The sequence below is a fragment of the Physcomitrium patens genome, chromosome 11 (assembly GCF_059467195.1).
Source record: "Physcomitrium patens ecotype Gransden chromosome 11, ASM5946719v1, whole genome shotgun sequence".
Classification (NCBI taxonomy): Eukaryota; Viridiplantae; Streptophyta; class Bryopsida; order Funariales; family Funariaceae; genus Physcomitrium; species Physcomitrium patens.
The window spans coordinates 15,460,551-15,584,846 of NC_143420.1; the positions used below are offsets into that span (position 1 = coordinate 15,460,551).

The 124,296-nt window shown below is 36.1% G+C and overlaps 15 protein-coding genes, 1 long non-coding RNA gene and 1 pseudogene across 35 annotated transcripts in view; 12 read left to right on the forward strand and 5 right to left on the reverse strand.

The window, feature by feature from the left end:
- LOC112289058 (protein VAC14 homolog) overlaps window positions 1–2,625 on the forward strand; it is an 8,667-nt gene extending 6,042 nt beyond the window's left edge. For all 4 annotated transcript variants that reach the window (XM_024533998.3, XM_073537451.2, XM_024533997.3 and 1 more), the window contains 6 exons: window positions 242–362; window positions 560–721; window positions 903–1,031; window positions 1,406–1,474; window positions 1,587–1,931; window positions 2,154–2,625. In XM_024533998.3, coding sequence (XP_024389766.1) covers window positions 242–362; window positions 560–721; window positions 903–1,031; window positions 1,406–1,474; window positions 1,587–1,931; window positions 2,154–2,261 — 934 coding nt within the window. In that variant the 3' untranslated portion in view covers window positions 2,262–2,625. The remainder of the gene's footprint in view (window positions 1–241; window positions 363–559; window positions 722–902; window positions 1,032–1,405; window positions 1,475–1,586; window positions 1,932–2,153) is intronic.
- A 9,261-nt stretch (window positions 2,626–11,886) lies between these two features.
- LOC112288345 (maturase K) lies at window positions 11,887–13,249 on the forward strand. The gene is made up of 2 exons (XM_024532458.3): window positions 11,887–12,809; window positions 12,984–13,249. Exon 1 carries the CDS (start codon window positions 12,019–12,021, stop codon window positions 12,649–12,651), a length of 633 nt encoding a protein of 210 aa, XP_024388226.1. The 5' UTR covers window positions 11,887–12,018; the 3' UTR covers window positions 12,652–12,809; window positions 12,984–13,249.
- A 2,547-nt stretch (window positions 13,250–15,796) lies between these two features.
- On the reverse strand, window positions 15,797–19,161 carry LOC112288284 (cell division cycle protein 27 homolog B). Its single transcript, XM_024532316.3, has 2 exons — window positions 19,093–19,161; window positions 15,797–18,963 (listed from the first exon to the last, which is right to left on the reverse strand). Exon 2 carries the CDS (start codon window positions 18,610–18,612, stop codon window positions 16,351–16,353), a length of 2,262 nt encoding a protein of 753 aa, XP_024388084.3. The 5' UTR covers window positions 18,613–18,963; window positions 19,093–19,161; the 3' UTR covers window positions 15,797–16,350.
- Window positions 19,162–20,639: 1,478 nt separating this feature from the next.
- LOC112288735 (eukaryotic initiation factor 4A-10) lies at window positions 20,640–23,811 on the forward strand. 4 transcript variants are annotated; one of them, XM_090254412.1, is made up of 7 exons: window positions 20,640–20,873; window positions 21,146–21,374; window positions 21,693–21,764; window positions 21,911–22,017; window positions 22,220–22,650; window positions 22,809–23,103; window positions 23,217–23,811. In XM_090254412.1, the coding sequence occupies exons 2-7, from the start codon at window positions 21,193–21,195 to the stop codon at window positions 23,555–23,557; spliced, it is 1,428 nt and encodes a 475-aa protein (XP_090110538.1). In that variant the 5' UTR covers window positions 20,640–20,873; window positions 21,146–21,192; the 3' UTR covers window positions 23,558–23,811. The 4 variants fall into 4 exon arrangements, with proteins under 4 accessions (XP_090110538.1, XP_024389022.1, XP_024389023.1 ...); XM_024533254.3 differs by lacking the exon at window positions 21,146–21,374; XM_024533255.3 differs by lacking the exon at window positions 21,146–21,374 and having other exon boundaries at window positions 20,640–20,717.
- Window positions 23,812–44,861: 21,050 nt separating this feature from the next.
- Window positions 44,862–48,329, forward strand: LOC112288215 (transcription termination factor MTERF9, chloroplastic). Its single transcript, XM_024532187.3, has 5 exons — window positions 44,862–45,769; window positions 46,057–46,270; window positions 46,466–47,178; window positions 47,300–47,518; window positions 47,969–48,329. Exons 1-5 carry the CDS (start codon window positions 45,461–45,463, stop codon window positions 48,305–48,307), a joined length of 1,794 nt encoding a protein of 597 aa, XP_024387955.1. The 5' UTR covers window positions 44,862–45,460; the 3' UTR covers window positions 48,308–48,329.
- A 1,460-nt stretch (window positions 48,330–49,789) lies between these two features.
- LOC112288533 (uncharacterized) lies at window positions 49,790–54,443 on the reverse strand. Of its 7 annotated transcripts, none has more exons than XR_016505618.1 (7): window positions 53,944–54,443; window positions 52,433–52,846; window positions 52,192–52,319; window positions 51,819–51,946; window positions 50,773–51,537; window positions 50,452–50,604; window positions 49,790–50,239 (listed from the first exon to the last, which is right to left on the reverse strand). XR_016505618.1 is itself a non-coding variant. In XM_024532786.3 (7 exons), the coding sequence occupies exons 2-7, from the start codon at window positions 52,711–52,713 to the stop codon at window positions 50,157–50,159; spliced, it is 1,545 nt and encodes a 514-aa protein (XP_024388554.1). In that variant the 5' UTR covers window positions 52,714–52,754; window positions 53,944–54,439; the 3' UTR covers window positions 49,790–50,156. The 7 variants fall into 7 exon arrangements, 3 of the variants coding, with proteins under 3 accessions (XP_024388554.1, XP_024388557.1, XP_024388553.1); XR_016505616.1 differs by having other exon boundaries at window positions 50,452–50,663; XR_016505619.1 differs by having other exon boundaries at window positions 52,433–52,754; window positions 53,944–54,442.
- Window positions 54,444–56,234: 1,791 nt separating this feature from the next.
- Window positions 56,235–59,697, forward strand: LOC112288539 (putative ABC1 protein At2g40090; annotated as a pseudogene). The gene is made up of 8 exons (XR_016505620.1): window positions 56,235–56,735; window positions 56,897–57,027; window positions 57,239–57,555; window positions 57,770–57,985; window positions 58,100–58,190; window positions 58,451–58,545; window positions 58,677–58,967; window positions 59,083–59,697. The product of XR_016505620.1 is annotated as a putative ABC1 protein At2g40090 (transcript).
- Window positions 58,308–62,932, reverse strand: LOC112288534 (uncharacterized). 5 transcript variants are annotated; one of them, XM_024532793.3, is made up of 7 exons: window positions 62,292–62,932; window positions 61,217–61,298; window positions 60,855–60,917; window positions 60,497–60,541; window positions 60,224–60,280; window positions 59,177–59,773; window positions 58,308–59,000 (listed from the first exon to the last, which is right to left on the reverse strand). In XM_024532793.3, the coding sequence occupies exons 1-6, from the start codon at window positions 62,606–62,608 to the stop codon at window positions 59,180–59,182; spliced, it is 1,158 nt and encodes a 385-aa protein (XP_024388561.1). In that variant the 5' UTR covers window positions 62,609–62,932; the 3' UTR covers window positions 58,308–59,000; window positions 59,177–59,179. The 5 variants fall into 5 exon arrangements, 3 of the variants coding, with proteins under 3 accessions (XP_024388561.1, XP_024388560.1, XP_024388562.1); XM_024532792.3 differs by having other exon boundaries at window positions 58,308–59,773; XR_012218516.2 differs by lacking the exon at window positions 58,308–59,000 and having other exon boundaries at window positions 59,344–59,757; window positions 60,497–60,663.
- A 145-nt stretch (window positions 62,933–63,077) lies between these two features.
- Window positions 63,078–66,212, forward strand: LOC112288535 (nudix hydrolase 9). The gene is made up of 9 exons (XM_024532795.3): window positions 63,078–63,336; window positions 64,005–64,079; window positions 64,393–64,449; window positions 64,590–64,675; window positions 64,794–64,852; window positions 64,992–65,140; window positions 65,262–65,405; window positions 65,675–65,833; window positions 66,007–66,212. Exons 1-9 carry the CDS (start codon window positions 63,193–63,195, stop codon window positions 66,094–66,096), a joined length of 963 nt encoding a protein of 320 aa, XP_024388563.1. The 5' UTR covers window positions 63,078–63,192; the 3' UTR covers window positions 66,097–66,212.
- Window positions 66,213–67,428: 1,216 nt separating this feature from the next.
- LOC112288536 (ycf20-like protein) lies at window positions 67,429–69,029 on the reverse strand. The gene is made up of 2 exons (XM_024532796.2): window positions 68,342–69,029; window positions 67,429–68,195 (listed from the first exon to the last, which is right to left on the reverse strand). The coding sequence occupies exons 1-2, from the start codon at window positions 68,533–68,535 to the stop codon at window positions 67,754–67,756; spliced, it is 636 nt and encodes a 211-aa protein (XP_024388564.1). The 5' UTR covers window positions 68,536–69,029; the 3' UTR covers window positions 67,429–67,753.
- Window positions 69,030–69,165: 136 nt separating this feature from the next.
- LOC112288538 (uncharacterized) lies at window positions 69,166–71,498 on the forward strand. Its single transcript, XM_024532797.3, has 5 exons — window positions 69,166–69,565; window positions 70,046–70,096; window positions 70,264–70,368; window positions 70,527–70,604; window positions 70,831–71,498. The coding sequence occupies exons 1-5, from the start codon at window positions 69,326–69,328 to the stop codon at window positions 70,885–70,887; spliced, it is 531 nt and encodes a 176-aa protein (XP_024388565.1). The 5' UTR covers window positions 69,166–69,325; the 3' UTR covers window positions 70,888–71,498.
- A 1,373-nt stretch (window positions 71,499–72,871) lies between these two features.
- Window positions 72,872–73,921, forward strand: LOC112288395 (uncharacterized). The gene is made up of 2 exons (XR_002971546.3): window positions 72,872–73,230; window positions 73,392–73,921. It is a non-coding gene; the product is annotated as an uncharacterized LOC112288395 (long non-coding RNA).
- Window positions 73,922–76,358: 2,437 nt separating this feature from the next.
- LOC112288187 (uncharacterized) lies at window positions 76,359–77,658 on the forward strand. The gene is made up of 3 exons (XM_024532117.3): window positions 76,359–76,510; window positions 76,657–76,910; window positions 77,027–77,658. The coding sequence occupies exons 1-3, from the start codon at window positions 76,436–76,438 to the stop codon at window positions 77,382–77,384; spliced, it is 687 nt and encodes a 228-aa protein (XP_024387885.1). The 5' UTR covers window positions 76,359–76,435; the 3' UTR covers window positions 77,385–77,658.
- A 1,934-nt stretch (window positions 77,659–79,592) lies between these two features.
- LOC112289040 (uncharacterized) lies at window positions 79,593–89,253 on the forward strand. Of its 2 annotated transcripts, XM_090254413.1 has the most exons (15): window positions 79,593–81,901; window positions 82,177–82,251; window positions 82,416–82,559; window positions 82,707–82,799; window positions 82,947–83,069; window positions 83,367–83,519; window positions 83,734–83,775; window positions 83,964–84,036; window positions 84,148–84,243; window positions 84,434–84,623; window positions 84,840–85,014; window positions 85,139–87,425; window positions 87,576–87,945; window positions 88,156–88,251; window positions 88,652–89,253. In XM_090254413.1, exons 1-12 carry the CDS (start codon window positions 81,737–81,739, stop codon window positions 86,327–86,329), a joined length of 2,520 nt encoding a protein of 839 aa, XP_090110539.1. In that variant the 5' UTR covers window positions 79,593–81,736; the 3' UTR covers window positions 86,330–87,425; window positions 87,576–87,945; window positions 88,156–88,251; window positions 88,652–89,253. The 2 variants fall into 2 exon arrangements, with proteins under 2 accessions (XP_090110539.1, XP_024389724.1); XM_024533956.3 differs by lacking the exon at window positions 87,576–87,945 and having other exon boundaries at window positions 88,196–88,251.
- A 1,610-nt stretch (window positions 89,254–90,863) lies between these two features.
- Window positions 90,864–95,280, forward strand: LOC112288554 (uncharacterized). Its single transcript, XM_024532826.3, has 10 exons — window positions 90,864–91,329; window positions 91,903–91,968; window positions 92,171–92,351; window positions 92,609–92,805; window positions 93,020–93,070; window positions 93,352–93,443; window positions 93,667–93,836; window positions 94,141–94,232; window positions 94,531–94,635; window positions 95,033–95,280. The coding sequence occupies exons 1-10, from the start codon at window positions 90,934–90,936 to the stop codon at window positions 95,174–95,176; spliced, it is 1,494 nt and encodes a 497-aa protein (XP_024388594.1). The 5' UTR covers window positions 90,864–90,933; the 3' UTR covers window positions 95,177–95,280.
- Window positions 95,281–95,943: 663 nt separating this feature from the next.
- On the reverse strand, window positions 95,944–102,576 carry LOC112288553 (uncharacterized). 2 transcript variants are annotated; one of them, XM_024532825.3, is made up of 13 exons: window positions 102,239–102,576; window positions 100,134–100,961; window positions 99,828–99,934; window positions 99,551–99,632; window positions 99,211–99,299; window positions 98,935–99,012; window positions 98,606–98,670; window positions 98,425–98,491; window positions 98,004–98,186; window positions 97,733–97,789; window positions 97,438–97,533; window positions 96,950–97,081; window positions 95,944–96,160 (listed from the first exon to the last, which is right to left on the reverse strand). In XM_024532825.3, exons 2-13 carry the CDS (start codon window positions 100,951–100,953, stop codon window positions 96,125–96,127), a joined length of 1,812 nt encoding a protein of 603 aa, XP_024388593.1. In that variant the 5' UTR covers window positions 100,954–100,961; window positions 102,239–102,576; the 3' UTR covers window positions 95,944–96,124. The 2 variants fall into 2 exon arrangements, with proteins under 2 accessions (XP_024388593.1, XP_024388592.1); XM_024532824.3 differs by having other exon boundaries at window positions 99,828–99,937; window positions 102,239–102,376.
- Window positions 102,577–114,213: 11,637 nt separating this feature from the next.
- On the forward strand, window positions 114,214–115,971 carry LOC112289125 (peroxiredoxin-2F, mitochondrial). Its single transcript, XM_024534075.3, has 5 exons — window positions 114,214–114,496; window positions 114,937–114,966; window positions 115,165–115,323; window positions 115,486–115,580; window positions 115,709–115,971. Exons 1-5 carry the CDS (start codon window positions 114,290–114,292, stop codon window positions 115,812–115,814), a joined length of 597 nt encoding a protein of 198 aa, XP_024389843.1. The 5' UTR covers window positions 114,214–114,289; the 3' UTR covers window positions 115,815–115,971.
- The last annotated feature ends 8,325 nt before the right edge of the window (window positions 115,972–124,296 follow it).

The window sequence follows — 124,296 nt, forward strand, 5'->3', positions numbered from 1 at the left end:
CTATCTACCATGAAAACCAACATAAAGTGGACTAAACATAAATGGAAGTCTAATGATCCAACATTGAACTGTAGAAAGGATTCCTGGAGCTCATTAAGCATGCTGCTTAAAGTATGATTACTCTGCAGGGATAATTGGAATATGTTTAACTTGATTCCCCTTAATACTCCCATCAGGTGTGTGGTGACTTGCGTTTCAGTTAATAAATGTTCCTTCGCTTTGCGGCGTGCTGTCAATGCAGGAGAGGGACTTTAGCATTACGGCGTTTGTGCACTCTCTTGGATGCAGAAAGAGTCTATAGAGAACTAGCTACCATATTTGAAGGAGAGGCTGACCTAGAGTTTGCCACTATCATGGTGCAGGTTAGGTTTACAAACATGGCTTTTATCTTTTAAAGTTAAGTCGTAGACTGTGGTGGGCGTGTCTAGAATGCAATAATATTCATTTCACAGTTACCTTATTGGAAAAGGTCGTCTCCACCAAAAATGAATGTAGCTACTTATCTAGCAGACCGGTTTAAAGGTGTTTGAGTTAATAACTCCTGTTTTTGCAAGTGCAGGCACTGAATTTGATACTGCTCACAGCACCAGAACTGGCTGAAATGAGATCTCTTTTGAAGCTGTCCTTATTAAATCCAGCTGGTGGTGATCTTTTTGTCTCCTTGTCGTCCTCGTGGTGTCACTCATCGATCGCTACTGTTAGCTTGTGTTTGCTGGCACAGGTAAAATAATCTTTGCCTTCAAAACCAACACAGAACTTTTATTAATTGTACGACAATATGAGTTCGATTTTTGGTGCAGGTGGTCTAGTAGGGAGGTAGTTATGTCGCTTCAGCTGTTCCTGAAAAGAAAATGTTGCATAGTTCTATCTTTGGACTGATAGTGAGATCATCCGCTACGCAGGCGTATCAGCATGCGAGTGCCGTCATTCAGGCACTTGGGGAATCCGACATAAACGTGAATTTGCTTGTACAAGTTGATAAACTTGTGCGACTTTTGGAAACTCCTACTTTTGCCTACTTGAGATTACAGGTGATTCTTGCGACAACATTAGCTGTAATATTGCACTTCTGTGAGGTTTTTCTGTTCGAAAGGGAAGGATCTTATGTATCAAAACATTAAAATCATATTTCCACGTTCATTATGGATTGCATCAAAGCGTCATGTCGTGCTGGGCTGATTGCACATCTGCATTTTTAAGGAGTACCTTTTACTTTGATGTCAGACCTTGCTCTTACTTGGGATTTCATGGAGCTCGTATTTATAACCTGGTTTAATTTCTTGGGTGATTTGTTTGCAATAGCCTTTTTAATCAAGCTATTCATTATATTTCTGTAAACTGCACTTTGTTGATTTAAGTGTTTTGGAATGTTGAAAAAATTGCTGGGTGGTGATACGTGTTGCAGTTATTGGAGCCAGGTCGCTATCCAAGTTTGCTTAAAACCCTGTATGGTCTTCTTATGCTTCTTCCACAGGTACACCGTTGTTATCTCTGATTTGTGTTTAGTTTTTTTCCATTTTACTTGATACTATTGTTTTGAGTTCAACTGCTTGCCTCCTCATTAAATTACAATATCCCATTCACAGCAAAGCGCCGCATTCAAAATGCTGCGTACAAGATTGAAGACAGTGCCCTCGCAGACTTTCATGCACATGCAATCCTCTCTAGCATCTAGTCAATTTCCGGGGCTTTCTGCGATAAGGAGATCAGCTTCGGCTGGGGGTTTTTCTCAACGTTTATCTCATATTCCTTCTATACAAACCTCATCCACAAGCGAGGACAGTGACAGGATTTCAGATAGCACCAATGGTCCGCTCGGCATCAACTTCGCAGCACAGTTGAAGCAGTTTGAGTACATGCAACACCAGCATCATTTGTACCAAAGTCAAAATAATCCCCCTCGGCGGACCTTGACACCCCCACCAGCTCAGGTGTGTTGTCCCCCCAAATACTTGTGCTGGTTAGGACATCAGTAAAACCTTCATTTTCGTTTGAATCGAAAGCATCCGTTCACATGTACACGATATTTTGAAAACATAGAAAATGTCCCACGTGAAGCGTGGATCTTTGTTCGAGGATGTTGTTGAAGACCTGGTTGCGTAGTTGACGATGAGCACCTTGCTTAGCTTCTTGCTTGGTTTTTATATTCTCAGAATGGACATCATCCTTCAAATATATCAGACGATATGACTGATTCAATGAGGAGGACAAGGGCTGATTCACAGGTACGGATGCCACAGCGAACGTCATGGCGGAGCTAGTACCGAAGCCGAAATTGTTCATCACATGTGCTATAGGTAGTTATTAACAGGGTCTTACTTGATTCATTTCCTGTACGATTTGTTTGTATAGTAGTTAATCTCTCTATTGGTCATTGACATCTCATTCGATTCATTGTGACGTAGCATCTGTTGCACCACAGCCCCACTCTGGACAACGTTAGGTTTGAGTGGATAAAAGCAAAGTAAGCGGTGGATGTTAGAGGGGTTACTTGGAGTTTCCCCAGGCTCTGTAGATGTAAAAAGTTCACTGAGGGGAATTTTTGAAGTTTTAAGTTCTGTTACTAAATTTTTCAATTCAGATGGGCTATATTTTAGCTTTCAAGAATACAATAATATTCGTACATGCAGCTAGCATCTTAGATATTGTCATTAAGGTTGCTTATGTCATGATGAAATGGTTGTTTGCATCTCTCTTACCATTTGTGTTATTTTGTTGGAAAGTGGGATTAGTGAGTTTCATTCTCGTGGAGTTTGAAATTTGGATAAGTTAGAACTGCTGTGCATCTATAAATACCATAGTTGGGATGCTCATGAGATTTTCATGAGAAGAAAATATAAAGCTTTTTTCCAAGCATGTGCTAATAATTTTGGAAAGAGAGCAACAAATTGAGGTTGTTTTGTTTTAGATCCAAGCAATTTCTACAATAAACTACAACAAAAATCACTTAAGGTCCATTGATAGGCTATTTGTTGTATTTGACAATCCTAGCTTTGATATGAGACGTGTTCTAAATAGTAAAGCAAAACTAATTGCAAAAGCCTAGATATCAATTACTTGTGCTTCGTGCCTAAGAAAGTTCACTTCAAAATTAATGTGAGAAATTGATCTAAAGAAATCCAAGGGCCTCCATTAATAAATTAATTCATAATTAACTTGCAATTACCAATGGTGGGGGTAAAACTCACCTTTCAATCTAAATTATAACTAAATTATTTAATTAAGAGTTTTTTGTAATTGGTGGTATAGAGTGAAAGATGAAAATAATAAAAAAACAAAGAAGAAAAACACAAAACAAGTCAAATTATTGCAATTTAGGAATTACATACTACAAAACTAATCACAATATGCATTACAAACAAGATCTAAGAACTATGCAATATTATAACAAGATACATGAGTCTTATTATCAAACAACGTAGTAACAAAACAAGAACAAGATTAAGTCCAAAGCTAGACAATAAGACATATATTGTCAAATCTAAGGAGCCCCTTAGCCTTGGTACTTATATATATTAGGATTCAAAAAAGCTTCTAGATAACTTCTTGTTGAAGGCTTTGCTCCCAAGTCATCTTAGGATGCTTCTTGAGCAGTTTTGATTTTAATGCATTATAAAGCAATCTCAAGAACCTTCTCCTATGACTTTCTATATTGTTTGGGAGTTAACCAAACTTATGAACGTCTTTTAGAACTTTCTAAAATATTCTAAAATCTTCTAAGACCTTTTAAAAACTTTTAAAAATCTTCTTGAGATGGATGTTCATGATATGTTCACTACATTTTTATTCAATATATATATATATATATATATATATATATATATATAATATAAAAAAATATTAAAATTATAGCTATTAAGAATAAGTTATAGAGATTTAAAGTTAAAAAGTAAATAATAAAAATATTAAATAAATATGATTTATTCTAAGGATAATTTTCTTAAGAGATGAAGGATTTGATCCTCATTAAAGCTCAAAAATAGTATATAATGATATCTTAGAAAGGCCACAAGGCCTTAGACTTTTCTTCTTATCTATACCTATAGTTTTATAATCTATTTGGGACTTTTGTACCTTCTTTTTTACAAGGACTCTACAAAAATATAACAAATAATAAATTATTAGTATTTAGTTTCTTGTATATAAATTTCATCTTTAATATCTTTACTACAAAGAAATTTGTTTCACTACAAAAAATAATAATAGAAGTAAGTGCAACAAACTATAAAATTATAATGCAGATATTTTATTTTATTTATAATAAAATAAAATATTTTTATTAAATACCTTGTCAAATAAATTTAATGTTGTTTTTTTTAATATTATACTAGGAACAAGTTTAAAAGAAAAAAACCAATTTAGGTTTCTCAACCATTTTGAACCTAATATTAATAATACTAGTAGAATTTTAATGCAATAAGTGTACAATAAATGTAATAGAAACATAAATAAATACGACTTTAATGTTATTCCAAATATTGATGCTTAAAATCATTTATATTCAAAAAAATATTAATCTTTATAGAATTATTGTCACGGATATATATGTACTATAATTGTTACTTAAGTAATATGAATAGGTAGAAGTAGATAAAAGTAGATTAATTTCATAATACCTTCTAGAAAAACTCCCTAGAAGCTTCTCAGACATTGTTTTGACTTTACATGTGATTATAGTTGATTGGTAGGTTAAAAACTTGGTCAACAAGTTCACCACATGCCACATATATTGGTAGCTTGTAAAGTAAGCTAACTATATGGTGTCCATATAAAAAACTTGCCTTGCAAGTTAAGATACTTGTCATGCAAAGTCAACACATTTTTGAAGATCCTATAGAATGTCATTATATAGATTCTAGATAGATAGTATATATAGAGATAAGAATGAAGCTTTCTTTATTCTTGTGATTATTTTTTTACTTCTAGTCTAATTTCAAGAATCTCTAATTTTATTATCTTTTGATAATAGCCATTCAAATTTTTTTTTAATATACATACTTGTCTATTTCTATTTTTCAATATTTCTTTGCAAGAGTCTCATTTTTTTTTATTTACTTTCATCAAGTTCTTATCCTTGAGAAATTGATAAGATATATATTTAATATTAAAACTTTGTTTTTTTTTTAAATTAAGAATAGATTATTTTATTTTTTTTAATAAGACTTAAGTGTATTAGGAGTTGTGGATTACCCTCTTTTAAATTGATATTGTCTTTAGTATTTTTTCTTGTTTTCAAGTCTTCTCTTCTATTTGTCTTAAGCGATAATAGACATCTTTTATTTTTTAAGTTTTATCATGGCAAAGCTTCTTAAAATGAAAAGCGTAATGGCACAAATGCAAGAGCAACTGAAAGAACTAATGCTTGCGATGCATCAACTCAATTTACCATGACAAGGAACAATAAGAATGGCAAAGAATGAAGACATAGAGATGATTAGCAGTGCTTCAATACTTGCACCAAATCATATCTCTTCTCCTATGGAGGAACATCCTTCCAATGTTAGAAAATCAAGGATTGCACTACCAAAGAAGTTTGATGGCATAAGATCTAAGTTTCAAGGATTTATTAATCAAGTATAACTTGTGATTAAACTTCAACTCAAAAGCTATCCAATTCAAAGATTACAAATTAGATTCAATAATACATTCTTTTTAAATTCAATATTATCATGATTTTTATCTTTCTTAAATGATGAGATCCAATATTAGATAATCTAGATGCTTTTTTGGTGGAATTTTGATCAATGTATAGAGAATATGATACAATTTGTGTTACAATCAATGAGATCTATATTTTTTGTCAAAGTAATTAATTGATAATATTATATGCTTCTTAATTTTGACAACTTATAACTAATATCAAGTGAGATGATGCTACACTTGCTAGCCAATTTTTCTACAAATTTTAATATGATATAAAAAAATTGATGCTTAAGTTACTTAATCTTCAAACATTGAGTCAAGCAATTGACTTTCCTGTAAGATACGACAATTTACTTTTTGAATTTCAATTTGAGAGTTGCTTAAGTGTACTTCAACATTATTACAATTCCATGACAATGTCAATGTCTTTTCAATAAATACATTCAAAAATAGAAGATATACAAATTAATGCAGTATGTTTTAAATATCTTACTAAGCAAGAAAAAACTTGTCATCATCAAGAAGGATTGTGCTTGTGTTATGAAGAACCTAAGTACACTATTCAATATTATCCAAAAAAATGACTCAACCACAAAATGAAGAGTACGGTTGTCAAAGAAGATAATATGTTGAAAACAAAGTTTATCCAACTATAATAGGAATCGTGCACTTGGAACCTTATACAATACCTAATGAAGGTCCTATTATCTCTTTAGAATCCTCTCCTTGTTTTACAATAAATATTATTTTAGGACCTAAATATCACAAAGCCTCTACCTTAATAGATTCAAGAGCCTCAACATATTTCTTAGCTAAAGAATTTGCTAAAAGATATAATATACCTTTAGTAAAGAAAACTAAATCTATTTATATAGAAATTAGAGATGTTTTTCCATTGTCTTCAAGAAATGTTATTCATGAAATCCTTCCCATAGAAATAACAATTAATGGTCTCATTAGCTTTGTAATATTTAATATCATAAGATCTTCTACTAATTCAATTATTTTAGATTTATCATGGATAAAAAAATATAAATCAAAAATAGATTAAATTTCTCGTAGTCTTGATTTTTTTTAAAATATAATCAAGAATATAATCAATCAAATAAAAAGTGATAAGTCTAGTACAATCAAATTTGTATTTGTAGGTGTAAGGACTTTCTTACATGCTCCAAAAGAAGAATTATCTTATGTCATTTATGCTCCATTTGTTCCTAATGGTGGAAAGACTTCAAATGGCATTTCAAGCCAATATTAAGATTTTAAAGATATATTTGAGAAGAAGAATGCAGATATTCTATCAAAACAACATCCCTATAATTGCTTAATTGACCTTTAAGAAGGAGTCCAAGTATCATTTGGATCAATTTATAATTTATTACAAAATTAGTTGATTGAACTCAAGGAATATATTGAAGAAAATTTGGCCAAGAACTTCATATACTATTCCAAAGTTCTAGTAAGAGCTCCAATTTTATTTGTGAAGAAAAAAGATGGATCATTGCAAATGTGTGTTGATTATCGAGGACTCAATAAAATCACCATCGAGAATATGTATTTGCTACTTTTGATATCTAGACTTCTTAATCAGTTGAATGAAGGTAAGATCTATACAAAAATAGATCTTTGAGGAGCATACAATTTAGTACACATCAAAAAAGGAGATGAATAGAAGACTACATTTCAAACAAGGTATAGATATTTTGAATACATTGTCATGCCTTTTGGACTTATAAATATACCAATAAATTTTCAACATCTAATGAATGATATTTTTTGAGAGTTTTTAGCTGACTTTATTTTCTATTATCTAGACATCTTAATCTATTCTAAGAACTCAAAAAAATATGAACTTCATATTTATCGTGAATTACAAAAACTAAAAAATATAAGATTCTATGCCAAAATAAAAAATTTTATATATATATTCTATACTAATCAAATTGATTTCTTAAAATACATCATTTCAAATAATAAACTTATGTTGGATCTTAAAAAAGTTCAAACTATTATAGATTGGAAGATTTCAAAAAAAGTAAATTATATCCAATATTTTTTAGAATTTGCCAACTACTATTGGATCTTCATCAAGAACCTCTTTCAAGTTGCAGCTCTACTTACATGTTTCACTTGTGAAGACAAACTTCAATGGAATCAAGAAGCACAAGTAGTATTTGAAGCTTTAAAAATAGTCTTTATTTTTACACCAATCTTGTATCACGTCGACTTTTCTAAGCCATTTTTTATGAAAACAAATACATCAGACTTTACTTTCAATGTTGTATTATCACAAATGGGAACATATGATAAACTTCATGCAATAGCTTTTCATTCAAAAAAAATTTTAATAGCCAAGATCAACTATAAGATTCACAACAAAGAATTTCTCGCAATTATTGATTTGTTTCAAGAATGACACCATTATCTAGAAGGCTCTTTTAATCCAATCACTATTTATATCAATCGTAAGAATCTTGAATACTTTATATCAACACGTGTTTTGAATTATCGCCAAGCCTATTGAAACATGTCTCTGTCAAAATTTGATTTTAAAATCACTTATTGACCTGAAAAACAATAAGGTTTGTCAGATATCCTTTTAAGATGTTCTTATCTTACACTAAAAGAATGAGATGCATCTTTTGATCAACAAAGAATGATTTGTTTGAAGCCAGAGTATTTTCATCTTTGAACAATAAAATCAATATTTATTATTGATTTAATCCTTATAAAATAAATTCAATGAAGTATTTCTTTTGATCTTCTTATTCATAATATCAAGAATCTTTCTTCTAAGTCTCATGAACCTTCCATGTTTGAGTTGAAAAATAACCTACTCTATTTCAAAATATGCCTATATATTCTAGAAAAAGAAGTATGTTTATGTATTTTTCAAGCACATCATGACTTTCTAGTAGTCAAATATTTTGGATACAACAAAATTTTAGAACTTATATCCTAAGATTTTTGATCGCTACAAATGTAAAAAGTAGTGAAAGACTTTATCCAGTCATGTGATGTTTGTTCAAGGTCAAAAACTTCTTATTATCAATCTTATAGACTTCTTCAACTATTACCCATTCTAAAACAACCATGGTCCTTTGGTTCTATAGATTTTATCACAAATCTTCCAATCTCAAGTTCTTATGAGTCTATATTCATGATAGTAGATTGTTTCATTAAAATGGCATATTTTGTATCATATATAAAAGTTATCATAGATGAAGAAATAGCCAAGCTTTTCTTTGACAACATCTATTACTATCATGGATTGCCTAAAGATATTATATCAAATAGGAGAACTTAGTTTGTATCAAGATTTTGGAGAATACTTTTTAAGATTCTAAAAATAGATATAAAATATTTTTGGCTTTTGATTCTTAAACTAATGAATAAATAAAATATATAAATCAAGTTTTAAAGCAATATTTGAGGTGTACCATCAACTACCAATAAGATTATTGAATAATTTTTTTGCTATTGGAAAAATTTGCTTATAATAACATGGTACATTCTTCTATACAATAAATACCTTTCTTTGCTAATCATGGTTATTATCCACAATTTGATACTTTTGACTTTTCAAAAGTTGATAATCATGTAGCAAAAGATTTGGCAAATTATTTATTTGAGCTACATATAATAATAAAGGTGCAACTAAAAGAAACTCAAGAACAACAAAAGAGCAAAGTGGATGCTTATTGCAAGAAACAACCTCGTTTTTATGTTGGTAATAAGATATGGTTACTTTGTTGTAATATTAAAACTATTTGCCATTGTGACAAGTTGGATTATTGTAGACTTGGACCGTTTTTTATTTGTAAACAAGTCAATTTAGTTGCTTATCAATTATATCTATTAAAATCTATGAAAATCCATCCTATATTTAATGGGTCTCTTTTAGAGCCATATAAGACAGTGAATATTTCGGAAAGAAGAGAAATACCACTCCATCCTATAGAAGTGGGTAATAATTAAGAATTCGAGGTAGAAGAAGTCTTAGACTCAAGGCGACGTTGACATATGTTGGAATATCTTATTCATTGGTATGGATATGATATTAGCAATCGCACATGGGAGCCGACAAAAAAATCTTATAAATATAGTAGAGAAGGTGAAAGCTTTTCATCAATAACATCTATCAAATCCAAGATGAAGGATAGCAAATCTTTGCTATAAAAGAAACACAATTTAGAAAAGATTACATTCTACTTTCTATCATTATTTGTAGTTTTTATATAATTGTGGTATTAAAGAAATGGAGAACCAATAGTCAATGGATTCAACTAAAGAACCATCATTTGCTCACTTATTGGACAAGACATTGTAATTATCATAGCCTTCAACGTAATAGCAATGAAGACCTTCAAGAAAAATATGTTCTTTCTCAAATAGATGGTGAGATGTAACACGTTTGGTATCACGACTTGAAAAAAGACTCTCAATGTTTGGTGATTTTATTGGAGGTAGGAACAACTTCTAATGGTGTTACAAATGTTTTGTTTGAAAGAAGTTACAAAGATTTCAACAATGATCAAATAACAGGGTGGTTTTCTTTTCTTAGAATGGAATATTATCAATGGCTAAGAGGACCTATCAACTACCTTCAAAAAGAAGAAAGATCCGAATATGTGACAAATACAATTTGCTGCATTTTAAACTTCCTAAACATATTATCACTACTCTTCATGACACTCGTTCCTAGAAAGGGGGATAATATCATGGATATATATATATATCATAATTGTTACTTAGATAATATGAATAGGTAGAAGTAGATAAAAGTAGATTAATTTCATAATACCTTCTAAAAAAGCTTTCTAGAAGATTTTTAGATGTTGTTTTGACTTAACATGTGTTTGTAGTTGATTGGTAGATTAAAAACTTGATCAATAAACTAACCACATGCCACATGTATTGATAGCTTGCGAAACAAGCTAACTATGTGGTGCTTATATAAAAAATTTGTCTTCTAAATTAAAATATGTGTCATACAAAGTCAATATTTTTTTTGAAGGTCCTATAGAATGTCACCACATAGATTTTAGATAGATAATATATATAGAGACACAAGAGTGAAGCCTTCTTCACTCTTGTTAATTCTTTTTTTTGCTTCTAGTCTAATTTCAAGAGTCTCTAGTTTCATTTTCTTTTGACAATAGCTATTTCAGTTTTTTTTTTAATATATATATATACTTCTCTATTTCTATTTTGTCATATTTCTTTAAAAGATTCTCACTTATTTATTTGATTTCATTGAGTTATTGTCCTTGACAATTATATATATAATCTATAACAACTTTGAGCAAGGCCCATGATTGTAGGAAGATAAGACAAGAAAACTTTTATTCTTTTAAATGTAGAAGAATATATTTATTGCTTTTATGCAAATATAAAATATTTATTTTTATATTAGAAATATCATTTATATTGTAAACATCTCTAAGTAATATTCTTCAAAAGCTCTTTTTCTATGCATATTCTTGCTTTAACTTTTATACACTTACATACAAAATTGTTATATCTATAAAATCTATATAAAACTTAAAGTATAATAATAATTTATCATAAATGATTAAAAAAACTATTTATATAGATAAAGCTTGTATTATGTTATTTGATTATATAGTATTTAAAAATAAAATTTATTGATAAGTTTTTAAATTTACTTTTTAAAATAGGTGACTAACACACTTTATTCTTTTATTCACTAATCATAAAAGAGTGTCATAAAGTAAACACTTATAATTTATTTATAATTCTAATAATAAAAACCAACTATAAATAATCAATTATATTTCATAAATATTACAAAAATTGAAGTAAAAAACACTAAAATATCATTATTTGATACAAATTTTAAATATGTTCAAAAATTACTTATACATACATACACACACACACATATATATATATATATATATATATATATATTGGAATGTTAAATAAATTCAGGTTTTTACTAAATTGACCTACCTATGATGAAAAATGTGATAACCATGATGAATGTGATTGGAGAAATGAATCTAAAAGTCCTTTTTTATTCATGTTGGATGGATAAATTTAGTAAAAACTTGGGCCTATTTAACATTCCCCTACTTACCTATGGAAATATAAATATACATATATATACATTTTGAAAATTTGTGGTTAATCAGCTTGGAAAGAACCACGAAAATGCTCGGGTGGAAGGAGGAAAAACCGAAACCCCAAAACCCTAAAAGTCGAACCCCTTGTCTCTAGTGCTCACGCGCCTGCTGCAGTGCTGCTGATGCCTGGACATCGCAAATACTTGCAAGTGCCCTCTCGCGATCATCGTGCTCGAGCTCGACCCCGCTCGCTTTGCTGCTGCACCTGCGAATACAATACAATACAATGCTGATGGTGCTGCTGCAGCCCTTCCTGCGCCGCCTCTCGCCATGTCGACTCTCCTCTCTTGCTTCTTTCTCCTCCTCTCACCGCTTCTGTAGCTTAATCACTCCATTCTCTTCAACGCTGTCTCCTTCTGCTCCTCCTCCGGACTCTGCCCCTGCGGAGCTCGACTCTCGCCCGCGTTTTCTTGCGCCCATCCGTCACCTTCTCTCCGACGCCGTCCGCCGCGGCTATGCCAAGTACAACTCCCAGGGTCTAGCACGCGCTACCTCCAACCCCAAGTTTGTTGCCGCTCCCGACGCTGCCATCGTCTTGCATTACTCTGCGATCATCCGATCGATTGTGAATTATTACTCCTTCGTGCACAGTCGCTCCTCCCTCTGGAAAGTCACCTCCATCTACCGCAAGTCGTGTGCGCTCACCTTGGCCCGCAAGCATAGCCTGCGGTCCGCGCAAGCTGCCTACAACAAGTTTGGTCCTAATCTTCGCATTTCCCAGCAGGACGCTGAGGATGATCCCGTAGTCCTGTTCTATCCCGACTCCCTGAAAACCACTGGAAAGTTTAACGTCCACGCCCCCCGCTACAGCCAGGTTACCATTTTGCAGGAGCCTTTTGAGAAGAGGAGATGGCGTTAGGGCTGCCAATCATAGGTGTCTGTAATACTATATTGCGAATGCTCTCGGTCCATACATTTTTCTTCAAGTCAGCTCCGCCGTGCTCTTGCTACAAACTCAGTGGACGATCACTAACTGGATGAGATTTGGGCGAACGTGGCTTATAATTATCACTTCGGGTAATTTTCCCACCCTCTCACATCCACTATATGTTGTATTTTTTGCCTCAACTGAATAGCTCGAGTAGTTGCTATAGCGATGAGATTCCGGAATGAATTACTCACTAGTTCTCCAATTGTGTAGGTGATTGATTAATGTGCTTGTTTAACGACTTCTTAGTTGAATTTCTGAAGGTATGTCATGGAAATATACTGGGAAGAGTGGAGCACATTGGAAGACTACTGCAGCATTGGCTAACCATACCTAGAAAGGGTGAAAATCTGCCGAGCAATCGTTGGAGTGATATTCTCCACACAAAGGTGTAGCTTCTGAGTCCTCGTTAGGGTTTGTAGATTCTGAGATGAGTTACGAATTTTTTTTCAAATTCTTCAAAAGCGAAGTGTTTTCTTTCTGATCTGTAAATTTTTACGTGAGCATATCAGAAGTACTTTCATTCTTTCTTGAGGTGTTATTTTCTTGAATGACAAAGAGTGCGCAAATAGTCCTGAAACTATGTGACTTGCACAGCATTTTTGCTGCAAGAAACATAATGATTTATATGATTCAAGAGTACTACACGTAAGCTATGCACGTAATCAATTGGATTTCTGACCTCTTTTATTCAAATATATGAAACCATGATTCTTTGATGTGGCTAATCATGTAATATCCAATTGCACTAAAGATTGATGATGAAATGCGCGTGTTACACTAGATACAGGAAATGAAATTTGTATTGCTAAAAATGCACTACAACTTAATCATTTATACTAATAAATTATTTGCTCGACTATTTTAGCACACTTGAAATTGACTATTATTCAAGTTGAGACGAGTGATGTTTGTGGGTAGATAATAAATGTCTGCATTGGTATATTTTTTTTGAGGTCGATTTTGAATTAAATCGCATTCTGAGTCTCCAATGTCATTGGAGAATTCGTCAATGTTCTTTAAGAAGCATTCGCATTTATTTTTTTAATCTGTAATTGTATTATGAATTTGTAGAAATTATATATATATATATATACATATATATACATATATATATTGATACAGCAAAAGTGATTATGTTTTAGTCATTGGAGTATTGTTAAGATGGAAGCTTTTAATATTATTGTGTTTTTATATATTTATTCGTTTATTAATTTATGTAAACAAAAAAACACAACAACAAAACTTTCATTAAAATTCAGGACTATGTTAAACTATGCAAAAATCTTGGTCACATTACGAAAGTATTTTAAAGATGAAAGGCTTACATCTATGATACCTTAAACATATATAAACCTTATATATTGTGAGTTGTATTATATAATAATTAGTATTCATCTATTGGTAAAAGAATATAGATAAGATAATTGGTGTCAAGCATTTTTTTTCCAATTAAATGAGAGAGTTTTGGAGGATTAATTTTAGACTTAAATCTTGTTATGATATAATTATTACTTAAAGTAGTTGGAGAGTAGTACACACATATATATATATATATATATATATATAAGTTTGATTTTACTACATGTTCTTAAGTCAAAGATGATTATAAATAGGTTTTTAGAAAAGTGAGTTGTTTAGGACTTTTTAAATCATAGATTAGAAAATTTTATATTAATAAGGGTAGACAACTTATGTACTAAGTAAGGTAGAGAATTAAATGTTCTCAAATTTTAAACAAGATTAGTTGTTTAAAGTTAAATTTCTCCATAGTCAAAGGTTCTTTTTTAAAAAAATTGATCCACTTTGTTTGGACTCTTGAATATAATAAAGAAGACAATGTTTTGAAATAATTATATTTTAAAAAAATAAGTACGTATATTAGGTGGTTCTAGCCATATAAACTTGGTAAAATCTTATTTTGTTAACAGTAAATATGTAAAATTTATAAAATGGCTAATATAAATGTAAAATTATATATGTGTAAAATAATCATATTAATTTATATATGTGTAATATAATTATTTTACAAAAAAAAATTCATATGTATAAAATAATTATATTAAACAAAATACTTTTGAGAGAAATTTATAAATCCATGACACCTTATTTTTGGTACATATAAAAACTATATATACCAAGGAAAAGGTATACATAATGATTGTATAGTGGCAAGTATTATGCCATGTTTTGTATTTTTGAGGTTTTAGATCTTTTAGAATATTGTGATGTTATTATTATATATCTATTTAAATACTATGATAATGATATTTTAATATCAATGCTCTAAGAATTTGTGATTTTATATTACATTTTTTTAAATGTAATTTTAGATATTTAATTCTCTAATTTATTTTAAACCATATTCGAAATATAAATAAATAGATCTTAGAAACTTAATTTTTATTTGAAGATTTTTTTTTAATAAAACTTAAAGAGTTTGATAAAAAGATACTTTTGATAATGAATTTTTATCTTAAAATATTTTGATACAAAATTTATAAAAAAAAAATACTTTTATTCTATAATTTTTTTTCTATAAATTTTGATTTTTTTGAATTGTCTAATTTCTTTATTTACTACACATTTTTGTTTTACTTCAATAAGGTATTTTATGCATATTAAAGTACTCCAATTGATGTGATTAAAAGATTGTTTTTGTTTGTTTAGAATATACATGTTTCTTTGTAATAAAAATCAGTAGTAACAGACATCGTGAAGGTTTCAAAGTTCTCAAATCTCATATCATTCTTTACATAGTTCAATCTTTGGTGTAGTTTGTTACATTACTGTCAATTCCAAGTTATTAATACATGCAAAGTTTCAATTCAAGACAGATAACAATAGATTTGAAAAAAGAATAAAAACAAAAAAATAAAAATACATTACATCTTAATAGAAAGTTGACAACAATAGATAAAATTGCATAATTGTAATGAAAGATATAGAATCTAGACGCAACAATCTCTACAATCTTTAATTGCAATCCATACAAACAAATTCTTGTTAAGTTACAAAGCCCATATCTGAATACCACATGAATAAGACCACACACAAGTAGCTGCCGAGTACCCAATTATCAAATAAAACCAACACCGTGTATGAATTTGTCTGCACATTCCTTTCAAGAACTGTGTATATAAATCCTTCTAGCACCCTCGTGATGCACTAAAACTACATCACTATGGATTCCACAGGACTGGTGGTGATACATCTACTCTCACCCCTAAATTCATATGAGTACTAACTTTAAGAACTACTGAGTGATAGACCTCAAATACAGAAGTGCAGCTTCCGGTTCAATATTTCTAACTAGCGTTCCCTAAAGCATTCAGATCTCCAGTGGAGTTAAAATCTGGACAACCCAAATTGCAAACGAAAAGAAAGTGGGCTAGCTATCAAAACTGCCTGAGTGAGGATTTATCTGAAATGGAGGCATTACACGACGAGCCAAAGTACCAAAGGTGACCTACAAATGAACCCATTGTTCGCAGATCTATGTATCAAGCTGACCTACCACTTCCTAAACAACTCCAGGCAAGAATAAAAGATTGACGCACTGTACAAATGCTCAAAACGATTCGTAAACCAACAGGTTATCCGAAACAGCCAGCTGAAATGACTGAAAGTTCACAAATTCTCAACTTCAAGTGCATCTGCAATTGGCAACTTCTCGATAGCTGCCTTAATAAGATTCACATCTGTACTTGAAGGCTTCAAATCTAGAGCAATGCGAAAATGATGAACAGCGCGTTCCAGCATCTCTAACCGCTTGTATATTCGTCCCATCAAAAAGAAGACGCTACTTTCTCGTGGGGCAAGTTCCTTCAGTTCCTCAAGCTCTGCCAGCGCCTCACGGTATCGCCCTTCGCTCATCAGCACGTTGGCTCTTTGGAACTTGGGAAGAGGGTTCTTCGGGTCTGCAACTATAGCTTGCTCCAGCAAAGCCAAAGCTTCGTCATTCTTCTTCAGTGCGTGCAATGCCATACCCAAATAGCAATGCAACACTGAAGATCGGGAATGCACATGGAGGGCTTTTTGGAAGTGGTACTCGGCTAGCTCGTACTTCTCTTGCCGAAGGTAAATAGTACCCAGCCCGTACCATGCATTGTAATGGCGGGAATCGAGCCGAATTGCTTCACGGTAGCAGATGAGGCCCTCCTCAAAATCTTCCATTGCTACAAGTTCGTGTCCACAAAGAGTGTGTGCGTAGGTGAAATTCGGATCTAACTGAAGAGCTCGTTGGAAAAACTTTAGTGCAGTTTCATGGTCCTTCTGCAAACTAAAACAATTGCCCATCACACACCATGCCTGCGGCGACAGCCGATCCATTGCAACAGCATCTTGTGCCAAGTAACTCAATTGCACATCTTTCTTCATATGGTACAGCGCAGTTGAATACATGTCCATTCCAACTGGGCAGTGCGGAGAGACACGCCGGGCCCAACTGTAAACACGCTCCGCCTCGGGATAATTCACCATTTCCACGTACGCTCTTCCAACTTGACAAAGCACCCAAGCGGTTGCAAAATGTTGTTGCGGAAGCTTCGAAAAGCTTTGAACAGCTTCTTGACAACGAAGCATGCACAGATGACGGTATCCTTCCCCCAAAATCCGTAGCAACTGAAATAGCTCCAAAGCCCCACGCGAGGCACACCGAGCTGACAGTGATCTCTCCTCGTCCGACCCTTCTAATTTCGACCTGCTCAACCCATCGCCCCCGCCTCCACAGATCTCAAAGCTGTCAAACAATTTTCTGCCATCGTCCACACTAATGCCCAAAGCTTGCTTCCGGGACGTGGTCATCCGCGAGGGCGTGACTCCAGCAACTCCTCCCCTCAGAGATGTAACCGCTCCTGCACCACTGGCTACTGTCCCTACCATGGTGGCGCCTACGCTACTCGTCGGGCAAGGTTGCTGCAGCTGAGCAGTGTTACAATCTCCGATCATGTTCAGTCTCGTGCTCATTCTAGGTCCCACCTGCTCAACTACCCTCCGAGATGCTTGGGATTGCCCTGGACGCACAGAAAGCGACCGCAAGCTCTTCCGAAATTTGACATCAGGGTCAACAAATTTCCGACGCTGCTGGGCATATCCGGCTGTCCCACCACCTCCTCTTCCTATTCCATCACCCGATCCCCCTCCCGTAGCATTCGCACCCGGGTTGTTACTTCGTCCAGGTCCTGGAGGACCTAATCCTAAGTTCTGAACGGATGCGTAAGTGGACACACCCTCGGACGTTGAGATCATCACTGTACTTCCTGCATCGCTGATAACACCGCCAGAATGCAGCTTCCTGTGCTTTGGGCTGCCATTGCTGGACGCAGGCGCACGAAGCGAAAAATCGTGTTCAAAACTCTCATGTTTCACCGCATTAGACTGTCGAACAGACTCAATTTTCTGCAGCTGAGACTTAACTGTGTCACTGAAAACAGGCACAGACTCCTCGTCTGCCCCAAGTCCGCATAAATCCTCATACGCAGACCAAAGAAAGGGATCCAGCGACAATGCCTGGGTATAATGTCCAATTGCTGCCTGCCTCCGACCTGACTGCTTGCATATAACGCATAGCAGATAATAGCTAGTCGCTGAACCGGGCAGCGATTCCGCACCCGGTTCCAGCGAATTCAACAATGTCGCTTCAGCCTCTTCTAGACTCTGCATTTGCATGCACACCAGTGCAAACAGGTATCGGCATTGCCGTGTCGTTGTGCCTTTCAGAACATGGTAAGCCAGGTGAGCCTTATTGCTCCGGAAATAGCACGTCGCCAGCAAGTGTACATTGCTTTCGGAAGGAAACTCCGCATTTAAGCGCTCACATAGAAATGTGGCATTGGCGTACAAGAATGCGCGCAGAGATGCCTGAACACACTCGTAGAGATAATTCTCCATCCTTCTAGCACTCTAAACCCACAAATCCCTACCCTCCAACCCTAACTGTGCCATCGATTCCCCCGCTCCAGCTGCTGCAGACGAAGATCGATCCATGGCGGGCCTTCGTGCGTCACCCCCGCTCCGACGCCTCCCCCTCACCTTCACATGCTCCAGTTCGCGTAGCTGGTGACACCCAAAATAATTCGAAACCACGAAGCAGACTTACGGAAGGTCGCCCGGCGATCCGGGCCAACAACAATAACTCTTGTGCCTTCTCCAGTTCATCCTCGTAACGTGCTCATCTCAAATCAACATGCGAATGCGCATTCCAACTCGATCGATCAATCGCCGAACACTCCAACCCACCAGCTTCAATTACATGAACCCACAAACATCCATCCCTCGTTGTCAGAATCTCCGAAAAACCCACGTACTAATTTGCGCAAGCGGTCACGTGCGCAATTTTAAGCGATCGAAACCGTAAAGATTTGTGCTTACACGACAATCGCCTTGCGCTGGTGCTGCTGCTGCGACGAAGAGCGAGAGCTTGAGCCGCACCGCGAATCCGGAAAAACGACCGGAAACCATTTGAATGCAGGAAGTTCCCCATAGAGTTCCCGCGTTCCCTCGTTCCTAGGGGTGAGTGCCTTGGAATTCCACTGTATACATATACATATAATAATAAATAAATAAAATCGAAGCAATAAAACAAATCGAAAAAAGAGTTTAGGAAGATTGATGTAGACCAATTACAATAGATTTAGGCTTTCTTGATGCCTTTAAGAGAAATGTAGAATCACAAATAGAATGGAATAATTATAGAAATATTTCACGCTTGTGGGGAAGGCTTGATCTAGTGTTGTTCCATCTTAATCAAAATATAAATAAAAAGATGTGTTATTTTTTGATTGATTGTTTAAAACCTTTAAAAACCATTCTCTCTATGTTATTTTTCTACTTTGTTGCTAAAATAAATGCCTAAAAAAAGTTAGGAAAAAAAAATGTTTACAAACGATCTATGTGGTACAATAAGAAGGTATTAAATTCCTATTCCATTAGCATTGAATTTTTTAAAATTAGATGCAAGTCTACTTTGAAAGAAATGAGGAAATGACATCTCAACTCTTAATATATATATATATATAAAAAATTAAAACAAGGAAGAAATTATATTTTTTCATTTTTTATTTTATTTTATTTTATTTTCTTATCCTTGGACAAATTAGATTCTTGTGTAAAAGTTTAGATGGAAAATTTACACTTATTTTAGCATTTCCAAATTTTATTTCTTAAGTCAATTACACATTAGGTACCATTTATATTTAGTACCCAAATCAATTATTTTGTGATATATTATTTTGTAAACTTTGTATTTCATTTTTTTCTGCATATTTATAACATGATTTATGATTTTTTCACATTTTAATAATTTCAGCCATATATATATATATATAAATATAATTCGAGATATTATAATAAATTACATTGTCATTAACAATATTTTTTATTCTAATTTATGTGTATTTTCCATAATCTAGTTGTGAATATTCATAGAAATTAAAACTAGCTTGTCAAATACAAGGTTTTGTTGTTGTAACATCAACTTTTTTTGATTCCTCAACCAACAATACATAATTGCATATCTATACATTTCATGAAGCAATATCAATAGAAAACCTCAACCAGGAGTCCACAACTCAGTCAAGTGTCACCCGCCATTTCACAGGGTCACCCGCCACCCAACTCACCAAAGTGCACTGCCCTGGTGAGTTCCTCAAGCGTTCGCCATCCCTGTTCCACTTCGTCGACGAACGACGGTGAGCGTCGTAAATTCGTCCGGAACCGTCGTCGAAACTTGAACGAAATATGGACGAAGCGAAAAAGGACGTCCTTTTTCGTTCCAAGTGGCGCGAAACCCCTTAGAACTGAACTGAGCGTTGAGGAATATACAGGGCCAGAATGCCTCGGTATATAGATGCACTGGTCCTGTGGGGAGGTGGGGTTGAAAGCCCTATTCCGAAGACGTGTTGAGTCCTTTTGTGCTTGCTGCTGCGCCGTCGTCCTCACCCGACCGCCTCTGCTGCCTCCTCTAACGCACTGATCAGTGCGTTCCTTCCCACACCGTGAAGCTCTTTGTCTCCGGATTGCTTCCTTACCTCTTCCTCTTGTTCTTGTCGTTGATTTGAGCTCTTCGGTGGAGTTTCCGGCCCTGTATTGCGGTGATTAGGTTACGGGACTTGTGTGAACGGCTTGTGCTCGGCTTGGTCCTCAGTGAGCTGGTTTGGTTTCCCATTGCTTTAGGCTTCGTGTATGTGTTTTACAACTGTGGGCGTCAGAGCTGTCGCGGTTGCGTTAGACGTTGGAGATTATGGTTTGGTTGCAGAGGAAAAAAAAATTCTGAAGCTCAGTGGCTGTCTTTGAGGTGTAGCGGTTACTGGATTTGTCGCTTGCCTTGTCCGGTTAGGTTTGCTGTTTGTGCTGATCGCGGAGAGTGTTGGATTTCTGTTCTGGATTGCCTAAAACAGTTGTCGGGGTTGGCTTCTGTCTGCAGTAGTAGTGCTGAAGCAGGATCTTGTACGGCTATTTCGGTATTTGAGGATGTCAGTGATACAGGATCGGATTTTTGCGAGAGTAGAGTCTGCCTCCACTATCAGATTCGCAGGTTTTTCGAATGTAAAGAAGAGTGCTGATTGTTTATATTCTTCCGCTCATGAAAACCATGTCCGTGCTCAAACACGCAGTCGTGCTGTTGGGCACAATTCACCGAGTTTTTCTTCCAGGTCTATCGAAACCGCAGTTTTTGTAGTGTGACACAATGAGTTTTGCATGTAGTAATCGTCCTTCACAGGATGCGGCCCTGTTTGGGTCGAATCTTTACCCTTATTTTGTTGTTTTCCTAAGGGCGTGTTGTATTTTCTGGCAATTAGAATCGTTGAAGTGAGTATGGTTCGTCTGCGCCATATCTCTCTCTACGCATAGACAGTCGTTTTCCGCGCCTTCTCAGAGATCTTTATGGCTACTGATTCAGAACGTCATGTAGCTAACATTTCAGTTTGAGATCTTCTTCTCACACTTTTAAGTTGACCTGGTCTGTGCAGTAGTATGGCAGGTTCTGCTCCCGAAGGTTCCCAGTTCGATGCACGCCAATATGACGCCAAGATGGAGAACATGTAAGAAAGAGTGATAACCGCCTGCACTGATTACCCTCGCCTTTTCATTATTTTGTGATGTGTTTTCACTTCAGTTGCTGTGAATCCACTTGAAATGATTCGTGATGAAGGGATCTCTCATCAACATTTATCTTGTTTCTTCTCAGCTTGTCGGCCGAGGGCGAGGACTTCATTTCGACGTGGGAGGAGGTTCACGACACTTTTGATGTGATGGGTCTACATGAGAACCTTCTGAGAGGAATTTACGCCTATGGTAGTATATTCGTTCCATTTTTGTGTTTGTCGTACTTCAGAACGGTGCTCTCGTACTCTCTATTTATACTTCATTTACTATAATTGCCACTAACCCTTGTGCTTGCATGTTTTGTGGGTGCTTGTGGTGTTCGTAGTTTCCTACCGAGAACCAATTGAACCGCACTCTGCTGCTCTAATCTCATTCTGGTTGACCTGTACAGGTTTTGAGAAGCCATCTGCTATCCAACAGCGTGGAATCGTTCCCTTCACCAAGGGTCTTGATGTCATTCAACAAGCCCAGTCTGGAACTGGCAAGACAGCTACTTTTTGCTCTGGTATTCTCCAACAATTGGATTATCAGCTTCTTGAGTGCCAAGCTCTGGTTTTGGCACCCACTCGGGAACTTGCCCAGCAGATTGAGAAGGTTATGCGCGCGTTAGGTGACTATCTCCAGGTTAAGGTACATGCCTGTGTCGGAGGTACCAGTGTCAGGGAGGATCAGCGAATTTTGCAAGCTGGTGTTCACGTTGTTGTTGGAACTCCTGGCCGTGTGTACGACATGTTGCGAAGAAACGCACTCCGTGCTGATTCAATCAAGTGCTTCGTGCTGGACGAGGCCGATGAGATGCTTTCGAGGGGATTCAAGGATCAGGTTTGTTCGGAGAGTCCTGGAATGGTAGAAGAAATTTGTTTTTACTCCCAAGAAAACTAATTGTTTGTGTGACTATTTCAGTTCTCTAATTATCCTCCTTATAAGCTATGAGAGATATTGCTCAACGCTAACGAAATTGATTCGGGCATCTTCTGCAGATTTATGACATCTTCCAGCTTCTTCCACAGAAGCTTCAAGTGGGTGTGTTTTCTGCCACAATGCCACCCGAAGCGCTTGAGATCACCAGGAAGTTCATGAACAAGCCAGTGAAGATCTTGGTCAAGAGAGACGAACTGACTCTGGAGGGTATCAAGCAGTTTTACGTGAATGTAGACAGGGAGGAGTGGAAATTAGACACACTATGTGATCTTTATGAAACCCTGGCCATTACGCAGAGTGTTATTTTCATTAACACCCGCCGAAAGGTCGACTGGCTTACCGATAAGATGCGAGGTACTTCTTTACGTTTTGACTCATACAATCTTTGGCGAGTTACCACGAAGCTTGGTTGTTTATTTAAGTTTAGCAGATAACTGAATTTGATGTTCTCAATGTTCTGTGACCAGCTCGCGACCACACCGTCTCTGCAACACACGGAGATATGGACCAAAACACCCGTGACATCATCATGCGTGAGTTCCGTTCAGGGTCATCCCGAGTGCTCATTACCACCGATCTCCTGGCTCGTGGTATCGACGTTCAACAGGTTTCTCTGGTCATCAATTACGATCTGCCTACCCAGCCTGAGAACTATCTCCACCGTATTGGACGAAGTGGGCGTTTTGGACGTAAGGGTGTAGCTATCAACTTCGTCACAAGGGATGACGATCGCATGCTTCAGGATATTCAAAAGTTCTACAACACCGTGATCGAGGAGTTGCCTTCCAATGTTGCAGATCTTTTATGAGTTGTGGATAGTGTCTCCTTTAGCACCAGGAAGAGGGAGTGTTTTATAGATGTTTCGGTGCCCTTCTAAGTGCTGGTCGGGGAAGTATCAGTGCGGGGTGGAATGGAAGGCTAGCTTGCCGGTTTAAATGATTATTTGAGGGCAGGTATTTTAGAAGGGTCAGGTCTCTGCACGAGCCAGCACTGGTTGGAAGTGTATTGATCATATCGGGAGGACTGGAAGTTCTTAGGCAGTAACTAAGAAAGTTTTTGCTACATCTTGCGTGTTCTTGAGGACTTGCGACCAATTGTATTTGTTGATAGTCTTGCATGTTTCTTTCTGGAGGTTTTCTGCGATCAATCTGCTGACTTTGTGGCTTCTTATTGTGCTCTGCGGCATCATACCCAAAATTATTTAAGTTTTCTATTCACGGACTATATAATGAAGATAATTTGAGAGAACACCGTCAATAGCCTGGATGTAACCAGTTTTGAAATCGCTTTTCAGAAGTCAACTTTGCACTAACTTATGAAATCTAGAATCATTCAAGATTTTGGAATAGTAGGTTCAATTTACAGCAAAGTTCTAACATATGTCTATTGTACAGAACATTTTCGCAATAGTATAACCCTGATAAGATTGGAATGATCCAGTGTGAAACAGCAGTGAATGCTATCTTTATACATTGTGTAGGTCCATTCCCGTTCATGTCCGTATGTCTATTCTTCACCTTGACGTCACTATAGGTCAAAAGTTTCACGATAGGTCAAAAGTTTTGACGTCACTATAGGTCAAAAGTTTTGTTGTTGTTGATATCATTAAATGTAGCTGACACTCTCCATAATATTTATTGTAGACTATAGTAAATACCATAGCTATAGTATTTAGAGTCTAGTGGAGAAGTATTGTTTATCGTCTCCTCTTTTCTCTTCTTGTATATGAGACACAATCATATCAATAGATTTTTATGTGTGAAGCTCTTTCTCCTTAAAAACCCTCTTGTGTGTATGACTTACCACTACTCTTGTGTGTGTATGACTTACTATTACTCTTGTGTCTTTCTAAACATTCTCAACATGTTATCAATACAACTCTCTTCTATACACTATCACAATTTTTTTTGCTCTAGTCTTGACTCTTCAAACTTGTTGCTACTCTTGCTCAGTATCTGCCTCATGATCTTATTGCTCTTCTTGCTGGCCCTTCACACATTAGCTACTTGCTTTGAGCACTTGTTCCACTCTCTCCCTTGCTTGCTTAGAATACTTGCTTAGAATACTTGATCCAACCCAATTCCACCCTAGCTTGTTCCCTGCTCCTTGTTGCGCCCTGCGCCTACCATCGAATAGCCGCCGAGCTGCCGCCAAACTTGTGGCTATCGCCGCTGCTACCCTGTTGCTGCCCTTGCCTACCTATTGCTGTCCGCCGCTGCCCGCCACTGCCACCCTGCCGCTGACTGTTGCCACCATCTTATTGCTGTTCTTTTGCCTTAATCTACAACATCCTTTAACAAAAAAAAAAAAAAAAAAAAAAAAAAAATATATATATATATATATATATATATATATATTTTTATTTTTTTCAAGTTCAAGTTTGTCATTTTATTTGACTTTATATTTTAAGGTACGTTTTATTCAAATTTTCTACTTGATCTTATATTTTCTTTACAGATTTATTTATAATGAGTGCTTCAACATCTTCAACTGCTTCTACTATGGTTCCAACTATTACTAGTGCATCCCAACATTTTCAAGCTCTTTTATTTCCACCATTGATTGTGGATAGAAACAATTATCTATTATGGGAAAAAATGGCAAAAACAAATTTATTTACAGAACAATTCTAGGATGCCATTATGTTTGAAGAATCTCCTACAATGAGTATTTCTATACCTCCTGCTATTTGTTGGAAAGCACTTCTTCTCCTTCGTCGTCATCTTGTACTTACATTACAACATCAATATTTGGAAATGGAAGATCTTGCAGAACTTTGTAAGAATCTTAAATCTAAGTTTGATCATCAAAAGATCATTTTTCTTCCACGTGCAGGTCATAATTGGACACATTTACGTGTCTTAGATTTTTCAAATTTAAATGCTTTCAATAGTGAAATGTATAGTATTGTCTCACAATTATGATTATGTGGACAAAGCATTTCTGAAGAAGAAATGATTGAGATAACTCTCTCTACATTTCCTCCTATATCTGCTATACTTGCACAATAATACAAGAACATGAAATTTCAGAGTCATTTTCATCTCATGTCCTATCTACTTCTTGCGGAGAAGCAAAATGAGCTACTCTTGTGCAATGTAGAAGCTTGTCCTATTGGAACTATAATTTCAGAATCTCATGTACTTAATATTTCAAAGTCTAAGAAGAAATTATATAAACTTGGAAAACGTGTTCATAAGTATCAAGGTAGTCATAATCATGACCATTTCTACGTATATGGAAAGAATAAACGTTCTACTATTAATTATAGTAGAAAACAAAAATCAGAGATGCGTTCTTACCATAAGTGTGGAATGATTGGACATTTAGCACATGTGTGTCGTACTTCAGAATATTTTATTAAAATGTTCCAAGAAAATAAGAAATTACGAGTTGAGGCTTGTGAAGTTCATACCATGGATGCGTCCATGGATTCAATTGGTGTTGATGACTTAGAGGCTTATATGAATGATAGAACCTCTAATGATAAATCAAATGATGCATGTGTGCAAGGTAAAATGATTACTCGGCCTTCAATTTGGAAACTTCCACAAGAATTACCACCAATGCTTGAAAGATTGCATGGTGATATTTGTGGTCCTATTAATCCAATATCAGGACTATTTTGTTATTTTTTGGTACTTGTTGATGCATCAGGTAAACAATCACATGTTTCATTATTACCAACTCAAAACATGGTGTTTGCCAATCTTATATCTATGCTTATTCATTTTTGGGCACATTTTCTTGATTATCTTGTAAAAACATTGTGTATGGATAATGCAAAAGAATTCGCATCAAAGTCTTTTGAAGACTATTGTACTGCAACAGGAATCGAGTTGACATATTGTGTTCCATATGAACATGGTCAAAATGGACTTGCAGAGTCATTTATAAAGCGTATACAACTCATTATCCAACCACTCCTTCTTCACGCAAATTTACCTGCATCTATGTGGAGTCATGCAGTTTTACATGCTGTAGCATTAATATGCCTCCCTCCTTCTTCTTTTGAAATTGTTTCACGACATGAGCTCATTTTGGATTGTGTTCTAAATGTATCTCACTTACGAGTATTTGATTGCTGTGCTTGGATTCTAGTACCAAAACCTCAACGGCATACCATTGGAGCTCATGAAAGCATATATGTTGGTTTTGATTCACCAAACATTATTCGTATTGTTGATCCATCAACTAGCTTATTATTATGTGCATATTTGCAAAATTGCCATTTTGAAGAAAATGTATTTCCATCTCTTCAAGGAAGAGTATCCAATCAACAAAGAAATAAAGTACTCATATTTGAAGCACCAGAAACGTTTACAATGAATCCCGATTCTAGGACATCTTTGGTAGAAATTGAAGTTGCTAAGATTTTGCATCTAAAATGGATCGCGGATAAAACACCTGATGGCTTCAATGATGCACCTAGACTTACAAGAGTTCTTATTAATGAGGCTCAGAATGCACTTGCTTAGATTGCAGTGCCATTGACAACAATACCTCAAATTATAACAACAACAATTAAAAGAACTCGTGGACCAGATAAACAACCATTTAAGAAGAAAGCTATAAAATTGATTAATCTTGGTATTATTTCTCAAGAAATTGCCACTCATCTCACACGACTACCAATTTATGATGATATATCCATGCATAATGTACCTTCAATTCCTATGAAAAACAATCTTGGAATTGGAAAGAATAAGAACAAGTTGAGTAAAGAATTATCTATTCTGTATTGTGCTACAAATGATATTTGGAACAGACCATCTATTACAGTAGATGAATCATTTGCATATATGATTATAGAAGCCATTTCTTATGAGGAAGACGATTCTGAATCTCAAACCATCGAGGAGGCGATGCGTCGCTCAGATTGGTCAAAATAGAAAACTGCTTTTGAGGAGGAATATGCCTCTTTGCATAAGAGGAAAGTCTTTGGTCTAATTGTAGACACTCTTACATCTCATCCTATGGGATATAAAATGGTATTAATATGCAAGCGAGATGTTCAAGGCCAAATAACCCGCTATAAAGCTCATCTTGTTGCTCAAGGATTTAATCAACGATTTGGCATTGATTATGAATTTATCAAATGAGATAAAATTGGTTTTGTGATCATCGCTATATATGTTAATGATCTTAATCTAGTGGGCACTACATCTGCATGTGTTACAACTATTAACCTACTTATATGTGAATTTGAGATGAAAATGCTAGGAAAAATAACTTTCTGTATTGATCTTCACATTATGCATCTAATAGATGGTAGCATTTTTCTCTACCAACTAACGTATATTAGACGAAACTTGCAAAGATTTAATATGATTGATGCTTATCCATTGTCCACACCAATGGTTGGACGTGGTTATGATGGTCATGATCCATACCGTCCATGCGAGGAGGAAGAAATATTGGGAGATCAATATCCATACCTCGCAGTGGTTGGAGCACTTTTGTATTTAGCTACATTTACAAGACCAGATATTGCATTCGCAGTTAGTGTTCTTGCAAGACATAGTGCACGTCCAAGACTATAACATTGGAATGTCATCAAATATTTATTACGTTATTTAAAAGGTACTGAAGACTTGGAATTATACTACACACAATCCACAGATCCAAAATTGGTTGGATATTGTGATGTAGGATATAAATCTGATACTGCAACAGCTAAATCTCAAACAAGATATGTATTCTTAAGACATAGAGCTACAATATCATGGAAATCAGTGAAACAAACAATAACTTCAACTTCATCCAACCATGCAAAAATTATTGCCTTACATGAAGCATCTCGAGAATATATTTAGTTGCGATCAATTGATAAATTCATTCAAACAACCTGTGGATTTTCATATGATGATTCTCCAACTATCTTGCATGAAGTTAATAGTGCTTGTATTGTACAGATGCAAGTTGGTTTTATTAAAGGGGACAAGACAAAGCATATTGATCCAAAGTATTTTAGTTATACCCATGACTTGATTACTGATCAAGCACTTATAATTAAAAAAATTGAATCTACAAAAAAACTTGCTGATCTCTTCACCAAAGCTCTCCCATTAAGTAACCATTGTCGACTTACTTATAGCATTGGTATGCGGCGACTTGCTTTTCTTGAATAAGAAAGTTAATGAGCTCTTTAAATAATTAAAGAAAATGATGTACTATTTTTCCTTCATCTATGGTTTTGTCCTTAAATAAAATAAGATTTTCCTAGATAAGATTTTAATGAGGCAACAATTCTTGATCTTGTAAGATCACAGAAAAGTATAGATCATAATTCTATACAAATTTTATATTATGTAAATATTATGATGAGCGAGGAGGAGTGTTGAGATCATTAAATGTAGCCGACGCTCTCCATAATATTTATTGTAGACTATAGTAAATACTGTAACTATAGTATTTAGAGTCTAGTGGAGAAGTATTGTTTATTCTCTCCCCTTTTCCCTTCTTATTTACAAGACACAACCAAATCAATAGATTTTTATGTGAAACTCTCTCTCCTTAGAAACCCTCTTGTGTGTATGACTTAATACTACTCTTGTGTGTGTGTATGACTTACTATTACTCTTGTGTCTTTCTAAACATTCTCAATAGTTATTATGCAATATATATTGCTATTTGTAAACCAGTGGACCAAATTCTTGTATGAAGGTAAAGAAATTAGTAAGGCATAAGTAAATTTTGTAAAAGAAAATGATGGTTTTGCTTCACTTAGCTTAGAATTAGCTTGGATTTTGTGACATTTTGAAGACATTGTTCAATTCAAATTGTAGTTATTTGAATGATGTAATATTTTCTAGACTTTCCAAAAAAATATACATACTCTGTTGGAAGAAACGAACAAGTATAAGTATGAATAATTTTACATTTGAATATTTCTTCTACTTTACTAAGTTTTTAGGGAGTTATATGAGGATGAGTAATTTAATATTTTTTATATTTCAAAGTCTAGGGTTTTAAAGTACAATATATAATTAACTTCAAATTTTTCAAATGAATATGGGATAAATAAGTTTTTACATGAATAATATTTAGGGAGTTGTTAAAGCCACACCCCAATATTATTAATACAAAATTAGCTTCAAATTATTTAAATGAACAAGTGATAATTAAATTTTTGTATAAATAGTATTAATAGAGTTGTTAAAGCCACACCAATATTGTTAATGCCACGCCTCCTTGCCATCTTATGATTCATTCACTCTATCCATTGTCTCTTGTCTCCAACCCTCCATTTTGTTTCTTAAATCTTCGTCCTTTGTTCCTAGCCCCTCCCTTACTTCTTCTAGAACCCCTATGATTCTTGAGTTGAAAATAAAGGATGGATGTAGGAGGTCAAGGATGAAGAATAGGATGAATAAATCATGAGATGGCAAGAAGGGTGTAGGATTAAAATATTGGAGTGTAGCTTTAACAACTCAATATTATAGCTATTATATATTAAATATTAGCTTTAACAACTCCTTAATATTTTAGCTTTTATATATTAAATATATATGTAAAGTCAAAACCGAGTTTATAAAGCTTCTACAAAGCTTTTTTAGAAGTTATGATGAAATTAATCTATTTTTATTTATTTCTACTTAATCATATAAGTAATTATTAGAATAAATATGTATGTCTATGATATTACCTCACCTTCTAGAGACAAATTTCACATGCAATGGTCATCATCTTTTATGGATCTTGTTATTCTTTGTCTTGGTTTTGATAGATGTCATTGATGAAAAGTTTCAACCTTCTTTGCTACATTTATAAGATTCTTTGCTAGCTTCCATGTGCAATCACTATTATCATATTTGCACTAATGAACAAGATATTCCAACCTATTTTGGCACCGTATTGAATCTAAAATTTCTTCTATTTTGAACTCTTAATTATTATCCAATTTTTTAGGAGGAGGTAGTATTTGTCTTTTTTTCGAAATATTTACTATCTTATATGGCTCAAAAAGAGATACGTGGAATATGCAATGGAGCTTCATAAACTTTGATAGATATAATCAATAAATAAGTGAATTGACTTGTTCACAAATAAAAAATGGTTTGAGCTTACAATAATCAAATTTGTCACAAAGGCGGCTAGTCTTGATATTGTGATATAGTGACCATACTTTATTGCTAACATAGAATAGACATTGTTCCTTACAATAGGCATTTGCATTGGTCTTTTGTTGTTCTTAAGCTTCTTTTAAATGTACCTTCACTATTATATGTTGCTCAAATAAATAATTTGTCAAATCTTCTATAGTAGGATTATCAACTTTTGAAAAATCAAAAGTATCAAGTTATGGATGATAACCATAATTGGCAAAGAAAGGTGTTTGTTGAATAGAATAATGTACCAAATTAATCTACACAAATTTTTAAATGGCAATAGAGTTGTCTAATCATCATAATACTAATTGATGATACACCTTAAATATTGCTCCAAAACTTAGTTTACATGCTTTGTCTATCCATTAGTTTAAGGATGAAAAAACAAAAAGAGCTTTATATCCATATTTCAAATCTTAAAAAGAGTTCTCCAAAATCTTGATACTAATTGAATCCTCCTATTTGATGTAATATCCTTGGACAATCTATGATAAGAATAGATGTTCTTAAGAAAAAGCTTAGCCATTTTTTTTTACTTGAGATAGATTTTATACATGAAACAAAATATACCATCTTAGTAAAAATATCCACTATCATGAATATAGAATCATACAAACTTGAAACTAGAAGATCTATAATAAAATCTATAGAAATAGAAGACCATGATTGTTTTGAAATAGGTAATAGTTAAAGAAGTCTATAAGATTGATGATAAGTAGTTTTTAATCTTGAACAAATGTCATATGAATGTACAAAGTCTTTGATTACCTTCTATATTTGAGGCCACTAAAAATCTCTAGTCATTAGCTTCAAAGTCTTCTTGTATCCAAAATTTCTAACTACAAGAAAATTATGATGAGCTTGAAGAACATGTAATCATATTTTACCCTCTAGAATGTATATTTTTTCTTCACAATAGAGTAGATTGTTCTTAAATTTGAACTTAGAAGTATTATGAAACCTAGAGGGATTTTTCTTAATAACATGAACAAAAAGATTATAGGACATATTCGATTGAACTTGCTTGAAAAATATTGAATCAATAGTAAATATTGATTTCATCACTCAAAGATGAAAATGCTCTTGTTTTAAGAGAATTGTTCTTTGCTGATCAAAAGTTATATTTTCTTCTTTTGATATAAAATAAAAACATTTAGAAAGAACCATCCAACAAACCTTGTTATTTTTTAGATCATTAAGTGAACTTAAAATCAAATCTTGAAAAAAAAATGCTCCAATGAGCTTGGTGATAATTCAAAACTTGTCCCAATATGAAATATTCAAGAATCTTATGATATATATATATATATATATATATATTAATTAAGCTAAAAATACCTTTTAGATAATGATGTTATTTTTGAAATGAATCTACAACTGCAAGAAGTTTTTTGTTGTCGATCTCATAGTTAATTTTGGTTGCTAAAAATTTTCTAGAATAAAAAGCTATTAAATGAAGCTTATCAACTACTCCCATTTGTAACAAACAACACATATAGCAAAATTTGATATATCTATTTCTATGAAAAATACCTTGAAAAAATTGACATGATATAAAATTGGTTCAAAAATAAATGATGTCTTCAAAGCTTGAAAAGATGCTTTAGCTTCTTTATTCCATTGAAGTTTGTCTTTACAGGTTAAGTGTATGAGAAGAATTATATCTTAAAAAAATATTTCATGAAAATTTGATAATAATTGGAAAATTTCAAAAAAAATTGCACATGTTTAATTGTTTTTGAAATCTTTTAATCTACAATAGTTTAGACCTTTTTAAGATTCATTATAAGACCATTGCTTGAAATGATGTATCCTATGAAGTCAACTTGAATAGTATAAAATACACACTTTTTCATCTTAGTATATAATCTTGTAGCTTTTAATTTTTGTAAAATATAACAAATATAAAGTTCATCTTTTTTTATATTTTTAAAATATATTAGAATATTTTCTATATAATTAACAATAAAATCATTTAAAAATTCACAAAAAATATCATTCATAAGATGTTGAAAAGTAGCTAGTGTATTTGTGAGTCCAAAAAGCATGACATTGTATTTAAAATGTCCATACCTCGTTCAAAAATTAGTCTTGTATTCATCTCTTTCTTTGATACAAACTAGGTTGTATGCTCTTTATAGATTTATTTTTTTATAGATCTTTATTTGATTGAATTAATTAAAAAGTATTGAAATCAAAGGTAAAAAAATACCTATTATTGATGGTATTCTTATTGAAACCTTGATAGTTTACATATTTGCAAAGATTTATCTTTTTTCTTCACAAATAAGATAATAGCTCCTACTAGAGATTTAAAATGGCATATGAAATTTCTAGGCAAGTTCTTGTCAATATATTTCTTGAGAGCATTCAACTCGTTTTGTGATTATCTATAGATTGATCTAAATGGTGGTTGAGCTCCATCTTAAAGATTAATGGAACAATCATAGGAACAATGCTTTAGAAGAATATTAGCATTCTTCTCAAAAACATCTTGATAATCTTGGTACTTCTTGAAATGCCACTTGAAATCTTTTCTCCATCAAAAATATGTGTGACATATATAATAAAAATTTATTCTTCTTTTTTTGCATGTATGAAAGCTCTTGCACCTACCAACAAGATTTTGATTGTATATGAATTTTACTAGATGTTACATAAGATTCTAGTCACACAATCCCTATCATAGTTAGCAAAACTTATTTTTTGATACATTGTCTTTTTTGGCAATCATGATTTTTATTTTTTAATTGCATTATTTTTTTGGACAATGTTGAGCAGTATGCTTGAATTCTCCATAATATAGGTAAAACCTTCATGATGACAATGAATCTTTTATTGCTCAAAAAAAAAGTTAAAATATACCATATCAATTTATATAGGTTTTGGCTTCGATGAGTAAGCTTTTAAAAACTTAGAAAGTATCACTATGGCTTGATTTGTACCTCTTCAATCAATTCTTTGTTCTTGGAATTTTTTAAAGACTTGATTATTGTATACAATGGCTTAGATAATAAATTATTCTAATAAATATATTTTTAGAATTTTTAATAACAAATATTTGATATTATCTTTTAACTTATATCAAAATTGATTGATAAGGACTTTATCATTCCAATTCTTGTTGCAAGCAAGATTTTGGAATTCAATGGCATATATGGTGGCTAAATATAATTCTTATCATAGAAATATGAGATTTATTTATACTACCATTTTTAATTATTTTTCTAAATTTAACCATAAATACTTTTAAGAATAAATTCAAATTATAGAATAATTATGAATCTTTTTTCATTAAAGCTACAAAGCAAGAAAGAATGCTTTTAAAGAAAAAAACTCCAATGAATCCAACTTAAATAAATCTATTAGAGGATTGAAAAGGGTGCAATTTTAGATAGAGCTTTACTTATTGTAAAAACCCTCAAAAATTTGATTTTATTCCATTAAACTTCTTAGGCATACTTATCCTTATTCTCTCATACTTATAGTAGTATGACTTCTTAGATTTAATTGTGAATTTGATCTATTTGTTACTCATAATTATATAACTTTTTGAAGTAGAATTTGAACTTTATTTTTGATTTCTTTCATAGGTATAGAAATAGTATATCTAAGATTTATATTAAAAATATGTGAGATTTCTATTCTTAAAATATTAAAAAGCTTGTAAAAATCTATAATAGCTGTCAAAGATATATTATATAAGAGACCAAACAAGAAGTTGAACAAAATAATTTCAACAAGAAAACTAACAAGAACTTGAATAAATTAGATGAATTAAAGATCAATATCAAGAGAAGTGAACTAGAGCTCTAAAAGTTGTGTTATTAAGACTGATAATTCCTTTAACATCAACTCTTACATATACTAGGTAATAAAAATCTTTTCAAGAAGTTTCAATATTACTTGAAGATGAAGCAATATTAAGAAGTATCTTAGAGATTTTTTTAAATTTTTTTAGAATTTTTTAGAATTTTTAAAAATATTTAAAGGATATTTTAAAAAATCTTCTAAAAATATTTTTAAATTCTTTTCTAAATTTGTTTGAAGATACTTTATAAAAATCTTGAGTTACATATAGATAGAGTTTCAAAATTATTGAGCTATAAAAATTGTTTTATAAGCTCTTTAGTTGCTAGATTTTTATCCTTTGATATACCTAACAAATCAAACTTTGAATGGTAATTATAATTAGAGTAAAATGGTGTTTGTTATGTCAAAGCATGAAAGATATTATTATAAGTAAATTTTTTTAAAGATAGATATAAGGTACATCACAAATATTGCTCCAAAACTTGATTGACTTATTTTGTTTGACCAACTTTTTGAAGATGAAAGGTAGAAGAAAGTTTGATATTAACCTTCAATATTTCAAAAAAAGATTTCCAAAACTTTGATATAAATTGAGGTCCTTGATCAAAAATAATGTCATTAAGTAGGCCATGATATTGATATATATTATCACAAAAGAAACTTGCTATTTCTTTTTTAATTAATTAATTTATTATTTTATTTTTTTATATAAAATAAAATGTGCCATCTTTATAAGTCAATCTAAAACAATATAGATAGTATCAAATGTAGGTGATGGTGGTAGATTAATAATGAAATCCATTGATATTAAAGACCATAGTTGCTTTAGGATTGGTATTGGTTGTAGAAATCAATAGGGACAATATTAAGAATTCTTGGATCTCAGGCAAATGTCATACGAGAGGACAAAGTCCTTCATGGCCTTCTATATTTGAAGCCACTAGAAATCTCAAGAGATAAGTTCCAATATTTTATTAAATCAAAAATATCTTCTAGTTAGAAAATCATGACAAGATTGAAGAATACAAAGTTGTATTGGTCTTTTTGAAATATGTAAAGAATCTTCAAAATACAAAAGATCTTCTATAAACTTCAACTTATTGTTGTTAGGGCACTACTTGATATTATGAATTTATGAGACTTTAGCTGATTTTGCATGAATTTGTTCAAGAAAAATTGAATCAATAAGTGTAATCATAAAAATAAGACATAGATAAAATTATTCTAGCTTCAAAAGAATGGTATATTATTAATAAAATGCTGCTTCTTTGACCTTTGGAGCAAGATATGATCTCCTTGATAAAGCATTTGATAGTCCTTGTTGCTTTCTTGGTCAATATGTATTCAAAAAATCAAAATAAAATAATGACATATTCCAACAAACTTGGTGGCGATTCAAAATCTGAGCTGACATAAAATACTCCAAATTCTTATGATTTGTATATACAGTCAGAGGGTGTGTATCACCTTCCAGCAAGTGATGCCATTTTTAAAAAAAAGTCTATAATTGCAAGAATCTCTTTATTAAGAATCTCATAATTGATCTCTGTATTTGATTTTTTTTTTTAGAATAGAACACAAGTAGATAGAACTTCCCATTTTTTTCTATCTATGATAGTATAGCTTTTAATACAAAGTTAGAAGTATTAATTTCTAAATAAAAGGTCTTTCTAAAATCTAGATGTAGTAAAATTGAAATTTTAATAAAAATTACATTTAAGTCTTAAAAGGCTCTTTGTGCTTGAGGTCCCTATTTCAACTTATCTTTGGATGTCAATCAAGTGAAAAGAGTAGCCACTTAGGAGTAATTCTTGATAAATATCTGATAGAAATTAGCAAATCAAAGAAAATATTATACATTCGATATTGTCTTTAGACTTGCTCACTTTGTTATAGCTTGAATTTTCTTTGGATCCATCAACAAGCCTTCAATAGATATAATATATCCAAAAAAACATTACTTTTGATTGATAGAATGTATGGTTTTTAAATTTGGTATATAATCTTGTATTTCATAACTTTTGCAAGACTAATCACATATATTTTTCATGTTCTTCAAGACTCTTAGAATAGATTAAGATATCATCAAGATAATAGATAACAAACTTGTTTATGAATTCTTAAAAGATATCATTTAGTAAATGTTGGAATATAGTCGGAGCATTTGTTAATCCAAAAAGTATGACATTATATTCAAAATATCCATACTTTGTCTAAAATGATGTTTTCTACTCATTTATTTCTTTAATTTGTATCAAATTGTACAATGTTGTATTACGTGAAGTCTTACTCAAGAATGCACCAGGCACTTAGCTGTGGAAGGTAGAATAGAAATTGAAAAAATAAAATCTTAATTCTAATAGAATATTAAATAATTCTAATTAAATCCTTAACAATACTATACAAGCTTTAATTGAATTCAAAAGAAACTTTAAAAAAATTACAAAAGAAACAATAAGAATAAACTTGAAAAGAATCTTTAAAAAATCTTTAAAAAATATTAAAATAATCATAAATATATCTTAAATAAATCTCAATCAAGTCCTAATTTAATCTTATTTAAAATTTTAATGGACTTTAACTAAATTCTAAATCCTAAATAAATCTTAAATCCTAAATAAAACTCTACATAAATCCTAAATCCTAAATCAAATCCTAAACAAATCATAAATTCTAAACTAAATCTTAGACAAATCTTAAATCTTAAATCAAATCTTAAAAAAATTCTAAACCTTAAATCAAATCCTAAACAAATCCTAAATCTTAAATCAAATCCTAAATAAATCCTAAATCTTAAACTAAATCCTAAATAAATTCTAAATCTTAAATCAAATCCTAAGGCAAATTAGAACCCTAATATCTATCGATTAAATCATTGATCTTACTTGAAAATTTATACACCTCTCAATCTCTTAGTTAAAAAATAGTACAATAAATTTGAAGATAATTACACTTACCAAATAGAAAAAAAAAATCCTAAAACTCACTTGGATATTAGCTAACCTCATATTCCAATCTAAATGTTGAACTTCTAGCGCCAATATTTCTTTTTCAAATTGTTCAATTTTTCTCAAATTTCACATATATGTAGCAAATCAAATATATTATTCTCATACACAAATTTCACTTTAATCTAATCAATAGATTTTTGAAGATCTTAGAAATCCTAACTGCCTCTTAAAGTCCAATTTTTGAGACCTCAATCTACTTCAAATTCAATAACCTTCAATTAAACAATGTGATCAAGTTCAAACTTACAGTTCAAAATTTTTTATTATAGATCTACTATTAAACTCATGAAATCCTCCAAAATATAATATTCTTTTTATTTCACAAATTTTAGAATCATCCAAAATAATTGTAACTTTGCAAAGCTCTTATAAAGTCATCACATACTTAAATCACTCAAAATCAATGCTCAAAGATATTCTATCAAGTCTACTCTCAAATCTTGCTTTTTAATCTATAAAAGAACCTCGAAGTTACTATAGGTACTTGGTTTTATGCCTCAGGGTCTGATTTCAATCCAAGTTAATAATTGATCCTCTTTAGATATCAAATTTTGCCCTTTCAAGTTAATTTTTGCTAAAATCAACTCTTAACTTCTTACATATACTTATATCCTTTATTTTTCTAATGTACCTTATTTTGCCTTATTTATGGCCTTACAAAGTAAATAGAAGCCTACTTTACAAAAAGATAGCATTTATATCTTTAGTTTTACTTTCTTTTGGACTATTGTCTATTTTCTAAGATAATTTACTATAATATTTGAAGGAAGATCTTTTATAATATAATAATTTCTTCACTCTTTTCACCTATTAGTGGTATTACATCACAATAACATTCTATAGAGATCTATTTTGATGTAGAACTTAGCTTGACCGAGTTGCTCCAAAAGCTTGATATCAATGGTAATGGATAACAATTCTTCACCATTAATTTATTGAAGTTGCAATAATTAATATACATTAGCAAAGATCAATCTTTTTTCTTCACAAAAAATATTGTTGTATCTGCTAGAAATTTGAAATACTGAATAAAATACTTTACAAGATTTTTATTGATGTAATCTTTTAGTGCCAAAAGCTCATTCTATGATAGGTTGTAGATTGAACCAAATAGTGGTTGGGCCCTTTCTTGATGATTAATGGTACAATCAAATAGTCAATACATTAGCAATATGTCAACATTCTTCTTTTCAAAGATATCTTCAAATTCTTTATATTGAACTACAATAGCTACTATCAAGTTTGCTTCTTCTTGAGCTAGAGTTGCATAAATAACATATGAAATTTATTTCTTAGCTATATTTATAAAAATCCTTCCTTCTAAAAAAAAATATTTATTGTTGATGACTTTTTGATAGATTTTGATTAAAGAAATTCTATAGAAAATTCAATCTTATGACAATTCTAATCTATAGATGGATTATTTCTTTTTAACCACAAAGTCCTAGAATGATAGAATTGGATGGGATTCTAATAATATTGAATATTATTTTGCTATCATGACCCTCAAATAATATTTCTAGGAGTATAGTCTCATGAGTAACATTATTGAATAAGAATGGTGAATTTTCTTATTGAAGTATAAGTTTTATTGCCTCCTTAGATGTAGAAGCTTGAAAAAGTGGTTGCATCACAGGTTGACTTAGTCCAAGTCTTATATCACAATGAAATCTTACAAAAAATTCTTTAATTTCAATAGTTCTACAAATTAAAGCATTCAATGTGTTCATAATAACATCTAACTTAGATTCAAGAGACTCAACCATGCTAACATCTTCACCTTCAACCATTTTAAATAAAAATAAAAAAAATAATAATAATTTAAGGGAGGATATTTTATAACCTCTAAATTACTTAGATGCCTTCAACAAGAGGGATAATCCACTTTCTATCAAGAAGGATCAAGGTCTAATATTAATAAGAGGACAATCTCAATAAATTATCATAGATATCTTATACATGAGACCAAACAAGGAGTTGAATAGAAGTATTTTAATAAGAAAGCTAACAAGAACTTGATTAATTTAGATGAATATAAGATCAACATTAAGATAGGTGAACTAGAACTCTAAGAATGTATTGTTGAGACTAATAATTATCTTAGCCTCGACTTATATATATATTAGATATTAAGAAGCTTTTTAAGAAGTTTCCATTGTCATGTAGTAATATGACTATATGGTAAAAAATAAAAATATGGATGTTATTATGTAAGAGCCTAGTAGAAAGATATAGTAGAAAAACAAAGATAAATAATAGGAAGATAATAAAAGGTTTAGTATTAATATTGTCTTTTAAAGAAGATGCTTCTATTTGCTTTGTAAGAGCATGAATGCCTCAAATCAAAGTAAATGAGATAAGTAATTGATATAGATATATTTAGAAAAAAAATTAATAATAGGTTTAAAAAAAATTGCCTCAAATTACTAAATATTGATAATTAGAGAGGACAAATTGTCAACCTAGATCAAAATCAGACCTTGAGGCACAAAACCATGCACCTATAGCAACTTTGGAGTTCTTTGGAAAATTGGAGAGTGAAATTTGAGAGCAAACTTAAAGAGAAATTTTATGGACATTGATTTTATGTCAATTGAGTCAATATTCAATTTTAGAGGAATTTTTAAAATTAATAATATTCTTGGTTGATTTAGATTTTGAAAAATAAAACTATGTTTATACATTTGAGGGTTTCTTGAGTTTTGTAATATGTGTACTAGTAAATTTTGGATAAAATGTTGGTGTGCTAGTTATAAATGTGAGTGCAAATTTTGAAGTCAATTAAATAGTTAGAACAAAGTGTGTGAAGGTTTTTATAGGTTGAGGTCATAGAAATTGGAGTTTAAAGGTCAATGAATATTTTTAAGATCTTTAGTAATTTGTAAATTAGATTGAAATGATTTTTTTTTGTATAGAGACCAAACTTGATTTCTAGAAATTTATGTGAATTTTGGAAGCAATTAAATAATTCAAAAATAAGATATTAACACTAGAATTTCAACATTGAAATTGGAGTAGGAGGTTGGCCAATACTTGAGTGGAATTTAGGATTGATCTTCTATTTGGTAAGATTGATCTTCTTCAAATTTTTTATGCTTATTTCCAACATAGTTGTTAAAAGGTGTGTAAAATCTTAAGCAAGATCAACAATATAATTGATAGATATTGAGGTTTTAAACTGCCCTAGCATTAGATAAATTTGATTAAGATTTGGTTTAAGATTTAGGATTTGATTTAAAGTTTAGAAATTGGTTAGAATTTAGAATTTATTAAGGATTTAAGATTATTTAAGATTAGTTATGATTTGATTTAGAATTTAATTAAAGACTATTAGGATTTTAATTAAGGTTAATTAAGATTTATTAAAATTTATTTAAGATATATCTAGGATATTATTTTAATACTTTTTATGAATTTCTTTAGGTTTTTATTTATACTTCTTTCATAATTTCTTTAAGATTTCTTTGGATTTGATTAAAGCTTGATTAGCATTGCTAAGATTTAATCGAAGTTATTTATGATTCTATTAGAGTTAGAAGCTTGTTGTAATTTTCCTTCTACCTTCTACCTTCTACAACTAGATGCTTAGTGCATTCTCAAGCAAGGCTTCACGTAATACAACACCATATTATTTGAAGATGAAGCAATCCTAAGAAAATTTTTGAACAACTTGTTATATTATTTTAGAAATTTCTAAAATTTATTAAAATATTCTAAAAATATTCTAAGAATATTTTTAGAATCTTATAAAATCTTATAAAATCTAATAAAATATTTTAAGAATATTCTTAGATTTTTTTGTTGGATGTCTATAATAATAATTACAAATCTATTTTTACTTCCACTTAGAATATCATCCATAATCTTTCCTACCATAAATAACTCAAATAAATTCAAAAAGTTTAACTAGAAGAAAGTAATCCATAACTTCTAATATCAAATAAAAATTTCTATAAAGAGAGGTAATCCACTTTTTTTAAGGAAAAAATCAATATTAAAAAATTAAACTGTTTGTTTAAAGATAGGTAGTCTGTAACCTTCAAAATACAATAATAGAAGTGAAATAATCCTATTCACTTCTAAAATAAGATAAGAATAATAAGCTATTACTCTTGTCAAACTATCAAAGATATGAAATTTAAAGAACTAAAAGATCAATATACTCTTGTATCACTCAAAAAGACAAGATAATTACTCAAAGATGATATAATATTAAATTAGAATGGCTATTACCAAAGAAGTGAAGACCAAAAAGTCTTAAAAGAAGACTAAGGACTAAAAAGGCATTGACAAGAGCGGAGAAGGCTTCACTCTTGCTTCCATATATACTATCTAACTAAAAGTTATGCGGCAATGTTCTATGGGACCTCTAACATATGTTAATTTTGCAAGATGCATATTTTAACTTGTAAGATAAGTTTTCTATATGTGCACCACATAATTAGCTTATTCTACAAGCTACCAACATGTATGACACATGATTAACTTGTTGACCAAGTTTCTAATCTACTAATCAACTACAAATATAAGTAAAGTCAAAACCATGTCTATGAAGCTTTTAGGAAGCTTTTCAAGAAGATATTATGAAATTTATCTACTTTTATTTACTTCTATCTAATCATGTAGGTAATTATTGGAATAAATATGTATGCTTGTGAAATATATATATATATATATATATATATATATATATATATATATATATATATATATATATATATATATATATTATTTCTTTTATCTTTTTTTGATACATATCTCATTTAATTATGTATCTTCTTTGAATTCTTGTTTTTAGCAACATTATGTTTATAGTTGTCTAATTTTTACTTAAAATAAATTTTACGTAATCAAAATATAATATATAAAAGATGTTGAGATTTTTTTTATAAATTTATTATATATTTCATTCACAATTATATATAATTTTTAAATAAATACTTTGTTAATATATTTTTATACTTAGAAGTATATACTTATTTATTTACAAAAAAAAATTAAAATTTAAAATATTTCATATATATTAAATAATATTTTTTAATTATTATATTTTATTATCATATTTCAATTATTATTTTTTTACGTTTAAATCATAAAATATATATATATATATATATATATATATATATATATATATATATATATATATATATAATATTTTATATTGCCAAAGCATTGCTTTAAATCATAATAATGCTTTTGAATGTCATTTAATATAAATTTTGAACTTGACATGTTTTTTTTTTAATTTTTCAATTTATTACATTACAATACATCCATTTATTTTATTTTTTGTTTTAAAAGTTTCTATGAATAATATGATTATTAAAATTTGATACTAACATAACTTAGATACATAAATCTCATTAAATATATACAAATAAATTTACTTTTCAAAGATAAAATAATAAATAAACTTGCAAAGATGTTTGTTTTTAAATTTTAAAGTCAATATGAAATGCACATGTATATAGCTTGTTATGTTAAGTTGTAGAAAAGTGAAAGATTTATTTTTTAAAGAACTTCTACATTAGGACCTTTTTTTTTTAACTTCAACAAACAATTATTTTTTTTTTATCATTAATCATTGCATTATTTGTATTGTCTTTTTAGACTTGCTCCTATAAGGTTGAAATTAATTCTTTTAAATAGTTATACAAAACATATTCATCCACATAAAATGCTATTGAATAGTTTCTAGTTTATCTCAAATAAAGATAATTTAATTCAAATCACTATTAAATAAAATATGAGCTCTAAAGTTATATTTGATTGGACATTTGACTTATGAAATAGAAAAAAGTAAATAAAGTAAAAGAACTTATCAAAACTTAAACATTACAAATATTTTTCAAACAAAAGTGTATAAATGAGTTTACAAATCAATTAAAATGAGCAACACATAATTTATCTCACTAAAAAGTCTAATCATATTCAAACTCATCCAATTAATATAGTAGGCCTTTCTATTTTAAATATTTCTCATATAAAAAACCAAGCTCTAAACTTAATCTTTCAACCATGCATTATCATCAACAACAAGCAAAAAATTTCAAACTCTTATCCAACATGAATTTACTTCACTTGTTTAACCTAAAATTCACACAACTAAAACCATCTTCACTATTCACCTTCGAATTCCATGAACCAAACCTCTAAAATTCACACAATTAAAACCATCTTTACTATTCACCTTCAAATTCCATGAACCAGACCTCTAAAATTCACACAATTAAAACCATCTTCACTATTCACCTTCGAATTCCATGAACCAAACCTCTAAAATTCACACAATTAAAACCATCTTCACTATTCACCTTCGAATTCCATGAACCAAACCTCTAAAATTCACACAATTAAAACCATCTTCACTATTCACCTTCAAATTCCATGAACCAAACCTCTAAAATTCACACAATTAAAACCATCTTCACTATTCACCTTCAAATTCCATGAACCAAACCTCTAAAATTCACACAATTAAAACCATCTTCACTATTCACCTTCGAATTCCATGAACCAAACCTCTAAAATTCACACAATTAAAACCATCTTCACTATTCACCTTCGAATTCCATGAACCAAACCTCATTTTACGCTCCATCCACGAAGTAACCACCAACGACATATTTCATCCAGCGAATGCTGAAGTCGAAAACTAAGAACAGAGTCAGAAACAAAGAGAAGGGTAGGAAACCACTGGGTCGAAAGTCGCTGCCAGTGCCAACCACGATTCAATTTTGGAGGTGACATCAACGTGACTTTAATCACAAGTGGATGTGGATGACAAACTTCAGACGAATGAATTTAGATACCCACCAAGTGAAAGCGATGATCATCTCGACGAATGTGGAAATAGATGAAAACCGACACGAACGGAAACATATAGATGAATGTTCCCGTCAACGAATGACGTCAATATGATGAATACTGAATGAGAATAAGCTGAATGGATGATTACACGAACGGATGAAAACGGATCGAATAAATATAGATATTATAGAAGTATAACGAATGAATCGTGACTGGGACGTGGATGAATGAATAAGTGTATGGATATGGATGGTGATACGTAGATGAAGAATGTATTGGATGAATGTGGATGGATGTAGAAATCAATAGGGGCGAGCGAGGAAAGTCGCAAACCCCCTCGTGGAAGATCGTTTTGTTGTGGATAATCTCAGATTCGAGATTCTTTCGAGTGGGTGACAATGTTGTTGTTGTTGTTGTTGTTGATATTTTATTTTGATCTTCTTTGTTGTTTGTTGTTGCGTAGAACCCAATTGCATTTGACGCGCCTTGTGAGTGTTTCTGTACAGTTAACCATTGTTGAGTGTGAGGTGGTTCAATCTCCATTGTTGGGTTTGAAGGGATTGTTTTAGTAGTGGGTGCCAATTGCGGGAGATGGTGAAGAAGAGAGGTTAGCGACGTAGATTGTGTGAGATTTTTTGCAGGACTGCGAAAGGATTTCTCACCGGGAGCTCGGTAGCTATGCATTGGAGTTGGATTTTTCCTTGCGCATTGTTGCTGAGGAGCGTTCCCGTTTTGGGTTTGAGTGGTTTTACGAGATTTCCTTAGGAAATGAGTGGGCTGAAATGGGAATCGCTGACGCTAGAGCTCCGCATTTGCGTTGAAGAGAAACTTGGATGCGGTAGCTTGCGGTCGTGATACAGCACAGTGAGGGAGAGAGAGAGAGAGAGAGAGAGAGGGAGAGAGAGATTGAATTTTGGTTCGAATTTGAGGAGTGGCAGTGTGTTGGTGAGGGTGGTGTGCGCTATGGCGGGGACCTGGCGTGCCCTGAGTTTGTCTCCCCAACCAGATTACTTCGGCCATGGACAACAATGTAGCAATGCAAGAGCGTCTCCTTTGGCAACCGTCCAAGGTTTTCACCCGCAGCAGTGTTTCCTAATGAGCAAGGAGGAAGCAGTATTAGCAGGAGCTGCTGCTGCTGCCGCTTCTCCGCAATCCAATGCATCGATTGCGACGAGCAACCGACGGTCGCAGTTCGGTGAAACGCTTCCCGCTTTCGAGTTCGAAGACGAAGTGGATGAAGGCAGCAGTCTTTTGAATCAGCTACTTTCTGATGTGAGTGTCTGCATATTCGCCTAGTTTTATTTGCGAGACATTCGATAATTGATTTGTAATTATTTTGGTTTTTGTGTAGGCAAGCGTTCATGGCGTTGTACTCTGTATCTTGTATACTTATACTCGCACCATCTGTTGCTTTAATTTACGTGCCATTGAAGAGAATGAGAGTGGTAAGGATAGTTCTCAATTGTCACATCACTTGTAAAACCTTAAACCCTGGCAGTCAGACAAACCCTACATATTTGTTGGTTTGTGTTGTTTACCGCTGCAAGTGTGAGTGATAGGAGTTAAAAATATTGGAGCGAGATAAAAAAGGAACGGAATCGACGACGATGCAGGCTGAGCGTAAACTCAAGAATTTGGGAATCAAGTTGAAGAGAGCTGAAAAGAGCACCCCAGCAGTTCCTCGGAAAGTGAAACTTGTTTCCCCATCTGTGCTTGAGAATCTCTCGTCCGGTGACATTGCCGCGACATTCTCTACGCGTTCGTCCGTAGCAGGTAATGTCAGTTTCCATGGCGTCCTTCAGCTCGAAAACTCAATCAATTGACCTTATCATGTCAATGATCACGATCGGCCTGCGTGGCTTCAATGAAACATAGAGATTGTCCAAGTGACTCCAATGTTAAAGCATGTGTGATTCTGATGTTGTAAAGAGACGACGGAAACGTGTAACATCCTCTTTATGCTTCCAGGTACAAGCGGCAGGAACGCACTCTACGAGTCACCAGCACTACTGCATTCAAAGTCGTTGAGTAGCAAGGAATGGGAGGAGCAAGCATATGAGATTATTCGACGTCAAAAACTGCGAGAGTCCGCGGCATTGCGAGCTCGTCGAATGGAGAAAAAAGCCTCGCAGGTCCCAAACAATAAACATCTAGCACCACCTGTTTCTGGAACAAAGTCATCAGAGTTGAACGCCGTTACCACGAAATCAGTTAAGGGAGACATAGAAGACATTGCGTTGGTCAAATTGGCTTATGAGCTCAACCTGGAGCCCAAGTTCCGCCCCTTGCTCAGCTACCTTCACCAGCTGGGGCTCAGTGAAACCGACTTTAGAAAGATTGCCGAGCGACACAAGACGTGCTTGCATACAAACGCCGTCATGGCAAAGGAACGAGTGGAATATCTTCTCAGTTTGGGCGTAGAAAGCGAGAATCTGAGCAAGCTCATCGTACGCCACCCTCAGATCCTAGAGTACACGGTGGAGCGCGCGATGAAGCCGCGGATTCAGTACTTGAAACGGATCGGCGTGCCTGAGTCCAAGCTGGGGCGAGTTATCACTGTGGCGCCCTCCTTACTAGAGTGCAGCCTCCAGCGCTCCTTGAAACCCAGGGTGCAGTATCTCAAGGACGTCGTTGGTATCAAGGATTCCGACGTCGGGCTCATCGTCACACGAAGTCCGCAGGTCAGACACAAAATCTCTCCTGCACAACAAGTGCGCGGTTTTATATATTTTCCGTGAATCTCAAGTTCTCTTTGCTTCTGTGTGCTTCATCCTTCTCATGAAGCTTTTCTGCTCTTGGCAGGTGCTCACGCAAAGCATCGAAGACTCTCTGGAACCGCGAGTGGAGTTTTTCATGGTCGAGATGGGAGTCTCGAAGGAGAAGCTTGCAAAGATGGTGACTCGTCATCCCCAACTTCTCCATTATAGCGTGGAGGATGGCATGAACCCCCGCGTGGATTATCTTCACAGCATTGGACTTTCTAAAGAGGACATCCTCAAAGTATTTGCTCGCCTCACACAGGTACCGGCACAGCCGACACTTTGCATGCTCTCGTATTAGCAATGGCTCGAAAATGAACTTTGATGAGTGATTGGAATCTGGGACGTTAGATTTTTGTCTTTCTTTCAAAGAGGATGAACCGGCAGCCACATTGGCACCATGGGATGTCTAGATGGCCGTTTTTTTTTTTTTTGTATATATATATATATATATATCTTTCCAGGGAAACGAAATCCCCAATTTCACAAGTCGCCCATGTCAACAATATTTTTTATTCAACGCCATGCTCTCTGATTAACAATGCTAGAATGGTATCTCACTGTGAATGGAACTAGCATCCTACTTCAGCATACTTTGCGGGTGCAGTGCAGTGGTAAACAACCTGATTTTTAAATCTTGGTAGTGTTGGATCTGTGGGTTTCTTATAGACAGCTGAGTTGAGATGTTTTTCATGTTGGTGTGACCCCGCAGATTCTATCACTCTCGATCGAGAACTGCCTGAAGCCAAAGTACGAGTATCTCGTGGAGGAGCTGCAGGGAGGGCCTCACACGGTGACCAGCTTCCCAGCGTACTTCAGCCTGTCACTGCAGCAGCGGATCAAGCCTCGCCATCGCTTCCTCGCTGCCCTCAACAGAGTGCCCAGTGGGCCATTCCCCATGAAATCCTTAGCAGTTACTGATTCCTGCTTCTGCAAGCAGTGGGCGAAAACGTCCCTGGAAGAGTACCAGGCATTTCGTAATGAGCTCCTGCTGGGCAACTTGAATGAAAACTCTGAATGGAAAAGTAAAAATGGAAAAACGCACAATTGAGCGAACACAATTCTTCTTCTTCTTCTTCTTCTTCTTCTTCTTCTGCTTCTTGCTCAGATGTAATTGAATCCTCGTGTTCTCGAATGCTTTTCCTCCTCTCTGGTAATAGGTTGTGGTTGGTAACATTTTCTATAAACACTTGCAGCTCTTCAGAAAATTTAACATTGTCAGTTGTGATCAAACTTGTCAGAAGTAACAATCTTTCCTGAAGAATTTTACACACACGCACATCTATATATATATATATATATATAATTCTTCTGTTCTCAGGTGTAATTGAATCCTTCTGTCCTCTAATATTTTTCCTCTTTTCTGGTAATAGGTTGTGCTTGGTATCATTTTCTAATTTTAGAATGTAGACATTCAGCATTATCAATTGTGCATAAGTAGATAGTCTATTGACATTTGCAAAATGTATAAATAGCTAGTTTATATTTGATTTAATGAAGTTTACATTACACAAAATATTTCAAAAAAAGATGTAAATCGATTGATAAGAATGATTGGATGAATCTCTCTCTCTCTCTCTCTCTCTCTCTCTCTCTCGCTATATATATATATATATATATATATATATTTCTTTTTTAATTTCATTGTTTCAGGAAGACAAAGAAAAGGAAAAAAGCAGGATATAAAAAGGAAAAAAGATGAAGCTTCTAAATCTCCTAAATATAATTAAAATGATAATTGGATTCAACCTTAATTTTTGTACTAAATTAAAGTTAATCTTGAGAAATCTTGGAATACAATTACATTTCAAATATATTGCAAAGAATTTGTGCAACTCTTTTATACTTTACAAAACTTAATTAAATCTAAAATCAATAGATTTAAGGATTAAAAATCTATTGCATACTTGAGTTAGTAAATTCTTTTGTGTTAGGTTAGGGTTTTATTAGAAACTACTTTGGTTTTTTGGAAGATATGCCACAATTGATTTTTAATAGAAGTTTTGACAAGGTCCTGTAAATTTTGTTTAAGTTTACAAAGAAGGTTTGGAAAGAGTCTCTAAAAAAGAATTTAGCAACTAAAATATCATATTCCAAAAAAGGAAAAAGGGAACAACTGTCAATTTAAAGAAATGATATAGATAAAAATGTCATTTTTATTTGAATTGCTCCAAAAAGAGCACATAAAATATTGATAATGAAAAGTATTATTAAATATTAATAGCTTCAAAAAGAGCACACATCCCAATCGTATTATTTGTGTAAGCGAGACAGCGTTCTTTTAAAGAATCCCCTTAAACTATCGCCATACCTGAAAAGAAGACCAGCTCAGAATATAAAAGTATTAATGCAAAAATAGGATTTCATCTGTAGCCACTTTTTCTATCATCTAACAGTAGTTGAGGTTGTCTAATGTCCCCATATTACTAAATAATTGCATCAATGGACCTGGCACAAATTAAGATGGTGAGTTTAAACTAATAAGCCACAGCGAAGAACTGAAAAAAATTGGGAAATCGAGGGAAAAACTCGGTGAAAGAGAAAATGGTGTAGAGGCGCTAATTGAAGCAAATACGTAAAAACGTTCAACAAGTTCAATCACTGGTAATACCAGAATTGGCTAGAGAGAGAACTGATTTGAAAGTACTCAGCCTAGTATGATATAACAATCTCAACATGACAGTGGCTCTAATAGCACAGAGTAGTGAGGTATCGTAATGAGATATAAACCATGAGAATCCTCAAAAGTGCCAAGGCAGTGACTCCACATGAAAGCAACTACTTGACAGAGAAGATCTCCCAACTAGCTAATTCAAAGGACCAGCTTCAAAGTCTCCATAATGAATGTTGCCACTGCAGTTTTTCTACAGTGTATATGACAATGCGTTCATGCTTGCATATCAGAGCTTTGGCAGCTGCTCAGCTGATCTTAGGCTTGGTTCCAGAGTACTTCCACGTAGATGACCCTCTTCTGAATTTGATCCTGATCATGGGAATCTCATAACAGCTTAAAACCATCATTGTCAATCAGGCTTATGCACACATTTGTCTGCCCAAGAATGCCGTGCAAGATAACCTTTTAAAAAAATTCAAGCAATTGTCATATACTAAATGTCAAAAATGTTAGACTAGTTAACTAATAACATTTTGTTAACAATAAATGTTTAGACTAGTTAACAAACCAGGCACACTCACCTCCAGAGGGTGAAGGGGTAGCATCCGCCCGAGACTGCAATGATTTGGACACCAGCGTTAGCGTCGAAATGCTATCTCCGCCATTGATGTCATCTGGCTTAGATCCGGCTAGATCACTTGCTTCTTTCGTGCCAGGTGGTGTCAATTCCAAGTCTGCTCGCTGCGCCAATTCGGATTAAAGCCATCACAGATACCACTTACGGTCTTAAAATCTAACACATCGAAATAATCAAATCAGACTACCAGTGGGTCTGTGACCAAAAGTAGTGCTTACGATTGTGCACAGTTGAATAATTTACAGAAAGATGTAATTCACGGTACCTCATGTGTTTTACTTGGCTCTCCACTGCGTTGAGAGGGAGGCAGCTCTGATGTCGAAGGAGAGCGAGACGACCCTCCCGGAGTTTGAAGCTGTAAGCTGGTCTCCACTCCATGTGGCTCAGGAGAAGCGGCTTGCGGCCCATTTATAGGCGGATTAGTACTGTGAGGAGGGACCCTGGGTTGATGGCCTGGCGGCACAAGAGATATGCCTGAGACAGCATATGGCGGTGGCGGAGGTCTATACATGGGCACAGCAGAAGCGTTGGCGGGGCCCTGCGGTGGCGGTGGCTGCATCTGGACTAAGTAGCCAGGCATGGTCGGAATGGGAGAAGGGTACTGCGCATACGGCCTCTCGACTTGCGAGTGGTTGCCAACGGAGCCAGGGTAAGGAGGGTAGGGCATGTAAGGGTGTCCTCCATCGGGAGATCGGGCACCGTACATGGCGTACGGGTGCATGTAAACGCCTGGAGGTGCAAGAGAGAGGAAAGGGGAAGGTCCAACTACAGAAGGTTGGGAAGTTGTCAAACCTGATGCAGACTCGGAAGCTGGAGGAGTGCTGGAAGGAGGTGGAGAAGGCGGGGGTTGCGGTACAGGCATGGGATGGGGATAGGGATACGGGGGAGCTCCCATCAAAGCTGCGGTAGGGTCCATGGAGATCCATGGCAGCATTCCACGAAGACGCTGTTGCAGCTGGTTTTGGAGATTCTCTGTCTCCGACTTCAGCGCTGCTTTCTCTTCTCGAAGCTCCGACTTCTCTTGTTGAAGCTGTAGAGCAAGAAAAAGAAGTCAGCCAATCAGTGTGCCAAACCAATTCCAGATTTGTACTGTCTGTTTCAGTTGGAAGAAGATGATAATCATATGAATGTAGCAAGCTTAGTTCATGCCGCAATTCCACTAAAATCTATACAATTAATAGCGAAGGGTATCATTGATTTCTTGGTATGGAAGAGACTGGAAATATAAAGTGCTCTTAACTTCAAATCTATCTATGAAGTAGGTTCACCTGCCGGTGAAACCATGCATGGGAGGTAAAAATGGCCACTCACATCCCGTGACTCATCTAGAAGAGCCGTTTGCTCGCATTTCAAGCGTTTGACCTCAGACCGCAGTTCGTTCACCACTTGGACACTGTCTCCAAGGATGGTAGCTTTGTCATTTTTGGGACGGTCCGGATCTGCACCGACAAACAATCACTTCAGAAGTCGAATTTCTTCCTCAATAATTGTCCCAAGAGATGGCACTAACTAGTGCAATGCGATTATAAGATATAGTCTCTCTCAGTTATATAGAGCTTATCAATGAACTAAGTCGACCATTGACAATGAAACTATTCAACAGTTAGATAGATAGTTTTTCACTCCCAGAGGAAATTACAGAACCACTGTAAGAACAAGTCTTTCAGTATTTTCGAATATTTACCAAGAACTCCAGCCAGCTCCCCAAACTGTTCGTTCAACCGATCCCTCCGAAGCTTTTCCCTATCGGCCTTATGCACCTTCCTCACAGACGCAGCGTCTCCATTCTCAGATGGTCCTACAGCTCTTCCACTGCCGCCCAGTTGCTTAGGAATGCACAATTAAGTCTACTCTCTACGTTCGTTGCTGATTAGTTGAAATCCAAGAAGATCATATTCATTCGAGGACATGAAGAGCGTGCAAACCTGGTTCCAGTGCCGACATGCACCGGGATGTGAGGATCCTGCTGCTGTTGCATCTCTCTGGGCATGTGAAGAGCAGAGTGCATGCCGTGGTGAAGAGGGGGATGCGAATCCATGCCATGGCCGACATGCGCGAGATTCATGTGCTGCAAAGGACCCGACTGTGAGGAACCAACATGAGGGAGCTCAGAATGATGATATAGAGGATGAGGTGACCCCTGCTGCTGTGCATTATGCTGAGGTAGTAGATTCTGATGAAGCCAGGAATTGCTCGAGGCCGCCATACATTCAAATTGCTCCTGACTAGTGCCAAATAAAATTCACCCTGTTATCGCAACCGCCATATCCACTAAGTTGTCGTCAGGCTCGCCGGCCAAATAATCGGCTTTCATCGTGTTCAGGAATCATATTCTCTCTCTGTTAATATGCAGCTAAACGCTTTATCAATATTAGAAGGTTCGGAATATGTAAGAACATGATGCATCCATTGGTTGAAAAGCGCAAATGTTCCAGGTTCGAAACAAAGCTTGCTTGAAATCAGAGTACATAGGCTGGTCACGAAAACACATTCCATGTTCATCTGCTAGCGCGATTGTTTTCAACTTGACATATTAAGCTTGCGATGTTATTCCAACAGTTCCCTCTTTCAATATTCTGAAACAATTAATCAGATATTACGAGTAAACGAAATACAGCAATTTGAACCATTAGTTCGGGGAAGCCCAGCCAAAGACATCCAAGGATTCAGGTAAACCAAAATGCAGTCACTAGAATGAAAGATAGTTTAACCTCCAACAACCTTGAAGATAGCAAAAAAGCACAAAGGTGTATATGTGAAACTTGGAGATGCATTTAATCATCTTAAACGACATTAAGAGAATGCACTGAACGTGCGCTGTGCTTCGCTAGGCTTAAATTCAAAAAGCATTTGCCTGCCAGCAACTAAAAAAACAAAATGACTAAGTGCTCTCAGAATTATTTATACTTGGGGTGACGAAATCATGTAGTAATAACCTGTGCCATATCTAAAAAGAAAGATCTTCACTGCCGAGGCGTTTGGATTAAACAAACCTCTGACATTCACAACTCTTAAAAGAATCGACTCTGAAACCCCCCCAACAAATTGCAAAGAACCGACCGAAGGTCCAATTCTACTGGTACACCTGCCGGCACGTAACTATGAGGCCATCAAAACCCTATCTAATGCAATTGCAAAGAGAAAAGCGCTCCAGAATGCGGACAGAAAAAAGTTCCTCAAGCACCGAATCCAAAGTTAAATTTTTTCCTCAACTACGATATACGAGACTCTTGAGGATCATCGCTACCACTCATATACACAACAATAATACGACAATGGAAACGCGGTTTCTTAATAATCACGCCACAGACCTAATCGTAGAGATTTTAGAACAGAGCTTCATCTCCAGCTGAAATCTCTAGACGAAAATTTCAAAACTCCACTCCATACAATCCGAGGCGCAGTTGAGAACGCATAAGAATAAAAGTCTCGGTACCTGGCGGAGCTCAGCCATGGCAGACCGCTACATGGGATCCGCAAAGCGACTGAACCTGAACCACAACGAATCCAAATACAGAGGAGAAACACCCACAGCCTTCTGCATTTCTTTCGCCGGCTCTCCAAATTCACCAAAGGATGAATCGACAAGCACGCACACCCTAGAAACCGAGCTCGGAGTTCAAGTTTGCAAACTAAGCGAGTTAGCTTCCTCCTGCGACAACGACAACGACAATGACCTCGAGAGAAGCAGAAATACTACTGAGCCCACCAGGATCTAATGTAGCCCCACCACTCTACCAATTCCCGCCTGCTTAGAGCTCCATCCGAAAATACTAAATTAAGAAACACATCCTTCCTGATTAGAAACATTTCACCTTATTCGCGGGTGTTTCTTTGATAGAGAAATTACTAAAATAAACCAAAAAAGATTCTACCAACCTCCAGATCGGCGCGTCGCGTGTGCCGCTACCGTGGGAGTGTGTTCCGGATATAATTCTATTTGGCCAGGTCTCGGCAGTTTCTTTTAGGGTTTGTTTTAGAGCTTTAGCGAATATGCTGTGCCAACCTGTCACTGCTTGTGAGTACAGGTATATCAGAGTAAGGAAGTTCGGCAATCGCAATGCATCTCCGCCGAAATCTACTTCCCGAACACATGGAGAGATAATAAAAAACGATTGTACTTGTAGTGAGTGGGGCTATGGCTTGCGGTATTGCTGTCTCGTAGGTGCATGTTTATTGAGTCTCGAAATTAGCTCGATGTCGAGCAAAATAGCGCTTTGTCAAGCTCGACTACCACCATATCCAACTACTTGCTGTAATTGTTTAGGATTTTACTGCACAACTCAATTTCCGTCTTTTTTCAATGGTTCTGGAAGACAGATTTCTGCAAACGATGCACCTAGACCCCGCACAACGTGTTGGATTCTGTGCTTTGCTGGTTACATCCTAGACTGTGAGAGTGGTGACAGGATGCCAAATTTTCGTGAAGTAAAGGTGGTTCAATATGTATAAGCTTGCAATGACCTTTAGAGTTGAAAGTACGTTAAATATACGTTTGTCTCCAGTATGCCTCAGCTTGAAGTAGATGGTATCATTGGCATAGATATGAGGCAGTGCCATCACTCACATGGATGTTGTTCTTCGTCGTGAACCAATCCATGCTCATCAAGGCGACGCAAATAATGATCACAGTGTTGATAAGAGAATTTGCACACTCCTTGCTGTTACTTGTCCTAAAACCAGTTGCTGTACTTCTTGAAACATATTCTCGATCAGTATGGGTTTGCTGCTCACGCATCTCATAGAATTAGGTTTATCAACAAGATTAGACCTCATGTTTGGTGACGAGTGTGATGCTGCGTCTACATTATACATACTCAAGCTGCTGTAGCATTTCCCTGGCGTCTCAATCTCTGTACGTAAATTCATCAGCCTGTTGAAGGAAACCGTGTGTTGACGCTTGATGCAGAGAGGAGTCTGGTGATTGCATCCTGCTGAGACGGGACGATTGTTGCAGGTGTTTGTCGTTGCCTTTGGTCACTAAACGTGGAACGTTTATTTGCAAACCTAGAAAGCTGTTCATTACGCTTGAGCTTAAGAAGATTCTGAGTTCTTCATTTACAATAAAATTTGTTTATACATATTTGCATATCCAACTCAGACTTGGAGGTGGGATACTTCAGAGAGTTTCAAAAATCCCTGATTTACCAAGGGTCTCCCCTCCACGATGAAGCCCATGCTAAGCCATGACAATGAGTTTGAAATCGCCGTGATTGCAAAATTAGATTAGTAGCGCAGCTCTCATCACCGCAGACATTATTGCCTCATACTGCAATGACGTGTAATGTTGTCGAGAGCATTCCGAACTTGCGGTCTGCCAAACAGGCTGTCACCATGTTGCCAACAATCGTTTGCTGCGATTGCACGCAAATGCCACAGCAGGCTCAGGCTCCGAGACGCTCATGGAGTTCCCTTACAGGGCGCACACTAATCTTCAGCAGTGCAATGTCAGTAGCATGCTGGGTTGGATCTCTCGACTAATACCATTTGAGAAGCGGTCACCACGTTTCGGCTCAACCTCAGTGACCAATGGCAATTGTAGAATAATCGTCAGTATCATGCCACCGAAAGTGCTCCATATAATAGGAATTCGAAAGGAAAACCTTAAGGAAGACTAATGTCTCTGTAGAGCTGCTCGACTGTATGTTGTTTACTCTCAGATACGAAGGAAATCCAAATGAGATGGATTACTGTGCTAAGACATTGACATGGATGACAGAATTGCCCCGATTCTTGGATTGTTAGTCGATTGGAAGGTAATGAATGTAAGTTTTACTGTTTTCATTTCAGATTATATTTATATGTTATGGGGCATCACGGAAGGAAGCGTTGAGATGGAGAATGCCAGACATCACGTGCACGATCGAAATGCTGAGAAGTTGAAGAATCTGTTTTTCAAAAATGGAGGGATCTATATCTAGTTAGGCCAATACATTGGTCAACTGGTGATTTATTTGTTTGCCATAAAATTACGAAACTTGAATATTATTGATGCGTTATTTTTAGACATGGAAGTTTGGGTCTTTTGGAACTACGGTAGCCTTCACTGTCCGAAGTCTTCAAAGTTATGTGGTATTTTCCTTAGAATTCTGACGGTTGGAACTCTGTGTGCTGGTTCATGAATTTGTTCAAACCATGCGATCTTCAACACTAAACAAGTGTCCAAATCAAACGATCCAGCAAGTTCGGGACGTATTTATGGCTGAGCTTGGTCTCTATCCCAATGATGTACCTTCTGCTATTGCCTTCATATCCTGGAACTTAGTGAAGTTTAGTTTGCACTCTGATAAATGTGTAATGGTCGCACTGACTCATTTAAATCGCAGAGAAGAATAACACTGTACTTTGTTCATCTGATAATGTTGTGACCGCACTGTTTCTTAATGCAGTGACCGAGTTCAGTGTCTTTTGTTTCTTCCTGGCGGTATTTGCTGAGTTCTCGAAGGTTCCTCTGGCCAGTACATCACTTGCCCAAGTCCACTTAGCTCGTCTTTTTGATGGTAGAAAAGTTGCTGTGAAGGTGAGTCTTATATGTACTAATTGAACTTCAAATTTCCGTGATATTATTTAGTCCAACGATGTATCCAGTTCTGTGATTACCAGACTTTTAGCAGAGCGAGTTTTATCTAACTCTAGATCTTCGAATCTTGAGTTCACTTGAAAGTAGCGGTTCTCAGAACAGTTGAGATGGGAGTACTCTTTGTATCATACATTAACTATCGGGTTGACAGGTGCAACATACGCATTTGACAGACACATCACAAGCGGACATCCATACGGTGAACTTCATTGTTCATGTTGGCCACAGGCTATTCCCTGAACTTGATTACAGGCATGAACCATGGATCATCCTGGTCAGCATTACACACACACACACATATCTGTATATATATATATATATATATATATACACAGCTCTTCTTTGAACTGTATTTTACGTCAGGGAGCATATTTTGAGTTTGTATGAAAAGATTTGTACCACTGATGAAGGAATAAGTGCCTTGACAACATGTGGCTAGTAGCAGAAATGCAAGAAAGTCTGCCTCAAGTAAGTTCCATGTTTATTTTAAGATAATCATTCCAAACATTCATATAGATGTTATCTTTATATCTTTAAAGCTAGACGGGAATTCAATGATACATTCTGACTAAATTTTGTCACCTAGGAAGAGTCTTTTCAATTCTCTGACTGTAATCTTTGTCCATGACGTTTCACATGACAATAGAATACAAGCATAAATTGAAGCTCTTACTCTCTTCAGGAGGTAGATTTCATGAGGGAAGGCAAGAATGCGCAGCAATGTGTCAAAAAAATTGCGAAAATGTCTCCTCCTATTGCACCATACATAGCTGTTCCTGAAGTATATTGGGAAATTAGCACTCGTCTCATGTGCATGGAATTCATGGGCGGCATGGCCGTTTCGGATTCGAAAGCCATGAAAGAAGTTGGAATCAAACCCCAAGAGGTTGCCGAATTGGTACGAACCTAAACTTAAAAAGTGACGTTGAACTTCTTTGCTAAATTCTCGTCATAGTTGGAAATTATGTTGCTGAGCCTAAGTCTCCAATTATGAAAATCGATTAACTTGCAGATTAGCGAGACTTTTGCGGAGATGATTTTTCACCATGGATTTGTGCATTGAGATCTTCATGCAGCAAATATGATGCTCCGAGTTAAACCTGGTAACTAATCTGTTTTATCTACGTAACTGACACTCACCCTGCGAAAGCTTTCTTCTGAAGTACCGAGAATACAATGAAACATTCGACGAGTAATTCCCTCAACCGTTTGGCTTCAAATTTTGGAAGAAAATGTTTATTTTTTATTTTTTATTATTTCGTGCTTTCATACAAGTGATTAGACCAATTCATGAATTTAGCTTCTCTATGTTCAGTTTCTGAAGGCACTTATATATACAGTGTTGGAATACATGTTTCCGCAGGTACTAAAAATACTCCACAATTGATATTGTTGGACCATGGCTTGCATAAGACTCTGGTTCCTGAGCTTCGTGCCAATTATGCAGGTTTATGGAAGGTCATCTCCTGCCACTTCGTCTGAAATTTGAGATTGGGATCAATGGACACAACAATTAAAAGTCCTTTTTAAAAATAAAAAAAAACCACACTTGGTTTGCTTTTACGCGTGATGTGGTATGATCTTTGCAGTCTTTAGTTTTCGCCAACGTGGATGGGATCGAGTCTTACAGCCTGAAACTGGGAGCCGGAGAAGATTACACATTGTTTGCATCAGTTATGACGATGCGTCCTTGGCGAAAAGTGGTAGACAAATCCCACGATCACCTCCAATTTTCGATTGAGCAGGAGGATGTGGACGAGATTCAGGATTACGCCGCAGCTTCATTGCGTGAAGTAGCGGAGTTGCTGAGGCGACTTCCTCGTGTGATTCTGCTTCTCTTGAATACCAACGATTGCCTTCGGGCTGTTGATAATGCTCTGGTATGCGAGTACTCGAGTACAAATCAGTAGATCCTAAACAATTTTCATTACAAATGTCAGTAGGTCGTGGTTGGACCATGGCTTGCATCAGTTTAACTATACGAAATGTCAGTAGGTCGTGTGAGCTGGAGATGCAACTGATACCAGAGTTAATTGGTGAACAAGAAGAACCATGTACACAAATGTACCACTGCAGCCACAAGACTTACTGTCTACTTCACCTTCATTTCAACACAATCGCAAAAGATGGTGGAACGTATTCGTATTCTCAAGAAGGACGTGCATGATAACTGCCAACTTCCTATGAGAATCGGCAACCTGACAATACTATTTGTGAGAAAACAGGTACACATTATTTTTCCAACACAACGCCACATTTGGCCAGTCAAGAAAGCAGTAAGCCAAACTGCTGTAAAACTCGTTAAATTCAAGAGTGACTTCGCTACATATATATATAGATGAAGACGATAAATGACGCCCAGTACCAGCGAGGTGAGGATAGGGGCTCTCAGAAGATTAGCCCAAAGCGACATTGTTTTGGTTTGAAATAGGAACCTTACGACAAACATAGGATGAGAGTCTAGAGACAGGAAACAAAACCTAGTCGCAACACAGTTGCGTGCTATTAGTAAGCATCTCCACGCATACGTAAACTCGGGCTCAACGCCCTCAAACCCTGAAATAAATGCATGATGGTTCAGTCGTAACTGGAGTTCAGAAATTTCAGATACTCCATGCGATTCGTCTCGGCCACTTTGTCCTCTTTGGTCTTCTCCACCTTCATTTGAATCTGCCATACCCACACACTTGACAGACAAGCTGCTTCAAGAGAATGCATTGTTGTATAGGGAAAAAAATATCCTTAAATAAATAAACAGTAACTCAACAAGTGGTGGAATGCTTCTAAATAATTCCAAGACCTTAAGCTTTTCGTTCTTAACTAAGATAAGAGTGGATGCAAAAGTTGAACCAACCAAACCAAGAGCTTGAGCTGAAGAATTAAGAGGAAACCGTAGTAACACATATTTATATACATACACATACACACACTATGTAGAACTGGTACAATATATGCGGTTGAACACTGGCTATATCTACATGACTAACTTGGAGCAGAAGATGGATTAAAACATTACAACACACGGTTCCTAGGACTACAAGCAGAGCCAGATTCCACTAAAATAATTCTTGGTTTTCAGAACTTTAGAAATGCACCTCAAATATGCTGGAAGGACCGCATTACTCAACAAACATACCTTTTTGCCAGAGACTACACTCCTGCGAACACCATTATCCTTATCTCGTCCAAGAAACTGCAGTGCAAGGAAAACAGTATCAGCATGTAACTGCAAAGGGATAACCTTAACCGGTACCTAAAGCTAGAAAAGAAACGAGTTCAAGAGCAGAACTGCTTACACAAACATAGCCAAACAACGAGAACAATTCTTTCATTACTAAAAATAATTTGGAACACTCTAAATTTACACAACAGACAGATGTAAAATACCAGAAAAGTCAGCAATTAGTACCTTCGAGAGCTGAACAGGTCCAGAACCATCTTTTCTATTCGACTTCTATGAAAAGTTACACGAACGCCAGAAAGCGAACCACATCAGCCGACAGCAGCAGCACACAATGACCAGCCATTCAAAGCAGCAGGTAAAAACAAGGGGAGTAACCAGGTCGCAGACCGCAGCTCCAGTTTCGGAATGGCCCATTTCACAAGCAGGCAGCATAAATAAATCAGTGTCGTTACCAGAGATTCGAAGTTCACTAATATGAAAAGTGATAACTAAACGACTGATTGTTTTCAAATCAAGCATGCATTCAAAAAGATATTTTACTGCGACTATGGGCCTGATGTAAGCTGTCGACAATGAGGCTTACCTCTTTTCGTCTGTGCTTTTTGGTTTTATGCTTCGAGCTCTCTTTCCGCTTCACATCCTTCACCTGTAAACAAAGCGAGCTTCACAGGTAAAAATTATATTGCCAATATTTCAAGCAACAGAAATTTGCGATACAATTGCATGCCAACGTATCACAGACTTCCAATGAAGAGTAATTCAACGGAAGACCTTGATACAAAACTTACTGAAGCATCCTGATTAATACTTGACTGTATGGAACCAGCAAACTCGGCCAGTATGCAGATGTCAGCCCCTATGTTGACCAGAGCAACAAACTGCCCAAGTAACCGTCATAATCTCAATTTCCAAACCTACGACAGACAAAGAAAACGAGTCACATGCCTTTTTCGAAGAATCTCTCCGCCGGTGTTTCCTGGACCGTTCTGGGCCATCCGAGTCAGAGTCGCTAGAGCTCTCCACATCCCTGCAGCCTCATTCCAATGCAACAAACTCTGTTTAAAGTTATCATGATCATTTATTGTTACGCAAAAAACAGCACGACTTAAGTGCAACTTCTAGAAAACCAGACCCTTCGACCTCCTACGTCACGCTCATACATCTATGAAGGAAGGATACAGCTTCTTAACTGACAGGAGAACAATATAAATATTAGTGTGGCGCTCTAATATGAACCCATTGAGAATTCTGAAAGCTCATTATATTAATTTCAGTCTAGGGCAAACAGTATACTTGAGGCATTAGAAGCACCCCAAGAAGACAGGTGAGTGACTACGCCGATCAAGATGAAAAGACAGTCCTCAAGGATGGTTAATCCACAAGTATCCCAGCAATTTGTCTTCATCCTGAACATGTCCTAAAACACTAAGGTTCATTGGTATACGGATTCGATTAAGCTAACGCGAACTACATATCCATGTGCATTAAGGTATGACACTAATTAAAGTACGTATGTGTGCTACGCCACAGGCAGGGGAGTTTGTTCAACAGTGCTCGACGATCGACCGACACTATATCGCCGAATAGAAATACATACACGATCTAGTACAGACTACCTTCACAGCCAATGAACCTCAACAAAATTCAGGGCAGGATGACTAGAGCTAGAGACCTCACAAAAACCACTTAGCCTAGATCCCTAAACTGACCCTTGCAACGCACAGAAATTAATTTATAACCGGAACACTAAGATGGATCGCCAAACCCTAAACTGGAAAACCTCTGCCATCATCGTGCATCAAACCACAAACACAGGATTCTAACGTTCGACACTCCAAAAGAGGAAACAATATACTGTTAAGAACTTTCAATCTATCACTCTAGCCTACAAAAAACGCCTTAAATGTTTTAAAAAAAATAGTATCCCAAGAAGCTATCTAAACAGGCTCAAGGCTATACAAACAACGCCCAACCTTACCCTAAAAAGCCCTCAAAAAATTATTTCTAGATTCTGACCCACCTATGCTGAGAATGATGCTTGCGCTTGCGGGAGCGAGAACGTTTCCGGCGATGCCCATCGCTGCTGCTACTGCTCTGGGAGCTACCCGAGTCGCTGCTCCCTTCATCGGACGAGGACGACGAGGAGGTAGACGACGAAGCAGAATCAGAGCTAGAAGTGAGGCGTTTGCTTCGCTCGTGGTAGTGATCACGGTGCTTACTGCTAGAATCACGTCGCCTGCGCCTCGAAACCAAAGTGGAAGAATCTCGTTTGCCGTGCCCACGGTGGGTATCGCTGGTGGCGCGTGCCCTAGCGGGTGGCGACGGGGAGGTCGACATCTCCGAATTCACCTTTCAATTCCTCTGCAACTCTGAATCTCGACCTTTGTTAAGCCCTGCCCTCCTCACTCCATCCTCGAGGAACTCTCACGACGCCTGCGGCTGAAGTTAGCACACTGCCACGAGTCAAAAATTGCTCTAGCTATTACTGATACCATGATCTTTATACCCTGCAGGTTTCGAAGCCACGGTGTGTATACCCCCCCCCCCATACCCATCTGAATCCCCTTTCCATTTATTTCTCTCTAATTTTTCTCTTCGAGGTGCGCATGTCCTCCGAAGATCCAGAGACTCAGCGAAGAAGCAGGCTCCGCCAATTCCTGACGTGAGAGATCTTACGGTGTGAGTCGATGTGGCATAGCTGTATGCACGGCAGAGGAATCTTTGCCGACGTGAAGCCGATGTCGTGACTTGTCATGGGAGCCTTCTGGGTCTGTTAGCCTTCTGGGTCTGTTAGATTTTGTGTTTGTGTGGTGTATTTGCTTGAAAGGTGGCGAGGGTTTCTGTGGGGATTGTGAGAGGCGTTTGTGGAGTTTTGGGTTTTAGGATTTGGATCTCTGGTGAGTTGCAACCGATCGAGAGTGATGGCCGAAAGTACTTCCAGAGCCATTCCTATGGAGGAAGCTGGAAGGAAAGCTGCTATTGCTTCAGGGATTGAGGATGTGAAGCAAGCCGCCGGTGCTTATCAGTTGCTGTTGGCCTGCCCCGCGGGCGTGCCTGCATCGTTGGTACTCAGCTCCTCCTGTTGTTGCCCTCTATCCGTTCCTCAGAACATGAAAACTCAAGTTAGGTTTGCTGGACAGATTCGATACATTATTTGTATATGTGGACTCTTCGGATCCTTACCTCGTGCAGGATGTAAGCATATTTTGTGGTTGGCATCCTTCTCCCTTTTGAAAATGGCGTAGCAATGGTTTGTCTTGAATTCCGAAGTCTTTGGTTTTCTACTTTGATCATTGCCACACTTAAGATTTCTGTTAGAGCAACACTTTAACCGCTCAATTCGCACGCCGCCATCAAGGCGCCACTTCTGTGGGCACGCTTCGAGCTTCTCTGTGTTGCCTCGAGGCCCAAGTTTGTGCTTCATTCTAACATTCTGCAAGCTGCTAATTGATGTGCTACATGTAAACCGATAGTGTCATAGTCAGGGTTCCTGCTATATTATAAAGATATAATGCCCACATATCTCAGGAATCTCTTACATTGCTGCTTTAGCATTTCCTGCTATCTTCTCCTGCACTTAAATTACACAATCCAGGTGTAAGTAGTCAAAGAATTTTTGTTCTTGCATTTCGTGAACGATCTTATTCTTAAGTTAATCAATGAAAAGTCAATGTCGGTTTTTATCGTAGCATACCTTGTGAACTCTACTGATATCGTTGGCTAATGTGTGCAGCTTGAAGTAGAGTTTAGTCCGGCGTATGATCGGCAACCCCACCCAGACAGCGCACTTGAAAATTCCATTGAGAAAGTATAGCTTCTTCACTTCGTGGCAATTTCAAACAGTATTTCCACCTTTGCATCAGACCTGGCTACTCAATGAATAAAAAGATCCCTTGCAGACAGTTCCATGAATGTGGACAATGAATGTGCTGGATGTTAGACGTAACCTCTTGTAGTATGCTCACAGCTCTTCAGCTATATACATTGGCTTTGACTGGCAACTTATGCCTAACTTTCAAGGTTGTCTTTTTTCTTTCTCCTTTTTGTGTTTGGTCTGTTTTTGGGGGGTTTTCCATTTCCAGTTGTTATTGACGGGTTGGCTGGCGGATTGGAATCAACAGATGTGGGAGGAACGACTCGCAGTTCAGCCTTCCTTTTTCAATGGCTCCAAATTCAGAGTAGGTTATTCCTCCTCCTGAGTAGCCTCTGAGTTCATATGCTAGTGTTGTTTCATTTAAGTAATCGTTTTTCTCTTCATCTATTTTATTATCTTCAGTAATAAAGGTGCGTAACTATAATGTTCTGATACATTCTACAGTACGGAGGCTATGAGATTCTTACGGGCAGCGAAGAAATGGCGTGGGCCACGAGTGCACGTCTGCATTTGGGCCTCACAGACTACAAGTAAGTGTGACCTAACAATATTTTTCTCAATATGTCTCAGTGTCCTTATTATTTACTGTTATCAGTAGTGTCTCAGGCTCAGTATGATGACGGGGAATGTATCGGGTTCTTGTTGCAGAACCTTTGTCGGAACTAATCTGTGCCCTCATTGGGAGCATTTCTTGGCCCCTGATGTAGGTGAGGGACCGCTCAGCATTGTTGCCATTAGTTGAAACCATTTGTCAAGAAGCTTAATGAGTTTATTACCTATCGAAATACTTAGCGGGCGTCCCTACGATCCATGTACTGAACATCAATGAAATGTGATTATATGTAGAGGACGCGGCCAGATGCAGACATACAGCTAGCCCTCTAGGAAATGGAGCTATCGTGAAGACTGCTGATCACAAAATTGTAGTCCTGCAACGCGGCTCTAATGTTGGTGAATTCCCCAACACCCTGGTTTTTCCAGGTGGACACTCTGAGGTTTGCAACTCTAACCTTGTAGTCAGGGTTTAAGTTTCAGGTACGTTGTCTCACCAGGTCATGTGATTTGTACGTCTAAGTTTTGTTCTGATGGGAAAACGATTTGGGATGAATTGAGCAGCCAGTGGAGATAGGAATTAAGGGCCATGTTGACAGCAATTCAGACACTGAAAAAAGAGCTTTAGAAGCAAAAGTTGCACGGGAAATGTTCGAGGGCATCACGCGTGAAGTGGTGGAAGAGACCGGCATACCTGCGTCATTTCTGGTGAACACTGGTCTTTTTTAATGAATCCAAGATGTCATATAGACTTTGATTGATTCCCATTACATGATTTGGTCCATCTTTGTTGCTCCTCCGAGGTTTTCGAGGTCTCGTCCTTTTCTTAAGTAGCGAGATATTTTTGTCAATCTATAACAGCTCTCAAAATGCTGTGCGGATCACACCTCGACCTCTCTGGCATCTGAATGGAAGAGCACTAAAGCATGAGTGCGAAACGAATTATTATCTGAATGTTTACTTTTGTGGTGCTGCAGAGTGAGCCACTATTCATTGGCATTTCTCGCCGTGTATTAAATGTGAGACCGACTGCCTTTTACTTTATCAAGTGCGCACTGTCGTCTTCTCAAGTTCAAGCGTATTATCTTCGTGCAGCAGATGGGTTTGAGTCGTCCCACCTTCTTTTGGTGCCTCAGGTACCTGCCTCTGTTAATCGAATATGTCTTTTCGTGGTAAAAGGCTCGCATGTGGGGTAGTGGCTAGATTGGGTTTGCTCCTATTGCAGGAAATGATGAGGGTTGCATTTTACCTTCCTAGACAGTCGCTGATGTCACTTGTGTCCTGAGGCACTGTATGTTTTGTCTTCCAGGATGAGTTGCTTCATGTAGCAAAGAAAATGCCGGGTTGTCATCACGGTGGTGCTGCACTTTACGATTTGGCAAGAAAGATTCTAGATTAATGGCAAATGGGCGTTCATCTCTGCCCTTTACTGATTGAAGGCAGTATCAGAGTATGTACGTAGAGCAACTTCAATTTAAAATTGACGGCCTAGTCCACTATTGTTCCAATTGTGAATCGGAGTTTCAATAATGTCCAATGTGCACTGCCTTTTGGTGTTTTGATACTTCAAAAGCTGATGACTTACTGCATGTGCACGACCTCTTCACTACCTTGCAAACAGTCCACCACTGGTGTGAAAGTGGACTACACGATGATAAGACGACATGATACAGAACAGGGCACATTGGTTCAGTAATTCTAGCACTGCAAGATACTCCCAGCACAACCCGACCCATATGTGTTCTTCAATGATACTAAATGCAAGTGTGCACATAACCACCGATCGACTGGTCAATTTTACGCAAGTAAAACCATCAACTAATTGCTGAACTGTTCAATACGATTAGCTCCACCCTCTAAAGCCTCAATCGAAGATAGTGGCTCCCGCAAGGATGAAGAGAAACAAACCAACGACAATGGGCAACACATGAATAGCACCTCAGAAAGAGATTCTAAAGGGCCTTGAAAACCAGCTATTGGGTTCGAGAGAATAGCGAAGATAGTTCTAAGTATCCATCACCTCGGAATCAAGACAAACAAGTGAAGGCGAATTGTCTCGATTGATCTGCTACACTCTTCTCCTGATCTGCAACCCTGCTGAAACGGGGAAGTGGTTTTCCGAACTGTAACGAATAGCTGCAAGTGCATGTAATGTCTGCCGATGACGACAACATAAGGGTTTAGGGTTTAGTCTTTGTTCGTGCCACAACTGTCCAAAAGTTATTTACCACGTTCTGAGTGGAGGACAATGATAAACAGATTTAGGGCAATTACGGCTCCACTAACGACAAGCAACAGGCGAGCGACACATACTCGCCTCTTCAAAACAAAATTCTCTGGAGTCTAAGGAACCCTGGCAACGAAGGGCGAAGATTATATCCGGAACTACCGACAGATTTCGATATCGCCACCAGATATTCTGTTTCGAGAAATTTGCAGACATTCGATGCCTGTCTAGTGCTAGCCCAAATCATAAAGTTGAAAGGAGGGCACTATCCACTACATACCAGTGGTTTACAGTGATGAACGAAAATCCTACAGGAAGACAGCTTTTCAATGCACAGGCAACACACATGTTTTTAGTTCATCGACTTCCTGACATTGGCCGCTACTCCATCTCCAACTCATTCAGTAGCACGTGAACAAGACAATAATACATTTTAGATACTACACAAATCTACAACCAAGGTTGCAAAGCCGAAGAGACAAGACAGAGATTTGATAGAGGGACTCGGGGAAACAAAGGAGTTTGAGCAAGGCCCAGGGTCGGAATACGGGATGATCCTCACCAGATGCTTCTCAACAAATAAATTACAATAATTTTACATCGACAAAACTCAGTGCATGAATTGGCCGAATCTTCAAATAAACTTCAATGCCTCTGATCGCATTTTAGGGCAAACATACTGCGGAGATACCTGCATCGACACTCGAAAGATAGGTGTGGAGATTATCTGGAGTAAGGTTGTTAATTCTACGTCAATGCCAAGACTCGAAATGGATTGTGGAGCGACGTTCGGAAGAGAGTCAAAATTTGATTGCCGGGGCTCGGTGTCTCAACTTCCGACCTTGAATGCGTCCACGAAGAGAGCGAACTCGAATCCGATCTTCCAGTAATTCACCAACTCGATTATGGGTTTGCCGCGTTCGCCGAGAAAAGCAGGCATGCGGTTGTACACAAGGTGACCGACACCCTCGATGATGGCAACCAGAATGCCAGCAGCAATGACATCCCAGTCCCCGGTCTGTCCTAAGATGGTGGCCAACGCATTGGCTGAGAAGAATCCGAATAGCAGGAGGAAGATCTTGGCTGGGAAGTTCCGCCGAACCGTGTTCCATCTCTGCAGAAGCTCCCGCCTGCGCACGGAGATAAGTCTTCCGAGACGCGTACTTCCAAGGCTGGAGGCGCCCTGATCCACGGGCTCGCCTGGATCTCCGCCGCTGGGAGTCGCGCTCGTGCTTAAGGTACCAGTTATAACCGGTCTGCGCCATATTTTCCTACATATACAATCGCCTAGTTCCTGAGATTGCGTGTATTCCTTGTGTTGAAATAAAATATGTGTAATCGCAAAATTTTGCAGCTGCAAGAAACTTGTCGACATCATGTGCCCGGGAAGATTAGGATTCGGGATAGGGGAACCCACCTCTTGCTCGGGGAAATTTTAGCCCACCGTGAGAGTCCTTGTCGTCCAAGCTGTTGCTGCTGCAGAGATGCGAACAGCAAACAAGGGCGAGCTTTCAAGCTGTTTGTCGATGCAATGCTGCGCGACGTCACGGATATGGAGGTGGTGGTGGGTAGCAGCCATGCTCTGGCTCCAGAGCCCACCATCCCTAACATGAATTAGCTACTTCCAGCTGAATGCCGAGAAAAATCTCATCATACCTACCGTTCTCACGAATTACACTCGGACAAGAGCTTCTCAAATATACCAATCCTGCAAAACAATTGTCAATCAAAAATTCCCAAACCCAACGTCAATTCTAACATAATCAATGGATTTTCGGCGAATCCTGCTGGAAGTACCGCTCAACTGGATGTGGTGGGGACGTGAGGCGGGAGTGTCGTCAATGGTGACCACCTGCGCTGCCACGGGCAACATTCTGTTCATCCGCTGAAAGACGTCGACATCGACGACGATGACGACGATTTGTGAGAAATTGCACATAACTCAATCTGGCGACGAAGACGACGAGGTCGATTGCAACGCTTGGAAGTATCTGACAATCCAGTGACGCAGGCTTCTTCCAACTTAAAGTTAATCCTATACTTTTGGCTGAGATCAGGGTGGGGTCTTTATCTCATTTGGTGGGGCTTCCCACTCTTGGTGGACTTGGGTAGATGTTCAGATATTCGTGCAAAAATCTGAAATGGCAGTCATGTCCTGCCATATTTGCACATCTTATCCACAAGCGGTTGGAGTGCGAACATTGCTCAGGATACCGTGCTGGTTTCGCTCTCTCTCCCCATGTTGCAAATTCCGGTGAAGAAGAGTTTCAGAGTGCGTTGGTCGTTGACAAGGAGGTGATTGTTAAGCATCGATTAATTCTGACAGGGTCGGATCCTCGTGTTGGAAACCTCTGCAGCACTTTTAGCGTTTGAAGAATTCTGGAAGATCTCTGTTGAAATAATGGCGGCTTTGTGTTGTTGCCCAACGGCAACTAGTACCAAAGTCGTGAGCCAGCAAATGCAAGCATATTTGCATTCCTCCTCGGTTGGTGGTCTAGGTTTTGCTCGTCTCCATCAGAGCAAAGTCTCCGGGTTGTCTACTGTTAGGATTGGCGCCCAATCCAGGGGGGGTGCATTAGTGGTGCGCATGGGCATCCGCGCCGTAGAGTCATTCGACGCAACTTTCCAGCTGACACCGGAGGTAATTTGGCATGCTAGAACTCGAAATTAATTCTCGTGAGCTTTGCCTTGAAATCTCGGACACAGCACAGCAACAACAATGTATCAACCTCAAGTGAGGCATTAGAATGTGATTCTTTGGTACATGATGCGTTTGTCGGATCAGCATCTGGTTTACCTTCTGTTCCCAATCAAGGGTGGTCTGATTCTAGCTGTGCATGAATAATTCGGAATGCCTCGGCCGCCGCTAAAATCCTGCAGCTCTTAGAAAAGACTGGCCTGAGATTTGCCTGAGACTGGCCTGAGACTGGCCTGAGCTAAATTTGTTCATTGGTGTCTCTTGCTCTCCTGTTGGGCGGCTTGTGCAAAATGGTATGGATTAGTCTTGACAAAAATAAGAGTCGCAGCTAGCCTCTGTATGATTTCGCATCTGCTTACAGCTCAATAGCATGTATTTTGAAGAATCAAAAAACCCTAATCTAACGTGGTCTCTTGATTGCAGAGTGACCAATTGCTGCGTTCGATGTTATCTTCTGAGTCGTTCATCAAATCGGTATTGCATATTACTCGCGAAGTTTTCACTGTCTCTTGATTAGGTCATCACATTCGGCACGCTTGCACTGGAATTGGCAGGATTTGTATTAGCCATCTCCGCGGATCCCTTGTTCCTTCCCTGAAACGTGTACGTCTTATGGTCACAACGACGCTTGTAATGTTCAGGTGGCTAGAGATTGCGCCCTGGGTGAGGATGCCATGCTTGAATTCTCAGGAGAGATATTCCAGCCTGTACCTTGGAGCCAGACCACGAAACACGGCATGCTTCCGGTATTGTATCGTTTCCAAGCCTTCGAGAACTCTCCTATTCTGCCAACCATCCACGCGAGTTGCGCTGATCAATCTTCTTAGGAGATTGAGCTAATTGATTGATGGATTTTTACAAATGCTTGGGCTCTAAACCATTCTAAATGTCCATGTATTCACAGGAGTTTGAGAAGTACCATCATGATAAAGAAAACTATGTGATAATCAACGTCCCCCCTCAAATCATGTTTAAGTCTAAGGTATGGATGGGTATCTAAAAAAAAAGCACAGCTGACACACCCTCCGTTGAACCTTAGAATTTTGCTTCTCTGCATTTAGTGCTGCCAATTGATTCAGCAATCAACAGGAAACACATGAATACTTGCACCAAGTTTGTCAATCTCTTTCAAGTCCAAATTGGGTTATGCTTAGTAAGATCCAAAGCATAATTCAGTCAAATCTCGTGGTGCCCTGATGTGTATGCAGATATTCAAGCCATCCAGGCTGTGTGCGATCTTCAAGAAGTCGTCACCCTCTACTTAAGAAAGAAGTCTTGGGGAAATTATGCCCTCCTGTGAGAGGCGTTGAGTGGAATGCTGCCACCGTACTTTGGATCTTGCTGCATTTTACTTCAACGTTCGAATACCGTTTCTTGCAGGATAGGTCTTAGGACAGGTACTTGAAGGATTGGTTGAGGAGTCTCATCCACTGCATGAAGCCAGCCGAATTGCGGAATGACAGCAGCGTACTTTAGCCCCCCTAAGTGTAGCCTCAACTACTACCGTTCGTCTTCCTTGCCTAATTCATATAGTGCACTGGCTTAACATCAACTTAACCCTTAAACCACCGTGGAGGTTCCGCGTTAAAACATGCTTCTGTAAACTGTGCATGGATTCTGACTGACATCAAGACTTTGTCCCTCAGAATGTAGCATGCCGTGTTGTTGCCAGGAAACCATATCCTAGAATGACGATACTTCTGTACTTGGAATGGAACATGGTCTGTTGTTAGTTTATCAATCAGAGAGAGTGTACATCCCAGTACATGGCAGAAAGAAGTATTGCTAACCGCATGGATTGCACAATGTCATGCTGGGTACCTACATGGTTGGAAGAAGAGACTGGAATCGGTGAAGCATTTTTTTCATTTTTTCATTTGACAAGAAGCAGCTGCTTTCTTTTTTCTCTTTTCTCTTTTTTTTTTTTTTTTTTTTTTTTTGTTCTTTTGAAGACTATGCTTGTAAGGTCATGAATGAGTGTTCTGGTGGAAATGAATGATAAGTGGTCGTTCGTAAGGCAAATCCATAGACTAGAGGAGGGTCAAGTTTTTGCTTTCGTTTACGCCGTTGTGCACATGAGATCTTTTACCTTCTGTAAAATTTGTCAGAACCCAATTTCCAAATGTACCTGTGCAGAAGTCTGCAATCATGTGCAGTAAAATAGTTGTAGTTGATTCATGGTGATTGAATTGCACAGAACAAGTACCCAGATATTGTTACCAACTACAATCAACGTTTAGACAGTGTGAAGTACACTTAAACTGAAACCATTTTTTTTCAGTTTTGGTTGTAGAGTTGTTGCGTCTTTCTGTATCACATGATAACATTTTTTATCTGCAATATCATCACGTAACTTTTGGTGCTCAATGTCAATCAGTATATGCGTGTGTGTATTATACATATACGTATATAATCTTTGGTGGCAAATGTAGAAACTGCTAATGCACAACAATTTTCTCTAGGTACATTATGGAAATGGTCGACTATGTTGAATTTCATGTTCAAGCACTGGTTAATGGATTTGGAGTACAATCATAACGAAACGCTACATTTCACGAAATGCCATGCATATTTGAAATATATCACAGTGGTTTTAAAAAGGAACAATTGTCTTAAACTATGAAAATATTTTGTTCAATAAACAAACAGAGTTCAAATATTTTCTACGATAACATTATCTTTCTTGTTTGATACACTCAGCTGAGTATTTGTTTTAAAAGGGCAAAAATAAAATAAAACAAAGTCCTGATTGATCATTCCAAGAATTTGGACAATTCAATTAATTAAACATTTATAAATTTAGTTCTGTTTACTTATTGGAAGAGAAGAAGAAATTAATAAGTAGTCTTAAGATATGCCTCTACAATCTAATTCAAGTATGTTGTGCATTTGCAATTTAATTTTTTATAGCTCTAAAATCTGGTATCAAAAGAGAAAATACAGATTGGGATATAATGTATTTCTAGAATTCCCTTCTAATTGATTGTGTTGTTACAGGTTGAGGATGGAAAAACATAAACAAAAACAGTATACAAGTGCATAGCTAAAACAACAACAACAACTGATTTAAATTTAAAGAAAATAAAAAAAGTAATAGATCCTCTTCAAAAAATTCACTTTCTTTGAAACATGGCCACTGGTGTTGCCAAGGGCCAACCAGGTTGACCCAACCTCAGAAAGAGCCCCATTGCAGCATGATCATTAGCACAGGCCAACCTTGGCAGAATGGATTGTTTTTCCAATAGCTTGCTGTGGAAACAACTCTCTCATACCAAGGTTGAGGTTTGGAATGGGGCCCTTGCAGAGCCAATGTAAGGCAAGCAATTGGCACCAGGCCTAGCTTCTACAGGCCACATGGCAAGGTAGTCAATAGAAGCCACTTTTATCTCCTTTTATCCTACGAGGGGGCTTCTCAAAAGGAGTGGGGGACTTGGGAGCTAGTGTGGGGCAGACAAGTAGATGCTGGGCATGGCTATTGCTCTAAAGAAAGAGTTTTTTTGAAGGCATTCTCTGTCGTGGGAACTGCACTGCACTAGGGCCACCTTAGCCAACGCACCATGCAACCACAACATCCACTCATCTGCCATTCCCATTGGCCTCAACAAGTGGTGATGCTCTTATTCTTTAAGGGATAGTATGTGGTTCTATTTTCTGGTTGTTTTGCTAATGGAATGTTCACATTATTAGTAAACTTTCTGAACCCTTGTTTTCTTCTAAAAACGTTGCTCATTATTCTCTATGTGCCTCACAAAATCCGAATTACAAACAGAAAAATATGACAAATTTGGAATAAAGACCAGTAAGTTCGACCTCATAGAAAAACAGAGGATGGAGGAGAAAAAAACATCGCGGTGGTCTTGTCCTGTCCGATCTCCTCCCAGAGCCATGACGCGACGGAGAACGCCTGCATTCACTGCGCCTGCAAGCGGAGTGAAGAACCGGCTAGCTAACAATTCGACAGGCAAAGCCACAGACAATTGGGTGCAGGGCTCAGGAGAGACCATGGATGAATACGGCGACGACTTGCGGTCTTCGGCTCTCAATCTCTCTCTCTCTCTCTCTCTCTCAAAGTAACCAATTGTGTGTGTGTGTGTGTGGATGTGCGAGTGTAAGTGTGTGTAGGTGGTGTCGTACCCGCCCTCTGCCAGAGCAGTCATTTACGACCCCCACACATGGTGGCCACCACTTCCTGCGCTACTGACCGCTAGCCTCTCACTCAGGTCAGAGAGTACCACCGCCTTCAGTTCGCCTTCAATGGCAAACAGCTCGGCACTGTCCCTCTTCCCCCCACCCCCCGTCCTGCCGTGCCCACTCTACCCCATCGAAAACGGTTGCAGCCGCGACTCGGACCATGACTGACTAAGCGACGACGCTCTGGTGTGTCTCGCGATTTCAGTATTTCTGTGCCAGTGGCAGATCCTGCGAAGCTCCGCGACGAAAACTCTGCTGTTGCTTTTCTCTGGCTCTGGCTATCTGCTGCCGCTGCTGCAACCCCATCCTCACCAGCTAGTGAACTCAGCCCTTCACAGAGATTGCATTTGGAACAAAAGCATATTCATTGTGGCAGTAGTTTTCCGAGGGTTTTAGGATTAGGGTTTTAGGAGTAGGGTTAGGGTTAACTCCGCCATGCTTAGGGTTCTCAATGTATTATTTTGCCTGCCTCGTTTTTTGTTGAGAACTACTCACTGTCCAAAACCTTTCTTCGCATTTGCTTCTATCCTCCCCACCAGGCCATGCATTGGTCTTGGAGGTTCATCTTGTGGAAAATCCTAATCGAAGTTTCTTAAAAATACATATATATATATATATATATATATATATGTTTTTTATAAAAAAGCTTACTCGGATATCTTCAACTTTTTTATCATCTGATTGCAATATTTTTAAATAATGATATATTTATACACTAATACACACAGACAACTATATCTTTATGCTAACATTACACCTTTGAAATTCTTAAATCACTCGCTTTACACGAGAATCTGCACATTGAAAACAAAAATATATATATAATAAAAGAAAATCGTGACCATCAAAAGACGCTTACCAAAAATATAACCATCGCGAAATAGTAGTGCGAATGTTACATTCTAGAATGCATTTAAAGAAGATAGAACCACTATTTTTTTATTTTAAAAATCAAGAACCTGATTTGATACCTGTAGTCCACAGAAATAAAACAAACAAGTAAATAAACAAATGAATGCGAATCGATAGGTCGTTCTGTCTTGCGAGTGACCATCACCTACAGCGATCCAGGCATTGAACCGTCCTGCAATGAAATTGGTGCAAGTCACCATGACAATCATGAAACAATGCAACGAAATAAATATTCACTCATTAAAACCGAGTTTATGTTCAGACCAGGAGTCCATGTAGGAACGCAAGTACTTGAGGGGGCAGCTGACTGGACGCTGAGGTGTCAGTCCAGCTAGGCGATTGATGGCTGCCAACTGGACACCGGTTGCCAGGTGTCCGTTCTCCGCCATAAGTCATTGATGGCTGAACGCAGATTGATTCAATGATCCCATTGCTTCCCCAGAGGCGCTCTCTGCCATCCCCTGGCCGGGCCATCAATTCCCATCAACCCAACCGATCGCCGCCCAAAGGTAGAAGATACAGCAAAAATTCAAACTGCCCAGTCTCCCAAACCCGCGCCTCCTCCCCATTATGACCTCTGTGAAGGCCATTACGCCCGCGTAAGACGCCATAAAATGGGGCACAAATTGGTGGACCCCCACAAACCATCTCAAGGAGTAGAAAAAGATTATGTGGATGTAAGAATTTTGCAAAGAGCTTCATGAACCCCAAGTATTCACTGTTCTATCTATTAAGGTACTTGACCCGTTGTCAATCCCCCATTTCTCACCTACAGAGTGGGGTATTTCTGTGAGTCCGGTGACTTATTGTGGACCAAGTTTGACATTTTTTGGTTGAAAACAAGTCAGGGGCTGGTTAAGTTTAAATTATTTTAGGTCATTAAAAAGTGTCGCAAGATAAAGTGGGTGTTCTTTGATATAGGTGGCAGTTATTGATTGGTTGAGGTAGAATAATAGCACAATTATGAGCCACACTTCTTGGTTTTGTAAAAGTAAAATATTTGGTTTTTAACCCATCATTGGTCGGAATTAGGTTGACTTATGTGTTGGAAATGGATCAAAGAGAATCTTCAACCAAAACATCGATATAAATTCTGTTTTTGGGCCAAATTGTGTGTAAACACTTGAAGGCCTCCTGATTTCTATTTTCCTACACGAGGATAGTTCTTTCCCATTTTTATACTTACTGGATATGTATTAAAATGCTTAAGTTATTGGAAATTACATGGTTGCGGCACAGGGCACAAAGTGAAATGACCACCATAATGTGCATTATTATGCAGAGTGTGAGTGTGAAATGGGATTCATTGCACAATGGGGGGGGGGGGAGTAACGAACAAGTTCCCATAGCTACGTTCCCAGAGCTCAGGGCGGTGTCAGTCAGTCGCCGTGATGGAGTGTGTGTGTTCCAGCTCGCTGGGGCTGCTGCATCATCCCTCGAGACGGCGTCTTCACGGAGGGGACGGATTCAAGAGCTCATGGGGTCTTAATGGTGCCGTCCCTGCGGCTCTGTGTGTTGCTTCCCTCCGACCCGCTTGGCGTTAGCGAATGCTGAAAGCGTCTATTAATGTAGTCACCTGCTATCAGCTGGTATTTAGCTACACCCGTCGTCACTGCACAACAGTCCTTCGTGTAACGTTGCTGTGGTGGCCGATCAGAGTGGCGGAGGCGCTGCAGTTTATCTCGACGCGGAAGTGAGATAGTCCCAAGCATGGCGCCCGGACGTGAAGCTGCCTTTGTGCTCGCCTTGAGTCTCTTCGTCGCAGTCGCTGCTGCGGCTCGACTGGTACTGGATACATTGTGACTTATTAGCTGTGTCTTTGCTTTTGTTTGTTTATTTATTACTTCTCTTTCTTTGTGCAATTGAATTGGAGTTGAATTGTGTTGTATGCCCAGGTTTGTTTTGATCGTTGTAGATTGTTTGCTCATTAGGCCCCCGAGAAGTTTGGCGAAGAGAAGACGTACGCTCCCCCGTATGGTGGAACTCCTTCAGGCAGCAGCCCAACGACGCCTGATGTTCCTTACAGTCCCACTCCGGCGGTTCCTTCTAATGACAGCCCTACAGTTCCTGCAGTCCCGGATGTTCCTTATACACCACCTTACACTCCGACCACGCCATACACTCCGGACCCTTCTGCTCCAACCACACCATCTACTCCCACTCCGTCTACTCCCGGCACTTGCTCGTAAGTATGCGTGGACTAAAGAATTTAACTTGAGTGTGGATGCATTGCAGTGGCCTCTGACGCTGTTTGGCTGATTCTGCGGAAGTTGCAGTCTGACCGGTGTGACTTGTGTCCAGGTGGTGGTCGTCCAACACTTCGAGCTTCCCCGACGTCATCAGCATCTTCACTACTATCCTGGACTTATTCGGCACTCTGTCTGGCAGTGGTAGTAGCCCTCTATCCTCTATCACAAGCATATTTGGTAACTCGATGACCATCCAGCAGGGCTTGACAAGCACTAGGAACGACGGGTACGGTGCTCTGCTTCGCCAGGGGTCTGCTGCCATCCTCAACTCGTACACACGCCGTGACTACGCATACTCGCCGTTCCAAGTGAAGCTCCAGTTCCGCAATGCGCTTGGAAGTCAGCAACAGGCGTTCCAAATGGCATCTCTGTTTGAGAATGCCAACCTCGCCATGGGCAGGCGTCAGTAGTGCGGTCTCACCACAAGAGTCAAGAGGATCTCTGTGTTCGTGCTAATGCTGTGTATTATTTTGCTGCAAGTATTCAATTTATTAATCAGGTCTCGACTTCTTCGCTGTGTCTTGGAAGTAGTAGATTGAAGCATCTGTTATGTGCGTAGTGCCCTGCATCGAAAAGAGATATGTGAACCCCTGTCATTACTACACAGGGCGTTGCGACAATTTACTGTCGCGCACCACGCAGTTAACATTATCGATACCGGTTTCACGAGGTTTTTTGAACACATTTTTTTCAGTGTACCGTCTAGGATGCATGCATGCGCTTATATGGATTGGTGGGTGATTTAGTCAAAGGTTTTCCGCGTCGTTGGAGTTCTGAAATCACGGAGCATATAGACATGCATGGTATATCTTATTTGATGTTGACGCAGTGGTTCATCACATTTAGACCGGCTGTTTAACATTGAGTGGTAGTTGATCTTGTTAGTACATTTACGTACTTGTTCGATTACGATCTTTTCTCCTGATGTTCGAATCTAATAGTTATCACTTTTTAAATGATTTTGGAAGGTATTATTACTTTAAAATGGCAAAATCCATTGTCATGTATTTACTTATTAGCGCATCTGAAAATTGTATGCAAAACTCCAAGCCGAAGTATATGATTTAATTCTGATCATTTAAGATTCACCAACATAGAAATCTGCAGAGTATCGTGAAAACGTACATGTCATGAATGTACATACATTAAATATATCTTATTCAACTGTAGTTACACCTTTCCTGATAGAAAACAATTTATTTTGAAAATGTAATGCAGTTGGTTAAATGCTCAACGTATTAGTACAGCTGTTATTCTGCCTATACTTAAAGACTATACATAAAACTGCAGATAAGTTTAGAAAGTTTTACTCAAATGTGACTTTTTGTTTTCAATGCACTAACCACTCGCTTACTGCTACGCAAACAAATCTTGGTTCAAGTGGACGCACCTTTACAATGATAATAATTAGTAAAATTATATGTATACTACTTGTAACTTCTAAACAGATTCCTCTTCTCAGTGAAACTTGCAACAAGTCCATGTATTCCTACAATTAAGCGAAGCACAATCTCTTCCTCACAATATCACAAACATATCATAGATGTACAACGGAAATATGCATGAATGGCACCCTAGTGGGGTTGCCTATGAAGATGAGCAGTTCATCCAAAAATATTCGCTGCTACGCGTGCAAAGCCTAACGCAGGCTCGAACCATCCGACCAATCCTTCTCATCTTACCATCCCATGATCTCATCCATCCTATTCCTGCAGACAGACTGGGATCATCTGCTAGAAATTGCAGGCCCTTGCCTTGGAACCTACCAAGCACTGAATTGAGCGACTGGGGGAGCTATGCGAACGGCACGACTCCGGTCCACCCATCGCGCGACACCCGTCCATCGACACTGTTCTGCGCTGGAATTGACTTCCGTCGACGCTCTCACTCCGCCCGTTTCTAGTTCTCTAGAATGCAGAAAACCTGGGGGCAAAGAGCCTGTCCGAAAGATATCCTCCCCCCCCCCGCCTGCCCCCGAAACGCATGAATTCTGGGGAAGTCGGCAATTCCGGTGGACGGTTCCGACTGGGATTGCTTACGTCTACGCACGACGTCCAGGCACGAAGCAGCAGGATAAGGCAGTTTGGGTGGAACCCAGTTGACCGTGCTCCAAGTTTCATGCAAAACGCTGCCCATTCACTGTTTGTCTTCATCCCCACGATCCAGAGAATTATGTAGTTTCTTCAGCAGATGCATATCAGTGTAAGGATTTACAGTATTGTTTGTGCTAACACGAGCTATGTGTGGATTAACAGTTGCTATCAATACGAGGGGGGGCTCATTCAAGCAAACGGTCTTGGGTGCCCGTGGATGAGACCTTTGGCCGTTCTAAGGTCAAGTTTCATGTGGGTTTCAGGTCTTGTGTGATGGGGCTAGGGTTTGGTCCCATATTGTGGGGTAGTAGTATGGTTCTGTGCCGCTAAACTTGGCGTGGGGTGGGTTTTTTGAGGTGACCCAAAAACGGAGGCACTTAGCAACGGAAACCAGACCACCCTAAAACCTCAGAAAACAATAGAACATGGAGGGGGGATGTCAACAAACATGGACGGCGGTCAATGGGGATCTAAATCACCCACCAAAGGGAATATATCACAAAAAAAATAAAAAGAAAAAGAAAAAAAAACCGAAATTGCCCCTCCTGAATGAATGAGGGCGCCACCATTCTCAAGGTCGTGCGTTCCTACACAATTTCCAAGATAAGTTTTGTGTTTTTCCCCCTAAATGAGAAAAAAGTTGTACATACTGCCCGTATTCCAAAACGCTGCCACGCCTCTCCAAAGAATCCTTCCTTACTGAAATCGACACTTGGGTCGATCCTCTTATTTCCTCCATATTTCGGCTCCGCCATGGTTCGCCACCACCGCCGTAGTAAGGCAATGTCAATGTTTGCAATGTACAACAATAAACCGGTTAGAAACGTGTAAAAATCCTTTAGAATCGTGCTCATTAAACTGGCGAAAGAATGTCAGCTGATGGGGTGGGAAATATATAACAAGAGACCCCGTTTCGGAAGAAAACTAGGATGAATGTGTGGATGGAAGCGGTGGCGAGAGGCTGCGCGGCGCGGGCTTCGCGCATCACGAAGGTCGGCCCAGCGCGACCGACGCGAGTCCGACAAGCAACCTCGATCGAGGATGCGAAGGGGGAGGGAGAGAGCAAGCGAGCGAGTGAGCGGCGAGGACCTGGAGGAGGTGGGCGCCTACCGCGCGTCGGATCTGGCTTGGCTTACACACATGGCATTCAAGGCCAGTCGTGGTCCAGACCGCTCACAAAGCGTAGCTTTGACTCTACAATCGGGAAGGTTTAAATACCCCTTACGGTGTTTTCCCATCTCGAGCTGTAACTGCAATCGATATCACCCGCAGTGAATTTCTTGCTGACGAGAGTGGTCGTGTGGCGACGAAACCATCGAGCTTGTTGAAACGAATCCCGGTGTGTCTTACCCCCGGGAGTCGTTGCAGCTCTTACTGTTTCTCGCTCTCTCTCGCTACTTGCATCTCTTTCACGGCGATGTGCTTGTGCCAGAACGCATTCGAAAGCTCTAGCGGGCTGGTAGTGAAGGAGGTCGTTGGAGAGTTGCTGAGACGGGAGAGAGTGTTGGGTTGGATGGTTGTTTCGTTTTAGGTGGGTTGTGGAGATGTGAACTGGGTTTTTGCAGTTTGGGAATTGATCATTTGATTGAGATGTGGTGGACATGATGGAGAGAGGTGGTTTGCGTGACTTGAGGTCTACATTGGACGTTTGTGCGGTCGGAAATAGCTGGGATACTGCTGTTTGTTTGATTCGCTTGGTGGTGTGAGAGAGAGTGTGTGTGTGTGTGTGTGAGAGAGAGAGAGTGCGAGAGTGTGGATGTGTTAATGAGTGTGTTATTTAGTTTGTGCAGATAGAAGTGTCTGTTCTTTTTGTCGATTGATCGAATGAGGGAGTGTGTCCGGAGGGGATTGACGTGGAGGCTGTGCAGCGTTTCTAGGGGTGGAGTTGTTGTTGGTGTTGCGTCGCGTTACCGCAACATTGTGTGTTTTAAGATTCTGAGGGAGCCAGGGTGGAGAGAAAATCTTGGAGAGAATCGAACGTAGCTTTGTTGTTTTTTATTTTTTATTTTTATTTTTTTACTTACTGTGTTTGTGGATTCACCCCCTTCTCCTCTCCTCTAAAATTCCGGTCTCGTGGACACGCGGACCTTTCCATTGGGTTAGGAGGTTTGTCAATGACGCCAAGAGTAATGGTTGGGATAGTAATGACGATTTGCAAGGTTCATCGCGCATGACAAGGAGGACACGATCAGGAGCAGCATCATATTTTCGAAGGTTTAGCCTCATGCTTGTGATATTTGGAGGGCTTTCTTGAATTCAAGAATTTTGTACACTTACTCAGGGCAGGAATAAAAATATTTCAGCAGCTGATCTTTCCAACACGACGCTGTTTTGAACCACTTGCATAGTTTCGATGAGGCCGCCTTGAGCAATCCTGGTTCTGGTTGCGTGCATCAGAGAGTGAAACGTTGAGGATGTGGATCTCAAGATTCAAGAAAGTGACGTATTTTCAATATTGTTCAAATCGGCCGTTGGAATTGTGATTGAATCCTTTCCCTGCCGCAGCCTTTTCAAGCGTGAAAATAATTCTCGGTAGTTTAGAATTGGACAATTCCTTGACAGCGGAGGCGACTTTCTACTTCTCGGATGTGGTGGGTTTCAATAGAAATGCAGAGGTGAGAGAGAAGTGCAGGAAGGCTATTTTTCTGTAGCACAGAGTGTCGGGCGGTATGGGAAACCCGGCACAGGGGGAGCCTTCTTTCATTGCGGAGAAGACGATGGATCAGTTTCTTCTCATGTTCTATGTAGTGTCAGTGATGTGCTGTTTATGGATCGTTTCCTCCGTGAGTTCGAACTGCCTCTTTTTGAGCCTCCTCGGCGGCTACCTGTTCTGGGTAAGTGTCTGCTGTCGTCACCGCACATACTATCCTTCTTGGTGATGCTTGAAGTATAGATGTTTACAGCAGTGTATATCTTGTCTGCGATATCATGAAATTGCGAGTGGCTAGAAAATAGAGACGCTTTTTCGTAATACTTGTTGCTTTCTTTAACTTGAATGAAGAAAAAGCTTGGATATTTGTATGAATCTCTTTCGTCACTACATCACTGTCGCACCTACTTCAATTTAGGTGCTACACTCTGGTTTTAAAAGGCCGAATGATGTGTGCAGATTCTGAAACAATGTTTGGAGAGGGAGAAGCGGGAAATTCTGTTCGAAGAGAGGAAAAGGGTGAACGCAAGTAAGGTATGCACATCTAAGCTTACGGTCTTGCAGTTAGCAGAACATGAACCTTCTGAATTTAGATGAATATGCAAGTAATGTTGTTGACGCTGTCTCATTCTTCAGAGTTTACTCTACTCTTTAGAAATCATGTGATGGTTAACAGCATATCAGGCTTCTTTTGTCAGGCAATGACGGAAGGCGAGACGCTGCAGTGGTTGAATGAAAGCTTGAATGTCATGTGGCCGATATGTATGGAGAAGTTTGCTTCACAGCACTTCTTCACACCCATTGCGCCGTGGTTTTTGAAAAAATTCAAGCCCAAGTATGTGGTGCGTAGTCGCGACTTCTTTATTATTAGATGGATGACTGCTAGGCTTCAAATTCGTTGGTAACCTGGCAGTGTGCGGTAATATTGACTATTATTATCTTATCTATTGACTTAATGGATCTAAAGAATAAATGATTATGTCCTACAGAAGGAAGTGACGCTGCAATCTCTTCATTTAGGAAGCACCTCACCCCTTTTCAGCCTCATACGCGTCTTGCCAGCTTCCCAAGATGATGATGTGGTAATGTTCTCCTCATGCTCTTTGATGAGCGGTCAAGTTCGTTGTTTGCCATGTTCATCACCAACCTTCTGTGTCAGTTTTTACTTGAGTCAAATGCTGAACTGAGATATAAGTGCAAAGTTGATTTTGATTCTTGCTTCTCTACAGATTTTTGAGGCAGAAATGGAGTTTTCGTCTGACAAGGACATGAAAGCACAAATGTCAGTTCAAATGAAACACATAAATACCACCACCACTTTTTATATCTCAAAACTTTACATCAAAGGCACGGTATGTAGATTACCTTTGCTGATGGTCTATGATTGCAGTCTGAACATGTTTGTTAATCAACTTTCTTACAATCTTACAGTCTTCTTTGTGCTTAACATTTTGATAGTACTGGTAGGTAAGCAGTTTTTCTTGTCAGTGTTGACGTTGGCTAGAGGATGTATTTGAACTAAGTAAGAATGTTTTCCTTGGTTTAGGTCCCTTTATCCCACAGATTTATTTTTTTAGACTTCTCCTTCTTTTGTTTTATTTTCCCCAATAAACATCTACAGCACTGACGATTCCACATGCCCATTTCAGGTCAAGTTTTCGGTGAAGTTCGAAAAAGGTTGGCCTATTTTAGGTCGAGTACGCTTCTGCTTTGCTAATGCTCCCTATATCGACATGACCGCTCGGCCATACGCCAAGAAGGGTATCGACATGAGGATCATTCCAGGAGCTGCAAGCTGGCTGGTATTATACTGCTCTTTTTGCATTTGAGGCTTTCAATCGCGGATTCTTTTCAACTGTGTTGCGTTACATTCTTCATAAAATGTCATCAAAGACTTAGAAAAATCCCGTTTATATTTGTTTGGAAAAATTCCTTGGGACCTTCCTATTTTATTTTTTTATTGCTTTTGTGAACCTTGAATTCTATGTGGGGTTGCTCTGTGACATGATTGACCAGGAGGAAACACTGGGCACAGCACTGGAGCAATCTGTCGTTGAGGTATGTCCATGACATTCACGTTTGTTGTAACTGATTCATGTTACGACGCGTGCTAATTGCAGTAGGTTTTCTTCATTTGCTGTTCATCCTTTACTTGTCCGAAATGGAAGGTATCATTTCAGATACAAACTGTTTAATCATTCCATTCACATCTAAGTGCTCAGTTCATCCTTGTGGTATTTGTGCAGCCATACATGTTGGTCATCGACATGAAAAAGCTCGTCAGCAACATGATGTTTCCTGGGCCGATATCACGATATGGTGAGGCAAATAAATGTGACTTAACCATGTATTTGTAATGCTGTTTGCTAGATATTTCTTTGTGTCTGTCTTTATCGACTAACATCACACATTGCAAATATTGTATCCCAGGCCTGCAAGATTTTTTTAGTGTGGAGCACAAATCGGGTGTCATGGTGTTAGTTGAAGTTTTGGAGGCCGGCGAGCTGAAGGCTGGAAATGCTGCTGGTAAATTAGAAATCCAGCCTGTTTTTTCCCACTTCGTTTGCTGCGTCATGCGTACAGCTTTGACTGGCTTGTTCACTAATAAATATTTTCGAATGCAGCGTCTGCTCATCGAAAAACTCTTATCAGAAGCGACGCAAATCTATTCGTTTCATCAGAAAATTCTGAGTTGCATTCCGTATTGTCTTCTCAGGTTTGCCTGATCCAATGGTTGAGTTATTACTGGGGACGCGAAGAGAAATAACCAAACCAAAGTTGCAGACGGTCAATCCAGTGTGGACACGTGAGATGCATCGTATGCCCATAGTGAACTGGGAGTACCCAAATATTCTCACCTTGCGCGTGATGTCCAAGCCTAGCTGGGGACGCTCAGTTGACCTTGGGTACGTTTCTTGAACTCATGCAAAAGGTGCTCGTCAATTATCTGTTTAGTACCTTCTTTTTTACACTTTTTTGTTACACGAAAATGCTCAATCTAGTGTGGACAAAAGTATTTCCTCGTTTCACCAGGTCATTTGAGTGAGTGTTGTCGAAATTCTTTGCAGATATTTGCATTTGTGTTGTTGACTCACAAACAAGTGATTCATGTACGTCTTCAGGATATGTAGTATTGCAGTGAAAGAATTTCAGAACGGTGAACGGAAAGAAAAGAAATTAAGACTTGAAAGTGTGAATAAAAAGGAGTATATGGGTTGGATAAAATTTGCAATAACTGTGGAACATCACAACGGTTCTCAAACTCCTGAGGAGCGACACACGACTTTTGGATCTCAGGTGACACATGTATTGCAATTGATGGATCTCATTGTGATAGTTCATGATCGCATCCTATTGTCAATGTATCTAACCATCTCTTATCAGTTAATGGCAGCCGATTAACTCCCTTTCTGCATGGCAGCCTCAAACTCAGGAAATTGCAAGCATTACGCCACCTGAGTCTACCGCCACAAGTAGAAGCCAAGCACTTGGAACCAGAATTAAAGCTTTCATGCATATGCGAAACAGCTCCACTGAGGTTGAAACTGCAATCCTCGTGCGGGCTGCAACCTCCGAACCAAGTGAGATTGATGGTGGCAGCACTGATATCATAGAAATGCCCTCTAACATTCCTCCCGGCTCCTTCTCAATTCAATGTCCTGAAAAAGAGGAAACCTCGTATTTTACTTCTGATCCTAGGAGAAGATCTAATGCAAAGAAGCACAAGAAGGACAAGAGCGCACCGGGTTGCAAGGAGAGGGACGCAATAATGTCCAACACCAAAGTTAAGACGCCATACATGAGATTCTTAAGGATGAGGAAACCACGTAACATCAGCAAGATCTCTTTCATCGAGAAGTCCCCTGCTGACAGAGAGGCTACCATGACTGATCTCTCTGGGTACTCCAGCAGCATGGAGCATTCCTCGGAGGTGAAGGTGTGCACTGACTCTTCAAAGACAAATATGCAGCTGTTCCCTGACATGGCACACGCTGTGCACAACATCATTCATGAGAAGACCATCATCGACAGTTGTAACGCAACCACACAACTTCAGGGTAACAGCCAACAACAAACAATCGGGAGGGATTTTGTAGAAAACCTCAGTTTCTCGAATTTGCAGGACGAGGTGACACTCAGACATGGGTGCAGGTCCCAGAGTGCGACAGCACCAATGCCTCCGAAGCAGTACACCAAGAATAATTCATGGTTGCGCAATTTCAAACTCACCAAGTGGCCTAAGAAATCAAGGAAAACCATGGTTAGCAAGCAGGAACATGTTTCAGTCGACAACTTAGAACGGGACCCGGCTTCATTGCCACGGTTTGAACACGAGTTTGGGGATCCGAGTTACACTTCCACCACCCTGTCGATTAGGAAAGAGCTTCCACCGACAGATCTGAAAACGGCTCTCCTTCAAGCGCAGTCCCCTTTGACAGGATCCTTGCTTGAAAATCACCGCAGCATCCTTGCCTCCGGTCGACCTGTCAGCGGCAGCCAATCTTGCAGACAAGATGCCAGTATTCTTAAGAGGATTCTTCCCCACAGAGCACAGTCGTTCCGATTCGACTTGCTCAACATCACGAACAGAAAACATGCTCGTCTCGAATGAACAGCATGTAATCTACAACAACAAACAAGTTTTTTTTTGTACCATAGCGTCACACCTGTACCACCATTTCAGCTGCACAATGCCGTTTTATCTTTATTTATGCCAGACTTGCCGAAGCTATATCAAGGCAAGGCTTTAATGGAAAGTTCTATATATCCAATTCCAAGAGGAGGAGGAAGACGGCACTTCTTGAGGTCAGTTAGTATTTCATCAGACCTCTCTCTTCACACATGGTATAGCACAGTTAATATACTCCCCTGTGGTACATAGCCATTGTTACATGCTTGCTCATTGTTAATAGTGATTGTTACATGCTTAGACACGTGTAAATAATGGTCAGTTGAGATTATCATAAGACCCACTTGATAGAAATGCATAAACAGAGCATGCATTGCTGCAGGAAATTAGTTTGCTCTAAGGACACACTCTGGTAGATTTTGAGCTACTTAGCCTAGCGGATTATCCCTTGATGCATTTGTTCTACACTTCAATTTCACCTGTCCATTACAGTCCCAAGTGCACATTTATAAGCGCTTGGTGTTCATCTCTTGAATTGCTTGTATTCTTTAATACAATTGCATTTAATGCAAGTGCTCTGCAGCTCTTCAAGTTTTTGGTGTTTACTTACGTTCAGCTGTGCTTCAGCATCTGTGCTCACCATGCAATATGGTAAACACAAAAATTGTAATAACGATAGGTGTATATTAGAATGTATGAATGCAGCTTAACGAAAAAATTGAAATACAAACACTGGCTTGTGTTCATAGAAATTTTTAATCAACGCAAATGCTAATTTCTGGTAACTTGATGTTAATGTTTTTGATATGAAAAATGATTGTGAGTCTATCAATTAGATAAATAAGTAATGCCATAAAGAAAACAGTAAGATTCGAAGAGTCAGTAAAATATACATTTAATTAAGTTTTGCAGAACATTCATATTAATATATAAAAAAAAATGTCATTTTTCAATGGTATATATGTATGTATACATGAAAACGTAACTTTTTAATTCTAATTTTTTAAAATATGTTACATACCTTAAAGCACTTCAAAGTTAAAAATACAACAAATCATATTTAAAACCAGACGGACCAGTAAGTTTTTAAAATATAACAGTAGATGCATCAAGTCAAATATGCAAGTTAATCATGCTCTCAACATGCTTACTTAAGTTGAGAATTTAGTTCATATATATATATATAATTCTAACAATTTCAAACTACTGATAAAGTTACTAAATTCAGGTTTTTCAATTCAATTTAATTTTTAAGTCTACAATATAGATTGAACATAAATGTCTTTATAAATCTAGAACACAGATGTGTGATGTGTATGTTATTTCAACAATGTAACTGCAAATAATATATGCACAAAATATCTTGGATGAGTTTATATATATATTACTTTAAATTCAGAAAACTTGTATTTAAGAACTATACAAAATTAATTTTTATTACTTACTCACAGAAATTAGTTCACAGAACTAGCATTGCTATTAAGTCTGAATGTGTGCACATTACAAACACAAAAACCGAGAAGTTGCTACTTTCATTGTAAGAGTAACAAAAATTCAAAATACATGATTGCATGTTGACAACCATAATGGTGTAAAGTGTAAGGAATTTAAATAATTTACCAAAATGAATAGCATCATTGATTCTACCATTAGCATGAGATGTGATACCATTATTTTACACATCAATACTACAGTTTAGATAAATAAAAATAAATAAATTAAAGTACAAATGGAAAAAAAATATTGTTTTATGAAATATTGTTTAATAATGCAATGCGAACAAATTTTTGGACTGGTTTATCAACAAGATATGATATGTTTGTATTCGTGATTATTCAACCAAACAAGGGAGCTTTGGAAAAATAAACAAGCTTTGGTTATACAGGAGAAGATTTTACAAGGCAGTAAGATCTGATTGTTTGAATTTCCAACCAACTCAAATCAACAAAATTTTAAGCAATTATTGCGGAATTTAAAAGCACACACACAAAATAAAATAAAATAAAGAAATCTTTTTTTTTTGGTTGGATATAAATTTATTTTTTATCATATTATTATGATATTTGAATATACAAACATATAATTTTTTATGCTCACCATATTATCAAAGAACTCTCTAAGAAAAATGAAGCCTCTCTTCAACAACAGGAATAACTTATATTTGTCACTACTTAAGATTCTAGGGCATCTAAGACATTAATATGTATATATATATATATATATATATATATAATTGTTTATTGGATTTAGAACATTAAAATTTGTTGTTGAAAAATAAGCTAGAGATTGTTGGTGAAACATTAGGGTTTAAGAATCTATGGAGTATAAGCACCCAGACGTGGTATTAAGCACTTGGAGACCAAAAGAGTTGGAGGTAGTGGAAGAGAGTAAGATTAAGTATGTGTGTGATCTATTGACATATAAGGTGCTCTCTAAGGCTAAAAAAGGCTCAATCTTAACGGAATGGGTTCAAAAGCGGCTACAAGAAGGGCGAATGTACATGCAACAAGCACCCATTGGAAAAGAAATGTGTGGGCAATGGAAGGTGTACAAAGGTGCACGAGATCCTTTTAAAAAAATAGACCACAATTTTTTCTGGCACATGGATGTGAAAAACAAGGAGTCATTGCGAGAAGTCATTCAAGATTCCACGCGTGGATATGTAGAGCTTTATTGAAAACTTGAATTTAAGAGGAAAATAATGCCATTTTGTCATCAAAGCACACTTTTTGTTTGCAAAATATGAGAGAGATTTACATGGAATGATGATAAGATGGCAATACAATAATTAGCACTAAATGTAATTCAATGATTATGATATAAGAAGAATATCACATATCTCATTGAGTGCATGTTTTTATTGTAAAGTGTGATGAAGTTTTATGGCAAGTCAATCATTTGTATTATTGGGTGTCATTATTTGATTGATTTTTATACCTTGATTAATGAGAAATTATATTTGTTTACTATTGAACTTCATTTCAGCGTTTTGTACTAGCATATTTTCCAGACATGGTTGTGTTTATTTTGTCATTCTACACAAGTTTAATTTTTTGAAAATAACTCCCAATTAAATTCTTCGAGATAGTTGTGAATGTGGTGTTGTTCCATATATATATATATATATATATATATACACATATATACCATCAAAAATATTTAATGAATGTACTAATCTGTTAGGAGTGAAAAATAGAAGGTTGAAGTAGTAAATTTATTTAAATCATTGCACAAAATCTCATAGATGATCATCTTAGTACTATTCAGATGTTAAGAAACAGCAAAATAGAACAAAAGAATGAGTTAAATAAAAATTTAGTTGCTGATTTTAATACCTAAACAGTGTTCAGGATTTCCTACGCACTTATTTGTTTGTTTGTTTAAAAACTAACTTGTGATAAAAATTGTTGTGAACTGTAATTCAAAGAACTTTCATATTATTAAGAAAAAAATAAAATTGAAACCACAAATTATTAGCATTCTATTTTTACTCGTGCTTGATTAAGGCTAACAGAAAATAATTTCATCATTGTCAATCATGATTATGATTAATAAATTCACCATGAATTTTCATGAAATATAATACTCAATTCAATATTCTGAAATTCGGCTCAAAGAGTAAAGCTTCCAAATTAACAATAACTTTGCACAATAAATTATGTAGAAATCAACTATGCATTTTACACAATTACTGTACCAATAGTTGCCCATATCAATTAAATGACTATTTCAATAATATAAAATTTTCAAAAATACTACAAATTTATTAGAATGAAAATTAAAGTCTACTCACTGCCTTATCAATTGCAATTGGTTGAGAAAATAATAATAATAAAAATAATGAATCATCACACATCTCTTATATAAAACAACTTAGAAGGGGATAAACCAAAAAAGACAAAAACCATCTCTAATTGATTGCATATCTCATTATTTTCATCAAAAGTGATGCAAAAGTGAAACAATAACTCAACTTTTGATTAGTTAGAGATTAAAATTTGCATGTTGTTGCAAATTGCCAAGAGTAGCACTGCAAGATCACTAAGCTTTCAATCATAATATACATATTTTTTTTTATTGTTAATATCAGTAAATATTTTTTGTGGCCAATGGCACGGGTTTCCACTAGTATGAAACATAAAGAACTTCAGAAAATATCAATGCTTAAAACAAGATAGAATGCAGCTAATTTCAGAGTATTTGTATGGTTCCCACACACTTTCCATACACAGATGAGAAGAGAAAACCATGAAGTAACAATTCACAGTTAATAATAAACTGTACCACTTATTTATTTATTTGTTTGTTTGTGTACATAGTAGTGTTAGCTACGTGAACGCAAGGGGAACACGGTAATAGAGAGCCCCACGGCATCACACGCGACATCTCCCCAACACCGCGTCCCCCGTAAACCCAAAACCCTGAAGGGGGAAACGCACCCATGCCCGCCGACACCTACGACCGTGGCGTGGACATAGCCACAGAAGCCTTACCGCTTGCGTTTGTATTTGCGTGAAGCAGCAGTTTGTCGATCTAATTCGAGCTCATTGAATTTCCTCGATTGGTTTGGTTTGCTCGTAAGGGGGATGCAATTCGGAAGCGCGACGCTCCGGAGCAGCGCCATGGCCGCGTTCCTGAGCGCATCATCGGCCGTGAACGCGCGATTCTGCGTCACCGAGGTGTGCGGGGGGCACCATGGCGGGGTGAGGGCTGTGGCTATGGCCATGAGCAGCGTCAGGGTTGCTGCGGCGTCGTCTTCCAGGAGGGCTTGGAGCGAAGCCGGAGCCTCGGTGCGACAGGTCGCCGTGCCCGGGAGAATCAGGCCCTCGAGTTTTGAGAGTCACGGCCGGAGGTGGCAGATTGCGCAGGTTAGTCAGCTGGAGGAAGCCGAGGCTATTGACGAGGACGAGGATTACATCCGCAGTGGTGATGATAACCGTGTCGCTGTGACGATTATTACTGGTTTTCTCGGCTCCGGGAAGGTACGCATTGAAACAAGGTTAATTAGAAGGAATATTGTGGAGTGATGGAGGTTGTAGCCTCGTGTGCGTAATGGTGAGTGGTGCATTGCAGCGTTGGCGTTGTGAATGTTGAATGTCTTTATTCCTGCTCAAGCAGCATCACCGCGTTCTTTCAGGGTGTAATTCAATTGAGGGATGGGAGTGTAAGAGAAAAGCGGTCAGGGTCCGTAGTCTCGCACGAAGAGAGTTTAGAAATTTCTTCGTGTTTATAACTTCCTCCATCTTGTAATTCATGACTGTTGGAAGGTTTTAAGTTTACTTAGGGCGCGCTCTTGTAATCACTGGGATTACGCCGATGTATTGAGTGGAGTGTGGTTCACTGGCATCGTAATTCTGCTCTATTGGCGAGCTTGTTAAGAAACGACGCATGTATAGATGACTATCACTCTGGTATAACCTTTTATTTTAGGAGTTTCTACAAGCTTTTACAACCCATATAACTGTGCGCGGCTCCCCTTTGATTACCCTTATTTGTTAAATTCAGCTAGTTTATGCTACTGTATAACGATGTTTTCTTTTTCTTTTTCCTTCCAGACTACGCTGTTGAATCACATTCTCACCATGCAGCACGGAAAACGGATTGCCGTCATTGAGAACGAGGTACGAAATTAATTTTTTTCCTTCTGGCGGGTTAGTTATGTTGGAACAGAATGGGAAGAATATCGTGCTCTATTTTTGTATTGTTTAACTTCGATTGGCATCTGAAGGTTTTCTATTGCTTTCCCAGTTTATTACTAGTGACTCTCGTACTAGAAACAGCTATTGAGGATAAGAACTGAACTTTTACAATCTTGCTTTGCAGTATGGGGAGGTGGATATTGATGGTTCCCTAGTAGCTTCAAAGCAACAAGGAGATGAAGACATAATGATGCTCAACAATGGTTGCATGTGTTGCACTGTTCGTGGGGATCTTGTGCGGATGCTGGGTGAACTTCTCAGAAACAAAAAGGGCATGTTTGACCATATTATTATTGAGACCACAGGTGAGGAAATGGTCCTATTGATACTGTGGCAGTGTTTCGTGTGTAAAAGCGCAAAACAACTGAGTGATGTGGATACTTCGTGTTAAGTATTAACATTTTTCAGTCTTGGAGAGCTACGGCAGTCTGCATAAGTGCCTTAGCAACCATGTCTCCTACCTTAAAGAGGAAGGATCAAAGTAATGGCAGTGCCCGTTCTGTATTTCGTTACACAATTTGCTTCCTTTCGGGCAAAGCTGATGGTGTGAAATAATCCTCAGGACTCGCAAACCCTGCACCAATCATTCAAACGTTCTACCTTGAGGAGGAACTGGCGGAGCGCTTGCGGTTAGATGGAGTTGTGACTCTTGTAGACGCCAAACATGCGACTCAGCATATAGAGGAAGTGAAACCTGATGGTGTAGTGAATGAGGCTGTGGAACAAATCGCTTATGCGGATCGCATTATTTTGAACAAGGTATTCTACTTAGAGTGGATTCAGTCTTTGAGAGAGAGTTGCTAGACAACAGATAGGAATGTGTATTATAAGTGAAAGAAATGAGAATTTGACATCAGTCTTAGGTCAGATAAGTGTGTTTTAACTTGATGTTTTTGATATTCTGGATAATTGAAGCGTATGTGTTTGTTTCTCAATTCTTGGTTCTTGCCTAAGTCGTGTTTTCTCCTAACAGATCGATCTTGTTAAAGAATCTGAGGTGGAGTCGATGATGCGGCGAATAAAGGTTAGTAGGTCTGATAGAGGCTGGACCATGTTTTCATGACGTTTGCGTGGGTTTATGGTCGATTTGGATCATCATTGATGTGGTTCAGAGCTTCTTATACCTTACCCTTTTCAATACTATTTGTGCCAATTTTGCCAAGCATTTGATGGAAACTCAGGTTCTATCCAAGAATTTGGATCGTCGTGTGTGTTTCTACTCAGTCTACAGTTTTTCTTATTATATCGTTAGTCATGAATTGTAACTCACTCGATCTCGTGCCTTTTGATTCGGATCTCTGGCAGCGCATCAATGGGCTAGCTCAAGTGCGCAAGGCGAAGAAGGCTGAGGTGGACCTGGATTATGTCCTAGGTGTAGGTGGCTTTGATCTTGAAAGGTTCGTGCATGGCTACTTTATAAAAGCGTGCTTTCTATGAGTGATGTTTTAGTTCATGTTTACAATGGCGCATAAGGTGAATTGTGGGTGCAGCCTAGGAATTAGTTTTGCCGTGTTGCGTTATATTAGTCTCAAAATGCACTGAGACTTCCGACTCCCTATAATTTGAAGTTTTCACGTTCTTGAGGTCGGATGGTTAGCATACTAATTTCCTCTATTGCAGAGTTGAAGACGATATCTTGAAAGGCGTGAAGACCCCGGACCATGAGCATACAGAGGCACATGCACATGCACATGATCATAGTCACAGTCACGACCATGACCACGACCATGACCACGACCACGAACACACGCATAAGTGTGAGGAGGATCATGTTCATACTGCTGAGTGTGGTGAGTGCACCTTGCAGTGGTTGTATGTTGTGTTCAAAAATACATTTAGTTCATGCAGGGTGGGAGGATAGAATGCTCTGATTTTCAGTCTTTATTTAATTCTTGGTTACATACGAATCATTCAGTTCTTGACGAAATCCTGCATGTGGTGTCAGAAAGTTGGGAGGTTAGCGAGAGAGAGAGAGAGAGAGAGAGAGAGAGAGAGAGAGAGAGAGAGAGTAGTAGCAGTAGTATTTAACAATGTTCATACTATCTTCATATTCTTATAGGTCCGCTGACAATAGTTATTTTTTCAATTTTGCAGGTCACAACCATGACCACGACCATGACCATGTGCACGATCCAGGGGTTTCCTCTGTTTCAATAGTGTGTGATGGTGCTCTTGATCTTGACAGGGTACTGATCTAATCTTTCTAGGGATTATCGGCTTTCCTTCTCCTCATCACGGTTCCCTTGTTCTTTTCTGGAAGATCTCAACATAGGCCCCACTAGCATAGGTTTCATAGACAATGTCCCATTTTTTTCAAAGCCGGTCTGTCGAGTGTTTTTCTCTTTCTATCAATTCCTGAACTTCGTTGTGGTCGTTTCTTGATTTTGGTTTCTCAAGGAATAGTTATTGTTCGCTGATGCCCTTCTCTTCACTATGTTTGGAATAGTTAATTTACTAACTTTGACTGTATGAAACTTATTTCAGATAAACAACTGGTTGGAAAGCGTTATCGATGAACGCAGTGAGGAAATATATCGGGCAAAGGGTGTTCTATCAATTGATGGTTGGGACGAAAGATTTGTATTTCAGGTGGGCAATCTAGTCATAAGAAATACGCTGAAGTTTCCTCTTTGTATTTGTGCTCAATTTTACTTGTCGATTGTAGATAGCCATCTGTTTTTGTCAGTGGATAGTCATCATATCGATTCATGATTTTAGACTTTGGTGACCGCGTGTGTTATATCTTGTCATATTCCATACAAATGTTTTGAATGCAATAATGCAGGTTTATCATGAGTTCGCAAATCTGTTGAAGCCTCAATTCTTTCTTCGCTTTAGCTCATTAAATTCGACATCTTGTTAGCTCTAAACTCTTTGTTTGTTGTTCAAAATCTCAAATATTTTTCAATTTCTAGTTGGTAGAGGATTTTTGAAAATTATGTTGTAACGTTTTTCGATTTAACGAAATCAATTTGCTTGATTGCAGGGTGTCCACGCTTTGCTCGAAGGTGCTCCAGAACGGAATTGGGGTCCTGATGAGAAACGGGTCAGTAAGATTGTATTCATCGGCAGGAATCTAGATGAAACTTCGCTTAGGAAAGGTTTTCAGGAATGCGTTGTTCATAATTAGAATTCCTTGATCTTCTTGTGAAGGGATCTGCTAAACCTGAATCCCGAGTTTGTTAGATAAGAATATACATTTAATAAATTTAAACAATCATTTCTCAAATTCAACAACCTGCTCAACTTATGAGTAATTTAGTACTAAGTTACGGTGAGGTGTGGGATTGGTTCCTATGTTATATGTACAAATGCAGTTCATGTTTGTTTGTTCCAAGGCAACTTTTGATGTGAAAGAGAAGTTAAATTTGTTTGTAGATGCCAAATATTAATATACCAAATGAATCATGCACTCAATTAGTAAAAATTAATATATGGAGAGCTTGCAAACTTAATAACTACTGCTCATGCAGAATTGTATATATAAAGAATATATAGTCTTTTGTTTTTCCACTCACCCATATATAACAGAAGTAGGTTTATGACTGACTGTTTCAGGCAATATTCTATGACGAGTTTATTACACCATTCATAAATGAACTAACATTTATGTCTCTTTAAGATTTTCAAAAGATGAAACAAACTGGCAATGTTCATGATTGTCACATGATCTTGTGGAACACATTGTTGGCACTGGGAGTTTGCTGGGTATGATTTCGTAACCCAATTCAAAAGTAGAATTGCTGGTAGAAAAAATCAACAGAAGAGAGCTCAAATATGGGACATATCAGTGACAATATTCTCACTAGCACACATCTGACACAATAGAATACTGAAATGTGTTTTTTTCAAGACTTCATAATACATGACAAAATAATGCATGGGGTGGAAAAAGGATACAAGAAAAATATACCAGTATCCAGTCCAGTCTGGAAAGAGTTCAGATTCAATGAAACAGGCGTGTCACAAATTGATTCGTTTGAGGTGCACCTTCTTTCCATTACATCTACATTTCTTCCTAACCTACAAAACTTGGGGACACTACTGTCATACCACCTCCAGATCTTGTACATCAATTTCATTGTGATTGGGGTTCTACGGCGCTCATTGCTTCCTGGTCATTGAAATAAGAAACCAACTCACACAAATTAATACATACTTGTGCAGCAATCAGTGAGGATTGTGTTGTCAGCCAACTAATCAGGATTACAAAAATAGTAAGTGGTTCTTCGGTACACAGCATCTGATAGACCACAATATGGACATTACAAAGCCAAGGAGCTGGGCACAATACCAGAGAACTATGCATCTTAACTGCAGTGCATAATTATTTCATAATTTTTCAAAATAATACTTCAACCAAATAAACTTTAACTTCACATTATGATAATCATAGCAAATAACATTGGCACTCTTTATCCGAATTTACTCTTTGTACCCCATCACAGGACGCGCAAAAATATTCATCCCAAGACATGAGCAAAGAATGGGGAACAGGATGGGTAACAGGAAAATATGATAAACGCATGCACACACCATACTTTCCTGAAACTCATCCTGGTATCATTGGACAAACTCTCGGATTGCCATACCAAGGACATTCCAAAAACAATTAGTAATATATCATTTTGGAATAATAATAAAAATAATAAAATGCGTTAGACCTTACCATGCCTATTTATCGTCTACAATTTCTTATCCCGTTCTTCAATTGCAGTGTAGATCCCATAAGACAACATTTTACTTCTCGCTTATCATACTGATGTTTTCTGTGATTTCTACAATTCAGTGCGACAGAACAACGTATGTACATATTTACATTATGACACGATCCGACTAACACCTAGTCATCCATCTAAGTTCAACTCACACGCCTCTAATCCTAGGAATCATTCCCAATTACCTGTAGAGAGGCTTGAGATGGCAACGTTGCAGCAGCAGAAGATTTTCGCTCGGCTTGCATCGACCGACAAAGTCCCTCGAGTCTATCCTTTTGATTTTTGCTAGTCTCCAATTGCTTCTTCAAAGTAACCCTCTGCAAGATTTTCTCCAAACAATGAACCTTGCAACAGAACTATTAAAATACAACACTAAATAAAACACGAGGGTACCATGATAAAGTAAAAGGAATCTTGTCACGGGTCTGGTGAAGTTGGAGTGGATAGCGAAGGCCACAGCTGACGAGAGGTGCATAGATGGAAACCCATAAAATATTCTCAACACTTGCTCAGTTCCCAACTAATAGGTATCCATGCATGAGCTCACGAGGGAGAATTGTTCATCGGCATCCAACTTCATCTTCACCACTTCTTTCACAAAACCACTTCAATTGCAAGTATTCTGGCAAGTATTCTGGTGAGCTTAAAATATGTAAAAGTAATTGTACGTTACCTCATCCAGAAGTTCGATAACCGTGACATCTGATTTTTCTGCCTTCTTCTTAAGGGCGATATTCTCCTTCTCTAGTTTTTTGATCGTTTTAGACATCTAAGCAGACATACGGAACAGTTAACTTTAAGTCGATTAAATGTACCTGATCCAGCAAATAAAATGCTTACAAGGGCACTAGGAAACTGCCTGAATCTGATGAGAACAATTTTATTGAACGAACTCAAAAACTTTTAAGAAAGACTGTTGCAAAACAGAATAAATTTTTTAGTAAGACCATCTTGATTGCCATACTAACCTTCTCCATCTCTTTTTTGAAGGTTGCGAACACCTCATTACTCTTTGTAAGAGTCTCCTGGGATTACAGAGTGCCATCTCCTGGATCAGTTCCTGGGATACTTGGGTAAACTAAGACTGTCTAATTTCCAAAAACAGAAAAGCGAAGCCGAAGATTCAAGAGGCTGTAATAAGAGGCATACGGAAAATTCTAATGAAGCGACGAGGACCAGATAAATAAATGAAATAATTTCTTATTTTCAATACATACTGGTCACAGAATAAGCACTTGCCTGAAATTGCTCAAACTTATCACCATAGAGAGCTAGTTGAGCCCTCAGATCTTGTTCAACTTTCAGTTGGTGTGCAATCTGCTCCTTGTAGAGACGTGACTTTGATTCTTCTTGCGCAACCAACTCCTCCTGCTGCTTCAACTTTACCTCGGCAAGCTGCTGCTCTAGCTCCTTCGTCTTTAACTAAAATAAACTCAAGCAAAAGCGGCAGTATTAACCAAGTATTAAATCTTTCAACCAAACGGGTGAAGAACACACTGTAAAAGCACATCTTAATGATTCATTGAAGTGAAACGATAAACAGTAAGAATTCAAGAAAAAATGTAAGCACTCGTCGCTTTCTGACAACAAGGTTTCGTCGATACGCTAAAATAATAAAATTCAAATCCAATCTAGAAAAGAGAATTAAAAGCAAGTATACCTGATGATTGAAATGAAGATCCCTCTTTTCAACCTGCTGGGTCAGGGCTTTAAGTGTCTCACGTAACCTACAGAAAGAGAGCATATCTTAGTATATAGTTTTGGACAATTTATAAGTACGCCGTCCAACAAAACTACTGGAGGTTATAATAAAAGACTAGATTCAGCATTGACGTGCATACATTTCATTCTCTTTGATCTGTTGCAGTCTCTCATCCCCTTGTTCTTCCAACTTACTTGTAATATCCTGTACCAGTCAATACAATTGAAACAAACAATGCGTCAGAGCTCCTTCTTTTAATCCACAATTCCTTTTGACATAGGGACATGGAACTCAGCCTAAAGCTCAATTTATGTAGCCAAAGATCGAGATTGAGCTCAATAAAACTTAATTCACGGTCCATTCAAAGAAATAAATGATCACCCGACAAAATATAAGAATCTAACTAAGAAACGCCGCTAGGATCTAATTAATCGATGACTAATTGTCAAAAGTATGCATTGAAACTACCTTGATGGTATTATGAAACTTTGTGGAAAGCTCTTGACGTTTCATCTGCTCTTCATTGGCGATCCTTCTGCTGTCATCCTGTGGTGTCAAGAAAACCAATACGAAGAGTATTCAAAAATGAAGAATTTAGTTCGTTTCTACTGTTCTTGGCCCATGAAAAGAAGAATTCTAGAAGTTCCAATAGAAAGAGAACATAATAGGGCCCAGAAATGAAAATAAATTCGCTCATTCAAGAGAGACCACAGTTCAAACAGTAAGTGAAGGAATGCTACTCACAAAGAGCAGTTTGTTCTGCCTCTGAAGTTCTCGACACAAGGACTCCAGCTTCTGTCGAAGCCCACTAGCTTTGGAATATTCCCCATAAACTGTATCAAAATTGAACATGCCTTTCATGAGTAAATGGTCTCTTACACCTTTTGATAAAAATGACACAGACCCCTAGATACACCAAACTTTCCCAAAGTACAACAAATAAATACAGTCACTCACGCCTTTCACAAGTTTGAAAGAAAAAGAAAAAAGAGTGTCACCACATGGTTCAGGCCATGAACAAGACCAAGTTACTGCGGTCCAACAGAACATTATACTCAATAAAACTACTCAAATAAACACATACTAGTATCTTTTTCTTTGTTGGCCTGCTCCAACTTCCGCTGTAATGTAGATAATTCTTTAGCTAAGTTTTTGTTTTCCGCAACCTGCACAGAGTCGAAAACCAAAGGAATTTAGTAAGTTCCATTCCTCTCACGACCCCAACTGAAGTCAGCATGGATGACTGTCAAATAAAAAACCTCGCAAGAAACACAAAGTGGAATTTAAAAGAAAAAGAGGGGAAAAAAAAAAAAGAAAAAAAAGAAAAAAAAAGAAAAAAGAAAAAAGAAAAAGTGGCGGACCTGCTGCAAATACTTCGTATTTAGAAGCCGCAGTTTCTCATCGGGATTTCGCTCAGTCCCATCAAGCATAGCCTTCACCTCCTTCACTTGTCGCTTCCTTGCTTTAGCTGCTACGCCCATTCATCAGCAATAACATATTATATTGCAGTTGTAAGAAATCCAGACCAAGCGCATAGATTAAAATGACAGAAACTCCAAAAGGAAGATCAACAGGGCACAAAATATCTTTATAAGTACATATGCATCAGCTCGGGAATACCGTCACGAACAGCAAATAGCATACATAGTAAACACAGATCAGCTCACCCCTTTTGGATGCTTCATCATCTACTTTCAATGACCCGGTACTAACAACCTCTAATTCAGCAATCTTCAACTCCAACATGTCTTGTAATGGTTCATCATTTGTATTTGGGTCTCTCCGCGTGGTGGCCATAGAAAGATGACTAGTCTGAGAGCTTGAAGGTCTGTCACTATCGTCTCCATCACTATCAGTACCGCTTTCAGCATTTCCTCCAACAGCGGCTTCATTGCCAGTCATCACCTTGGTACTAGTGTCAACTCCAAATAATAAAGGTCCTCTTAATCCGTCTTTTTGAGAATCGGCATCACTTTCAACAAGAGAAGCAACCTCACCCTCCGATAGAGGCACTGGAAACGTTCTAACTTTCTCCGATGACTTAGTCACTGATGCTGGGAGGTCCGCAGTGGAATCTACAGGAAAGTCTGTAAGAGCTAGTAGTTCTTTCTCTCTATTTGATTGTTCTGAAGAGTGGCCTGCACCTGTCTCACTCATCTTTGATGAAGATAATAACACCTTAGCTTCAGAAGACAAAGGCCCCAAGGGAGGCTCAAGTGGATCTGCAAGCGAAGCATTTTCAGTTCCTTGAGATACGCCTGTGCTAATATCCAAGGAACCACCAATCTTTTCAGGTGCAGCCGAATTCTCAGAAGCATCTTCCCTGCTTCTTTCAGAGATATCAGAAACTCCTGAGGTCGTAACTTCCGGAAAGTTTTCTGAAACTGAGAAACCGTCAGGTAACGACTGAGCTCCAGGAAGGTGGCCAACAATTTCTTCCACAGATGCGGTTTCGACTTTCACAGGTGGACTCGAAGGAGTCTCCATGGTGTATTCTGATGAGACAGAAAGAAAGAAAAAACGAAAAGAAAGAAAAGAAATAAATACAAGAGAATCGAGTAAGAGAACTGAAATAGACATCACTTGTTGCATGCAAATGGGAAGTCAGAGCTGCAGCTGCAGTTTAAATAGCAATTAACCACAGTTGTATAAACCAAGCATTGCGCTTCATTTTCATGCCCCTGGACATCTTAATTAGGGGTCGGCTTCTCGCCATTCTCAAAAGTTTCAAGAATCCGACTGGAGTATCACAATGCAAACGCTGATGATCGAGTGACTGTCCACCTGAGGTTCAGCGCAAGCTACAAAAATATCTAGGAAAACTAGGAACACGAAAACCCTCGACAATGCAAATGGTCATATCAGGGAATGGCGAAGTTGGACGAACTCGCAAGAATTATCCAGAGTCAAAAACAGCGCTGGAAAACCTCAGCATATTAAGCTTCTCATTTGAAATGTACAAAAAGATAAATGACAGGCGAAGTCACGCTGAAGCGTGAAACATTGACCAAATTATTACTACACAGATGAACACCGAGTTTCTTATAGATGCCTCTCGGTCAATTACGTAAGGAACTGATTTTTAAGTCTTCCGTTCTTCACGTCCATCAAATCGCCTTAGTGTTATCAAAGCAGAGGTTTTGCACCTCACTGAATACAGTCCACGTAAAGACTGCGTGTAGCACATCCACAAGCTAATATGTTTATCGCGAGTGGTTTTCTCCTCAGGAGAAGAGAAAATTAAAAAAAACGGACACATTCCAAAGAGCTCAGGCAGGAAAAGCTCCCAAAACAATGGTATCCGCACATAGCATCCAACAATGAAAACGAAGGCAAGATCATAAACTGTCAAAGAAGGCCAACTCCCTGGAACCAGCAACGAAAACCCGGGGGAGAGGGAATCTTCAACAAATGCTCATCGAGACCAAACACGGCGGAAATGATAATTGCCCTGTCTCAAAAACGGGCGAAAGCTATGATCGACAAACAAAGTTCTGGAGAAAACGAGACAATCTACTTGTCCACCGGCCAGAATGAAAAAAAACTTCGGTCCTCGATGAAGTGCGAAGGAAACAAGAATAACAAACTCCGCACCCTAATAAATCCAGCCACACACACAAGATCCTCCTCACCAATCCATGGACACTGCAAGCCACATGTTCCAACCTAATCGAGGTCGGCACTCCTGCTGCTATTAATCCGCGTTCACGATCGAAACAACGAGGCCACCACAAGCCTAATCCACCTCCCAAACAGAATCACAGAATCTCACCTGTGGTTGCTGCGCCTGCAGCAGCACTGGCTGACTTTGGCTAGCGCTGGCGCAAAAACTCCCCGAGCAGCTCCTTCGAAACCAAGAACCTACCCGAAAAAAAAAACAAAAAAAAAAAAAAACAAAAATTACACCAACAAACAACAAAGAGTCCTTCCACGAGTTCAGAGGTGGCGGTGGAATGGCGATGCCTTCGAATCGGATTCTGCGAGAGGTTTAGGTGTGTGAGGGGATGGGCAATGCAATCGAGACGAGACGAGGGGGAGCAGAGAGCAGTTCCGTTCTCTGCTGCTGCTTCATCCACCTCTCTCGCCCCCTCTTCCCCCCTTGCAATGAAATCAATCTTCCATTGCCCACATGCAATCCCTTCCGCTCCACATCCATGTTTCCACCCCGTAACTCTTTCCACTATTACCAGTATGTATGTATACATGGCTACTTTACTTCTACTGTTTGGAACATGGTGCGGCCGGTTGTATCGGATACGCAGGTGGAATGTCCTCTTCCCGAGATATATCGAAACAGGCTTTGCATTCTGAATCATGCTCGTGCGTGATGTTGACGATTTGAAAACGAATAGATGGAACGTAACAAGTGATAAATACATCCCATATATATTTTTTGGATTATCTGTGTCACGCTGTGCTCTGTTTTTATAACTCTTCCTTAGAAGTCAAGTCTTTGTTGCAGGTGATGTGCATTGCGTAGATCGTAAAGTCATCCTTTAAAATGAATGACATGTTAACAGTCATTGCAGAATATATATGACATATTTTATTCTTCTGGGATAGTTTCTAGTGTTAAATACATATTATTAAACATTTTCATCTCATATCAAACAACGATTCATAAATTTTATAAAATAAGAGCACAAAACTCTTAAAGCACGCATGATATAGAAATATCCCTCCATCCACACCCAAGGAAACATTAGCAACGATACAATACCAGTGTTTAATTTAGTAAAGTATACTATATTTTTTTGAGTTAATTGCAGTATTGTTACAATGCTCATCAATTACATATGGAAACTACTCGACATCTACAGCCCCTGCGGAATCTATGGCATCCACCCCTAGAAAATGGTATTGGAAATCCTCATAATGTAATGTCGCAAATTTTTCATATATTGTAAGAATCACATAAATCAAATTCTCTTGCTGGAAATCTTGACTTCCACATAATCCTGATCTAATTAATGCTTGGAACTTTCATTTGCTGATGGACTTTTGGTTACCACCCCAATGTTGATGTCTATTCCATGTAAACTAGTGACACAAAATCAATGAATACCCACCATCTGTCATCATACTTGACCAATAATATAAAAGGAAAAAAAATAAGATTATTGCACAATAAATGGATGCACACAGTGGATGTAAAAAGCCAAGCTCGACCTATTGAAAATCATGACATAAAATATGTCAAATATAGAATAAAATCTAGGTTCAAATGTAAAAATGTAGAATTTTAAGGAAGATAAAGAGAAGCATTGCCTCTCTCTCTTGATATAAATATTTATATATATATATATATATATATTTACATTTATTGGCAAAGATGAGATCAATTTATCACAAATAGGCGAGAGAGAACTCATTACACATATATTGGCAAAGATGAGATCAATTTATCACAAATAGGCAAGAAAGAACTCATTACACATATATTGGCAAAGATGAGATCAATTTATCACAAATAGGCAAGAAAGAATTCATTACACATATCTCAACAAAGATGACATTAAAGAGAGATTACATGCCTTTTTAGAAATATTTTGAAAACGTCTCATAGTTCCAATTTCTATAATATCCAATGTAAAAATACCAAGTGTAGATATTGATATTATTTACAAATGACAAGTTGTAGATTTCAAATATATTGTTCACATAGAATTATAAACTTCTTTGATTTTTTGGTATCTATATTTTTGGATCTCTACCAATTTGCTCCAACCTGAAGATGTATCATTAAAGAATTTAGTATTAGGAATAATTGCAAAAAAAAATTATCAACACATTTTATAGTAATTTGTAATTGAAATAGGTTTATTAAGGACATGAATCTTAAAGAATAGAGATCAACACATTCTTATGTCACTCAAAAAGGCTAGATAATTATTCAAAGATGATATAATATTAAACTAGAATAACTATTGCCATAGACAAGAAGACTACAAAGTCTTAAAATAAGACTAAGGACTATAAAGGCGTTGACAAGAATAAAGAAGGCTTTATTTTTGCCTCCATATATACTATCTATCTAGAAACTATGTGGCTATGTTCTATAGGACCTCAAAAACATGTTGACTTTACAAGACATATGTCTTAACTTCCAAGACAAGTTTTTTATGTATGTACCACATTGTTAGCTTGTTCCATAAGCTACTAATATGTGTGACATGTGGATTACTTGTTGACAAAGTTTCAAATCTATCAATTAACTACAAATATATGTAAAATCAAAATAACATCTATAAGGCTTTTCTAAAAGATATTATAAAATTAATTTACTTTTATATACTTCTATCTAATTATATAGATAATTATTAAAATAAATATATACATCTATGACATTACCACCTCCTTCTAGGGATAAATTCCATAAAGAACAGTCATCATATGTTGAAAAAATCCAATATGTGTTGTCATATTGTAATACAATTATATGATGAAAATATAATCAAAAATTAATTTCTAATTAATATTTAATTATTTTAATTCAATAATAATTCAAGACATTTAAACATGGCTTTTATAAAAGTTTCTTAGTTTATTTTTATTTTTTTAATAGCTAGTAGATTAAAAGTTGGTTAGTAATTTTATCTTCTAGACTGTAGAATTTCTTTTAGTGTCTTAAAAAGGCCATAAATTAGTAATAATAGAATAAAAAAGGTAAATAATCAGTATGGTTAATATTAGGATTAAATTGATGATAGAATCAAGCTAAAAATACTCCTAAAATAGGTTGGATTGATATCCAAGGGTCAACTATTTGTGGGACAATGTTGTAATCAAACCTCCAACGACTAAAATGGCCGCCTAGGACAAAGTATGTTTTCATTCAAAGATTGTTAATTGAGATTTATAAGCTAGCTTCAAGCTTATTTCAAAAGTTAAATTTGACATGGTATTAGAAGACTTCAAGATCAAGCTACATACCAATTTTGAGTTGAAGTTAACAATTAGAGAAGGAGAAATTACCATTGGAACATCTGCATCAACTTTCAAATTGGCAGCCAAATGACATTAGTGTGATTTTTAGGCTTTTTTTCATAATTTGTAAGTTAGATTAGATTAAATTTTTCTAAGCACATAGAAGAATTATAATAGTATTTATATGCAAAATCTTACATCAAATGGATAGTCAGCTTATGAGTTATAGCTTGCTAAAACTCAGTGATTATGATTAAGGCTTGTAAAGAAAAATCAAAATTACATAATTATGAAAGTAATAAGGTAATTGGAGTTTATGTATAGTTGAGATTATTAAGAAGAGTGTTTTCGAATACTTTATATTAGTTTTAAGCACTTTCGAATTAAAATTCGAATTGCATTCTTCTTATATAGATGAAACCTATTAGGATTTTTTGGATATTTGTAAATCACAACTTCACCTTCCATAGCCAAATGCATAATACATTTCCAAATAAGATAACACATATTATAAGAGCAGTGAATTGTGTTTACTATATACTTTGATCTTTTTTCTCTTTAAAAATGGTTGATAGGTCTTCTTAGCCATTAATAGTATTTTATATTAACGTGAGAAGATTATCTTATTATTTGATCATTGTGAAGACCTTTATAACTTCTTGTAAATAAAAATTTTGGAACACCATTAAGAATCATTTCTACTTTTAATAAAATTAACAAACATTAAAAATTTCTTCTAAGGTCATGATATTAAATACATTGTATCTTGCCATTCATTTAGAAATGAATATGTTATTTTTGAGGATCTTCATCTCAATAACTTAATCTTGAAGGTTGTAACAATTACAATATCTTGTCTAATAAGTCAACAAATGATAATTCTTGAGTTGAATTTGTTGGTTGATTTTCCATCTCATTAGTACTAAAAATACACAAAAGCTACAAATAAGAATAAATAGTAGAATGATATCTTTCTTAAATCTTATTTTTTTTATAGCAAAGATTTGTTATTCTTTATCTAAGTTTTGATAGATGTCATTGATTAAAAGCCTCAATTTTTTTTATTGTATTTATAAGATTTTTTATTGGCTCTCATATACATTCAATAATATCATATTTGTGCTAATAAATAAGATATTTCAACCTATTTTGGAGCCACCTTCAATCTAAGACTTCTTCCACTTCAAATTCTTGATTATTACCTATTTTTATAGGAGGAAGTGGCATTTGTCTTCTTTCCAAAATATTCAATATCTTTACTCTATTCAAATTTATCTTTATAAGTCAATTATATAAGTGGAATTGCAACTTGAAAAAAGTTCTTAATGAAGATTCAATAATAATTAAAAAATTCCAAAAAATATTGCACATTTTTTATTGTTTTTAGAATCTTCTTTTCTATGATAATTTAGACCTCCTTTAGATCTATCATTAGCCTTTTGTTGCATATAATGTATCTTAAGAAGTCAACTTGAGTAGTTTGAAATACACACTTTTTTATCTTCGTATATAATTTTGTATTTTTAATTTTTTTGTAAAACACAACAAATATAAAGTTTATATTTTTTTATATTCTTAGAATGAATTAGAATATTGTTTAAATAATATACAATAAAATCATCAAGAAATCCACAAAAAATATCATTCATGAGATGTTGAAAATCAGTTAGTATATTTTTGAGTCCAAAAGCTATGACATTATATTCAAAATGTCCATATCCACTTCAAAAAGCAGTCCTTTATTCATCTCTTTCTTTGATGTGGATCAAATTTTATGCTCTTTATAGATCTATTTTTGTATAGATTTTTGCTTGATTGAGTTATTAAAGAAGTTCCAAAATCATAAGTAAAAGATACCTATTTTTTATTGTAATCTTATTAAGTCATTAGTAATTTATGAACATTTGAAGAGATCCATCATTTTTCTTCATAATAAGATAAAAACACATATTAAAGATTTTGAATGGCATATAAATTCTTAATTAAGTTCTTGTCAATATATTCTTTTAATGCAACTAACTTATTTTGCAATAAGTTATACATCAATCAAAATGGTGATTGAGTTCTTATTTATAAATCAATTGAATAATAATAGAATTGATGCTTTAAAAAAACATTCATATTTTTCATTTCCAAATGTCTTGAAAATCATAATATTGACTAAGAATATCACTTCATGTCTTTTCACTATCAAAAATAGGTATAGAACATATATCAAAAGATGATCCTTCTTTCACCACATACATAAAAGCTCTTGTATCTATTAATAAGAATTTGAATGTATTAGACTTATGTATTTCTACTTCACTAACAAAATTTTAGATTCAAATATAAGAAAAATTCAAGTTACAAGAAATTCAATTTATTTGAAGGTTATACTTTTTTAATCATGATAGTATCAAGGACATGAACTTCAAAGAATTACAACGTCAATATACTCTTGTGTCACTCAAAAAGATTAAAAAATCACTTAAAGATAATATAATATTAAACTAAAATGGAAATTATTAAAGACAACAAGAATAGAAATTTTTGAAACAAGATTAAGAATTTGACAAGCATTGACAAGAGTGAAGAAGGCTATATTCTTGCCTCCATATATATTCTTAACTAGGAGCTACATGGTGATATTCTATATGACCTCCAAATTATGTTGACTTTGTAAGACACATATCTTAACTTACAAGTTAAGTTTTCTATATGTGCGCCACCTAATTAGCTTATTTTATAAGATATCAATATTTGATTAATTTATTGATAAATTTTCTAACCTATCAATCAACTACAAATATATATAAAGTCAAAGCAGTGTCTATGAAGATTCTAGGAAGTATTTTTAAAAAATATTACAAAATAAATCTATTTTTACTTGCTTCTACTTAATCATATATGTAAATATTAGAATAAATATATATGCCTATGATATTATCTCTTCTTTTAAGAATTCTACAAAGAATGATCATCATTGAATTTAAGAATAAAAAAATTAAAATGAAAAAGTTCAAGAATAAAAAATTCTAGAAAGATCAATCATTATATATTAAAGAAATCTAAGATACAATGAATTGTATTTTTCACATATTCTAATCTTTTTTCTCTTTGAAGATGGTTGATAGGTCTTTGCAACCATTGATAGTATCTTATACTAGGGCAGAAAGACGATCCTGTTATTTAATCATTGTTGAAGCTTTTATAACTCTTTTCAAATAAAATATTTGAAACATCGTCAAGAGTTGTTTCTACCTCTAATAAAATCACCAAACATTGGAAGTTGCTTCTAAGGTTATGATATCAAACATATTGTATTTTGTCATTTATTCAAGAAAGGACATATTTTTCTTGGGGGTCTTTATTTTAATTATGTCATCTTCAAGGTTGTAACAATCGTAATGTCTCATCTAATAAGTTAGCAAGTAATAGCTTTTGAGTTGAATTTTCTAGTTATTGATATTCTATCTCTTTAACATCACAAATATATAAAAGTTACAAATAAGAATAGAAGATAGAATGCTATTTTTTTAGGATCTTGTTTCTTTTATAACAAAAATTTATTATTCTTCATCTTGATTTTGATAGATGTCATTAATAAAAAACCTCAACCTTCTTTATTGCATTTATAAGATTCTTTTTTAACTTCTATATGTCTTCACTAATACCATATCCATATCAATGGATAAGATATTTCAACTTATTTTGGTGTTGCTTTCAATCTAAGACTTCTTCCACCTTGAACTCTTTATTATTATCCATTTCTATAAGAAGATGTGACATTTGTCTTCTTCTTGAAATATTTACTATCTTATATGATTTAAAAAGAGACACATAGAATACAAAGTAGATTTTTAAAGACTTTGGTTGATGTAATTAATAAATATTAGCATTGATTTGTTCACAAATAGGAAAAGATCTAAACCTACAATAGTTCAATTTGTCACAAGAACAAGTAAACCTGATATTGCAACAAAGTATTCCTTGCAATAGGCATCTGCATTAAACTTTGGTCGTTCTTGAGTTTTTTTTAATCATGCCTTAGTTGTTGCATGTAGCTTTGAAAAATATTTTGCTAAATTTTTTGTTGTATGATTATTAACTTTTCAAAAGTCAAAAGTATCAAGTTGTAGATGATAACCATAATTAATAAAGAAAGATATTTATTCAGTAGTATCACAGACATATACATTTACTCAAATAGTTACTTATATGATTAGATAGAAGTAGGTAAATATAAATTAATTTCATAAAGTCTTCTAAAGAAGCTTTCTAGAAGCTTCATAGATGTGATTTTGACTTTAGATGTATTTGTAGATTAGAAACTTGGCCAACAAATTAACCACGTATTGATATCTTGTAGAATAAGTTAATTTTACATAGTAGCTTGTGGAATAAACTAACTATGTGGTGCATACATAGATAACTTGTCTTGCAAGTTAAGACATGTGGCTAACAAAGTCAACACATTTTGGAGGTCCTATAGGACACTACCACATAGTTCCTAGTTAAGAGTATATATGGAAGCAATAATAAAGCCTTCTTCACTCTTATCAATGCCTTTCGAGTCCTTAGTCTGCTTTCAAGACTTTCTAGTTTTCTTATTTTTGGGAATAGCCATTCTAGTTTAATATTATATCATCTTTGAGTAACTTTTTAGTTTCTTTTAGTGACACAAGAGTGTATTGAGGATTTTCTTTCTTTAAGATTCATGTCTTTGATAATTTGACGAGAGTGCTAACATAATATTTCTGTCTTGTTTTAGAAGTGAGTGAATTATTCCACTTCTATTGTTGTATTTTGAAGGTTGTGGATTATCCACCTTTAAACAAAAAATCTTATTTTCTAACACTGATCTTTTCCTTAAAGAGAGTGGATTACCCTTCTCTGTGGATATTTTTATTAAAAATTATAAATTATCCTATTCTAATTTAACTTTTTGAATTTGTTTGATTTGTCTATGGAAGGAAAGATTATGGATGCTACTCCTAGCAAAAGTGAGAATAAATTTGCAACTATTCTAGATCTTCACGAGCTTGTCAACACTCTTAAGGTAGAAATTTCATACATCATCAATGTCAATCATAAGAGCACTATTTCTATACCTATGGAAGAAGTCCAGATTCTATATCAAAAGGTTGTGCAATTGAAGGAAACAAGTCAATCAGCCTCATAACCAAATTCAGGGGGTCTTTCTTCTATAAATTTAAGAGAAGCAAGAATTAATATGCGTAAGAAGTTTGATGGAACAAGATCAAAATTTTGAAGGTTTTTACAAAAAATTAAGCTCTACTTAAGATTATACCCTTTTCAATACGTGGATGGATTTATTCAATTCGCCTTCATAGGCACACTTGTATCTGGAAGTGCTCTTTTTTAGTTTACACCTTTGATGGAAAATGATTCACAACTTCTTTATGATTTAAATTCATTCTTAGAAATATTTATGGCTACATTCAAATAAAGTAATCTAGAATAAGTAGTAGAAACCAAAATCTTATCTTTATAACAAGGATCACGATCACCACCACATATGCTGCTAAATTCCAAAACCTCACTTATAACGTGGATTAGAATGAAAAAGTACTTATCAATCAATTTCGATATGGATTGAAGGATAGCATCAAAGATTAGTTATTAACAATACCAAAAGCAAAATCTTTAGAACAATTTATTGCTCAAGCCATAGCATGCAATAATCGATTATTTAAAAGGCGTCAAGAATAAAGACTTAGTTGAAGAGGAATAAAATAAGTAATGGCAGTAGCTTCTAAGTTTTCTGAAACATATTCATCAAGGTCGGAACCAATGCAAATTAATATAATATATTTTAAATTTCTCTTGAAGCAAAAAAAAGACTCAACGTTGCTAAGAGGGTTTGTATTTATATTGTGGAGAAGCTAAGCACATTGCTCAACATTGTCCAAAGAAATAATACAATTACAAAATAAAGAGCACAATTACAAAAAAAAATAATATATCAAAAAATAAGTTTCTTTAGCTACAATAAGAATTGTGTGGCTAGAATCATGTGCAACACCTAGTAATGGTCCTATTCTCTCTTCAAATCCCTCACCTTGTTTTATAATAGATGTATGTTTAAGATCTAAAAATCACAAAGTCTTCATCTTATTAGATTCAAGAGCCTCAACTTGTTTTATAGATAAAGATTTTGTCAAAAATAAAAAATACTTTTAGTCAAGAAAACTAAACCTGTACATGTAGAAGTCATAGATAGTTGTTCGTTGTCTTCTAGAAATATTATCCATAAGACTGTTCTTTTAGATGTAGCAATTAAAGATCATAACAGTATAGTAGTATTTAATATAATAAGATCTCCTTCTAATCTGGTTATTTTAGGATTATTGTGGCTAGAAAAATATAATCCTCAAATAAATTGGATTTTTCATAACCTTAACTTTTTTGGTAGTATAATTCAAGATTGGATCAATGGAGTAAAAATACATAAGTCTAGTATATCCAAACCTTCACTAGTAGATACGAGAGCTTTCATGCATGCTACAAAAGAAGAATCAACTTTTGCTATATATGCTACGTCTATTTCTAATGATGGAAAAACATCAAGTGATATTCCTAGCCAATATCAAGAATTCCAAGATATTTTTGAAAAGAAGAATGTAATTATTCTTCTAGAGCATTGACCTTATAATTGTTCAATTGATCTGCAAGAAGGAACTCAATTACTATTTGGACCAATTTATAACTTATTGTAGAATGAATTGGCTACATTAAAGAAATAAATTGATGAAAACTTAGTAAAAAAACTTCATATGCCATTCTAAATCTCAAACCGAGGCTCCTATTTTATTTGTGAAGAAGAAAGATGGATCTTTGTAGATGTGTGTAGATTATCAAAGACTCAATAAGATTACTATAAAAAAAAGATATCTTTTGCCTTTGATTTTAAGAATATTTGACCAATTCAATCAAGCAAATATCTATGCCAAAATAGATCTACGAGAAGTATATAACTTAGTTTGTATCAAAGAAGGAGATGAATAGAAGACTACTTTTTGAACTACGTATAGACATTTTAAATATAATATCATGCCTTTTGGACTCATAACTACATCAGTTGCTTTTTAGAAGCTTATGAATGATGTTTTTTGTGAATTTTTGGAAGATTTTGTCATTTGCTATTTAGATGACATTTTAATCTACTGTCAAGAACATGAAATGGAAGAAATTGCATAAACAAATGAAATACGTATGAAAGAAAAAGTAAAAAAATAGAAATAAGAAAGTACATATATTAAAAAAAAACTTGAATGGCTTATTGTCAAAAGACAAGAAAACTTGAGACTCTTGAAACTAGACTAGAAGCAAGAAAGAAGTTGACAAGAGTAAAGAAGACTTCACTCTTGCCGCTATATATACTATCTAACTAGAGGCTACATGGCAATGTTCTAAAAGACCTCCAATATGTGTTAACTTTGTAAAACACATGCCTTAGCTTAACAAACAAGTTTTCTAGATGTGCGCCACATAATTAGCTTGTTTTTCAAGCTATCAATATGTGTGGGACATGGCCAACTTGATGACTATATTTCTAACCTAAAAGTCAATTAAAGACATCTATAAAGTCAAAAGAGCCTCTATAAAGCTTCTAAGAAGCTTCCTAAGAACATAGTATAGAATTGACCTACTTCTATCTACTTCTACCTATTTATATAAGTAAATATTGGCTTATATGTATATGTTTATTTTATAGTAATATTAAGCTAAATATGTTGCTATCTGAGATATTATTATTATAATACATTAGCATGTATACTTTTTAAATTATTTAGTAGAATAGATAATTATTAGTTTAAATGTTTATAATATTTATAACAATTTATGTAAAAGATGTATGTATTAAATTTATTAGTACAAGTTTTAATATTAACTTGAAATATATAGATATATTATTTAATATGCTTTTATTTTTACTATTTTTTATTTTTTATTTTTTAATTATTCATACACTCACATCTTCATAATTAAATACTTTAGGTGTAAGATAAAGACATAAAGAAGCCTTCTCATTGGCCAAAGAGAAATAAACAAGAGAATGGACTGATAGTAGTAGCAAAGATCACAATGCCCAACATCACAAGTTTCCACTAGAATATATATATATATATATATATATGAATGTTAAATAGACCCAATGCTTTTATTAAATATTAAATAGATCCACCCTTGATAAAAAATATGGTAATCATGATGAATGTGATCGGTTTTTATTGGTTGTAGATTCAATAGTTGAAAAATGAATCTAAAGGTCATTATATTTTTTTCATGATGGTTAGGATGGATGGGTTGATTTTGTAAAGAATTGGATCTATTTAACATTACCCTTTCTATCCATATATATATTCAAATACATGTACTTTGGTCTCATACTAATTATAAAATGGTACGAAATAATTAAAATACAGAATCAAATCAATATTTCTTTTCGTTGCTGCCCTCGGCCCGCTGCCCGACATCCTGCCCACGAAGAAAAAGCTTAAGCTGCGAAGCACGCAGTGAAGGTGGGTATTAGCACTGTAATCAATCAAGCTCAGTCAACTCCAGCAGCGAGACGGGGAGATTTTGCAACAACAAGAAATCTATCGTCATCGTGGTCTGCAATTCGTGAACATGCACATGTCCATCTGGACGTTCTATCTATCTATAGTACTATGCGCAAATTCGTGGATGTGACAAAAGCAATGGATTCGGGGATCACCAGTGCGCATTTCGTCCCTTTGCCAGCAAGCAGAGCTCTTGTGCAACCCTTATTTTTGTGCGTCCAATCCTCAAGGCCGATTAATTTCTCGTCTCTGCTACTCTAGTGCGATAACCCATCTGTTGTTTTAGCCATTTGAAGCTTTAGGGTCGCCATCTGGGCTTCGCAGCGATGGCAGCTTTCATGGTGAGGCAGCGAGGGCAGGGGCTGTGGAAGAATGCGATGGCCATGGGCCAGCAGTACATGCAGCTTCGGCAGATGGGCTCGGCCGCTAAGAAGATCGATCTAGAATCTGATGTCGCCTTGCAGGAGGCTCGCACCTGGGACGAGGGCGTCTCCACCAAATTCTCCACTACCCCAGTTTCCGAGATCTTCAAGGTTCGTGTTAATGGCTCCCTTTTCTGTGAGTAGTAGCATGTGTTGGTATTGTGGGTTGTCGTTGCCTTGTGCTTTCCCCTGGTATTAGCCAGCGGTGGTTTCAACTTGATTACTTAAAAATAGTAGAACTAGCAATTTAGGTTATTTCGGATAACTGGTGGCGTTTTCTGTTCAACTAGATTTAGAACTGTATCGTCTCTTTCATGTTTTTTCCTTTTTATAAATCTTGGCAATGGCGTCAAGAGGATTGTTCCTGCGTTCCTTGCATTGACCGCAGTGTTAGTCAATTGTCTAGAATATTCGTCCCACAGTACTTCGAGAAGTAAGCCCGTTGTGGGAGTTGGTGACCATTGTGTGTTGTGAACAAATGTGAAAAGATCGTGACAGTTCTGATCAGAATTCTAACATTCATTTCCTTTATGTATTTAAATGTTTTGTAGGGGAAGAAGGTTGCTATCTTTGGTCTTCCTGTAAGTGCTCGCTCACCTTGACATCTTAACTTTCACCTTGTTAATTTGAAGATGGTTTTGTTGTTACACATGCCTGTCCTTCAATTGTCAATTTTTGGGTTAGGAAGCTTGACCTGGATGAGCACAATTTGTTTGGTCCTTGAAGGTGTGAAGGGCACGAGATTACCGATTTGAAGTTGCTCTTATCTTTCTCTGCAGGGTGCATTCACAGGGGTTTGTTCTCAGAAACATGTGCCAAGTTTCCTGAACAACTCAGACAAGTTGAAATCGAAGGGAATAGACTCCATTGTGTGTGTCTCTGTGAACGATCCCTACACCATGAATGCCTGGGCAGAGAAGCTGGGTGCCAAGGACAAGGTTGGTCGTGACCATTTCTCACTCAGTAAACATTCACGAATCCTCTTCTAGTAACGATTTTTTTTTTTCTTTTCCCCTCCGTTCCTGCACACCTTCAAAAGCAATGCAGATCGATTTCATTAGAAGTATCAATTTGCTTAGCTGATTCATGGATGTCTCCAGATCAAATTTTATGGTGATTTCGACGGCAAGTTCCACAAATCTCTTGGCCTCGACCTCGATCTGTCAGGCGCTCTTCTCGGACCTCGCTCTCAAAGGTAAGCTTTCATGTTAGTTACCACTGGACTTGATGGAATCTTAGTCTTGCACCATCTTTGTGCAATCGTTTGTCTCATTACAAACTCTGTGCACGTAAGAAGTGAAATGGCATACATGTATATTGCAGGTACGCGGCAGTCGTTGAGGACGGAAAAATCAAACAATTGAACGTTGAGGAAGTCCCGTCAGACTTCAAAGTATCCGACGCCGAAACACTGTTGAAAGGACTGTAGAACAATGCAGTTAATGTTGGTGGAGGTTCGTAGAGTTTATGTAGCAGGAGAATCACGTCCTTTGCACACGTGACTTGGAAACTTATAACTTATTGTGACAATTGTAATCACCGCCAACGTTATGCCAACCCCCGTCCGCCGGGTGCTACCTACTGAACATGCCAATCTTAGTAGACAGAGGACATGGACAAATACGGTTCTCACAAATTCTATTCTCGAACTACCAACTTCAAATCTGATCCAGAGTTCCAGAGGTTTCGTTTGTCATCTGTATAGAATTCCTCGCCGCTGCTTCCCTTGCACCTAGCCGCAAGACTCTCGAAAGGTAAAGAGTGATTGTTCGTGCATGAACGATCATTCCACTCAAATCACTACCACTCCAACTGATATCTCCATTGTCACACTCCAGTAGCAATAGATTAACATACAGTGTACTCTCAGGGGACCAATGCCCCGAGAACTTCAGGTTGCGACTCCGGCTACTCGACCAGTGACTATGATTTCTTATGACTGTTTTCAATTTTCTAGCATTAGCCTTGATCTTGCTTTAGGTTGCACTCGGTATATGTTGGTGCAAGACGTGCACCGAGGGTATGTATAAATCGGTAACAAACTTGCCTGACTCTCAGTATGAATGGATGAAACATTCAAGGAAACTAAGCTACAAACTAGAGATGATATTAATTGAAGAATCTATGTAATTGAAACGATATTTATCCTCGAGAATTGTTGACAAATCAGGTATACATCCAAAGCAATTGCATTCGACGTAATCAGGCTTTAGGTTTCACGATTAGTACTTCACTTTTAATAAGTGTTTGCATTGGCAAAAGGAGAATTGCTTTGTTAAGAAATCAAGTGATTATATTTTACATAGAATAACATAAAACGAAGTAGCATATTGTATTATTACTTCCAAAGGACAATGAAGGAAGTTGTAAATTAGGTAAGATTTTGTTTGTATTGTTTTGTTTTTTATTTTTATTTTAAAATTGTGTTTAGAAAGAAAGGACTACAAGAAGATTTGATAGTAGGTTAGATAGTTTTTTAAAAATATGTATCACAAATACATTTTAGCTGTATTTTAGAAAAGATTAAAACATTTACGATCAAAATATACTTGTTCTTTGTGCAAGTAGTAAAAAATATCATTAATTTTTTTCACCTATAAAAAATAAGTCCATAATTTAAAGTAAATAAATAAATAAAAGTCAATTCAAAGAAGATATCTCATTAATTTTATTGAATTATACAAAATAAATACATAATTATAAAAAATTATGCTATGACGATATAATCTCACTTAAGATGTAACTATAAGGCATGTCATATTAAAGAGTAATATTAAAAAAAAAAAAATTATGAACAAAATATAATTTCAAAAGGAATAATTTATTAATCTAGTGGAAAAAAATTACATAGAAAAATATTAAAAAATAATTTTAAAAAATTAAAAAGACTTAAAAAGATTAAAATAATATTTTTTGAAAACTTATAACAAGGAGAATCTATTATTCATTTAATATTTTAAGATTTAATTAAATTTTATAAAATAAAATAAAAATTTTCATAGATTTTAAAAAAAATAAATTATTATTTTATTTTATTTTGTATCCTATACATTAATAATAGTGGTATGTATGTGCACATCTATCAAAAGAATATTGCAACTCATCATACTTCATATAAAAGATATATAAAGAATATTCTAAAATCTTCTAAGAATCTTTTATATTATAGTTTGCATCATTGATGGAAGAAGATTTAAGACTATTGTATAATTTTTATGTATTTTTTGAGACGTTTATTATTAAATTTAGAAGTAATAATCAATAAACAAATGTAGAAACTAAACTTCAATCTTTGCAATAATGATCACATTTTGTTGCTATTTATGCTACCAAATTTTAACAACTTGTATGTGATGTGATTTAGAACAACAAAGCCCTTATTAACCAATTTGAATATGGTTTGAAGGATAATGTGGACTTAGTATTGGCAATGCCAAAAGCCAAATCTTTGGAGCAATTTATTATTCTAGAAATTACATGTGACAATTAACTATTTGAAAAATGTTAAGAATAAAGACTTAATTGAAGAATATCAAATCATACTATTACAAATACTTCTAGAATTTTGGAAAATTATTCCTCAAGCCTCAAATCTATACAAATTAACACTACTCAATTTAAGCAAGTAACCTATAAAAAAAAAGATAAATGTTGATATGGATTTTTTTACTTATATTGCAAAAAACCAAGGCATAACAAATAAGATTACCAAGTGAAATTAAATGAATTTAGAATTTGTTATACAATCTTAGAAATAGAAAAGTAAAAAAATGAAGATGTCTAGTTCTAGTAGACTCCTTGCAAATAGATAGTTCTATACTTGAACTATCAAATACATATCTCATGATATGACTAGATCCTATACCTAATTTTAAATTTCTTATTAGTATAAAATCATCAATATGAGGATTTCTAATTAAAGTTCTTTAGACAAAAAAGTTTCTTTATATTTAATAGATAATTTTTTTGCATTACAACACAATTTGGTACTTAAACAAAAAAGTTGTCTAACTCTAATAGAGGTGCTTTACAATTGACTACTTACATCTGGAGATGTTGTTGAAGTAATCCACTTGTTAAAGGTTGCTCTAGAAGACCAAGTATTACATATCCTTTTAAATATCATTCAATATCCTTCAAATCTAGTGGTATTTGTATTTTTTTGGATTGAATTACATAATCTTGATATTAATTAAAGATTGAGAAAAGTCTTAACAAGATTAAACTCTCATATAAGCAAGTCATCTAATACTTATTTTTTGAAGCAAAAGCTTTCATATGAGCTACTAAGAATAATATGAATTTTGCTCTTTAAGCAATACCAATACACACATCAACAATACTATCCTTATAAGATATATATCTTTAATATAAATATTTTAGGACATGTTTGAGAAGAAAAAAATAGGCATATTATCAAAACTTTGATTTTATGATTGTACAATTGAATTATAAGAAGGAGCTCAATCCATGTATGGACTAATTTGTGATCTATTTTAAACCAAATTGGTAGCTTTGCAAGAGTGTATTAATAAAAAGTTGGCCAAAAATATCATTCAATATTCAAAATTTCCTATTAGGATATCAATCTTATTTATAAAGAAGAATGAAGATTCTCTTCAGATATGTGTTGACTATTGACTACAAAAGTTCTTAAGTTCTTAAGTTCTTTGTTTTTGGCGATGAAGTTTATAAGAATCAAAAGATGATACATACTATTTTATAGTGAACAACACCAATATCAATATAAGATGTTTGATGTTTCTTTGATTTGTAAAATTCTATAAAATCTTTATTAGAGATTATTCTGAAATAATTGTACTACTAACATGACTTATTGGAAAGAAAAAAATTTACTTAGAATACAAAACTAAAGAATATTTTCTAGTATTAAAATAATCCTTTACATCAACTTTAATATTAGTTTATGAAAATTTATCAAAATCATTTGATTTGGAAGCAGATGTATTATATTTTTCCATGGACTCAATACTATTTCAATATGGATAAGAAAAAGAATTTATTCCATTGGTTTTTGATCTCATAAGTTCTATGCAATTGAAATGAAAAATAAAATCTATAACAAAGAACTTCTTTTATCATTATTTTATTTAAAAAAATGACAATATTATTTTTAAAAGAAGCTAGATTTACAATTATGGTATATATAAACCATAAGAACCTTAAGTATTTCATGAATGTATAAATCTTGAATTAATAGCAAATACATTAGAATACATTATTTTCTCTTTTTGATTTTATAATTACTTGTCGATTTAAAAACCTTTAAAAAATTCTAAATTTTCTATTTCACCAAAAATATGGCTTCAAAAGGTGATGATGATATTTTAGATCAAGAAAATGCTACTCTTATTTGTAAGTAATGATAATATAAAAGACATCTTTGAGCTTATTTATTTCAAAAGAAGATTGTCGAAAGCCTTGAAATCAAAGGTTTGGCTACATATCTTATAAAAATCCATAAAGAGATGATATTTTAATTATAAAAAACTCAAGATTAATACAAAAGAATACATATATTGCCATCAAAGAGCTCAACTAACTTTCAAAATTGGAGATTAAGTATGGCTTTTGAAAAAGAATATTTAAACAAAGTAATTATTAAAAGATTTGGACTATCAAAAGATAGAACTATTTCAAATCATATAACAAAATAATTTGATTATTTATTTTCTTAAACTTCTAGCAACTATGAAAATCTATCTAGTCTTTTTTGTTTCTTTATTAAAAATCTATAATCATTCCAAATTTTGGACAAAAAACTTCTACTTCTACTTCTAATTGAAATTGGTTATGAAGATGAATATGAAGTTGAAGAGATCTTCAATTGACAATAAAAAATAGTCAATTGAAATATCTCATTTACTAGAAAGATTACAACATCAATGAACAATGATAGGAATCTTCATCTAATGTTATCAATGCACCATTAAAGATATCATACTTATGAACCATTAAAGACATCATTATTATTATCTATAGACATCCAAGATATATGATTGAAGATTATGATATTATAGATATGATATGATCAAAGACAACTTCAAAAAGAAGCTTGAATATCAAACTAAATATAAAAATAGAGAGACTTAATCAAGAACAATATCAATATGATATAGTTTGTCTTCTAATTATTTAATTTTTAAGTTTTATATTAAAGTTATTTTATTTTAATTTTAATATGTGAAATTAAAAGATTTTTATGGAATATGAAGATCCTTAAATTGAGCTTTTATTGAGAAATCAAACATATTTACTATCAAAACAATTACCATCTTATTGATATTTTTTTATATAAAGCTAGACTATTTGAACATCAAATATGTCTTTGCTATGATTAAGTCTAATATAGAAGTCTTCAAAAAAATGCTTAAGTATTGGTTTTGGTGTTGCAAGTTGAAAGTGTTGAACTATGAGATCAAGATATTACTTTTGAAGGAATTTTTGAAGGTTTTAATTCCAATTAAGTCATCTAATTATATTCTTTGATTTTAAGAAGTATTGGTTATAGATATTAGTTGGAAGGATCTATTCATCCATCAAGTAGAAACCATAGAACAACATTTATATTAAATTTTTTTCTACAAATCATAAATTTTTTGCAAATATGAAGAAAAATAACATCAATGCTCTTCATTGAACTTATCTCTAAGAGAAGAGGTGATGTTATAGATATACAAAGAAGATTCTAAAACCTTCTAAAAATCTTCTACATTTAATAGATATTTTTAGAATATTCTAAGAATTTGATAGAAGTATATAATAGATGGTTTAGAAGTTAAATTATATTTGGTAGCTTCTAGAATAAGTTAGAAATTAAGCCAAATAGTATAACTTGGAATATAAGTCTTTTCAAGAAGCTTTTCGAGAGACTTCTTGTAACTTGGCTGGTAAGTCATCTACTAGCTAGAATATGAAAAAATGAGAGTCTTAGACTTTAAGCCTTTGGACTTGCAAGTAGTATAAATAGAAATAAGATTGAGGCTCTCCTTAGTCTCATAAACTTGACTCTTGAATTAGTTGTTCTTATGGCTATTAAGCATTTTTATTCCTCAATATTAATTATTAATTATTAGTTTTTTACCCATTCTTTTTTTTTCTATATATATATCTTAGTCTTCATTGCTTAAAGCTATTTTTTCTTCATTGATATCTTAAATGTGTCTTTGACACTTCCATTTATAATTTCAATAAGAGATGTTAATCAATTTCTTTCTTAATAAATAAAAAAGGTAGGAAAAGACTAAATATATAAGGTTGATATTAAGAGCCACATCCTTTAAGCTTTGACTACACTATGTATTGTTCAATTTGCAAGAGACATGTGACATTTTATTATTTTGCTATTATTGTGATGCTATCTAAAAGAAATTAATTCTATATCTATTATAAGCATTTAGAATCTTATTGCTTCAATATATTACTTCCAAAGTAAACTAAGGGGCTCTAATTCTAATATGAATATATTGTGGATGTATGTATATATTAAAATAAATAATTAATATGAATTTATCTAATGAATAAATAAATAAAATTTTAAAATATTTATAGTATTTTAAAAATATTTTATAAAAAATAATAAAAATATATTATAAAATTTGAATTTATAATTTTTTAAGAATTTTTATTTTATTAATATATTAAGAAATTAAATATAATATACTAAATAATAATATTTAATTTTATCACAAATATATTTTTTTTAAATTTTGAATTTATTACTTTTATAAATATTAATATAAATTTGTGAATTTTTAATTAATGATTTTTTAATGTCATAAAATAATAATATGATAAAATTATGTAATTTTTTTAATTTTTTATAAATAATACCACTTATGTACCAATTAAAGATCTATAATCTATGCATATTAAGATATTATATATTTATTATATAACTTCTTATATATTTTGATATAATTTAATATACGTATATTTTAAAATTAAAATATTAATATAAAATTGATAAAATTTATGTATTTTAATTCATTTAAAAAATCAAAGTTTTATATAAGCTCTTATTACTTGTGCTTTAGAATACAAGCCTCTAAAATATATTTCAAAAAAAATTAAAATATCTTCTTTTAATATTTAACTAAAAATTAATAAAATAATATTAATTTTATGTTAAACTATCATTTTAACTTTTTTTATTTTTATTTTTATTTATAGACAACATCGAATTGTTTCAAGACCTAGCTTACAAAAATAATTATGTAATATTTACATAATGATTCTAAAGTTTTTAACCTTTTTAATGAGAAATATGAAGTATCTTTGCAAATATATATTTTTTAATTCTTTGACTCTAAATAAAAATATTAAATATCAAAATAAATTAATAAATAATTAGATTAAGTTAGACTAAATTATGAAATAATAAAAACAAAATTATTCAAAAAAAGAAAAGATGTCATATTATCTCCTAGAGTAAAGACACCCTAGTGTGTGTATAGACTTAGTGGGTGAAAAGATGTCATATTATCCCCTAGAGCAAGTGGAGGCAGCGGTTGCAGCGCGGAGGATAGAGGGAATGGAGGGTAGACCAAAGAGCGGGGAGAGGCGAATTGTTGGTCAAGTAGATGCTTAGAGTAACAATTCCTTTCTGCCTAGATTGAGATGACCCATCATCAACAACTAAGGCTCTCAAAATCAAGAGATGATGCATGAGCAAAATGTGTTTCCTCTATCTTTGAGATTGCGGTGTCAAGAGAGTCACAATTATACTGGCACAGAGCAACAATTGCAGGGCATTTCTCCCAGCGACACATTGATGTCAGAGCATGTTCCCGCCGCGGCCACACCAAGTGAAGTAAAAACCCCTCGTTCATTGGTTGCCAGTACTCCACCTGAGGGTTTACACTTGCTACGGAATTGGAATTCGTCTAGTCACTATTTGAATGAATCTTCAGCAAATGTCCAAACTGTAGACATTAAAGTCTAGGTACGATCAGCTGCTTCACTGGCTCAACCTAGATGGAAAGCTGCAGCGGTTCCAAAAGCAAAGTCTCTTGCATAGATCCAGGAAGAGGAAGCCACGGTCAAGAAACTTGGAGAGCAGGTGACAGTTGATACATGTTCGCGTAACGATGAGAAACATGATCACATCACCGAGTAGAAACATTTACAGGTCGGGTCTTGCTGTGCATCTCCTGACTGAAAAACGGAGCAGCGTATTCATACCCAATAAGACGAAGATTATTCCGCGTCTTGGTGTTGAACCAAAGTTGCAGCAAGGACTCGTAGGAATTGTGACTCATATGTGCCGCGACTGATGTGAGTGACAGACAGGTTCTCGTCCATAAAGTATGTTAAAATCTGAATTGTCCTCAAGAGTCGTTGACAAGGGTGGTGAAAATCATTGTGCTATGGACTACAGGTGGAGTTTATTTTATTGTCCTACTTTGATTGTCTAGCTTTAAACACCTCATTGTAAGCAACTTTTCCCAGTCCAAGGGTGAGTGTTGTGTGAAGCGCATGGCAAATGATAAGCCTTGGGTAGTGCATTAATGCTTGTGGCACTTCTGAAATTCTGCTTCGCTTGACAAAACAGAACTTCTTTCAGCATTTGTATCCTGGCCCATCATGATTACAGAGGACTTTTCCTCATTGCAAGAACTAATTCAAGGCACCGCACTGTGACCAGCATCGCAGTTATGAATTGTGGCCCTCCAGAATGGCTGATTTATGTTGCTTCTGGGTCCACTTGACCATCAGTCTGCGCATATGTCTGATATTCAACACATGCTACTTGGGTGTCGAGTACATTCATACTTGGGTTCCCCTCCCTCACGGAGGAATACCAAGACCCGCACCGGTGCAAGGAAGAGAGGGAGGGGGGCTGGGACCCGCACTGGGGCTAGGATGAGAAGTGGAACCCGCATCAGGGC

Excerpts from the sequence above, each read along its gene's own strand:
- LOC112288345 (XM_024532458.3), top strand. The coding sequence starts at position 12,019 with ATGCTGATGGTGCTGCTGCAGCCCTTCCTGCGCCGCCTCTCGCCATGT.
- LOC112288284 (XM_024532316.3), bottom strand. The coding sequence starts at position 18,612 with ATGGAGAATTATCTCTACGAGTGTGTTCAGGCATCTCTGCGCGCATTC.
- LOC112288735 (XM_090254412.1), top strand. The coding sequence starts at position 21,193 with ATGTCAGTGATACAGGATCGGATTTTTGCGAGAGTAGAGTCTGCCTCC. Across the intron at positions 22,018-22,219 it reads GAGAGGAATTTACGCCTATG|GTTTTGAGAAGCCATCTGCT; the intron begins GTAGTATATTCG and ends TGACCTGTACAG. Across the intron at positions 23,104-23,216 it reads GCTTACCGATAAGATGCGAG|CTCGCGACCACACCGTCTCT; the intron begins GTACTTCTTTAC and ends TTCTGTGACCAG.
- LOC112288215 (XM_024532187.3), top strand. The coding sequence starts at position 45,461 with ATGGCGGGGACCTGGCGTGCCCTGAGTTTGTCTCCCCAACCAGATTAC. Across the intron at positions 46,271-46,465 it reads TACGCGTTCGTCCGTAGCAG|GTACAAGCGGCAGGAACGCA; the intron begins GTAATGTCAGTT and ends TTATGCTTCCAG. Across the intron at positions 47,519-47,968 it reads TATTTGCTCGCCTCACACAG|ATTCTATCACTCTCGATCGA; the intron begins GTACCGGCACAG and ends GTGACCCCGCAG.
- LOC112288533 (XM_024532786.3), bottom strand. The coding sequence starts at position 52,713 with ATGGCGGCCTCGAGCAATTCCTGGCTTCATCAGAATCTACTACCTCAG. Across the intron at positions 51,947-52,191 it reads GGAGCTGGCTGGAGTTCTTG|ATCCGGACCGTCCCAAAAAT; the intron begins GTAAATATTCGA and ends TTGTCGGTGCAG. Across the intron at positions 50,612-50,772 it reads AGCCAAGTAAAACACATGAG|CGAGCAGACTTGGAATTGAC; the intron begins GTACCGTGAATT and ends GAATTGGCGCAG.
- LOC112288534 (XM_024532793.3), bottom strand. The coding sequence starts at position 62,608 with ATGTCGACCTCCCCGTCGCCACCCGCTAGGGCACGCGCCACCAGCGAT. Across the intron at positions 60,542-60,854 it reads AAAAGCACAGACGAAAAGAG|AAGTCGAATAGAAAAGATGG; the intron begins GTAAGCCTCATT and ends AACTTTTCATAG. Across the intron at positions 60,281-60,496 it reads GACCTGTTCAGCTCTCGAAG|TTTCTTGGACGAGATAAGGA; the intron begins GTACTAATTGCT and ends CTTGCACTGCAG.
- LOC112288535 (XM_024532795.3), top strand. The coding sequence starts at position 63,193 with ATGGCCGAAAGTACTTCCAGAGCCATTCCTATGGAGGAAGCTGGAAGG. Across the intron at positions 64,853-64,991 it reads TTTCTTGGCCCCTGATGTAG|AGGACGCGGCCAGATGCAGA; the intron begins GTGAGGGACCGC and ends GATTATATGTAG. Across the intron at positions 65,834-66,006 it reads ACCTTCTTTTGGTGCCTCAG|GATGAGTTGCTTCATGTAGC; the intron begins GTACCTGCCTCT and ends TTTGTCTTCCAG.
- LOC112288536 (XM_024532796.2), bottom strand. The coding sequence starts at position 68,535 with ATGTTAGGGATGGTGGGCTCTGGAGCCAGAGCATGGCTGCTACCCACC. Across the intron at positions 68,196-68,341 it reads AAAATTTCCCCGAGCAAGAG|GAAAATATGGCGCAGACCGG; the intron begins GTGGGTTCCCCT and ends TTGTATATGTAG.
- LOC112288538 (XM_024532797.3), top strand. The coding sequence starts at position 69,326 with ATGGCGGCTTTGTGTTGTTGCCCAACGGCAACTAGTACCAAAGTCGTG. Across the intron at positions 70,097-70,263 it reads CTGAGTCGTTCATCAAATCG|GTGGCTAGAGATTGCGCCCT; the intron begins GTATTGCATATT and ends TGTAATGTTCAG. Across the intron at positions 70,369-70,526 it reads CGAAACACGGCATGCTTCCG|GAGTTTGAGAAGTACCATCA; the intron begins GTATTGTATCGT and ends ATGTATTCACAG.
- LOC112288187 (XM_024532117.3), top strand. The coding sequence starts at position 76,436 with ATGGCGCCCGGACGTGAAGCTGCCTTTGTGCTCGCCTTGAGTCTCTTC. Across the intron at positions 76,511-76,656 it reads TCGCTGCTGCGGCTCGACTG|GCCCCCGAGAAGTTTGGCGA; the intron begins GTACTGGATACA and ends TTTGCTCATTAG. Across the intron at positions 76,911-77,026 it reads TCTACTCCCGGCACTTGCTC|GTGGTGGTCGTCCAACACTT; the intron begins GTAAGTATGCGT and ends ACTTGTGTCCAG.
- LOC112289040 (XM_090254413.1), top strand. The coding sequence starts at position 81,737 with ATGGGAAACCCGGCACAGGGGGAGCCTTCTTTCATTGCGGAGAAGACG. Across the intron at positions 81,902-82,176 it reads TCGGCGGCTACCTGTTCTGG|ATTCTGAAACAATGTTTGGA; the intron begins GTAAGTGTCTGC and ends TGATGTGTGCAG. Across the intron at positions 84,037-84,147 it reads TGGGCCGATATCACGATATG|GCCTGCAAGATTTTTTTAGT; the intron begins GTGAGGCAAATA and ends ATTGTATCCCAG.
- LOC112288554 (XM_024532826.3), top strand. The coding sequence starts at position 90,934 with ATGCAATTCGGAAGCGCGACGCTCCGGAGCAGCGCCATGGCCGCGTTC. Across the intron at positions 91,330-91,902 it reads GTTTTCTCGGCTCCGGGAAG|ACTACGCTGTTGAATCACAT; the intron begins GTACGCATTGAA and ends TTTTCCTTCCAG. Across the intron at positions 93,444-93,666 it reads GGTGGCTTTGATCTTGAAAG|AGTTGAAGACGATATCTTGA; the intron begins GTTCGTGCATGG and ends CCTCTATTGCAG.
- LOC112288553 (XM_024532824.3), bottom strand. The coding sequence starts at position 100,953 with ATGGAGACTCCTTCGAGTCCACCTGTGAAAGTCGAAACCGCATCTGTG. Across the intron at positions 99,013-99,210 it reads GGCAGAACAAACTGCTCTTT|GATGACAGCAGAAGGATCGC; the intron begins GTGAGTAGCATT and ends TTGACACCACAG. Across the intron at positions 98,492-98,605 it reads CAGATCAAAGAGAATGAAAT|GTTACGTGAGACACTTAAAG; the intron begins GTATGCACGTCA and ends CTCTTTCTGTAG.
- LOC112289125 (XM_024534075.3), top strand. The coding sequence starts at position 114,290 with ATGGCAGCTTTCATGGTGAGGCAGCGAGGGCAGGGGCTGTGGAAGAAT. Across the intron at positions 114,497-114,936 it reads CAGTTTCCGAGATCTTCAAG|GGGAAGAAGGTTGCTATCTT; the intron begins GTTCGTGTTAAT and ends AATGTTTTGTAG. Across the intron at positions 115,581-115,708 it reads CTCGGACCTCGCTCTCAAAG|GTACGCGGCAGTCGTTGAGG; the intron begins GTAAGCTTTCAT and ends TGTATATTGCAG.